The sequence below is a fragment of the Engystomops pustulosus genome, chromosome 1 (genome assembly GCF_040894005.1).
Source record: "Engystomops pustulosus chromosome 1, aEngPut4.maternal, whole genome shotgun sequence".
Taxonomy (NCBI): domain Eukaryota; kingdom Metazoa; phylum Chordata; class Amphibia; order Anura; family Leptodactylidae; genus Engystomops; species Engystomops pustulosus.
The window spans coordinates 13,250,598-13,394,776 of record NC_092411.1 but is presented as its reverse complement, the minus strand read 5'-3'; the positions used below and the strand labels follow the sequence as shown (position 1 = coordinate 13,394,776).

The following is a 144,179-nucleotide window of genomic DNA, read 5'->3' as shown; positions in this document are numbered from 1 at the left end:
ACACTACCCCCATACAGTGAGGAACACTACCCCCATACAGTGAGGAACACTACCCCCATACAGTGAGGAACACTACCGCCATACAGTGAGGAACACTACCCCCATACAGTGAGGAACACTACCCCAATACAGTGAGGAACACTACCCCCATACAGTGAGGAACACTACCCCCATACAGTGAGGAACACTACCGCCATACAGTGAGGAACACTACCCCCATACAGTGAGGAACACTACCCCCATACAGTGAGGAACATTACCCCCATACAGTGAGGAACACTACCCCAATACAGTGAGGAACACTACCCCCATACAGTGAGGAACACTACCGCCATACAGTGAGGAACACTACCGCCATACAGTGAGGAACACTACTTCCATCCAGTGAGGAACACTACCCCCATACAGTGAGGAACACTACCCCCATACAGTGAGGAACACTACCCCCATACAGTGAGGAACACTTCCCCCATACAGTGAGGAACACTACCGCCATACAGTGAGGAACACTACCCCCATACAGTGAGGAACACTACCCCCATACAGTGAGGAACACTAGTCCCATACAGTGAGGAACACTACCCCCATACAGTGAGGAACACTTCCCCCGTACAGTGAGGAACACTTCCCCCATATAGTGAGGAACACTACCCCCATACAGTGAGGAACACTACCCCCATACAGTGAGGAACACTACCGCCATACAGTGAGGAACACTACCCCCATACAGTGAGGAACACTACCCCCATACAGTGAGGAACACTACCGCCATACAGTGAGGAACACTACCCCCATACAGTGAGGAACACTACCCCCATACAGTGAGGAACACTACCCCAATACAGTGAGGAACACTACCCCCATACAGTGAGGAACACTACCCCCATACAGTGAGGAACACTACCGCCATACAGTGAGGAACACTACCCCCATACAGTGAGGAACACTACCCCCATACAGTGAGGAACATTACCCCCATACAGTGAGGAACACTACCGCCATACAGTGAGGAACACTACCCCCATACAGTGAGGAACACTACCCCCATACAGTGAGGAACATTACCCCCATACAGTGAGGAACACTACCGCCATACAGTGAGGAACACTACCCCCATACAGTGAGGAACACTACCCCCATACAGTGAGGAACACTACCCCAATACAGTGAGGAACACGACCACCATACAGTGAGGAACACTACCCCCATACAGTGAGGAACACTACCCCCATACAGTGAGGAACACTACCCCCATACAGTGAGGAACACTACCCCCATACAGTGAGGAGCACTACCCCCATACAGTGAGGAACACTACCCCCATACAGTGAGGAACACTACCCCCATACAGTGAGGAACACTACCGCCATACAGTGAGGAACACTACCGCCATACAGTGAGGAACACTACTCCCATCCAGTGAGGAGCACTACCCCCATACAGTGAGGAACACTACCCCAATACAGTGAGGAACACTTCCCCCATACAGTGAGGAGCACTACCCCCATACAGTGAGGAACACTACCCCCATACAGTGAGGAACACTACCCCAATACAGTGAGGAACACTACCCCCATACAGTGAGGAACACTACCCCCATACAGTGAGGAACACTACCGCCATACAGTGAGGAACACTACCCCCATACAGTGAGGAACACTACCCCCATACAGTGAGGAACATTACCCCCATACAGTGAGGAACACTACCCCAATACAGTGAGGAACACTACCCCCATACAGTGAGGAACACTACCGCCATACAGTGAGGAACACTACCGCCATACAGTGAGGAACACTACTTCCATCCAGTGAGGAACACTACCCCCATACAGTGAGGAACACTACCCCCATACAGTGAGGAACACTACCCCCATACAGTGAGGAACACTTCCCCCATACAGTGAGGAACACTACCCCCATACAGTGAGGAACACTAGTCCCATACAGTGAGGAACACTACCCCCATACAGTGAGGAACACTTCCCCCGTACAGTGAGGAACACTTCCCCCATATAGTGAGGAACACTACCCCCATACAGTGAGGAACACTACCCCCATACAGTGAGGAACACTACCGCCATACAGTGAGGAACACTACCCCCATACAGTGAGGAACACTACCCCCATACAGTGAGGAACACTACCGCCATACAGTGAGGAACACTACCCCCATACAGTGAGGAACACTACCCCCATACAGTGAGGAACACTACCCCAATACAGTGAGGAACACTACCCCCATACAGTGAGGAACACTACCCCCATACAGTGAGGAACACTACCGCCATACAGTGAGGAACACTACCCCCATACAGTGAGGAACACTACCCCCATACAGTGAGGAACATTACCCCCATACAGTGAGGAACACTACCGCCATACAGTGAGGAACACTACCCCCATACAGTGAGGAACACTACCCCCATACAGTGAGGAACATTACCCCCATACAGTGAGGAACACTACCGCCATACAGTGAGGAACACTACCCCCATACAGTGAGGAACACTACCCCCATACAGTGAGGAACACTACCCCAATACAGTGAGGAACACGACCACCATACAGTGAGGAACACTACCCCCATACAGTGAGGAACACTACCCCCATACAGTGAGGAACACTACCCCCATACAGTGAGGAACACTACCCCCATACAGTGAGGAGCACTACCCCCATACAGTGAGGAACACTACCCCCATACAGTGAGGAACACTACCCCCATACAGTGAGGAACACTACCGCCATACAGTGAGGAACACTACCGCCATACAGTGAGGAACACTACTCCCATCCAGTGAGGAGCACTACCCCCATACAGTGAGGAACACTACCCCAATACAGTGAGGAACACTTCCCCCATACAGTGAGGAGCACTACCCCCATACAGTGAGGAACACTACCCCCATACAGTGAGGAGCACTACCCCCATACAGTGAGGAACACTACCCCCATACAGTGAGGAACACTACCGCCATACAGTGAGGAACACTACCGCCATACAGTGAGGAACACTACTCCCATCCAGTGAGGAACACTACCCCCATACAGTGAGGAACACTACCCCCATACAGTGAGGAACACTACCCCCATACAGTGAGGAACACTTCCCCCATACAGTGAGGAACACTACCCCCATACAGTGAGGAACACTACCCCCATACAGTGAGGAACACTACCCCCATACAGTGAGGAACACTTCCCCCATACAGTAAGGAACACTACCGCCATACAGTGAGGAACACTACCCCCATACAGTGAGGAATACTACCGCCATACAGTGAGGAACACTACCGCCATACAGTGAGGAACACTACCCCCATACAGTGAGGAACACTACCCCAATACAGTGAGGAACACTACCCCCATACAGTGAGGAACACTACCCCCATACAGTGAGGAATACTACCGCCATACAGTGAGGAACACTAGTCCCATACAGTGAGGAACACTACCCCCATACAGTGAGGAACACTAGTCCCATACAGTGAGGAACACTACCCCCATACAGTGAGGAACACTTCCCCCATACAGTGAGGAACACTTCCCCCATATAGTGAGGAACACTACCCCCATACAGTGAGGAACACTACCGCCATACAGTGAGGAACACTACCCCCATACAGTGAGGAACACTACCCCCATACAGTGAGGAACACTACTGCCATACAGTGAGGAATACTACCGCCATATAGTGAGGAACACTACCCCCATACAGGGGCAATATGAAGGATTGTTGAATTCGGCAGGGCATGTGTAGGGTAAAGTGTATGTTGTAGGGTGGAGGGTGGGTGCAGTAGCAAATCTACATGGAATCAGGCAGGTGAATTTACCATCAAATCACCACATGACACATGTCTGTGGGCACACACACATACGTATATACATATATATACTGCCCTTGGTCTGGAGCTCTGGGCACCTGTGCCATGCTGTCAGTGAGGGCAGTGTAGTGCACCCCAGGGTCACTGGCAGCATGGCACAGTGACAAGAGATCTGGACCAGGGGCAGAATATATGTGGCCACAGACATGTGTCATACAAGGCAGTTTGGGACACTAAACAATAAGCACCTATAGTTGCTTAGTGTCCCATAGCTGCCTGTCTGCTGCCTGTGTAATACACACAGAGCAGCTCCTGCCTCCTGCTGCACTCCTCTGTACTCACTGGGGGAGATTTATCTTCAAGTTTCTGAGGTAAACCTGTTCTAGTTGCCTATGGAAACCAATCAGAGATCAGCTTTAATTTTATCAACAGCTGTGGCAAAATGAAAGCTGAGCTCTGATTGGTTGCCAAGGGCAACTAGAACAGTTCTGATCTAAGAGACTTATGATAAATCTCTCTCACTGTGCGCTGATGCTGTAAGCTCCGGCAGTTCCCTCTCACTCTCCTCGTGTTCCCGGGCTGAAGGGGGAGGGGGAGGGAGTGGAGGGGCGGGCACTGACCTGCTGCTGTGTCCCTAGGCAGCACTAGTGAGCACAGAGCAGGTCAGATGAAGCCTTCAGTGAAAGAGATCACTGGAGCTCTCGGCGATTGGCAGCTTTTCCTGCCCATAGAGACGGCAGTGGAGATGGTACGCGTGCCCACAGAGAGGGCTCTGCGTGCCCTCTCTGGCACACGTGCCATAGGTTCGCCACCACTGCACTAATGCATGTCCTGGAAGTTGACAGCACTGAAGCTGCAAGCCACAGCCATGGAGGAGTTAATCAAGCAGCTTGTCCAGTCCAATGTGCAGCAGCAAGAGACAAACAAATTGCTGCTCCAGCAGGTAACAGCCCTGACCGCTGCTCAGCAAAGGACTGTCCCAGCAATGACGGTGAAGGATGCCAGGAAAGAGGTCCGCAAAGCTATGACCAAGATGACCGCCGAGGATGGTGTGGAGGCCTATCTGACAGGCTTTGAGAGGGTGGCCACCCGAGAGAGGTTGCCACAGCAGCACTGGGCAGAGGTGTTGGCCCCCTTCCTCGTCGCTGATCCCCAGCAGGCATACTACGACCTGAGCGAGGAGGATGCCCGGGACTACTCCAAAGTAAAGGCAGAGATCTTGGCCCGACTAGGAGTGGATCAGCATCTACGCGTTCAAAGAGTGAATAGCTGGAGATACCAGGAGGCGCTACCACCGAGGGGGCAGATGCACCAACTTGTTCACTTTTCCACAAGTGGCTTCAGTCGGAGACATCAACCCCAGCCCAGATGGTCGAGAAGGTTGTTTTGGACCATTTCCTGAGGGCCTTGCCGGGTGAGATCCAACAATGGGTGGGACACGGGGACCCGTCTGATGCCGAGGCGCTGGTGGGGTTGGTGGAGAGGTTTTGTGCAACTCAGGCCAAAGAAAGCCCCTTATACCCAGGCGGGCCCTAAGGCACGGAAGGTTGTGTCACCCACAAATTCCCGGGGCAGGACAACGCCCAATGTCCGGGAAGTACCCCAGGGGAGGAGGAGGGGGGAGGCTCCCACCTGTTGGACCTGCCATGAGCCTGGTCATATTGCAGCCCATTGCCCCAATTCCTCTGAGCCCATGGACTGCAGTTCTGCCAGAAGGGTTTCTCTCTATGCTGCCCCTGTCTACACAGCTATTAGCCCGACTCTGCTGATGAGCGCCACCTGTGCCGGATGACTGTGGCAGGGCATCCAGCGTTGGCCCTGCTGGACTCAGGCAGTCGAGTAACCTTGATTAATGGGTCCCTCATAGACCCCGAGACAGTCACAGGGCGCACAATTGGTGTCCTGTGCATCCATGGGGACGTAAAGGACTACCCCACCACAGTTATTAACTTCCAGACCTCTTGTGGAGAGACACTGTATGAGGCCGCGGTTGTCAAGAACTTGCCCCATGACCTTATCTTGGGACGGGACTTCCCCATGTTCTGGACTCTATGGCGGGGAAACCAAGAGTTGGGGGATTGTTCTCCTGTGTTGTCTGGTCAGATCTCTGAACCCGAGCTTGATGACCCAGACTCTGGAGTTCCTGCCGTAGGGGTGACCGCCACAGAAGATGGAAGTGTAATGTTTCCCCCAGATGTTATGGCAGGCGAAACTGAGGAGGTAGTGACAGGACCACAGTTGTCGGATTTGGAAGTATCCCGTGACAACTTTGGTACTGCCCAAATCCAGGACCCCATTCTGCGCCAGAGAAAATGTGGTAGAGATTAATGGTGTACCTCAGCACCCAGGTGGGGATAAGTTGTTCCCTCGTGTGGTGGTAAATCAGGAGTTATTGTACCGCATTGATAAGGTCCACGGTGAAACCCGGGAGCAGTTAATAGTACCCCAGCCATATCGTCAGATGGTGTTAGACCTTGCACATAAGCATGTGATGGGAGGGCACCTAGGTACCACAAAAACTCTGGAGCGCATCTTGCAGCATTTTTATTGGCCAGGAGTGTATGATAGGGTAAAAAGGTATTGTGAAACTTGCCCTGATTGCCAATTGCATGCTCCCATGGTACACTTTCGAAGTCCGTTGGTACCTCTGCCCATTATTAACCCCTTAAGGACGCAGCCATTTTGTAGCTTAAGGCTCAGCCCGATTTTTTGGATTCTGACCTGCGTCGCTTTATATGGTTATAACTTTTGAACACTGTTACTTATCAAAACGATTCTGAGATTGTTTTTTCCCCACATGTTGTACTTCATTTTAGTGGTAAATTTTGGCAGATAAGTTTTGCGTTTATTTACAAAAAAAAGAAAATATGATAAATTTTTTGAAAAATTTGCCATTTTCGAAATTCAAAATCATTGCGTTTTCAGGCAGATAGATTTACCACCTAAATAAGTTGCTGAATAACATTTCCCATTTGTCTACTTTACATTTCCATAATTTCTGAAATGTTTGGATAATTTATTTTGATGTCACGCGGCTTACAAAAAGAATATCGCTTTTCCGGATTTTCAGAATTGACTATTTTGGGGATAAATACAGTTTTGAATGAAATTTTACATATTTAGCATCAAAACCCCCTATATAACCAACCCATTTTCAAATCTGCACCCCTCAAGCTATCAGAAACCGCTTTTACGAAGATTGTTAACCCCTTGAGATCTTCATAGTAATTGAATCAAAATGGAGGTGAAATTTAGAATGGTCAAATTGTTCCCTTATACGTTCATTTAGCCCTAAAATTTACACATTTCCAAAATATAAAAAGAGAAAACCCACCATACAATTTGTTCTGCAATTTCTCCTGAGTACAAAGACCCCCCCACATGTGGCCATTACTTGTTTTATGGGTGCACAGCGAGACGCAGAAGGGAAGGAGCACCCTGCAGCTGCCAGGATTTTAGTTTCCTCATTGGCCCCTTTTGAAGGCTATAAAATTTTCGCTTTTTCGTTATTTGGGCCATGTGATGCCATTTTTTTTGCGCGATGAGATGCTTTTTCCATTGTTACCATTTTGGGGTTGGTATCACCTATTGTTGAAAATTTAGGAACTTTTTTTGAGGGCAGGAGTAGAAAAGCATCAATTCTGTACTGGATTTTTTACTCTTTTTTTTGGTGTTCACCCTATAGCCTAATAATCATGTTATCTTTATTCTATGGGTTGATACGATTACGGGGATACCAGACTTGAATATATTTTCTTACGTTTTACTAAATTTGTCAAACAAAACCCTAATGTGGGGAAAAATCTATCATTTATGTATTGCCTTCTTCCAAGTGGAATAACATTGTTACTTTTTTGGCTACGGAGCTGGATGATGGCATATTTTTTGCGGGACATGTTGTACTTCGCATCAGTATCATGTCGGAGTACACATGGTTTTTTGATCACATTTTATAGCATTTTTTGTGGGATTGAATAGCTAAAAATCATCATTTTTGGAAGGTTTATAGCAGTTTTTTTTTACGGCGTTTATCGTGGGGGTTCAATAATGATTTACTTTTATTCTACGGGTTGTTACGGACGCGGTGATACTATATATGTGGGGTTTGTGTTATGATTTAGACTTTTTTTTTAGTTATATGTCTCTTTATATGTTTTGGGGGTTTTGGGCATTTTTAGTGATTTATTACTTTATTTTTTTATTGAATAACATTTTTTTTTTTACTTTTTCACTTTTATACCATGGGACATGAACAAGAAATCCTCTGATTGCTTGTTCATGATAATATTCTGCAATACTCATGTATTGCAGAGTATTATCAGTGTCAGCCTATACACTTGCATAGGCTGGCACTGTGCCAGTAAGATGACGCGGGTGTTACACTGGGGTGCCGGCTATCAGTCACAGCCGGCACCCCGTGTTTCCCGATGCCGGTTCGGCTCAGATCTTGAGCTGAACCGGCTTGGGCTCAGCGTCCGATATATCGGACGCTGAGCGCTAAGTCATTGAGCTCAGCGTCCAATATATCGGACGCTGAGCGTTAACAGGTTAAGGTACCCTTTGAAAGGGTCGCCATGGATTTGGTCGGTCCTTTGGTTAAATCTGCTCGGGGGCATCAGCATATCCTGGTAGTCATGGACTATGCTACCCGATATCCTGAGGCCATCCCACTAGGGCACACCTCGGCAAAACTAATTGCTAAAGAGTTGTTTGCGATGTTCTGCCGGGTGGGACTTCCCAAGGAGATCCTCACAGATCAGGGGACTCCTTTTATGTCAAAAGTCAACAAGGAGCTATGTAGGCTCTTTAACATTAAACAGTTACGCACCTCTGTGTACCATCCTCAGACGGATGGATTGGTAGAACGGTTCAACAAAACTTTAAAGAGTATGCTAAAAAAGGTGGTAAACAAGGATGGGAAGGACTGGGATGTACTGTTGCCATATTTAATGTTCGCCATCCGAGAGGTTCCACAAGCCTCTACTGGGTTCTCGCCGTTTGAGTTAGTGTATGGCAGGCATCCCAGGGGTCTCCTGGACATAGCCAAGGAGACATGGGAACAAGAGCCCACCCCACACAAAAGTGTAATAGACCATATCTCAGATATGCGGGACAGGGTGGCGGCCGTCATGCCCATTGTCAAGGAGCATATGGAGGAGGCACAAAGAACTCAAAGCCGGGTTTATAACAGGTCAGCAAAAGTAAGGACCTTTAATCCCGGTGATCGTGTGTTGGTACTAGTCCCCAGTGTAGAAAGTAAGTTTCTCGCTAAATGGCAAGGACATTATATGAGGTTATAGAGAAAATAGGAGAGGTAAATTACAGGATACGTCAGCCCGGACGGAGGAAACCCGAGCAGACTTATCATGTAAATCTGTTAAAGGCCTGGAAAGACAGAGAGAGTCTGCATACAGAGATGGTTCTGGCTAGTCCACCTCCTGCGATACCCTCACAGGCGGCAGATAAGCCAGTGCCAGATGCAGAAGTGCGAATAGCCGATACCCTTACCAAAGAGCAACAGCGAGAGGCTAGAGAGTTTGTAGCAAGAAATACAGATGTGTTCTCAGAGTTGCCAGGCTACACATCTGTAATTAAACATGACATTGTCACTGAGCCAGGGGTAAAGGTAAGATTAAGGCCGTACCGAGTCCCTGAAGCTCGTAGACAAGCCATATCAGAAGAAGTTCAGAAGATGCTGAAGCTAGGGGTTATTGAGGAGTCCAAAAGTGAGTGGGCCAGTCCAATTGTTCTAATTCCCAAACCGGATGGGACGTTGCGATTTTGCAACGATTTTAGAAAATTGAATGAGGTATCTAAGTTTGATGCCTATCCCATGCCCCGGGTGGACGAGCTTATTGAGAGGCTAGGGGGAGCTCGGTACTTCACCACATTGGATTTAACTAAAGGATATTGGTAGGTACCCCTGACCGGTAGGGCTAAAGAAAAGACAGCCTTTGTTACCCCTGAGGGCCTTTTTCACTATGTTGTGTTACCGTTTGGGCTTCATGGGGCCCCCGCTACCTTTCAACGGTTAATGGACATAGTGTTAAAGCCACATAGGAGATACGCCTCCGCCTATCTAGATGACATTATCATCTACAGCCAAGACTGGGAGAGTCACTTGGCCAAGGTACAGGCCATAGTGAACTCGCTAAGGGCAGCGGGCCTGACCGCAAACCCCAAGAAGTGTGCGCTAGGAATGGAGGAGACACACTATTTGGGGTATGTGATCGGTCGAGGTATAATTAAACCTCAGGTCAACAAGATTGACGCTATACAGCGTTGTCCTCAACCAGTGCGCACAAAACAAGCCAGGGCGTTCCTGGGCATTGTCGGGTACCACAGACGGTTTATACCAAACTTTGCCACCATGTCCGCTCCCCTGACAGACCTGCTGAAGGGTAAAAGGCCTGTCATGGTGCGGTGGAATGAACAAGCAGAAGGTGCTTTCCAGGAATTGAAGTCTGCGTTGTGTGGATCTCCCGTCCATATTACGCCAAACTTCAAGAAAGAGTTTATTGTGCAGACTGATGTGTCAGATGTAGGACTGGGAGCTGTCCTCTCTCAGGAGGTGAATGGAGAAGAACACCCCATTACCTACCTGAGCAGGAAGCTCAGCCAGCTGAAAAAAATTACAGTATCGTAGAGAAGGAATGTCTGGCGATAAAGTGGGCATTAGAGTCCCTACGGTACTACTTGCTGGGACGACAGTTCCGTCTCATAACTGACCACTCTCCTCTCACATGGATGAGTAGAACTAAGGAGGAGAATTCCAGGGTCACCAGGTGGTTCTTGTCCCTCCAAAATTTCAGTTTCATGGTGGAGCACAGAGCCGGGAAACTACAGGGCAATGCAGATGCCTTGTCCCGAACGCATTGCTTAATGTCAGGAGTTCGCCCCGGGGGGTCTGAACTGAGGGGGAGGGTATGTGAGAAAGTGAGAGGTGTTGTGTGGGAAAACCGCTATCTGTCTTACAGGCAGATGAAATGCATGTGGTAAAAGCCCTGGGTTTGTCTGCAGTAACCCAAGGGTTAATGCAGACATGTGATAAGCAGGAATAGCCTGTTTTGTCTGTGTTGGCCTAGCTAACACAGACACCTTTGTAATGTCTGGACCTGCTTATTATGGAGTAGGGGTAGGCTGGTAGTGGGACTCCTACTCCACCCGGGCTTCGGTCCTGGGCTTCTGTATAGCCCACAGGTGCGGGTCACAGGTCTCGTTAGGGCCTGATTTAGTCTGCAGGCCAGAAGCAGTAGGAGAGGCACTACCTGGAGAGCTGAAAGCGAGATTGTATTCTCACAGCAAAGGTAACTGAGGGCCTCCTATCTTGCTGCTGGCCAAGAGCGTGTGCCAGGCAGGCTGGTACCCGGATAGCTAGGGTCCGTCAAATGTATTAGACAGTGCCTAGCCGGGCAGGAATTACTTTTGTAACGTTTTTGCATGTGCCTAAGCCAAGGCTGAATTTGTGTTCTATTTTGCAAGTGTGAATAAACACTTAAGTTGGACTTTTAAACCTGCGTGTGTCCCTGCTTCCTGCACTGCTACCAGTCAACTACCAGAGCAATTCCCCACAATATACATCCGAACGAATGGTCTCTCAATCTTATGGGGAACCCGTCAGATAGACTTTTTTGCCACATGGGAGAACTCAAAATGCCAACACTTATACTTGCTGGAAGCAAATGAGCTCCCTTCAGGTCATTGACCAAGTCACCCCATGTAGTATTTGGCTGATTCCTGAGATTTCTCCTTGCACAATGAAATACCCAGCAGCAGCCCCGGCCAGTGCACACACTATGATGACAACAAGCAGTGATTATATAATTGAGAAAAAAACTGTGCCAAAAAGCTTGGCTTATACTCAAATATATACAATAAATGGTGCTGCCTCTTCTGTTGGTCTACCAAGAATTATTGGCCAACAGTGATACAAGGGTTGTACAGATGTAGCAAGCGGTGGCAGATTAAGATGGGTCCTGGACTGTATGGAGTGTTTATTTGCCAGTTTTGTTGTTCGGAGCCTCATGATGTGTCCAACCTGGCAAAGGGGCGGGGCTTATATCACGCGCTGCCACATGATAAATGCCCTCCAGTATGTTTGTCATCAGTAAATAACCCTCAAACCTATCGGTACACAAACTTTTTAGCTAGACACACGTACAGCAACATAAACACAATACATGAGACCCAATCACACCCATAGGTAAACTTTTATTACAAACTTTGATATATAATGCATTTATAACAAAATACGTATTTTTGGGTGTAGCTAGAAGGGGCTGTGCAGCCGTAGAAAAATATCATAGTAAAATGCACAATGTTCAAAATGCCATAGACAAATCGGATGTATGCAAAGATGGCAGCGACATCTTGGTACACCTCCGATATTCACTATCCTGACCCTGCAAGGGACGGTGATCAGAGTGCGTCAGGGGAGTGATTGAAGGTGAGTACAATTTTATTATTTTACCAAGGACTGTATATAGTTGGGTGTACTATATATAGTAGGGTGTATATAGTTATAATAGAAGTCTGTATATACTTATAGGGGGTTGTATATAGTTAGTTATTACATGGAGGCTGTATATAGTTAAAGGAAGGCTATATATAATTATAGGGAGGTTGTATATAGTTCTAGGGGGCTGTATAAAGTTATTATAGGGGGCTGTATATAGTTATTATAAGGGTAATGTGAATAGTTATTACAGGGGGCTGTATATGGTTATTACAGGGGAGCTGTATATAGTTATTACAGGGGGCTGTACATGGTTATTATAAGGGGGCTGTATACAGTTATTATAAGGGGTTGTACATAGTTATTTTAGGGGGTTGTGTATAGTTATTACAGGGGGCTGTATATAGTTATTATAGAGGTAATGTATATAGTTATTAAAGGAGGATGTGTATAGTTATTCTGGGGGGCTGTATATAGTTATTATCTTTTTCTGTAGAACAGACAAAGATGATAATTACAATATCTTCCGGTTTTTGACCAGTCCCCAATCAGTAGGGAGTGGACAAGCCTTTGCTGTAAATGACTTCAGTACAGGCAACAGGACATCACTAGTCTCTCACACGGCTCTGATGGGATTCTGCTCCACTCTTATGCCAATTTCTTCTACAGTTCTGTGACTTTTATGGGTCTTAGCCATAACTATGTCATCAAGAAATTTCCAGAGGTTTTGTATCGAGTTTAGATCAGGATTCTGAGTTGTGACCATTTCATTTTTTCAAGGTTTTCTGTATCAAGGAACTGCTTTACCTGTTTTTCTGTGTACATTGTCCAGATGGAAAATTGCTGCCTGATAGGGTGAAGACCCCCAAAGAAGGAACCAAGTGTTGTTTAAGAAGGTTCTAATACACGCTAATTCACTATTCCATGTAGCTGTATGAGAGGTCCAACTACTGCTGCAGAAAACATTCCCCAAACCATGACACTTCCTCCACCCCCTTTCACTGACTTCTTTACACAATTTGGGTCCAGCTGTTCCTCAGTTTGTTGACAAACATAATGTTTCCCATCAAGCCTTTTTAGGTGAATATAGCCTTTGATTCTTTTTCTGCAGATGAAAGACCTAGAGAGCCTCTTAGAAGCAATAAGAGAGACTTTAGACACTGATTAAGTTGTTCCCCCTATGTCAAGGGAAGATTAACTCTTTAGGGGCCTATAAGTTAAACGCCAATGTGTGTTTCAAATGAATAATACTCATACTGTACTTATTTTGGAGGAGTGGAAAAAGTATGAGAAGAAGATTGACATCTCCAAAAATTTCAAAAGACTGTTAAACTTTGATCCAGCAGTATCCAAATTCTGGGACACATGGCCCAAGGTGGACGCCCAGGTGACAAAGGTGGTCAAGAAGATGGACCTCCCCTTTGAAGACTTGGCCTAGCTCTGTGATCTCATGGAAAGGAAAACCGATTTTCTCCTCAAGAGTGCCTGGGAAGCTTCTATGATCAGTCTTAAATCAAACTTTGCTACCCCGTCAGTAGCCAGAATTCTTCTCTTTTAGCTGGGAGATTTAGAAGCCCACACCTGAAAAAGTTGACTAAGATCGGCAACAGCTTTCCTAGCCAATTCCTCATTAGAAGGACTACATTTTTCGACAAAAGAGGGGGCATTGACCAATCCCACTAGAAGAGCTCTATGGCTTAAACAGTGGGGAGGCATTATCAGTTCAAAGACCAAACTTTGCAGTGTCCCATTTCCTGGTGAATTTGTGTTCAATTTTTGAGCTCAATTCCCAAGAGATCCACCTTTCGTGGTTTTAGGAACCCCAAGGATTCCTTTCAGGACAAAGATAAATGAGGTTGCTGGAGGAAAAGGCAGAGGATTCCTTTTCTCTCACTCATCCAACAGAAACAAGAAATAGTAACACCCGGGGTGGGGGAAGAATCCTCAGATTCCAGGATCAGTGGTCGCAGACAACATCAAACCCCTGGGTCTTAGACATCATATGCCAAGGGTACAAGATAGAATTTGACCCTCTTCCCCCCACATCTTCTTCAATTTCTTCTTCTCCTTCAACTCATTGGGATGTCTGGCATGATGTTCTTCTCTTCTCCGTTCTGGTTTGGTAATTCCTGTTCTCAGGGCCAAGAAAGACATATTTTTTTTTTGGTGAAGAAACCAAATGGTTCCAACCGTCTCATCATAAATCTGAATCTACTCAACAACTTTATAGCTTACAGGAAGTTTTCCAATGGAGTATGTAAGGTCTGATACTCACCTTATCCAAAAACATTCCTTTATGTGCAATATAGATGCCTACTATCCTCAGCACGTCTGATAGAATGCGTTTTACATCTAAGTTCTGGCAATCTCATTATTGTCGCTGTATAGACAAATAGACAATTAGTTTTTGATTGTGAACAGTAATTTATTGTTAACATTTTTCATTTTATAGATTAACTAAATAAAAACAACTGCGGTATTAATTTCACAGTAGGTATAAGTGAATCTCATATGGTATTCTTAGATTTATTTATTTCCCACAATACAAAACAAAAAATCACTTTAAGAAAGTGGACAGTAATGGATACTTGACATACGATACTGCTGATTATCGAAAATGGTTGAACAATATCCCGAACAGCCAGTTCAAGGATATGAAGGAATTGCAGCAAAGACTAAGATTCCAAAATACAATCTGTAGTTATCACCAAGTAATTTCTAGAAAAAGGGTATCCAAAAAATCTGATTAAAACTGCTTATCTGAGAAACTATTAAAAAACAGATGCATTTCTTAACATAACAATAAAAAATATCAACTCAATTTTTGACCACATATGATAAAGGAAATATTTGCTGTCACGGGTGCTCCAGCCACCTATATCTCACCACCTGACAGTAAGATCGGGCCATGGATCCCGCCAAGGTCCCACGGCTCAAACTGGCCAATCTTGTCACCATCGTGGTCCAGCAGTCCCGGCAGATTGCCATGCAAGGTGAACAGCTTGGTCAAGTCACCGCCATGTTGCAGCAATTGATGGCAACTCAACAGCAGCGGCAAGCTCCTGTGGCTCCTCCTGCTAGCCTACCGCTGAACCTAGACAGAGAGTATTCATGCCATCTAAATATGATGGATCCCAAGTTGTGCAGGGGCTTCATTACCCAGTGCTCCCTGCACATTGAGCTTATGCCGACACAGTTCGTCACAGAACAGTCTAAGGTGGCATTCATCATCGGCCTCCTCTCCGGGAAGGGCCTAGCATAGGCTACTCCCCTCTGGGACAGAGTACTCCTGGTTACAGCTGACATCACCTCCTTTTTGCTGAGTTCCGGTCTGTCTTTGAGGAACCTGAAGGAGCATCTTTAGCTGAGACTGCACTGCTGAACCACCTGCATCAAGGGACTCATCTGTTAGTAACTATGCAGTTCAGTTCCGTACTCTGGCCTCTGAGCTAGCGTAGAATGATGACTGTGACTTTTAAAAAGGGACTTTCAGGACAAGTTAATGATGCCCTGTCTGTACGTGACCTGCTGTCTACTCTCAGCAATCTTATCCCTCTGGCCACTCGGATTGATATCTGGTTTATGGAGTGTTCTAAGGAGAAAAGTTTTGAGCAAGCGCATGTCCAGGTCCGACGTTTGCCTCGCCTGGCTCCTGCATTCCAAAGACCGCTTAAGCCTCTTGCCAAGACCACTGCAGAGGAACCGATGCTTGTGGACAGAGCTCGGCTGTCTTCCCAGGAGCGTTCCAGGCGATGTCAGGAGAACCTCTGCCTCTATTGTGCCAGCCCGGAACACTTCCTTCAGTCCTGTCCACTCCATCCTCAGCGTCTAGGAAACACATGCACCTAGGGTTCTTGGGAGAAGCGTCCATAGATGAGAACAAAGCTTCTTCACATCTGAACATACCTGTCTTGCTCAGCTCAGGGACGGGTAATGAGTTTCAAGCCTCTTCCTTCCTTCCTGGATGCTGCCCTGGTCTCTCAGTACCATCTTCCTGTGGTCCATCTTGAGAAGCCATTATCTCATCAGGGCATTTTCTTCAAGACCTGATCCGGTACAGCACTGACCCCTATGCCTACTAGTAGGGGTCTTGCACAAAGAGAGACTTTCCTTTTACGTGCTAACTCGATGCATGTCTTCAGTTCTTCTGGGTCTTCCATGGTTGCAGCACCATGCACCGGTGCTCAACTGGCAGACGGGTGAAGTTCTCCGCTGGGGACCAGAATGCAAGTCAAGTTGTCTGGAACTACCTTGTCCCGTCTCCACCGTCTAGCTTCCAAAGTCCTCCAAGCCTCTGGTGGGTCTCCCCGCTCCATATGTAGACTTTGCAGATGTTTTTTCACAGAAGCAAGCGGAGACTTTGCCACCACATCAACCCTACAATTGCCCAATTGACCTGCTGCCAGGCAAATCTCTTCACGGGGTCAGGTGTGCCCACTGTCTGTGCCTGAAACCACTGCAATGTCGGCCTACGTGAAAGAAAATCTACAGAGGGGCTTCATACGTAAATCCTGTTCTCCTGCCAAAGCAAGGTTCTTCTTTGTAGTCAAAAAGGATGGGTCGCTCTGTCCGTACATAGATTATCGTGGCCTAAACAAGATCACCATGAAGAACCGCTATCCATTGCCGTTGATCGCAGAACTCTTTGACCGCTTACGTGGAGCCAAGGTCTTCACAAAACTAGACCACTGTGGGGCATATAACTTCATTGGATCCGCAAAGGTGAAAAGTGTAAGACCACCTTCAATATTCGTGATGGGCACTTTGAGTACCTTGTCATGCCGTTTGGACTCTGCAATGCACCAGCTGTTTTTCAGGAGTTTGTCAATGACATTTTCAGAGACTTGCTATGTAACTGTGTTGTGGTCAATCACGACGATATCTTGGTGCTCTCTACGGACCTTGAGTCCCATCATTCCCACGTGCAGCAAGTCCTCAGTTGCTGGAGCTGGAGCAGTACTCAGCCAGAAAGGGCCCAAGGGCCGAACTCTCACTTGTGAGCTACTCCTCCGCAGAGAAGAGATGTTCCATAGGGAGGAGGGGTCCTGGGAGCCTGAGCACAATATCCTGGACCAGGATCTCCTGCAGAGATTTCTACAGCCTAAGAAGAGGGCCGTAGGGGAGGTGGGTACTGTCACAGGTGCCAGAGATATTGGTCATGGGCTCATCCGTTCTCCTCTGTACTTGCCAGTGCGGCGTTTGTGCTGCTTCCCTCTCCCCGCTCCTGATTCCCGTTCTTGGGCGTGTGCGCGTGTCCCCATCTCCTAGGGCGTGCGCCGGCTTCAGAAAATTGAAAGGGCCAGCTGAAAGGGCCAGTTAATTGGCGCTGGCCATTTTCTGGAAATCTATATAAACTTGCCTCTCTCTACTGGATCTTCGTCCCTTGTGCCTTAGAGAAAGCTTTGTTCCCATGCCCTGTGCTGTTATTGTGATTCCCTGTTGTGACCCCGATTTTGTTCCTGACTACGCTCCGCTGCTGCCTGCCTTGACCTATTGCTAAGTTCCCATTCTCGCCTCCTGCCTGTCCCCGACTAAGATTCTACTTAATGGGGGTCATTTACTAAAGGCCCGATTCGCGTTTTCCCGACGTGTTACGCGAATATTTCCGATTTGCGCCGATTGTACCTGAATTGCCCCGGGATTGTGGCGCACGCGATCGGATTGTGGCGCATCGGCGCCGGCATGCGCGCGACGGAAATCGGGGGGCGTGGCCGAACGAAAACCCGACGTATTCGGAAAAACCGCCGCATTTAAAAACCGGAAAAGTGTCGCTGGGGGAGCGCTTACCTTCACTTGGTCCGAGGTGGTGAATTCCGGCGCGATGAGATGACTTTCAGCGCAGCAGCGCCACCTGGTGGACGGCGGAAGAACTACATTCATAAATCCCGGCCGGACCCGAATGCAGAGCAGAGAACGCGCCGCTGGATCGCGACTGGACCGGGTAAGTAAATGTGCCCCAATGTCTGTGTACCTTGCCTTGGCTGCCACCGCGGACAAAGTCGTACCTATGGAACGACCTGGTGGTACCACACCTCAGCAAGTCCAACCCGCTTTGCGGCAGGCTGTGGTGAAAACCGGGTACCCCTTAGATTCTGGTCCCAGGTGCCGGCTTACGTCATCGTCCGCGGTGGTCCAGTGGGTCCACTACCCCTGGAGCCTGACATTGGCATTTGTTGCAAAGAGATCCAGTTTTGAAAGGTGAAATCCCGAGATGCCCACAAATCACATATTACAAAATGCATATTATCCCTATTAAAGATTATAAAAGAAAGGTCTATCCTAACAACCGTCAGATGCAACTACCACCGGATCTACCTTAATAGGTAGATCCGTGGTGGTAGGTTTTCTTTAAGTAGAAGAAAATCCTTCTGCTTTTACCAACTGAGAAGACTATATCAAGATGGTTTAAATGATGTTGAAGAGTCAATCTAGAATCTTTTCATTGTTTGCTAGTATATGTGTTTTCTATATACCTTTCCCGAAATACTAAGGACAGGATTAGTCTTTATAATGTTTTTAAAATTAGTTTTTTATTCAATATTAGTAACTAAAAATGGATTTATAGTAAAAATCTATTGTAGAATACTTCTCTTTTTTGCAAGTATGGGATATATATATATATATAGTTATTTATGTTTGTTGTATACAAACAAACCGGTCACCCTTTAGATAACGAAGGATAAGACAATCCATTTGTGAATTACAATGTCAATCAAATTCCGTACATCCGGTTTTAGATGGCAATCAAACTGGTGTCAATTCCCTTTTAAAATATATATATGTATGTTTGGCTCGTTCTCTGCGGTGGCTTCGGGTCCGGCCGGGATTCACTAAGGTAGTTCCTCCGCCGTCCACCAGAAGTTGCTGCTGCGCTGAAGTCCGCCGAGACCCCGCTGGAATGCCCTGAAATTCGCCTATTCCTAGTGAAGGTAAATGCAATTTTCGCGACACTTTTTTTTTTTTTTAAATGCGGCGGTTTTTCCGAATCCGAGGGTTTTTCGTTCGGCCACGCCCCCCGATTTCCGTCGCGTGCATGCCAGCGCCGATGCGCCACAATCCGATTGTGTGCGGTAAAATCTCGGGGCAATACAGGGAAAATCGGCGCAAATCGGAAATATTCGGGTAACACGTGGGGAAACCGCAAATCAGGCCCTTAGTAAATGACCCCCATTATGTTATGCATTCCAACATAATGGCCCTAAAAGGCCCAGAAACAATTAGACCCCGACCCCAAAAGAAAATGCTAAAATCCAGTTATCTTCTATTAACTTCTTTGGGTGTAGAATTATTATTCTTTTGGCCTTTCCCCAAAGCAAAGCAAAGCAGGAATGGAGCACAAATGGCCATCACACCATTCTCCTATCCAGCTCTTGAATAACATTTCCCCATTTATACCATTTGTTCACCAATCATTTATACATCTCCATATATGCTAGTAAATGTCTGTCAGATTTACAATATACTAATAGAAATTACACATCATATACAGTGCAGACCAAAAGTTTGGACACATCTTCTCATTCATAATTCTATAAAAATTGTAGATTCACACTGAAGGCATCAAAACTATGAATTATCATATATGGAATTACATACTTTACAAAAAAGTGTGAAAGAACTTAAAATATGTCTTTTATTCTAGTTTCCTTTTGTTTTGATTACTGCTTTGCACACTCAAGAGGTAGTCACCTGAAATGGTCTTTCAACAGTTTTGAAGAAGTTCCCAGAGATGCTAAGCACTTTTCGGCCCTTTTGCCTTCACTCTGCGGTCCAGCTCAGCCCAAACCATCTCGAATGGGTTCAAGTCTGGTGACTACGAAGCCAGGTCATCAGGCGTATCCCCCATCACTCTTCCTCTTGGTGAAGTAGCCCTTACACAGCCTGGAGATGTGTTTGGGGTGATTGTCCTTTTAAAAAATAAATGATGGTGAAACTAAATGCAAACCGGGTGGAATAGCAGCCGCTGCAAGATGCTGTGGTAACCCTGCTGGTCAAGTATACTTATCCCAACCAGCAAAGCCCCCCCCCCCCCCCACACCATCTCACCTCCTCCTCCAGGCTTCACGGTGGGGACCAGGCCTGTAGAATCCATTTGTTCACCTTTTCTGCGTCGCACAAACTCACAGTGGTTGGAACTAAAGATCTCAAATTTGGACTCATCAGACCACAGCACAGATTTCTATTGGTCTAACGTCCACTCCTCGTGTCTCTTGTGCTTGTTGCCGGCCCTTAGCAGTGGTTTCCTAGCGGTGATGTTACCATGAAGGCTGCTGCACACAGTCTTCTCTTACCAGTTGTTCTAGAGATGTGTCCGCTACTAGACCTCTGTGTGTTAGTGACCTGGGTCTCTAATCTGAGCTGCTGTTACCTGCGATTTCTGAGGCTGGTTACTCGGATGAACTTATCCTCCACAACAGAGGTGAATCTTAACCCCCGCAGCAGAGGAGACTCTTGGTCTTCCTTTCCTGGGGCGCTCCTCATGTCATCCAGTTTCTTTGTAGCACTTCATGGTTTGTACCCTTCTTTGTAGAGCTTTCAAAGTTTTCCCAATTTTTTGGACTTCACATAGCTGCTTTTTTTTACCTGTCTATTCAGTAGGACTATAGAGGAGCTGTATGTCCACCTGACTTCTGCACAACACAACTGATGCTCCCAACCCCATTTACAAGACAGGGTTCCTGTGATGTGAAGACCATTTCAGGTGACTACCTCTTGAAACTCATCAAGAGAAGCCAAGAATGGGGGGGCGTGGCCTGATGCCGAGCTAGGAGGACGTGCGCCACGGAGCTCCCGGGACCCGGCACCCTATCTCCCTCCCTAGGCAGCCCCCTCCAGTCTGCTCACCTGTGCCCCGGGTGTCTTCCCTCGTCCAGTGGTGGGGATCTTGCGGTGGCCACCGGCTCCGCGCCGCTCGCCCGCACTTCACCCACAGAGGCCGGCCCCGTGATCTCCGCGGCGGCCGGTTGATAGCTGCCCGGCATCAGAGATACACTGCAGCGGACCCGATGACTGGGGGGAGGAAAATACCCCCACATCGCTAACGGAGCTGCCACTCCACACTGCAGGTGGACCGAGGCAGTGCGCCAGCCGGCCCTGCATCCTGTCGGAGGTGCCATCTTGTTGGACTCCCCTGCGCTGCCTGAGGCCTAGGCGCGCAGGGTTAAACTCTCCCTTGCCGAACTGCAGCCAGGATTAAGGTAGGGAAGTAATTCCCCTGCTGCTGCCCACCTTTCACCTGGGGACCCCAAGCTGTGCAGCCCACCATACTCCCAGTGATCCCTTGCTCCTGGGTTCTGTTTTATATTAACCCTTCCAGTGCCGCTGCAATACCCCAAGTGGGTCTGGACTCTCTGCTAATTACTGGACGCTAGGCTCCTCTATTTTTTATCACCTGCCCTCTCTGCCCTGACGCCATGGGTAACCGGAGGAAGACGGCTAAACTACACAAAGCAGCGTCCGGGGCGTCTGCGCCTCCATCGGATGATGAACCCGTCCATAAAGATCCTCCATTCCAGTCCCTGGAACCCCTGGCCGCGCAGGAATGCTCCACATCCCAAGCCGTTCTTGCGCAGATACAGTCGAACGCTGCCAAAAGGTTGGGGAAATTCTCCCGCATACAGCCTTGCTCTCCTCGGGGGTCACCAAACTCCTCTCCCTCCCTCTTTGAAGGCTCCCAGAGCCCGCCACAGCTTGTGAGTTATGAGGATGGCACCGACCCGCCTGTCCTGGCCACGGAGCTGGACCGCAAATTTGCAGAGGTGCTGGCGGCCATAAACGGGTGCCAGTCAAAACTTGTCACCGAGGTGGATGAGCTGCGACAGGACTTTGTTTTGCTAAGGCATGATGTCCATAAAGCCAAAGAACGAATCACAGAAACTGAACGCAGAATATCTGAGGTGGAGGATGCCCAAAGGCCTATGCCGACACAGATCAAGAGAGCTTCAGCGCCAAATGTCTGAATCCATCGACAGAGCTGATGACCTCGAAAACCGCCTGCGACGGAACAACGTCCGAGTGGTCGGCCTCCCCGAAAAAGTGGAGGGGTCTGACCCTGTATCCTTTTTTGAAAACTGGCTCAAAAATATGCTACCTGCAGATACCTTCTCCCCGTTCTTCACAGTGGAAAGGGCCCATCGAGTGCCATCCCGCAATCCAAGACAGGGACTCTATCCTCAGGGTGGTCCGTACCAAGGGAGAAATTCTCTATGCTAACAGTCCTTCTACCCTGATTTCTCTGCATTGGTCAGGAAACAACGCGCACAATCCACCGAGGTCCGTGCCCATCTCCGTGACAAGGGGTATAAATACTCCATGATGTACCCTTCCAAGCTCCGAATTGTGGACGGCCAGAAGACTCGATTCTTCACCTGCCCAACTGAAGCACTTCACTGGGCTGATGCAGCCCCTCGGGCTCCCGCTGGAAGGCCCGCACCTCCTGAGTGACTGGACTCATAGTTTATACGGTTGAAAAAAGACACTTGTCCATCAAGTTCAACCGAGGAAGGGTAGGGATTGGATGAGGAAGGGATTTAGGGGAAACAATCCTATATAGCATAACAATCCATGTTATATAGGTGTAAAAAGGCATCTAGACCCTTCTTGAAGCTCTCCGCTGTCCCTGCTGTGACCAGCGCCTGAGGCAGGCTATTCCACAGATTGACAGTTCTCATAGTAAAAAAGCCCTGTCGCCTCCGGTGATTAAACCTTGTTTTCTCCAGACGGAGACAGTGCCCCCTCGTCTTTTGATTTGATTTAATCTGGAACAACTTACCACCATATTTTTTGTATGGACCATTCATATATTTATATAAATTAATCATGTCCCCTCGTAGTCGTCTCTTTTCCAGACTAAATAAATCTAGTTGTTTTAATCTTTCCTCATAACTAAGACCCTCCATACCCCTTATCAGTTTTGTGGCTCTACGTTGAACCCTCTTCAGCTCCAGGGCATCCTTTTTATGGACCGGTGCCCAGAACTGGACAGCATATTCCAGGTGTGGCCGAACCAGTGCCTTGTATAGTGGTAATATTACATCCCTATCAGGAGAGTCCATTCCACTTTTGATACATGACATGATCCTACTAGCTTTAGAGGCAGCTGATTGACATTGTATGCTGTTATTCAATTTATGATCTACTAGTACCCCCAGGTCCTTCTCAACAAGGGACTCTCCCAGATTTACTCCCCCAAGGACATATTTTGCCTTTGGATTATTAGCCCCTGGGTGCATAACCTTACATTTATCCACATTAAACCTCATTTGCCAAGTGGATGACCGAACATTCAGTTTGTCCAAGTCACCCTGCAGCCTATGAACATCCTCCATAGACTGTATTACACTACACAGTTTGGTGTCATCTGCAAAAATAGACACAGTGCTATTAATTCCTACCTCTATATCATTAATAAATATATTAAATAGTAGTGGGCCAAGCACAGAACCCTGGGGTACACCACTCATAACTGGTGACCATTCCGAGTAGGAATCATTGACCACAACTCTCTGGATACGATCCTTCAGCCAGTTTTTAATCCAATTGCAAATGATTTCTGCCAAACCAATAGCCCTAATTTTACCCATCAGGCGTCTATGAGGGACAGTGTCAAATGCCTTTGAAAAGCCCAAGAACACAATATCCACAGCTGCTCCTCCATCCAGGCACCTGCTCACCTCTTCATAGAAGCAGATAAGGTTAGTTTGACAACTTCTATTCTTAGTAAACCCATGCTGGTTATCACTTATTATTCTATTTGATGTCACATACTCCAGTATATAGTCTTTTACTAACCCTTCTAATACTTTCCCCACAATGGAAGTTAAGCTTACAGGCCTGTAATTGCCTGGCGAAGTTCTAGAGCCCTTTTTATATATTGGCACCACATTTGCCTTGCGCCAGTCACTTGGCACCACACCAGACATTACGGAATGCCTGAAGATGTTAGACAGCGGTACAGCAATAACAGAACTGAGTTCTTTAACCCCTTCCCGACATTTGACGTAATAGTACTGCATGGCGGGAGGTGCGTTCCCGCAAAATGCAGTATTATTACGTCAAGCTTCTGGCGCCGGCTCCTGAACGGAGCCGGCGCCAGAAGCTGCGGGTGTCGGCTATATATTATAGCCGACACCTGCCTCTAACACCCGCGATCGGAGATTTCTCCGATCGCGGGTGTTAACCCCTAACACGCCGCGGTCGCGCTGACCGCGGCGTGTCAGAGGCATTTAAATGTAATGTGAGGGGAATCGGACCCCCCCGCGGCGCTTACCGGGGGGGTCCGCTGCTCCGATTGCAGCCCCGGGACTGCCGGTGCCCGGGGCTGCGAGATCTTCATCCCGGTGCCGGGTCCCTGCCTTCTGGCAGGACCCGGCTGTAAGACACTGGGCATGCGCAGCATGCTCAGTGTCTTACATTACACAGTGCAATACATCTGTATTGCACTGTGTAACCTGTAAAATAGCTTGAACAAGTGATCAGAAGATCACTTGTTAAAGCTTAGATGTCATTAACTGTAAAAAAAAGTTAAAACAATAAATAAAGGTTTTTTAAAATAAAAATAAATAATTAAAGAAAGTGAATGTCCCCCCAAACACCACATTTCCCTTTACACAAGTAATAAAGTATAAAATACACTAAATCACAAAAAAAAACCACTTATTTGGTATCGCCACGTCCGTAACAATCTGTACAATAAATCCTAATCATAATTGGACCCTCTAGGTGAACGTGGTAAAAAAAAAAAACCCAAAAACTTGCCAAAAATTAAAACTTTTTATCAAATTGCTTTACAAAAAATGTTCTAAAAAGTGATCCGAAAAAGTTACAAGCGCCAAAATGATACCACTGAAAAGAACAACTTGTCACGCAAAAAATAAGCTCACAACCAGCTCCGTCAACCAAAAAATACTATAGTTATGCCACTATAAAGATGGCAATACTAAAACAAATGCAATTTTTTCTATTCTAGTTTTCCTTCAATAAAATTGGACAAATAAAAATAAAACTATATAAATGAGGTATCACCGTAATCGTAGTGATCCGTAGAATAAAGATAATATATTATTGTTATGCTACAGCGAACACCCCCCCAAAAAATGCTAAAAATCCAAAATAAGAATTGATGATTTTATTTTCCTCCACGCGAAAAAAGTTAATAAAATTGCTTTGATAAGCTAAACACCCTCTAAAATAAAGTTTTTTTTTTACAGTGCATCGCGTCTCGCAAAAAATAAGCCCTTATTTGTCTAAATTGCTTAAAAAATAAAGATTGTATAGCCTATTCCCAACGCGCGTTGTAATAGAACGGTGCGGCGGGTAGTGACTTGCCAACACCGGTCAGACACAGTGATCGGGGTAAGACTGCGGCTGTTCCTGACAGCCATCCATCCTGCCCCATGGACCAGAAGGGTTACGTCCCCCCCACACACCCCCAGTTTATTATCACTGCTATTGGCTCATCAATTCAGACGAGCCAATAGCAGCGAATTTACTTATGACGTCAGTAATACCGGTCACCATGTCTGTAGACACGGTGATCGGGGCAGGGTGGTGGCTGTTCCTGACAGCCACCGATTTTACCTTGTGGTTCAGAGGGGTTTTGTTGCCCCCCTCTGTCCATGTTTGCCGCTATTGGCTGGTCGATTTGGTCCAGCTAAAAGCAGCAGTATTCGTCACAATGGGCATTGCTAGGGTGAATAAGAGCAACACTTGGCGATAATTTCCCTACGAAAAACGAAGATATGGTACAAAAGCGCTGGCCGTCCACATTGTACAGATTACGCTGTACAACTCTTATGTGCTGTTCCAATGTGCACGCCCTGCCGTATCATTTCTCCGTTTTCAAGAGGAAGATATTAGGAAACTAATATTGGGACAAGAAGGACGGGGCCCCTGTACCTCTGGTTTAGATGTTCCTGTATTTTGTCAGGGCAGCATTTTCACGGTAAATTCTGCTGCTTCTAAAGGAAGGACTCAGAAAAGAGTTTGTTCCAAAAGAGGAGTTAGGATGGACACTATATACTAAGGATGGACACTATATACTAAGGATGGACACTATATACTAAGGATGGACACTATATACTACTAAGAGACCTGCGACAACTCCAAGTGTGACAAAAGTTTAGATGGTCCCCTGGTCTATTCTACCTCCTTATACGCAACACATTCACAATTCACGCCCAACCTGTTGTGAATTCAGTAAAATGAATAATTTAACAACTGGTAGGTCACGTTGCTCCCTATACCCCTCCATTATTTCATAAGGGGCGCCACATAACGGGCACTGAACGTTCCAGAAATAATTGCAATTTCCATCTTGGACTCCATTGCACATCGTATTTGGAAACCACCTGTATGTTCAAATGCTCATTTCACGACGTGTATTACACTACACCACATATTACACCTTGCTATATTCCCCAAGGGGTGTACATTCAACAATTAGGGTCACTTTTCGGGTTTTCCTCTGTTTTGGTACCACTACGGCTCTCCAAATGTATCCTGACACATGTGAAGGATTTCTTGCAAATTTGGCCTCTAAAAGACAAACATCCCTCTTTTCCTCTACTGTGAGCCCATAAAGCATTTTATATGCCCATGTGGGGTACTTCTACACTCAGGAGAAATAGTTTTACACCTTTTTCGGGGTTATTTAATATATTATCCCTTGTGGCTTACAAAAATTAGGAGTAAAGTGACATTTATAGGAAAATTTTCACCTTTTTAATGTTTAGGGCCTAATTGGATCATTCACCTGTAGGGTCAAATACATATATTACACATTGCAAAATTCTCTAAGGGGTGTGTGTTCAAAAATTAGGGTCACTTTTCGGATTCTTATCTGTTTTATACCACTAGGGTTCTCCAAATGCATGTCAAACATTTCTGTCAAATTTGGCTTCTAAAAGGCAAACATTCCCCTTCCCTTTTACTGTGCGCCCATACAACATTTTATATACACATGTGGGGTACTTCTACACTCGAGAGAAATAGGTTTACACATTTTAAGGGGTTATTACATTTTTTTTATCCCTTGTGGCTATAAAAAATTAGGGGTACAATGACCTTTATAAGAAAATGTTCACCTTTGTCCTATTTAAGCCCTAATTAAATCAAACACCTATATGGACAAATACTCATATTACACCTTACTAAATTCTCTAAGGGGTGTGCTTTCCAAAATGGTGACACTTGTTGGGGTTCCCCTCTGTTTTGGTACCACTACGGCTCTCTAAATGCATCTTGACACATGTAAAGGATGTTTGTCAAATTTGGCTTCTAAAAGGCCAATGCCCCTCTTTCCCTTCTGAGCTTCACTGCGTACCCATACAACATTTTATTTGCATGTGTGGGGCAATTTTATACTCGGGAGAAATGCTAGTACACATTTTTTGGGGTTATTTTATCTTTAATGCCTTATGGGATACAAAAATTAGCCGTAAAAGTGACTTTTTTGGGAAAATGTTCATCTTTTTCCTTTTAGGGACCTAATTGAAGCAAACACCTGTGGGGGAAAATACACATATTACACCTTGCTAAATTCTCCAAAGGGTGCACTTTCCAAAATGGTGACATTTGTTGGGGTTCCCCTCATTTTTGGTACCACTAGGGCTCTCCAAATGCATCCTGACACATGTATGGATGATTGTCAAATCTGGCTTCTAAAAGGCCAAAGCCCCTCCTTCCCTTCTGAGCCCTACTGTGTACCCATACAACACTTTATATGCAAAAGTGGTGCAGTTCTGTGCTTAGGAGAAATAGTTTTACACATTTATGGGAGTTGTTTCATCTTTTATCCCTTGTGGCTTACAAAAATTTGGGGTAAAAGTGACTTTTTTGAGAATATTTTCACCTTTTTTCCCTTTTGGGGCCTAATTGAATCAAACACCTGTTTGGGCAAATACACAAATTACACGTTGCTAAACTCTCCAAGGGGTTTACTTTCCAGAATGGTGTCTCTTGTTGGGGCTTTCCTCTGTTTTGGTACCATTAGGGCTCTCCAAATTCATCCTGACACATGAAAACTTTTTCAGCCATATTTGCCCTGCAAAAACGAAACAATGCTCTTTCCATTCCAAGTGCCCCCCTGTGCCCGTACAGAAGGGTACAGTGACAAAATGGGCATTGGCATGCTTAGGAGGAATTGCCCTAAACATGGTAAAATGCATTTTCCTTTTTAACCCATTGTAAAGGTGCAAATTTTAGTGTTCAATGAATCTATTGTAAGATAAAATTACATTTCTGTAATTTCACTTTCATTTATCTTTCACCCTCATGAAACGCTCAAAGGGTTAACAAAATTCCCAAAGGTTGTTATGAATATTTTGAGGGGTGTAGTTTCTAAAATGGTGTCATTTGTGGGGGTTTTCTATCCTGTAGGCCTTATAAAGTCACTTCTAACTAAACTGACCCTCCAAAAGTAGGTTTTGATGATTTTCGTGAAAATCTGAAAAATTTCACCTAAAGTTATAAGCCTCCTAGCATCCTAAAAAAAGGAAAAGATGTTTGAAAAATGATGCCAAGTTAAAGCAGACATATGGAAAATGTTAGTTATCAAGTTATTTTAGTGATATGACTAACTTTCCAAAAAGTAGAAAATTTTGAATTTTGAAAACATTGTTTTTTTCAAAATTTTTGGCAAATTTCCATTTATTTCATAAATAAATACTAAACATATTGATTAAATTTCTCAACCAACATGAAGTACAATGTGTCACGAAAAAACAATCTCAAAATCAACTGGATATGTTAAAGCGTTCCAAAGTTATAACCACTTAAATAGACACATGTCAGATTTTAAAAAATGGGCCGTGTCAGGAAGGTGAAAAGTGGCTTCAGCGTTAAGGGGTTAAGAACTCTGGGGTGTAACCCATCTGGTCCAGGAGCTTTGTACACATTGATTTTATTGAGCTTAGATTGGATAATGCCTACATTCAGCCAGTCTACTATATTACAGGGTGCATGACCCGCACTAGCACCACCCAAGTCAGAAGTTCTCTCTTCTATTGTATAAATGGAGCTAAAAAAACTATTAAGTATCTCCGCCTTCTCTTGGTCTCCAATCACCGATGCCCCATTTTCAGAATAAAGGGGTTCAACCTGTTGTGACCCATTTTTTTTTGCATTGATATACCTAAAAAATTTCTTGGGATTTGTTTTGCTATCTTTAGCCACCTGTCTTTCATTTTGTATTTTGGCTGATTTGATTTCCTTTTTACAGATTTTGGTAAGTTTTTTGTAAGTATTGAAAGGACTCATATCCTTTTATCTGATGAGATATGACAATGCTGGACTTAGTCCTGAATAGATGTCTAGGGGTTCCAAATCACTGTTATGGTTTTCTAATATTAGTTTACAATGGGGCTCGCGCCTTGTGAATTGTACCCCATGATTGATGTACTATCTCTTTTGGTCACTTGGCCTGTGACCCACATATGGCACTTATTTCTCTTCCCCCCTCCCCCTTCCCTGCTCCTACCACCCCCCCCTTCCCGTATACTCTTACCACTCCCCTTCCAAGTCTCCCCTCCCCTACCTCCTCTTTTGCTCTCTCTAAATATGGTTGCCTAAATACCTCCTGTTTATATATATTCTGAGGGTTGGGGGTCATGGGACAAAAGCTGTAGGTTTGTCTTGAGTTAGGGACCACTGTTCTACTCTTTGATTGTTATTGGGTATAGGTCTACACTACTGCTGTTAGGGTGTTAGACAGGGGGTTTATATTCTTGGGATTGTTTGTTCGGTTCTGGTTATATTTGTTATGTTCTCTGTTGTCTGTCTGTCTATGTCTTTGTGGTATGAAAGGATGAATGCTTGGTTGCTCACGTCTCCTCCCCCACACCCTTTTCCCTTCCGCTAATATGTCTTCACTTAAGGTAATGAGTTGGAATGTGAGGGGACTCAACTCCAAATTCAGAAGGGCCCTGATGTTAGATGTCATTAAGCGACAGGCTCCTCACATTGTATGTATCCAAGAGACACACCTTACGGGTCAGAAAGTCCTCTCTCTGAAGCGGGCATGGGTGGCTAGAGGTTATCATTCCTCCTACTCTGTCTACGCTAGGGGAGTATCCATACTCATATCCAAAGCGCTTCCCATAGAAGTCATACAGGTAGCTCTAGATCACTTCGGCCAGTATGTGGTCATACACTGTGCTCTATGGGGCTTTACCTTCACTATAGCGTCTATTTATGTCCCCCCTCCCTTTGATCCAGCTGTGCTGCTCCTAATCTCCAGTAAACTGGCTGCTATGCCTCCCAGTCCTCCCAGTCCGGTCCTTTGCATTGGAGACTTTAATGCAGTCCCTAATCCCTCCCTGGATGGCACAAGCGGCCTAGACACAGGCTCGGTCCGTCTGAATGAGTGGCTCACTTCCCTAGATCTCACCGATGTTTGGCGTAGTAAGCACCCTCAAGAGAGAGAATACTCGTTTTATTACTATGTGCACAAGAGCTTCTCTCGGATTGATCTGGCCTTTGTCTCCCCAGATATGCTACCGCACGTCGATCAAGTATCCTATTGCCCGCACAGTGCATCAGATCACTCTGCCTTGCTCATCAGTCTACTTATAGGCCCCCCCCCCAGCGACTTCCGCTTATGGCGCCTGCACCCGGCCTGGCTCGTATCCCCAGCGGTCCAGAGTACTGTTAGGGCAGCGCACAGCGAGTTCTGGGACGTACACTCAACCCATCCTGATCCCCTTCTAGTCTGGGACTCGTACAAGTCCTCGGTGCGGGGAGCATTTATGTCGGGGTAGCTGGCCATAGGAAGTCATTGAATGCGCAAGAGGAAAGGCTGACCGCTGCGCTAGTGACAGCAGAAAAGGAATATCTAGAGAAGCCTACTGCGGGGAGCAAAAAGAATTGGGCTCAGGCGCAGAGGAACCATCTAGCTGTAGTGAAGGAGCGCACCAGCAAGCGCCTGCTAGCCAGGGAAGCGTCTATCTTTGAATTTGGAGATAAAAATGGGAAGCTACTTGCTTACCTCTCTCGGGCTGAGCGTCCTTGTGCTTCCGTTCCCTCTATTATTGACGGTAAAGGAGCCTTAATCACAGAACCCCGGGCCATTAACATGGTTTTTCAGGAATTCTACTCTTCTCTATACAGCTCCAGATTGTCCGCCTCTTCCGTCTAGATTTCCAGATTCCTCGATAGTCTCCCATTATGGAGGCTCACACCGGCACAGTCTTCGGAACTTGATGCCCCGCTCTCAGCGGAGGAAGTGGAACTGGCCCCCCGGTAAGACACCTGGGCTTGACGGGCTGGGAGGTGAGTGGTATAGGGATAATTGTGAGAGACTCTGGTCCCCCATCTCCTTGGTCTGTACTCCTCTGCGCTTGACAGCGGTTCCCTCCCTGACTCCATGCGTGATGCCCTTATTGTAGTTCTTCCTAAGCCTGGTAAGGACCCGCTACTTCCCGACTCATACCGTCCAATTTCCCTCCTAAACTCGGATGTTAAAATACTAGCAAAAATTCTGGCAACAAGGGTTAACAAAGTAATATTATCCTTGGTTCACCCGGACCAGACAGGCTTTATGCCTGGGAGGGGAACTGACATAAACATACAAAGACTACACCTGAACACAGCAGAGGCAGAGAGGTCTTCAGACCCTGGGTTTATATTATCCTTAGACAATTGCAAGGCATTTGATTCTGTGGAGTGGCCCTATTTATGGACCCTCTTGCCCAGGCTGGGTATTGGCCCTCGCTTCACAGCACTAGTTAGATTACTGTATAACGATCTTAAGGCCAGGGTAAGGACCAACCTTAACATCTCACCCACTCTCCCTATGGCCAGGGGCACTAGACAGGGTTGCCCACTATCTCCCCTCCTCTTCGCACTTGCCATTGAGCCCATTCGTCACTCTGATGGCATTAAGGGCATTACTAGAGGTACTATTATTGAAAACGTATCTCTCTATGCTGATGATACACTGGTATACCTTGGGGATGTGGGCCCCTCTCTGGAATCCCTTCTCTCCCTGATAGAACGTTATGGGGGGTTTTCGGGTCTCCGGGTTAACTGGGATAAATCAGCCCTTTTTCCCTTATCAGATGTAGGGGTACACTCCCTCCCCGTCCCGGTCCAGGTGGTGTCCACTTTTAAATATCTAGGAATCCAGGTTCAGGCATATAGGGAGCTAAACATTACACCCCTGATAACTGCAATGGAATCGCGCCTAAAAGCCTGGTCCACTCTCCCCTTGTCCCTGTACGGGCGTATTAACATATTCAAAATGATCTTCCTCCCTAAATTTTTATTCCCAGGTCCTTCTACTGGCAAGGGGGCGTCCCGCGCTTCAGTTTAGCACTGCTTCAGGCTCCCAAGGCTAGGGGTGGACTGGCTGCCCCAGATCTGTATCTTTATTACCTGGCTTCCCAGCTAGTATATGCCCAGTGGTGGATAGATATAGACATGGGTAATGCGGCTACTGCACTGGCTGGGGCTGTGGTAGGTTCCTACAAAGCCCTTACAAACCTGCTGTACAGATTCAAGTCCCCATCTGATACCCCACTCCCCCTACGTACGGTAGCGGTGTGCTGACGTAGGGCACAATCCGTGGTAGAAACAGGCAGCTCTCCCCCTCTCTCGCCTAGGACTCCATTGTGGCTCAATCCGTGGCTCTCTCACTTCCTCTCCCTCCCAGGCTGGACAATGTGGGGGGCGGCGGGGGTGAAATTTGTAGGCCAGCTCTTATCCCCGGATGCAGAACTACTCAGCTTTAAAGAGATAAGGGAGAGGCATACTGTACCCGATATGGCCAGCTTCTACTACACGCAACTGCGACACGCTTTCAAAGCCCAATTCGGCTCTTTTAGCCTGGCAGTGAAATTCTCCAAACTAGAGACTCTGATGAGTGCCCCGACCTCCCTAAGCCACTCACTCAGTGCTATGCTCTCTTACAAGAGCAAAAGTCCAGACCGTTTGATAGAGCCCATGAATGCTGGAGACCGGATATCCCTGACAGATGATGACTGGAGGGAGGTCGAACTGTCCTACTTCACATCTGTAGTGAGTGCGAGGGACTTCCTGATCCAATCTAAATTCCTCCATCGAGTATATTTCACCCCTGCTAGACTATGCCGCATGGGAGCAATGCCCAATGATCTTTGCTTTCGCTGTCAGGCTGAAGCCGGATCCTTCCTGCACTGTGTCTGGTCCTGCCCTAGGGTTCATGTCTTCTGGTCCGAAGTGCTGGAGTTCCTAAATCTACACTTTGATTTCCCATGCTTACTGTCTCCCTCTGTGTGTCTCCTCGGCAGGGCCGGCTCCAGGTTTCAGTGGGCCCCTGGGCGACAGAGCTCTAGTGGGCCCCTTTATGGGCCGCCCTCCAGTAGTCACACTGCCCCCCCCCGACGCGTGGACACACGGCCCCTCATCCCCATGTACACATCCCCCCCTCCTGTATACACACTGCCCCCTCCTCCCCCTGTATACACACTGCCCCCCTCCCCTTGTATAATACACACTGCCCCCCCTCCTCCTGTATACACACTGCCCCCTTCCCCTGTATAAACGCTGCCCCCCTCCCCCTGTATAATACACACTGCCCCCCCTCCCCCTGTATAATACACACTGCCCCCCCTCCTGTATACACACTGCCCCCCTCCCCCTGTATACACACTGCCCCCTGTATACACACTGCCCCCCCTCCTCCTGTATACACACTGCCCCTCCTCCTCCTGTATACACACTGCCCCCCCTCTACCTGTATACACACTGCCCCCCCTCCCCTGTATATACACTGCCCCCCTCCTCCTGTATACACACTGCCCTTTCCTCCTGTATACATACTGCCCCTCCTCCGCCTGTATACATACTGCCCCCCCCTCTACCTGTATACACACTGCTCCCCCCTCTACCTGTATACACACTGACCCCCCTCCCCCTGTATACACACTGCCCCCCTCTACCTGTATACACACTGCCCCCCCTCCCCCTGTATACACACTGACCCCCCTCCTCCTGTATACACAATGACCCCCCCACCCCTGTATGCACACTGCCCCCCTCCTCATGTATACACACTGCCCCCCCCCTGTATACACACTGCCCCTCCCCTGTATACACACTGCTATCCACCCCCCACCTCCTGTATACACACTGCCCCCCCTCCTCCTGTATACACTGCCCCGCCCTGTATACACATTGCCCCCCAGTAAGTAATGTCCCCACACAGCCCCTCATGTTCTCCCCCTTCCCTGGCCCCTGTTATGTCTCTCCCCCCTCACCTCACAGATGCAGGTCTGTGTTGTCACTGCTTTCCCCGACAGGACATGTGACCATGATGTCATCACAGGTCCTTCAGCCTCTGCAGCTCCTGCCGGGGAAAGCAGTAACTGCACAGGTACTCATCGCGATCTGTGTCCGGAGGAGAGAGAGAAGGAACCTCCCGGGCAGCGGGGCAGATGTCCTGCTGACCCGGGGGCCTGAGTGGGCCCCTCCAGTACCCCGGGGCCCCAGCACTTGCCCGGGTTAGCCGAGTGCTGGCGCCGGGCCTGCTCCTCGGCATCATAAATAAAGTTATCAATGGCCACTATGCCAACATTTTCTTTAGGTTTGTCTTGTACTATGCCCGGAAAGTGGTGATAATGACTTAAAAAGATGGATATTACTCATTAACAGTGTCATTCCCCACTACCGGTCCCGTATGTCAACAGGAAGTGTCCCCAAAAGTTTGATCGCATCTGGTCCAGATGGTGCGTGACTCCCCATACAGCTTTATAATCACATGTGGTATCTACCTCTCTCCATAATGAAGGAGACAGAGTGTTCTGGTATGTGTATGTGTGTGTGTGTGACTGATTGTCTATGTGTCAATAGTTATTTGTGTCGTAACAAGACGTCTGGCTACATTATTTACTGTCATTTATAGTGCGATATTGGAACGCAGTAAGACCCTGATTGTTACCATGGAGGTTCTTCAATACTTCTGTATTGTGGGGAAGAAAATATGTAACAGACAATCTTGTTCTTTGGTTTTGTTTATTGTAATTGTAAAAATTTCAAAAAACTGCAAAAATAAATACTTTTAAAAAAGAGAAGCCAAGAGTGTGCAAAGCAGTAATCAAAGCAAAAGGAACCTATAATATAAAAAAGATTTTCAGTTGTTTCAGACTTTTCTGTTAAGTATATCATTCCACATGTGTTAATTCAAAGTTTTAATGCCTTCAGTGTGAATCTAAAGTCATAGATTTTTATAGTCACAAAAATACAAAAACACTGAAATACAGAAATACATGAAATGACATCCTGACTGGTGCCGCAAACTATTTGTTTAAAGTCTGTTTTTTGGCACTTTATGTGGTGGCCCTTGTCCCCTGTTTAGTAGAGAACGCCAGCCTGAGGGAAGGGGGCACGACACATCCTCCAGGTTGGTCCGTCATGGTGCACTAGTGGAAACAGAGGGGCACATTACATTGTCCGTCTATAACGCAGCGTGCGGTAATTCACTAAGATCGTGCGGCAGAAATCATGAAATCATGAGCGGGGAAGCGACACATGCAGGATATCGGGCGCACGGTCTTAGTGAATCGCGGCACAGCGCATTATACACGGACAATGCACTTTCTATGAAATCCGGTGACCCTGTACGTAAATGTGCTCCAATTTGTTGAGCAAAAAAATAAGTCCTCACTCAGCTCTGTACACAGAAAAAATTTAAAAGTCATAGTTTTATGATGGTGGGGAGCGAAAAATGAAAATGTAAAAAATTAAAAGTTCCCCTATTCAGCATGGTAATGAGGAGCTGTCACATCACTTTGGAAAGCACAGGGGCATGAACATCAGATGATGACCTAGGGATATAGTAAATGATTAGTGCCATGTGATGTGAAGCTGAATACATATATACATCCGTGGGAAGACCAAATAAAGAGTTTGTGCTGTAGTTACTGAGGTTGCAAACGATATTCATAACACATCAATCAATCATTTCATTATCAGTCCAGGTCTACGTAAGAAAACCCAAACACCATTTCTGTTCTACGTCGATGCATTTGTATCACAAAAACCTTCCGGCCGGTTCAGACTTCATATGGGACAGGAAACACGAGACGCCTCCTATTCACAGGTAAAGCCGGGATGGTAATTGATTTACTTTATGCAGAGTGATTCCGGCTTACGCTCCACAGCTGCTTCTTGTGAGAAGACGTTCTAGTGATTTGTCGCTAGCCGGACCCTGTGATATATAAAAGCCGGACTCTGGGAAGCCACCGCAATCTGCGCCATGTGGACAGTGCGGATCCTTACGTTGGTTTTTGCCTTTGGTGTCATCGTTGTGGCTCCTGCAAATCTATCAGAAAAGTGTTTACAGGACACCATGGATTACTTGTCAGATCTGAACTCCAAGGAGCCCAAGACTTATGCCATGCTCAGTAAGTACCACTGCTTGCTTTCAGTCGGGTCTGCACATGTGATGGTGGTGTGACTAGGGGGATCTTGTGTGTCCTGCATCCAGGGGTGTAACTACAGGGGTAGCAGCCATAGCTTCTTAGGTATTGGGTGTGTATATGCAGTATGTCTATATATGGTATTGTATGTATATGCATATGTCTGTGTACATGATGCATTGGTGTATTTTGTACTGTATGTATGTGGGTATATGCTGTATGTATTTTTACATGGTGTGTGATTGAAGTGTGTGTGAAGTATACAGATATGTATATTTTTTAAGGGGGATTCCATTTAGAAGTCTGCTATGGGGCCCTGCCTCTCCTCGTTACGCCACTGCCTGCATCCATGATGGTGTAGACTGTTACTGAAGGTAATCTCTTGTCTGTGGTCCCAGCTCTATTCAGGTTATAAATTTCAACAAAGGGAACGGCACATACCCAGGGACGCTGCTGCACTCTAACATTGTTGTCTACAATTGGCCAGAGACAAGTGAAGAGGCTTGTGTGTGACCTGAGTGACGTTGACCCCCCCACCTTGTTGAAATCAATCAAAATTGGTGTCAAACGTTTGTGCTACGTTTGTGCTGGTTTGTGCAGTAAAAATTTTTATTTGTGCCGCTATCGTTTTTAAGATTTTAATGAAAGTTTCCAGAGGTCATCAGAGGTCAACCAGCCCCCCCACATTGCTCAAACCAAACCAAACTGGTGCCGAACAATTCTGCTACATTTGTGCTGGTTTGTGCTGCTCAAATTTTTGCTTGTGCTGCTTTTGTTTTGAATAAATGAACAAAAAATTAAAGGTCAAAAGTTCAACTAGCCCCCCCCGCCCCCACATTAACCAAATTGAACAAAACTGGTGTCAAATGTTAGTGCTACATTTGTGCTGGTTTGTGCAGCAAAACTTTTCATTTGTGCCGCTATCATTTTTAAGGTATGTTCAGGTGTTTACATAGGTTGAAGGTGTTTAGTATGAACTGGTAAAAAACAAACCTAGTGACACTTCCCTGGTTTGATCACCAGGGGGAGCTAGCAAACACATTGGGGCAGATTTACTTACCCGGTCCATTCGCGATCCAGCGGCGCGTTCTCTGCGGTGGATTCGGGTCCGGCCGGGATTCACTAAGGTAGTTCCTCCCACGTCCACCAGGTGGCGCTGCTGCGCTGAAGTTCCCCGAGGCCCGCTGAAATGCACTCAAGTTCACCAGCCTATTCCTAGTGAAGGTAAGTGCAAGTTCCGCAACACTTTTTTTTAAATGCGGCGGTTTTTACGAATCCGTCGGGACAATTCAGGGGAAATCGGCGCAAATCGGAAATATTCGGGTAACACGTCGGGAAAACGCGAATCAGACCCTTAGTAAATGACCCCCATTGTACTTTGGAAGAAATGAACTCTGATGACCTCTGGAAAAAAGTATGAATATATTAAAAATGATAGCGGCACAAACGAAAATTTTTGCTGCACAAACCAGCACAAATGTAGCACTAACGTTTGACACCTGTTTTGTTCGATTCGGTTAAGGTGGGGGGGCTGGTTGAACTTTTGACCTTTTACTATTTTGTTCATATATTCAAAACAAAAGCAGCACAAACAAAAATATGAGCAGCACAAACGTGGCAGAATTGATTGGCACCAGCTTTGTTTGGTTTGGGTAATGTGGGGGGGCTGGTTGACCTCTGATGACCTCTGGAAACTTTCATTAAAATCTTATAAACGATAGCGGCACAAACGAAAATCTTTGCTGCACAAACCAGCACAAACGTAGCACAAACGTTTGACACCAATTTTGTTTGATTTGAACAAGGTGGGTGAGGGGGGGGCAACTTCACTCAGGTTTGTGTGTGAAGTCTAGCAGCACAATCTATTCTGTGCTATAATGTTGCAAATCCAAATGTTACTATAAACACAAGGATTAGCTGGCTAGACCAGAAACTAATTCACAGGCTTATGTGTGTGGAGTCTATCAGCATGATCTGACCATCTGTGTAACAATGTTGCAAACCTAGTGTCAATACATACACAATGATGAGCCGTTACAAATAAATCACCACGTACAACCCTTTCCTTTCCCTATCCCACTATTAGAACTCTCTCCCTTCACAAAATATAGGGGAGAACCTCTATTTTTCTGGGCAAGCTAACAATATTAAATATCCTAAAAATATTTTCTGGGGACATATTACCTTAGCCCTTTGTCCCAACACGAGAATATACGTATATTACAGTGGTGACCTAATTTTAGTGTGGAATACACTGCTTAATAGTACATCAAACGATTAGGGGGTATATTCCCCATTTTTAATTGATATCTAATAAAAGTGAAGTATTAACTACACCCACACCTTTCCTTCTTTCCCTGTGTTCCCCATTAATTTTGGTTGATATTTTGGTGGTGTACACCTGTGGGTGTTTTTTTCATATCAGTTGTACCTTTTTGAAAACTACCCAGGGATGACCCACAACACTGCCTCACAATCCCTCTAGTAACCCCTAATTACTATCACAAAATGATGATGAATGCTGAAAATCAATGTATACGATACCTCAACAGAAGGCAAATGTATGATCAGATAATCCTGTAAAGGAACAAGATGAATGAGGTAGATCAGGCGGGGGAGGGAAGGAGGGTAGGAAGTGGGAGAGGGACCCCACGCGGTACGTCACACCACCGTGACTTCCTCAGGGGTAATGAAAAGTCCCATGTTCTGTCCCGCCTATATGACAAAAAGAATCCCCAAATTACCTTGTTAACAGGTGTGAAGGACGCTGGGTCCGAGCAAGCACAAGTGAGGTTCAACCTCTATCGCAAGTACCCGACACATAATAAAAAAAAGACATATGGATGCATGTGCCAAGCGGACGCGATGCACATGACGCCAAAATCACATTATTTCGCATGCGTCAAGCGGAGACGATCCGCTACCAGTATGGAGGGCACATATGCGCATGCGTACATCAATATGCGCTTGTGTCAATATTCTTGTGTGTAGCTCGTAGTGTTACACTCCACATCCGTGAAGCCAACCTAATTACAAGGTGAGGCGTGCGCCAAACTAAGTAGTGAAACACTTATAATCCATTAACCCTGCTTGTGATTTTCTTTTCGTTTTGGAAAAAAATGTAGTGTTCATACTTGAGTGTAAGCCAAGCTTTCCGGGACAATTTGTTACTCGATTATATAATCGCCGCTTGATGACATCATAGTGTGTGCCTGGGCAGAGTGTATAAACCCATCTCTACCTGCGATGTTACATAGGAAGCCGAGAGCTTAAAAAAATGAAGTGGAAGAATTTCATTAGTGAGAGGAGACACTGGGCATTTCATTAGTGAGGGGAGGCTGCTGGGCATTTCATTAGTAAGGGGAGGCTGCTGGGCATTTCACTAGTGAGGGGAGGCTGCTGGGCATTTCACTAGTGAGGGGAGGCTGCTGGCCAATTCATTAGTGAGGGGAGGCTGCTGGGCATTTCACTAGTGAGGGGAGGCTCCTGGCCAATTCATTAGTGAGGGGAGGCTGCTGGGCATTTCATTAGTGAGGGAAGGCTGTGTCCAATCCATCTCCTGCCCAAGGCGTATACTAGCATTTTCCTTTTCACCACAAAGGCACCACCAGACAGAAGGATCCACCCCAGGGACAGGAAACCCGAGCATATAAAAAGAAGTTCCTCCTTATCGGCCTCTGTGGTTTCTTTTCCCTGGAAGGGAACCTAAGTGGCCTCTTGAGGTCCAAGTACAAAAGGGGGCTCATCCGCACACCACTAACCCTCTTAAGTAGGGGAGTGTGGGTGTGGATGCAAGGTCTGCTGTGGTGGACCGTATGGATAGCATGGATGCTATGTCTCTTGTCCTATACATGCCGCCTCAGGGTAAAGCGCCTTACTTCTGGCCACCGTGGCCTAATGCTCTAGGTTGGCCGGAATGCCGGACCGGAGGTGGGTGGAGCTTACACTCGTGCCAAAGGGGTTTAAATCTGGAGGAATTCCTGCAGTAGTGTCCAGCTGGCTTATGTAACCTGCTCTCTGTCCTGCCCTGTTCATGGTGTAGGGGTTCAGCTCACTGGTGAGAGCCAAGACAGTTCAGAGAGACACAGAGTCAGACTTGTGTTTCCAAACTGGTTTGACTTCCAGTTTTTATTATAAGGTATATTTACAGGCCCAACATGTACCGGCTCAAAACAAACAGAAAAATACAAAACAAAAGACCTGCCCGTCCGCGCGCTAGCTAACACATTGGGGGTCATTTACTAACTGCCCGAATCACATTTTTCTGTCGGGTCTCCCAAATATTACCGGTTTGCGCCGTTTTTCCCTGAATTGCCCCTGGTTTTTGGCGCACACGATCGGATTGTGGCGCATTGTTGCCGCCATTCATGTGACGGGAAATCAGGGGAGCGTGGCCGTCGGAAAACCCGGTGGATTCGGAAAAACCGCCGTATTTTTTTAAAAAAAGTGTCGCTTGACACCCACGATAGGACAGTGAACTTCTGTGAACTCCAGCGGACTTCAGCGCAGCAGCGACACCTGATGGACATCGGCCGCAGTACCTTAGTGAATCCCGGCCGGACCCGAATCCTCGTCAGAGAACGGGCCGCTGGATCGCGTCTGGACCGGGTAAGTAAATGACCCCCATTATCTTTTCCGTCTCTAGCTAATATTACAAACAAACGTAATGGCAATCTTTACCTAAGGTTTGCTTCACTCACAGCCTCACCTCTGGCTCAGAGAGACCCTTCCTTTTGTGAAGCCATGGTTTATATAGCCCTGGTCTAGAATTTGACAGAGGGGACAAACACCAGTATGTCAGTGCTTGGTTTACAATCCTTCATCCTGGTGGCAGATGTTCTCCACTTTAGAAGGTCAGGGCTGGCAGAGGAGTAGGAGTGTACACAGGAACAGGTCTGGGGTCACAACGGAGAATCCAATCACTGGTACAAGGCACAGGGCAAAGCTTTCTCGATGGCATAGAGTCTGAAGATCCGGCAGGGAATGCTGGAAGAAGCTGGACTTTAACTGATTCCAGGAAGTGGCCAGTGCCAATCAGCGGTGCACTCGGAGATGGGAACGTCCACGCTGGGAGGTCGGGGCAGGAGCGTGGAGAGGTGAGTGAGGCTGGGGGGGAGCAGGCACCTCCGAGAGGGGTACAGGTGCGTCTACATCCCGGGATGTTGGTCGCAAGAGCACCCGTGACAGTACCCCCCTCTTCAGCCTCCCCCTCTTCTTGGTCTGGAGAAACCTTTCCAGAGGGCTACAGTCCAGAATGTTATCCTCAGGCTCCAAGGATCTCTCCTCATGCCCAAACCCCTTCCAGTCAACAAGGAAGAATCGCTTACCTCTCACTGTCTTAATGTCCAGAACCTCCTTACCATGAAGACGTCAGAGGAGTCAACCTCAGGAGCAGGAGGAGGAGGTTGCTGAGAGAAGCGGTTCAAGATGACAGTTTTCTAGGAGGAAGACATAGAAGGAGTTCGGGATGCGCATTGTGGGAGGAAGACATTATATGCCACAGGATTTATGTGCTTCACCAAACCTAGGTTCCTTATCGGTCTGGTGGCTGAAGTAGAGACTGACAAGTCTGTTCCCAGATTGAGTTGAGATCCTGCACCAACTCTTCTACCGCAGGAACTTCCGAGGTAATGGACAGAGGAAGAGGGGGACGTGGGTTTCGTCCGTAGATGACAAAGAAAGGAGCTGCACCAGAAGACTCAGAGTCCAGGGACTTATAGGAGAACTCAGCCCATGGCAACAGATTGGACCAGTCATCCTGAAGCAAAAAAAAAAACAATGTGCTATACCAGAAAAAAACAATCTTTATTTAACAGAAAATCACATATATACAGCAAATAAAAACCAATAAAATCATTAAAAAGGAAAATTCCTTTACACAAAACCCAGGGGAGGGTTAGGGCATATGATAAGGCCCACCAAACCAACACCTCCCAACCCAGCCCCAACCCCTATAGCTGTCCAACTACATAGATGAAAACTCACAGAAATATCGGAAACACCAAAAAAACGTAACTTTTATTAATTTCCTTTTAAAAAAGAAAAAACTAGAGTTTTTTTCTTGGACATTTGTCCCATTTATAATAACAACATACAATAATAGTGTCCTGGTAGGTTCAATATTTGTTGGGCCAAATTCAGACCCAGGACTCTATTTATTCCATAAATATGGATACACTTGTGGTATATGTCTATATGACATGAATCACCTAGACCCACTAACCCAACTACATAGATGTGAATAAAAAATGGAAGAGTGACAGGAAAATATATAAAAAAACCAATCAGAGCAAAACCAAGATGTCACAAAAATATCCATAAAAAGGAAATAATGCCAGTCACTATAATTACCAATAAAGCCGGACAGAAGGGGAAGGGGCTGGGAGAGCCCCATGCGTATCGCCACTAAAAGTGGCTTCCTCAGGGGTTACTTTTAAATGATTTTATTGGTTCTGTTTGGTGTATATATTTGATTTTCTGTTAAATAAAGATTGTATTTTTCTGGTATAGCACATGTTTTTTTTGTATTTTTTGCTAAGCTTGTTTTTTCATGTGCTCAGCTTTGATTCAGTTTTCATATGTGTAGTTCCTCCTTCATGTTTTTGTTTCAGTCATCCTGAAGCGACAGAAATGAAATGGCAGAGATAACAGCCCAAAGTTTGGTACACCCTTTCCAGTTGACCATTCAACTGTGGGTGATCAGCGTAAGAAAAGTCCAGATTCATTTGCAGCTGGTTACACAAGGATCACCAGAACTTAGAAACATCCCACGTAAGATGGGATGAAAGAACAAAATGAGACATTTTGGAAAACCGGCCAGTCACCACCCAGATGACAGTATTGCCAAAGGAAGGCAGGAGGTCCGTGATGAAGTCCATTTCCACATACGACCACGGACGACTGGGTATGGGTAACGGCAGCAGCTGGCTGTAAAAGGTGTCTTGAACTGGAGATGAGTGAATCAGACCTATGGCATCTAGATACCCTGATGGATCTGATACACGAATCAGAAAGGGAACCTGGAGGACCCTTTTACCAAGCCCCTTTTACCAAGCTTAAAAATAAAAGTGTGGAGTACCCCGCAATTGAAGCCACACATATTGACATCTTTGTGGAGTTGGTCTCAGAGGAACTTAAAAAACTAGACCCTCAACCACGTGGCTTCATTAACAATCTGTGTCCAGAGGAAAGGAGAGCTCTGGTGGCTTTCGAGCAGAACAATAGTATTATAATCAAGCCATCTGACAAAGGGGGCAATATTGGTCTGCTCGAACGATCAGAATACGAAACCATGTATAAGACAATCTTAATGGACATAGAGCTCTCTCGCATAAACCTTTAGATAAATTTAGATAAAGGAACTACGAAATATACTCAGTCGAGCATATTACGGGAAATGTATCAGTGAGCAAGAACAGAAATTCCTTCTCCCCAAGTTTCCAACTATGTCTACGTTTTATGGACTTCCGAAAGTCTGTAAGGGGTATTCCCCTATGAGGGGTTGCCCAATAGTTTCAGGGATCATCAGTCTCACTCAGAACATCAGTCTGTACGTTGATCAAATTCTCAGACCATTTGTCATCAGTTTATCATATGTCCGAGACACGACTAATGTGCTGAAACATCTGGATGGCATCTCCCTTGAAGAGAACACCTTCTTAGCGAGCCTGGATGTTGAGGCACTTTACTCCTCCATCCCTCATATCAAGGGATGTGAGGCTATCGGGTCTTTTTTGAAGACTCAAGTAACTCAGTTTGCAAAACACAACAGTCTGGTCTTGGACCTATTGAGGTTCATTTTGGAGAGAAACATCTTTCTTTTTGGGAACAAACTCTTCCACCAGCTGAGGGGAACAGCAATGGTGGGAGGATCAGAACCAAATGCCAGATGGACATCTATCTCTATATAGCTCAGATACATCGATGATGTTCTGATACTGTGGACCGCTACCCCCGCTGAATTCCAATTGTTTGTAGAGTCGTTAAATTCTAATGACTTGGGTCTGAGATTTACAGGCAAGATTCACGCTGATTCCACCACTTTCTTAGACCTACAAATCTTCAAATAAGACGGGGGCAACTGTAGTGGTACGGAAGACTTCATCCACCAGTCCCAGGACTTAAGTAATCGTTTCTCTCAAAGGGGATTCCCCATGAAAATTGTCAGAAATGTTTTTCAGGATGCATTCTCAGCCAAAAGAGAAGAACTAAGCCTAGACAAAGTGACAACTATCTACACCTGATCGGGACCTTTGATGCTGACATGGGTTCGATTAGCCAATCCTGAATTAATACTGGAGCATCCTCCGACAAGATAGGGACCTCATAGACCAGTGGTGGCGAAACTATGGCACGGGTGCCAGGGGTGGCACTCAGAGACCTCCCTGTGGGCACTCAGGCTGGTTCCCAGGCACAAAGTTTGCCAGACAGTCTTTATTGTCACGGGTGGACCCGCGACCCACATCGCGGGTCGCGGGCTCACCCGTGCCTCTCGCTCCCCGCAGCTTGACTGCTGTTTCTGTACCTCAACCTTGGCCGCCACTGCAGACAAGTCACGCCTGAGGAACGACCTGGTGGTACCACGCCGCAGCTTGTCTAACCCGCTTTGCGGCGGGCTCTGGTGAAAATCGGGTACCACTTAGACTCCGGTCCCAGGTAGTGGCTTGAGTCATTGTCTGCAGTGGTCCAGCGGATCCACATCCCGCAAGCCTGACAGTAAGATCCGGCCATGGATCCCGCCGAGGTTCCGTCTCCTAGCAAGCCTGACCTCGCTACTATTGTGATCCACCAATCCCTGGAAATTGCTGTGCAGCGTGATCAGCTGGAGCAGGTCACCGCCATGTTGCTGCAACTATTAGCCAACCAACAACCGCAACAGGTTACGGAAGCTGCTCTAGCGACTTCTACAGCTCCGATTCTTTTCCCTGCTGTTGCACCCAGGATGCGCTTGTCCATGCCCAGCAAATATGATGGTGATCCTAAGATGTGCAGAAGTTTTTTAACTCAGTGCTCCCTGCATATTGAGCTTATACCGACCCAGTTTATTTCGGAACGATCGAAGGTGGCGTTTTTAATCAGCCTACTCTCTGGGAAAGCCCTGGCCTTGGCTACACACCTGTGGGACAGAAGCGACCCGGTTACAGCTTCTCTCTCAGCCTTTTTGTCCGAATTTAGGGCCGTATTTGAGGAACCAGCTCGGGCCTCCTCCGCCAAGTCTGCCTTATTGAACTTGCGCCAGGGAGATTCCTCTGTGGGAGAGTATGCGGTCCAGTTCCGTACTTTGGCGTCAGAACTTGCCTGGAATGACGCCGCCTTGTCTGCCGCTTTCAAGAAGGGTCTCGCCTCTCATGTGAAGGACGCTCTGGCCGCCGGTGATCTGTCGTCTACTCTGAGTGGTCTCATCACCTTGGCCACCCGGATAGACGTGCGATTTAGAGAGTGTGCTGAGGAATCACGCTTCGAGCAAACTCAAGTCCGTCCTCGACGCCTTCCCTGCCTGGCCCCGGTCTTCCAAAGACCACTCCAGCCTCAGGTCATACCACCCGCAGAGGAGCCTATGGAGGTGGACAGAGCTAGACTCTCCTCCCAGGAACGCATCAGAAGGCGCCAGGGTAACCTTTGCCTTTATTGTGCTAGTCTGCAGCACTTCATCGGGTCCTGTCCTATCCGTCCTCAGCGTCCGGGAAACGCCAGCACCTAGGGTTCTTGGGAGAAGCGTCCCTAGGTGTCTGCCAAGCTTCTCCACGTCTGTTGATTCCGGTGCTTCTCAGCGTTGGCGCCAGTCCCCAGATCCAAGTCTCTGCGTTCCTGGACTCCGGCTCTGCAGGGAATTTCGTGGATGCCGCTCTGGTCTCCCGGCATCACATCCCAGTGGTTCGCCTTGAGAAGCCGTTGGTCATCTCATCCGTAAGTGGCCAGATCCTCTCTGACCCGGTCCCGCACCAAGCCTCTGTCCTTGCAAGTCGGAGTGTTACACAAGGAAAAACTGTCCTTTTACGTGCTACTTTGCTCCACGTCCTCTATCCTGTTGGGTCTTCCGTGGCTGCAGCTCCACGCTCCTGTTCTCAATTGGATGACAGGGGAGATCCTTCATTGGGGTCCTGAGTGCCGGTCCTGCTGTATGGGGGCTTCCCTGCCTGTACCTGAATTGGCCTCCTCTCTGTCTACGAAGCCTTTGGAGGGTTTACCCACGTGCTACCAGGACTTCTCTGACGTCTTCTCTAAAAAGCAGGCTGAGACTTTGCCACCGCACCGACCCTACGATTGCCCTATTGAGTTATTGCCGGGCACTTCTCCTCCCAGAGGCCGAGTGTATCCACTCTCCGTTCCTGAGACCACAGCTATGTCAGAGTATATCCAGGAGAACTTGCAAAGAGGTTTCATACGGAAGTCCTCCTCTCCTGCGGGTGCAGGATTCTACTTTGTTACTAAGAAGGACGGCTCCTTGCGTCCTTGTATTGATTATCGTGGACTTAATAAGATCACGGTTAAAAACCGCTACCCTATGCCACTGATCACAGAACTGTTTGATCGCCTGCGCGGTTCCAAGATTTTCTCTAAGTTGGATCTTCGCGGGGCCTACAACCTTATTCGTATCCGCAAGGGAGACGAATGGAAGACAGCATTTAACACCCGAGATGGTCACTTCGAATACCTTGTGATGCCTTTTGGATTATGCAATGCTCCAGCTGTCTTCCAGGAGATTGTCAATGACATCTTCAGGGACCTTCTGTATACGTGTGTAGTGGTCTACCTAGATGACATCTTGGTGTTCTCTCCAGATCTCATGACTCATCAATCTCACGTACAGCAAGTCCTAGGCCGCCTTCGAGCTAATCGTCTCTACGCTAAGCTCGAGAAATGTCTTTTCCATCAACGGAGTCTACCTTTTCTTGGTTACATCATCTCCGACAGGAGTCTCCAGATGGATCCTACCAAGCTGTTTGCCGTTCTTCAGTGGCCACGTCCAGAGGGTCTTCGCGCCATTCAGAGATTCCTGGGCTTCGCAAACTACTACCGTCAGTTCATTCCTCATTTCTCTACTCTTGTTGCTCCCATCGTGGCACTCACCAGGAAGGGCGCTAATCCACGCCTTTGGCCTCCAGCAGCTGAAGAGGCCTTTGCAAAGTTAAAATCCGCCTTTGCTAAAGCTTCGTTCCTTTCTGGACCTGATACTGAGAAGCCTTTTATCTTGGAGGTGGACGCATCTTCTGACGGTGCAGGGGCTGTGCTTACCCAGAAGGGACCCAGGGGCCGAACTCTTACGTGCGGTTTCTTTTCTAAAACTTTTTCTCCTGCAGAGAAGAACTACTCTATTGGTGACAAGGAACTTTTGGCAATCAAACTTGCCCTGGAAGAATGGCGTTATCTTTTGGAGGGTGCTCGCTATCCAGTTTGTGTTTACACGGATCATAAGAACCTTTCGTACCTCCAGACAGCCCAACGTCTTAATCCCAGACAAGCCCGTTGGTCACTATTCTTCTCCCGCTTCAATTTGATTATCCACTTCCGACCAGCAGAGAAGAATATCAAGGCTGATGCCCTTTCCCGTGCCTCAGATGTTGTTGGAGAAGAGCCGGTTCCTCAGTATATCATCTCTCTGGAACAGTTGGTTGCAGCCGCTCCTGTGGATCTTCGGCAGCTTCCCCCTGGCAAGACGTATGTCCGACCTGCTCTGCGGAAGAGGATTTTGTTTTGGGGACATTCTTCCCACCTGGCTGGGCACCCTGGGGTGCAACGCTCCGTGGCCCTCATCTCCCGCTACTACTGGTGGCCTGACTTGGTCAAAGATGTTCGGGACTTTGTGGGATCCTGCACCTACTGTGCTCGAAATAAGCCTTCTCGTCTAAAACCAGTTGGTCTCTTGCTTCCGTTGCCGATACCCAGTCGCCCGTTGTCACACGTGGCTATGGACTTTGTCACGGATCTTCCATCTTCTTCAGGCAATACTGTCATCTTGGTGGTGACAGACCGGTTTTCGAAGATGTCTCATTTCGTTCCTCTTCCAGGTCTACTGTCTGCTCCACGTCTTGCCAGTCTCTTCTTCCAACATATATTCCGGCTACATGGGCTTCCTCTGCACATTGTCTCTGATCGTGGAATTTGTCACCCGCTTCTGGCGCTCACTCTGCAGCCAACTGCAGGTGAAGTTGGACTTTTCTTCGGCCTACCACCCTCAGTCCAATGGTCAAGTGGAGAGAGTCAACCAGAGTCTGGGCTGCTATCTGCGTCATTTTGTCTCTGCCCGTCAGGACGACTGGTCCACTTTGTTGCCCTGGGCAGAGTTCTCCTACAACTCTCTGGATTCTGAGTCTGCTGGTGCAGCTCCATTCTTTGTTGTCTATGGAAGAATTCCACGCCCACCACTCCCTCTCTCAGTTCCCTCAGATGTTCTTGCAGTGGAAGAATTGGTGCAGGACCTCATCTCTGTATGGAGACAGACTCGTCTATCTCTACTTCGGGCGTCTGCTCGCACTAAAATCCAGGCCGACAAGAAACGCAGACCTCCTCCCGTCTTCTCTCCTGGGGACAAGGTCTGGTTATCTTCCAGGTACATCCGGCTGAAGATACCTGGGTACAAGCTCGGTCCTCGTTTCTTGGGTCCTTTCGAGGTCCTGACCCGTATCAATCCTGTATCCTACAAGTTGCGCCTTCCTCCCACCATGCGCATCCCAAACTCCTTCCATGTCTCCCTGCTCAAACCTGTCATCCTGAACCGCTTCTCCCGGCAAGTACCTCCTCCTACCCCTGTGGCTGACTCCACCGACACCTATGAGGTAAAAGACATCCTTGATATGAAGACAGTAAGTCGACTGGAAGGGGTTCGGTCCAGAAGAGAGGTCTTGGGAGCCGGAGGACAATATTCTGGATCGTGATCTTCTGCAGAGATTTCTTCAACCCAAGAAGAGGGGGAGGCCGAAGGGGGGGGGGGGGTACTGTCACGGGTGGACCCGCGACCCACATCGCGGGTCTCGGGCTCACCCGTGCCTCTCGCTCCCGCAGGCGCCGCGCCAGCGCGTCTCACCTCTCCCCGCTCCCGAGTCCCGGCCTGGCTCCGTGTGCGCGCGGACCTGCGCCTTAGGGCGCGCGCGGCACTTCCAGGAAATTTAAAGGGCCAGCGCGCCATTAATTGGCGCTGGCCATATTGCCCAAATCTATATAGCCTGCCTCTTCCTGCAAAGCCCTGCCGGATCTTTGTGCCTCACTGCCTTAGAGAAAGCTCTGTTGCGATTTGCCTGCGTTCCAGTGTCTCCTGTGTTCCTGTGTCTCCTGCGTGCCTGACTCCCTCTGTGTTCCTGTGTTGCCTGACTACCTCCGTGTTCCCGTGTACCAGTGTCCCTCCGTATTGCTGTCGTGAGTTCTGTGTTCCCGTACCCTTCTGCTTGGACCTCCTGTTGCTGACCCCGAATTGGATTCTGACGCTGCATCTCTGCCGCCTGCCCTGACCCTGTGCCTGGACTGTGACCTCGAGCTTGACTGCTGTTTCTGTACCTCAACCTTGGCCGCCACTGCAGACAAGTCACGCCTGAGGAACGACCTGGTGGTACCACGCCGCAGCTTGTCTAACCCGCTTTGCGGCGGGCTCTGGTGAAAACCGGGTACCACTTAGACTCCGGTCCCAGGTAGTGGCTTGAGTCATCGTCTGCAGTGGTCCAGCGGATCCACATCCCGCAAGCCTGACATGTATTATTTTAAAGAGACCCATCTTAGGCTGCCCGGGACTATAGGAATTGTGAGAAAGTGTGAGAGCTATTAGAGAACTTGCTCCAGGCCCCCACGATTCTTCCTGTTCAGGGGGCCCTACCGTCTTTGAACGGTATTAGGGCACTCAGGCAGTTATGTTACTGCCATGTTGACACTTTGGGAAAAGCTAGTGGGTTTTGGGTCACATTTTGGGGACTTGATCTTGAAAAGGTTCGCCATCACTGTCTCAGTCCCACACCAGCAGTCACATTTAGAAGGGCGAGAAACCTACGCGATCAACTTGTCCAAAGTCGCCTGGAACCTAAATGTAGATTGATGTCATGGCTCACGTCACGAGCAGGGACATTTAAGTGTGGCAACTGCAACATCTGCCCACTTATCATGCTTGGAAACACCTTCTGCAGTGCTAGTACCGGAGACAATTTTTTCCATTAGGGAGTATGCGAAATGCAGAACGGAGGGAGTAGTGTATTTTACTCACCTGTCCTCTAAACTAGGTGGGCAAAATCAGCCACTGAAAACAAGAATCCAGGATTATGTGGGGGACATAAGAAATCAGAGAGCCAAGACATTTCTCCCTGAAACAAAAGAGCGATCAGAGTCTGCTGCATGTTCAAGTTATTGAGAAAGTGAGACCACCCAGGAGAGGTGGCGATTGGGATAGACTCATCCAGCAAAAAGAGACCCGATGGATCTACCGGCTTGATAGGGTGGATCCTTCCAGCCTGAATGAGACCCTATCCTTTGCCAGTTTCCTGTGAGGGAGTGGTACCTCTGAGAAACATGTGGTGACCAGTCTAGGCATATAGAATTCTATTCCTTTACTATGCACATGGAGTTAGTCCTTCACCAAGCCTCTGCTTTCAACTATCTGGTTCCCCTGTCTGAGACCATGTCGTGTCTTGCAACATGATTCTTATTAAGCATCAGCAAAAAGTATCCAGTCATGGATGATGTCTACCCCTTTTCTTCTCCCTTTAGTTGCCAGCATGGGTCGTATTCCTGTGTTTATGATGCGGACCCAGCAGAGGTGTCGTTGTAGTGGACACTAGGTGGCAAAGGTTCAGGGTCAGAGATGAAGCAGAAGGTCAGGGCTGGCCGAGGAGGAGTGTAAACGGAAACAGGTCTGGGGTCACAACGGGGGAATCCAATCACAGGTACAAGGCACAGGGCAAATCTTTCTCAATGGCATAGAGCACAAAGATCTGGCGGGGAATGCTGGGAGAAGCCGTTATTTAACCAATACTGGGAAGTGGCCAGCCCCAATCAACAGTGCGCTGGCCCTTTAAATTTACAAGCGCGGGCATACGCACGCCCTAGGAAATGGGGACGCGCGTGCTGGGAAGCCGGGACGGAAGCAGGAGCATGGAGAGGTGAGTGAGGCTGGGGGGAGCCGGCGCTACGGAGAGGGGCATGGGTGCCCCTGCGATGTGGGTTGCAGGAGCACTCATAACATAAACCAAGAACACCGACCTACTGGCGTGAGGCCCTTTGGCAGTATGCAAATGAGACTGAGGGGCTCCAGGCTCCATGGGCGTTTGCATGATTCTTAAAGCCCATTTTTCTTAAAAACAAGGGTATAAAAAGCTAAAAGAACAGCAGATCCTGCCAGAGGGGCACATACCAGTATGTCAGTATGTTTGGTTTACAAATCGTGATCTGATCAAGGCCCTCCGATATGAAAGAAAGGAAAAACATCAAGACGAACAGAAATATTTAGCTAGCCAATGAAGAAGACATCACTTGCCCTTGGAGGACCTGTCATCCTTCTATTAACAGCTCATTTGGCGTTAATCCCGCAAGATTACAAGCCATCAGTAATTTCCATCATCCGTCATAGATGGATCCCTGGTAATATTCCCCTCTCCCGCTCTCCTCTCAGTAAGATAACAGATAACTGGTGGACGTCTTTTTATCATCTCTCTTATAACCTCATGAAAAGAGAGAAGAATCAGCCGGCGGAGCACTACGGGTCTCCCCGGGATTCCCAGGATTGTAGCCGCAGGCAGAGGATATATACCAACAAATTCTGCTGTAAAACATCATGTTTTAGTCAATTTGTTTTAGTACAAGACATTGTGGGGAAATGGTGTTAAGGTTTCTGAGAGAAAACTGTAAACAATTGTAGGAGACGTACAGTATATTTTATTGTCTTTACTAGAGATGAGCGAACACTAAAATGCTCGGGTACTCGTTATTCGAGACGAACTTTTCCCGATGCTCGAGTGCTCGTCTCGAATAACGAACCCCATTGAAGTCAATGGGAGACTCGAGCATTTTTCAAGGGGACCAAGGCTCTGCACAGGGAAGCTTGGCCAAACACCTGGGAACCTCAGAAAAGGATGGAAACACCACGGAAATGGACAGGAAACAGCAGGGGCAGCATGCATGGATGCCTCTGAGGCTGCTTAATCGCACCATTATGCCGAAATTATGGGCAACAGCATGGCCATGACAGAGTGACAGAATGAAGCTAGATAGCATGTAAAACATCCAATAATTGACCCTGACACTATAGGGGACGGCATGCAGAGGCAGAGGCAGCAGCAGCAGGCTAGAGAGTGGCATGGTGACATACCCTAATTGGACTCAGGCTTCAAACCAATGGGTGTCAGAGAGGAACCAAAGGAGGTGAGCAAGAAGCGCTCAAATAATATCGGTACATGATAAAAGTTTGCCAGTATATTTTGTGGATTACACAGCAGGGTGGCGACAAAGTTAACATGGAAGCCATGAAAACAACCCAAAATTCTGCCTGACACAGCTCGTTTGATAAGGGGACCATGTATGCTTACAGTTCATGCCAGTCGCTGCACTGGCTGCCAGTCTCCTTTCGAATACAGTTTAAAATAATAATAACCCTCATCCATAAAGCTCTGTATAATGCTGCACCCCCCTACCTCTCCTCTCTTATCTCAGTCTATCGCCCAACCCGTGCTCTTAGATCCGCCAGTGATCTTAGATTAACCTCTACCCTAGTGCGGACCTCCCACTCGCGTCTCCAAGACTTCTCTAGAGCTGCACCAATTCTATGGAATGCTCTGCCCTGGACTATCAGACTAATACCTAACCTCCAAAGTTTCAAACGTGCTCTTAAAACCCATTTCTTTAGGCAAGCCTATAACACTCATTAACTGCATGAAGTTTTAACTCTTCTACTAACCCGTCCTGTGTCGTCCTCCCATCTGTTATCCAGCAACCAACAGGCACCAGACTTCTCTGCAGTCCCATTCACCCTGGACCTGGTATATAAGATGACGGCTGAGTGGTTCAAGCGACAGCAATTCCATTTATTATATTTTTTTCTATTCCCTAAGAAGAATGGCTTGACCATTAAATATTCTTTTACCTCGTGTTACCCCATCATCTTCATAAACCGTAAGCTCTGGCGAGCAGGGACCTCACTCCTGTTGTTCCATACAAATGTTGTGCTCTGTTACATTACATTTGTATTTGTTTCCTATGATTTGTAAAGCGCTACGGAATATGATGACGCTATATAAATAAAGATTATTATTATTATTATTATGGAGGCAGTGAACTAGTAGTAGATTAAAGATGCTGCAACTATGTTAGTTGGATCTTGGGATGGAGCTGGCGCTCTGCAGCCAGGCGAGCTTTTGCCAATCCAAGCCCCTGTCTCTAGGCTACTCCCCAAACAGCACTTCTAAGAACCTTTTGTATAAGATCAAGTGTAGTAGCGTTCTTATAAGTTTAGGATATGGCGGGTGAGGGGAATGTAAACAGATGCGCAAGAAGCCATGAAATAATATCCCTAAATGGTAAAAGTTTGCAAGTATATTTTGTGGATTACACAGCAGGGTGGCGACAAAGTTAACAACTTTGATGTGGAATGCCCTGTAATAGCTCTTGGGCGGTGTGCCTTTTATCGCCTAGGCTCAGCAGTTTCAGCACCGCCTGCTGTCGCTTAGCGACGGCACTGCTGCTGTGCCTAGAGCTACCGACTGATGGCGCCATGCCCACGGATGGTAATTCGGAGGAGGAGGAGGTGGAGGAGGGGTGGGAGGAGGTATAGTAGGCCTTTGAGACCTGGACCGAGGTAGGCCCCGCAATTCTCTGCGTCGGCAGTATATGACCAGCCCCAGGGTCAGACTCGGTCCCAGCCTGCACCAAGTTAAGTGTAGTAGCGTTCTTATAAGTTTGGGATATGGCGGGTGAGGGGAATGTAAACAGATGCGCAAGAAGCGCATGATGCGCATGGAGCTGGCGCTCCGCTGCCAGGCGAGCTTTCGCCAATTCAAGCCCCTGTCTCTAGGCTACTCCCCAAACAGCACTTCTAAGAACCTTTTGTATAAGATCAAGTGTAGTAGCGTTCTTATAAGTTTAGGATATGCCGGGTGAGGGGAATGTAAACAGATGCGCAAGAAGCGCATGATGCGCATGGAGCTGGCGCTCCGCTGCCAGGCGAGCTTTCGCCAATTCAAGCCCCTGTCTCTAGGCTACTCCCCAAACAGCACTTCTAAGCACCTTTTGTATAAGATCAAGTGTAGTAGCGTTCTTATAAGTTTGGGTTATGGTGGGTGAGGGGAATGTAAACAGATGCGCAAGAAGCGCTGAAATAATATCCCTAAATGGTAAAAGTTTGCCAGTATATTTTGTGGATAACACAGCAGGGTGGCGACAAAGTTAACAACTTTGATGTGGAATCCATGAAAACAACCCAAATTTCTGCCTGACACACCTCGTTTGATAAAGGGACGATGTATGGAGGCAGCTATATGGACGACTTTTGGAGGTAGCAATGGAGACAACGTGTGGAGGCTGCTATGGAGACAATTTAATTTGGATAGTGCCTGTATGTGGCAGTCCCAAACATTTTTCAAACCAGAGGAGCAGGTAGGTGGCCCTCCAGTAAAATGGAATAGATTGAGTGCCTGTATGTGGCAGTCCCAAAAATGTTTCAAACCAGAGGAGCAGGTAGGTGGCCCTGCAGTAAAATGGAATAGATTGAGTGCCTGTATGTGGCAGTCCCAAAAATTTTTCAAACCAGAGGAGCAGGTAGGTGGCCCTCCAGTAAAATGGAATAGATTGAGTGCCTGTATGTGGCAGTCCCAAAAATGTTTCAAACCAGAGGAGCAGGTAGGTGGCCCTGCAGTAAAATGGAATAGATTGAGTGCCTGTATGTGGCAGTCCCAAAAATTTTTCAAACCAGAGGAGCAGGTAGGTGGCCCTCCAGTAAAATGGAATAGATTGAGTGCCTGTATGTGGCAGTCCCAAAAATGTTTCAAACCAGAGGAGCAGGTAGGTGGCCCTGCAGTAAAATGGAATAGATTGAGTGCCTGTATGTGGCACTCACAAAAATTTTTCAAACCAGAGGAGCAGGTAGGTGGCCCTCCAGTAAAATGGAATAGATTGAGTGCCTGTATGTGGCAGTCCCAAAAATGTTTCAAACCAGAGGAGCAGGTAGGTGGCCCTGCAGTAAAATGGAATAGATTGAGTGCCTGTATGTGGCAGTCCCAAAAATTTTTCAAACCAGAGGAGCAGGTAGGTGGCCCTCCAGTAAAATGGAATAGATTGAGTGCCTGTATGTGGCAGTCCCAAAAATGTTTCAAACCAGAGGAGCAGGTAGGTGGCCCTGCAGTAAAATGGAATAGATTGAGTGCCTGTATGTGGCACTCACAAAAATTGTTTCAAACAGAGGACCGGGTAGGTGGCCCTCCAGAAAAATTAAATGCATGAAGTACTATAGCAAGAGCCAGTGGGCCCTGTCAAAAAATAGCCATTTTCCTCTGCTTTACTGTACAAAGAGGAGGAGAAGGAGGAAAATGAGGAGGAGGAGGAGTGGATCAATTATTCAGGTTGAGCTTCCTTCACCTGGTGGAGATTGGAAATTCTGAGAAATCCAGCCTTTATTCATTTTAATAAGCGTCAGCCTGTCAGCGCTGTCAGTCGACAGGCGTGTACGCTTATCGGTGATGATGCCACCAGCTGCACTGAAAACCCGCTCGGACAAGACGCTAGCGGCAGGGCAGGCAAGAACCTCCAAGGCGTACAGCGCCAGTTCGTGCCACATGTCCAGCTTTGAAACCCAGTAGTTGTAGGGAGCTGTGTGATCATTTAGGACGATGGTATGGTCAGCTACGTACTCCCTCACCATCTTTCTGTAAAGATCAGCCCTACTCTGCCGAGACTGGGGACAGGTGACAGTGTCTTGCTGGGGTGACATAAAGCTGGCAAAAGCCTTGTAAAGCGTACCCTTGCCAGTGCTGGACAAGCTGCCTGCTCGCCTACTCTCCCTCGCTACTTGTCCCGCAGAACTACGCACTCTGCCGCTAGCGCTGTCAGAAGGGAAATACTGTTTCAGCTTGTGCACCAGGGCCTGCTGGTATTCATGCATTCTCACACTCCTTTCCTCTGCAGGGATGAGAGTGGAAAGATTTTGCTTGTACCGTGGGTCCAGGAGAGTGAACACCCAGTAATCGGTGCTGGAATAAATTCTTTGAACGCGAGGGTCACGGGATAGGCAGCCTAGCATGAAATCTGCCATATGCGCCAGAGTACCAACGCGTAAGAATTCACTCCCCTCACTGGCCTGACTGTCCATTTCCTCCTCCTCCAACTCCTCCAACTCCTCTTCTTCTGCCCATACACGCTGAACAGTAAAGGACTCAACAATGGTCCCCTCTTGTGTCTCACCAACATTCTCCTCCTCTTCCTCCTCATCCTCCTCCACCTCCACCTCCTCCGATATGCGCTGAGAAACAGACCTGAGGGTGCTTTGGCTATCAACAAGGGAATATTCTTCCCCTGTCTCTTGTGACGAGCGCAAAGCTTCCGACTTCATGCTGACCAGAGAGTTTTTCAACAGGCCAAGCAGCGGGATGGTGAGGCTGATGATGGCGGCATCGCCACTGACCATCTGTGTTGACTCCTCAAAGTTACTCAGCACCTGACAGATATCAGACATCCACGTCCACTCCTCATTGTAGACTTGAGGAAGCTGACTGACCTGACTACCAGTTCTGGTGGAAGTTGACATCTGGCAGTCTACAATCGCTCTGCGCTGCTGGTAAACTCTGGATAACATGGTCAGTGTTGAATTTCACCTCGTGGGCACGTCGCACAACAGTCGGTGAGCGGGCAGTTGGAGGCGGCGCTGCGCTGCCCTGAGAGTGGCAGCATCTGGGCTGGACTTCCTGAAATGCGCACAGATGCGGCGCACCTTCGTGAGCAAATCAGACAGATTGGGGTATGTCTTGAGGAAACGCTGAACTATCAGATTTAACACATGGGCCAGGCATGGCACATGTGTCAGTCTGCCGAGTTGCAGAGCCGCCACCAGGTTACGGCCGTTGTCACACACAACCATTCCCGGCTTGAGGTTCAGCGGTGCCAGCCACAGATCAGTCTGCGCCGTGATGCCCTGTAATAGCTCTTGGGCGGTGTGCCTTTTGTCGCCTAGGCTCAGCAGTTTGAGCACCGCCTGCTGTCGCTTAGCGACGGCACTGCTGCTGTGCCTAGAGCTACCGACTGATGGCGCCGTGCCCACGGATGGTAGTTCGGAGGAGGAGGTGGAGGAGGGGTGGGAGGAGGAGGAGGCATAGTAGGCCTGAAACACCTGGACCGAGGTAGGCCCCGCAATCCTCGGCGTCGGCAGTATATGAGCAGCCCCAGTGTCAGACTCGGTCCCAGCCTCCACCAAGTTAACCCAATGTGCCGTCAGCGATATATAGTGGCCCTGCCCGGCAGCACTCGTCCACGTGTCCGTGGTCAGGTGGACCTTGTCAGAAACGGCGTTGGTCAGGGCACGGATGATGTTGTCTGACACGTGCTGGTGCAGGGCTGGGACGGCACATCGGGAAAAGTAGTGGCGGCTGGGGACCGAATACCGAGGGGCGGCCGCCGCCATGAGGTTGCGAAAGGCCTCGGTCTCTACTAGCCTATAGGGCAGCATCTCCAGGCTAAGCAATCTGGAGATGTGCACATTAAGGGCTTGGGCGTGCGGGTGGGTTGCACTATATTTGCGTTTCCGCTCCAGCGTCTGGGGTATGGAGAGCTGAACGCTGGTGGATGCTGTGGAGGATCGTGGAGGCGACGATGGGGTTTTTGTGGCAGGGTCCTGGGCAGGGGGCTGACTAGCAGCTGACACAGGGGAAGGAGCAGTGGTGTGCACGGCCGGAGGTGAACGGGCTTGTTGCCACTGAGTGGGGTGTTTAGCATTCATATGCCTGCGCATACTGGTGGTAGTTAAGCTAGTAGTGGTGGAACCCCTGCTGAGCCTGGTTTGGCAAATGTTGCACACCACAGTCCGTCGGTCATCCGGTGTTTCCTTAAAGAACCTCCAGACTTCTGAAGATCTAGCCCTCGCCGCAGGAGCCCTCGCCACGGGAGCTTCACTAGTTGACACATTTGGCGCTGATGCACCAGCTCTGGCCCTGCCTCTCCGTCTGGCCCCACCACTGCCTCTTCCAACCTGTTCTGGTCGAGGACTCTCATCCGTCTCAGAAGCACTGTGTTCACCCGGCCTCTCAACCCAGCTTGGGTCTGTCACCTCATCATCCTCCGATCCCTCAGTCTGCTCCCCCCTCGGACTTCCTGCCCTGACAACAACTTCCCCACTGTCTGACAACCGTGTCTCCTCATCGTCGGACACCTCTTTACACACTTCCACTACGTCAAGAAGGTCATCATCACCCACAGACTGTGACTGTTGGAAAACCTGGGCATCGGAAAATTGCTCAGCAGCAACCGGACAAGTGGTTTGTGACTGTGGGAAGGCTCCAGAAAACAGTTCCTCAGAGTATGCCGGTTCAAATGCCAAATTTTCCTGGGAGGGGGCAGACTGGGGGGGAGGAGGCTGAGGTGCAGGAGCTGGAGGAGTGGAGATTTCGGTGACATGGGTGGACTGCGTGGAAGACTGACTGGTGGTGGACAAATTGCTCGAAGCATTGTCAGCAATCCACGACATCACCTGTTCGCACTGTTCTGGCCTCAACAGTGCTCTACCACGAGTCCCAGTAACTTCAGACATGAACCTAGGGAGTGTAGCTCTGCGGCGTTCCCCTGCTCCCTCATCAGCAGGTGGTGTCTCACCCCGCCCAGGACCACGGCCTCTGACCCCTGCAGTAGTTGGACGCCCACGTCCCCGCCCTCGTCCTCTACCCCTAGCCCTCGGGTTAAACATTTTTAAAATGAGAGTTATAACTTTATTTTTTTTTTTACTTTTTTTTGTTTTTTTTTGTGTTTTTTTTTTTTTGTGTGTTTTTTGTTTTTTTTGTTTTTTTTTGAGTTTTTAAAACCAAACAATGCTATCCTATTGCTATGGCTATTTTCTAGCCAAGTATCAAAGCACACTACTATGCCAGATGAGATGACACTGAGTTAGTGCCTAATTGAAATCCAACCCCTACTAAATTTTCCCACTTCGGTCTTTGCTATGGATATGTGCGTCACTAAGCGCAGAACACAGCGGTCGCAAGTCTCACTACAAATTGCTCAGAATTGGCTAGTACATGCACTGCAGAAAGTACAGCCACCAGCAGATCAACCAGAAATCAAATATATAGAACGCTACTGTATGCGTAAGTAAGCTCTTTGTATTCTCCTATGGCTATTTTCTAGCCAAGTATCAAAGCACACTACTATGCCAGATGAGATGACACTGAGTTAGTGCCTAATTGAAATCCAACCCCTACTAAATTTTCCCACTTCGGTCTTTGCTATGGATATGTGCGTCACTAAGCGCAGAACACAGCGGTCGCAAGTCTCACTACAAATTGCTCAGAATTGGCTAGTACATGCACTGCAGAAAGTACAGCCACCAGCAGATCAACCAGAAATCAAATATATAGAACGCTACTGTATGCGTAAGTAAGCTCTTTGTATTCTCCTATGGCTATTTTCTAGCCAAGTATCAAAGCACACTACTATGCCAGATGAGATGACACTGAGTTAGTGCCTAATTGAAATCCAACCCCTACTAAATTTTCCCACTTCGGTCTTTGCTATGGATATGTGCGTCACTAAGCGCAGAACACAGCGGTCGCAAGTCTCACTACAAATTGCTCAGAATTGGCTAGTACATGCACTGCAGAAAGTACAGCCACCAGCAGATCAACCAGAAATCAAATATATAGAACGCTACTGTATGCGTAAGTAAGCTCTTTGTATTCTCCTATGGCTATTTTCTAGCCAAGTATCAAAGCACACTACTATGCCAGATGAGATGACACTGAGTTAGTGCCTAATTGAAATCCAACCCCTACTAAATTTTCCCACTTCGGTCTTTGCTATGGATATGTGCGTCACTAAGCGCAGAACACAGCGGTCGCAAGTCTCACTACAAATTGCTCAGAATTGGCTAGTACATGCACTGCAGAAAGTACAGCCACCAGCAGATCAACCAGAAATCAAATATATAGAACGCTACTGTATGCGTAAGTAAGCTCTTTGTATTCTCCTATGGCTATTTTCTAGCCAAGTATCAAAGCACACTACTATGCCAGATGAGATGACACTGAGTTAGTGCCTAATTGAAATCCAACCCCTACTAAATTTTCCCACTTCGGTCTTTGCTATGGATATGTGCGTCACTAAGCGCAGAACACAGCGGTCGCAAGTCTCACTACAAATTGCTCAGAATTGGCTAGTACATGCACTGCAGAAAGTACAGCCACCAGCAGATCAACCAGAAATCAAATATATAGAACGCTACTGTATGCGTAAGTAAGCTCTTTGTATTCTCCTATGGCTATTTTCTAGCCAAGTATCAAAGCACACTACTATGCCAGATGAGATGACACTGAGTTAGTGCCTAATTGAAATCCAACCCCTACTAAATTTTCCCACTTCGGTCTTTGCTATGGATATGTGCGTCACTTAGCGCAGAACACAGCGGTCGCAAGTCTCACTACAAATTGCTCAGAATTGGCAAGTACATGCACTGCAGAAAGTACAGCCACCAGCAGATCAACCAGAAATCAAATATATAGAACGCTACTGTATGCGTAAGTAAGCTCTTTGTATTCTCCTATGGCTATTTTCTAGCCAAGTATCAAAGCACACTACTATGCCAGATGAGATGACACTGAGTTAGTGCCTAATTGAAATCCAACCCCTACTAAATTTTCCCACTTCGGTCTTTGCTATGGATATGTGTGCCACTAAGAGCTAAACACAACGGTAGCAAGTCCCCCTGCTAATTCCTCACAAAATGGTACTAGATGCAAATTAAAATAAAAAAAGTAGAACGTTATTGTAGCCCTAAGAAGGGCTGTTGGGTTCTTTGAGAATCACTCCTGCCTAACAGTAAGCTAATAGAACACCCTAACGCTTTCCCTGAGCAGCAGCAGCTCTCTCCCTAGCGGCATCCAGACACAGAATGATCCGAGCAGCGCGGGCAGCGGCTAGTCTATCCCAGGGTCACCTGATCTGGCCAGCCAACCACTGCTATCGACGTGTAAGGGTACCACGTCATGCTGGGTGGAGTGCAGAGTCTCCTGGCTTGTGATTGGCTCTGTTTCTGGCCGCCAAAAAGCAAAACGGCGGGAGCTGCCTTTTTATCGAGCGGGCGAAGTATTCGTCCGAGCAACGAGCAGTTTCGAGTACCCTAATGCTCGACCGAGCATCAAGCTCGGACGAGCATGTTCGCTCATCTCTAGTCTTTACTCTTTTTACTGAAAATCAATTTTATCACTACTGTCCATCAGCCGAGCAACATAGAAACATCGATTTATACAGAATACTTCCCACCCTATAGTTCAAGCCCCGCCCAATATTAACAGGCTTTGTTCATGGACCACATGGTCCTATTTTTTGATCTTGTTTCAAACCTTGTTTACTTGCCACACCCACATACAACCTGTCCCCGTCCACTGTGGGTGGAGTTTCTAATTCCTCAACCACAGACCACTATGTCCTGTCCACTTTGAGTGAGGTTTCACCAACCGCACTATTGGACCACCAGTTTTTCGCTGAGGTGTCACAAACTTTGCCCATTTGCCACCTGGTCCTTCCCACTTTGGGTGGAGTTTTATCAGCCATGCCTGCGGACAACTTGGACCTGCCCATTCTGGGAAGGGTTTCGCTAGCCTCACCCCAATGAACACCTGGTCCTTTCCACTTTTAGAGAAGGTTTTACAAGCCTCACCCAAGTAACAACTGATCCGTCTCACTTTCAGTGGATTTTTATACGCCATGCCCAATGACCACTAGGACCTGCCCAACCACTTCTGCTGTGATTTCCCAAGTGCCACATGGTTCTTCTCACACAGTGAGGAGTTAAATTATCCATGCCCACTATCCACTTGGATCTGCCCACCACTGGTGTAGTTTCACACACTTCACCTACAGAACCTTCCCACTTTTGTAGCATCTGGTCTGGTCCACTTCAAGTGCAGTTCGCAAATCTTGACCATGGACCATCTGGTGTTGCCCACTTTGTTGGGGGTTTCCCACGTCCTGTTTTTACCACAGTAACAATAATGAAATTGTAACGTATTATCCATGTCATGCGTCAGAAAGGAACTTAACCCCTTATTGCTGACGCTTGCTTTCAGTATAATGACTGGACTCTATTTCTAGAATCTGACATGTGTCAAGATAACTGGTTATGACTTCGGAACCCTTTAATGTATCCAGGTGATTTGAGACTGTTTCCTCGTGACGCTTTGTACTTCGTGTTAGTTGAAAAGGTTTTGCGAAAATGGAAATTTAACAAAAAATTCTTTGTTTTAAAAGTCTGAAACCCCCAGACCACCCAAACCGCTTGATAACTAACATTTCCAGAGCATCTGCTTTACGAGGACATGGTTCCTTTATGAGGAACTTTAGGTGCAATTGTTTAAACTTTCGTGGCAATCGCAAAGACTCAGGATTTGAGCGACGACTCAGCTTTCAAGTGATTTTGAGAGGCCAAAATAATAGTAAAACCCTTTTACAAAGTCTGTTAACCCTTTAAGTATAATAATCAATAATAATGTTTTCCAGGGTGGGAAAAGGAAAACTGTGGGGCAGATTTATCAAGCGGTCTGAAAGTCAGAATATTCCTAGTTGCCCATGGCAACCAATCACAGCTCCCCTTTAAAATATTCATGAGCACTGATAAAATGAAAGCCGAGCTGTAATCGGTTGCCATGGGCAACTAGGAGTATTCTGAGTTTCAGACAGCTTGATAAATCTGCCCGAATGCCTCTTAGCTACCTTGAAAGGCAGAGCCCTTAACACCAAGCATGACTTACAAGAAGCCTAAAGACATGATGTAGGATTAAGCCAAACCAATATTTATATTCCTGAAGGAACAGACTCCCAACTGTACGGTTTCAACCTGGTTGGGTCTCTTCAGTACAGTGTTTCACAGGGGTTAAGACTAAATGGAAGTGCGATTTAGAAACAATTTTTTTTTTATAAAATACATTAATTTCTGTATTTTTCTGTTGACAGAGCTGGTTCAGGGCTTATTTTTTGTGAAAATAATTTATGTGGAGCAAGTCATTTTTTCCATTGCTTTTTAAAATATTCTTTGTGAGGGTATTTGAAAATAAGTTATATACCGTATTTTTCGGACTATAAGGCGCACAAAAAATCCTTTGATTTTCTCAGAAATCAAAGGTGCGCCTTATAGTCCAGTGCGCCTTATATAGGAACCATAATTACAGACAACAGCTGCCTTGAACTGTGCACAGGTCTGCCACCTGCTGGTCATTCATCCTTATAATCAGGTGCGCCTTATAATCCAAAAAATATGGTATTTTGGGACGTTTTTAGTGTTTTTTTTTTACCTCCAAAAGACATGTTAGCTTTGTAGTACAATCTCAAGACAGAGACAGAAAGAAATATCAGAAAAGAGACAGTTTATAGACTCTTTGGCCTCAGCTTCTGGAAGGTGCCAGGGAGCTAGCCAATAAACTACCTGCATTACCTTAGGTAAAGATATAAAATATATATTTAAAATACATCAAAGACGTTTAACCATTTAGGAACAAGACAGAATGAATGCATTCAATAACACTCCCTCTGGATAGTATACGGCTGCCTGGGATTACCAGAAGATAGCTGACCACATAGATAAGGGGATGACGATTCTTAAAAGAGTGACCGAGCCTTATAGGTGTTATGGGCTTAAAGGTGACATAGGAGAGTTGGCCAGGCCCTCTTAGGCAAACAGGCAGCTATCAAGGCACAGCATTGAGTAAAGGCCCGTCATGCAGGAATTATAATTTAGGCTACATTCACACGAACGTATGGAGGGCGTATATATGGCCGATATACGTCCCCCATACACTCCTATGGGCGCACGGCACCCTACGGGAGCGGTACGGTGCAGCACACGTGCGGTACGGTACGGGCGGGCAACGGCAGTGTGAATATAGCCTTAGAGTCATCTCCCAGGTGGTGTAGAAGGACCTCAGCTGATGTCCGGGGTAATAATAATAATAATAATAATAATCTTCCATTATTTCCAGGATATTTGTTCATCACTAATTCTAATCCCCGATTCTTTCAGTGTACGATTCTCTGGGGAAGCAAGGAAGTGGGATAATCAGTGGGAACGTGGACCGCCTCGGATCTTATAGTGAATGCCTCTCGGTTCAAGCTCCTGAGAAGAAGTTTGAGGGAGAATACTGCAAGATGCATGTGGAACAGGTCTGACATGTACAAGAATTGTATCACTTCAATATATTTAAAGGGATGGTCCAGATTGTACATTATTAGCACATCTTTAGTAAATTTCCATCAAGTCACAGACAATGGAAACCATGTTATGCTTCATGTACAGAACCTCTACCACCACTGCTACTAGGACTCTCAGTCCCTTCTAGTTCCCCATCCTAACCTGTGTCCATTTACTATCAATCGCTTCTTAAAGGGGTTGTGTCACAATGGTTATTATCTGTGTCATGTGTTTTTTCACTCTCCTTGGGGAATTTGAAGAAAGCTGAATTTGTATTGCAGCTGTTATATTTATTACAATGGCGCTCAGCTGCAGTACTAGACACAACCTATGGACAGGGGTGGCGCTGTTTGAAGAAGGAAGCAGCTATGTTTGTCTAATCTTGGACAACCAATTTAAAATCCACCAATCATGAAGAATGATATTAGGAACCCCAATTACTAGTGGGGTGCAGTAACAAGATGAGCGGGGGTCCCATAGGTCAGACCTCACCTTTTCTTATAATAGATGGATTGTCTATGTGAAGGATTCAGATAAACCTAGAAATAACACACGTCTCTGCCCACAGCTTGTAGAGGATCTAACTCCACCTTTCCTCTCTGTAATTATTTTATAGGAAGGAGTCAAATTTGTGATTGGGATTTGTGTCCCAGATTCCTGCAGCAGCGGAGACATTACAGTAATGGCTTCTATGGGTAAGATAAAGCATAAGGAGCTCTCACCTCTCCCGACAATTCCCATAGCTCTGCCTTGTGCTGTGCCTCAGTTATTCCTCCTGGAAACTCATCATAATTGTTACCATTACACTTCCTGTAAGGTCAGTGATGACCTTCTCTCTCCTAAACTGAACATTTTGCACAGATGTCTATGGAAAGGGGAGGTGGCATTAGCTGAATGACAAAGGAGAGACGAAGACACAGGAAGAATGATTGCTGGGGCTAATAGTAAGCTTCTATCTCACCCCAAGTGCTTAATTCCTAAGTACAGGACAATATTTTTTGATTATGTTCTTTATGAACCAGCTGATATTTCTCAGTGTGAGAATTTATGGAGCAGATTCTCCTTTAATCTCTGGGGCTCAGTTACTTACCGGTCCGACGGAGTTCATCGAAAGTCCATTGTCCGACTATAATGTCCTGTGCCGCGATTCACTAAGATCGTGTGCCCGATATCCTGCATGTGTCGCTTCCCCGGTCAGGTCTGAGCACTCAGTCCGAATTAGTCGGATTTACCAATGCCCCCCACCCCCATAGAAGCCAGCGCAGCTGCACCAAAATCTGATCGCGTGCAACACAAAACCAGTGCAGACCCCTGTTAAATAGCTGTCAAAGTCGTGCAATCCCCGTAAAAGATGAACAGTCCTACGAAAGTGCGATCCGCGACCCCTAGTAAATGAGCCCCTCTGTGTACAGTGTATGGGAGACATCATAGCAGCCGGGCTCCAGCCACCAGAAGTGAGACATCTGAGAATTACAGATAGAGGCTGCAGAGGGGAAAACTGCTGAACACTGCAGAATAAAAGTCATACGATACCCAGAAAAAGTGTCCCCTCTGCAATTACACACAGGGGTCCGGGGTTTATGTAAAAGTCTGAAGAAAGGTATAGAACACATGTGGATGTCCTTAAAGGTGAAGTTCTGATTGTGATTTTTGACTCTCCCGCTACTTATATCATCAGATCTTCTCCGATACAAGGGGGAATCATTTCTGGAACCTCTGCCAAGTTTCATTAGTCTGAATGAGACCACTCCGGTTGTGGAGGAGACCGTCTGCTCCCGCGGCCTGTTTCCTATGGATACATTCTCCATCATCTGCCTGTAAGTAGGAGCCTCATGTCCATCATTGTTCCGTATATACAGTATTCAGTCTGCTCATAACTCTGCCCTAATACCCTTGGCGTCTTGGCAGGTGCCTCAGCGGCTTGTTCATCATGTTCCCCGTAATTGGGTCCATCTACACGGCCGTGCTCAACTTTCTAGCCTCATCATCATTTGAGGATTGCAAGACCATCATTCTACATCGGAAAGCCAGGACTCCGGAAAGCCAGAAGCCTGCGGAAAAATCCAATGCCCCATTGGAGGAGGAATACGTTAGCGAGAAGAAATACAGTAATATCCGTAGATTACTATACATGCTATACAGAAGATAGACGCGGCAGTAATTGTACTTCGTGCTGCTGTACTACAGAGATGCTCCTTTTTAAAGGGATTTTCCAGGGTTGCATAATTGCAAATGACCTATCCATACACCTGCAGTTCTGCTGTTCAGCTGATACAGTACAGACAGGGTAATATGCTTCATGATCGGACCAGCACACCAATTGGAAGGGATGCGACAGATCAACTACCCCGACCTATGAACTCCAATGACCTAACCTATGGCTAGGAAATTAGTAGTAATGCAGCCCGAAAAATGCCTTTAAATTATTACTAATACCGGTATTTACTGCATTGCCTGTTGCATTTATATCCCCCTACGCTTAAAGGGGTTTTCCAGGTTATTGATATTGATGACCTATTCTATGGGAAAACCCCTTTAAGAGTACAGGTTATACTTGCGACAGGTAGCAGATCTATAAGGGTTCAACATTTGCAGTCAACGAAAAACAACACGAAAGAACAGCTCCAATGTCTCTGTATTAGCCAGGCTATGCACTGCAGACTGCTATCCATCCAATGGAAAGGTGAAAGATCATCTATCTATGTATATTACATCTATGTATGTATCTTATATCTATGTATGAAAAATAGAAAAACAGCAGCACAATCTTCGGAAAAATAAAAGAACTTAGGGCGCCATCCGGTTACTCTCACCAACAGTCCAATAGTAAAATGAAGAAAACGGCAGCATTCCCTTTAAGTGAAAAAAAGGTGTTTTATTCCATCTTATGCGACGTTTCAGCTGTATCCCAGCCTTTCCCAAGCATTGTGTGAAGTGTTACAAACAGGTATAAATGGGCTCATCATAGTGACATCATCAAGGCAAAAATTAGCATATCAATAGAAAATATAGACAATCGCTGTGTAAAACAGTGTAATACAAGTAGCCAATGCCAACAATAATGCATTGCAGTGTTTTCTGGATAATACCAAGTAGAAATAGTGAAATACACGTGTAACGACTTGTCCAAGATAATTCATATATTCATTCACCTGTGTAAAGGTAAATGAAGACTCCCTCCTGACCATACAATGTGACCCTACCTCCTACACCCGTACCATTCTCCACTCTGTTTGAGTGGGTTGATACACGGTGACCCATAATTTTTGTAGCACCTTGTTCACACTCGAACTTCTCATGGCCCATGATTTTGTGATTACACAGTTATCTCCTTCTTGTGCCATTTATTTCGGACATAGTGGGGAAGATTTACTTACCCGGTCCATTTGCGTTCCAGCGGCGCGTTCTCTGCGGTGGATTCGGGTCCGGATGGGATTCATTAAGGCAGTTCCTCCGACGTCCACCAGGTGTCGCTGCTGGGCTGAAGAGCATCGGAACGCACTGAAGTTCACCGAGCCATCGTGGGTGTAGGTAAGCACGTGCCGAGCGACATTTTTTTTTTTTTAAATGCGGCGTTTTTTCAGAATCCATCGGGTTTTGTATGGCCACGCCCCCGATTTCCGTCGCGTGCATGCCGGCGTCGATGGGCCACAATCCGATCGCGTGCGCCAAAATCCCGGGGCAATACAGGGAAAATCGGAGCAAAACGGAAAAATTTGGTTAACCCGTCACAAAAACGCGAATCGGGCCCTTAGTAAATGACCCCCAGTGACTTAGGTCACACACTTATCTGTTTCTTTCCCAAGTAGCTTACCACCTTCAGCATCGATTGTCCTCTGTTGTACCTCATACGGACTAAAATTATTATTTCGGGGATAGTCATTAGATCTAGTAGGTTTTACCTTATCTAAGATGGCGGTTACATAATTTCCTAGGCGCATGCGTCATAATAGTGTCGCGACTCGGACCCAAGATGGCGCACTCAGACACATGTACTGGCGTATTCGCATGCGCCATATATTGGTTAGATCTTTAGCTGAATACGATAGCACTGACATGCGCAGTCTGACGCGATCTGCATCTCCTGACATTGTATGGTCAGGAGGGAGTCTTCATTTACCTTTACACAGGTGAATGAATATATGAATTATCTTGGACAAGTCGTTACACGTGTATTTCACTATTTCTACTTGGTATTATCCAGAAAACACTGCAATGCATTACTGTTTTCATTGGCTACTTGTATTACACTGTTTTACACAGCCATTGTATATATTTTCTTTTTTTTTTTTTTTTATTTATAAATTTTATTATTCATTTTCATTTACAAAAAAAAGAAAAAAGCACATAGAAAAAAAAACATGTTTCATGCAAGTTGATCAATACATTTGGACTGCAATACCAAAAAACAAAAAAACTGAAGATAAGGAATATCTAAAGTGTTTCTCTGGTGTTTACGTCTAAAAATTGGCTCGTCACAGCTGTCTAGACCAAAATTCCTAGCATTTTAGTGGCTTCTTTTTTCCTATTACGTCTCCATTACACATATAGGGGGTCATTTACAAAGGGCCCGATTCGTGTTTTCCCGACGTGTTACCCGAATATTTCCGATTTGCGCCGATTTTCCCTGTATTGCCCCGGGATTTTGGCGCACACGATCGGATTGAGGCGCATCGGCGCTGGCATGCACACGACGGAAATCGGGGGGCGTGATCGAACGGTAAACCGACGGATTCGGAAAAACCGCTGCATTTAAAAAAAAAAAATGGTCGCACGGGCCATACTCACATGCACCACGATGAAGACGATGAACTCCGGGGCACCTCGGCGGACTTCGGCGCAGCAGCGCCACCTGGTGGACATCGGGTGCAGGACCTTCATGAATCGCCGGAAGACCCGAACGCTCATCAGAGAAGCCGCCGCTGGAACGCGAATGGACCGGGTAAGTAAATGTGCCCCATACAGTTCACAATCTTTCAATTTATTCATCCCTAGGATGACATCTTCTATCGAAGGTATGGAGTTACTTTTCCATTTTTTTAAGATTTCTGTACGGACTGTAGCACACAGCCTAAAGAAAATTTCTCTATGTTCCTTAGTCATTAAAATGTCTCCCTCCAAGATGTTGAGGAGAAACAGCTCAGGCTTAGTGGGCAGTTTCTTTATACACAGTCCTCCGAACAGACTAGCTGTCTGCCTCCATAAGTTTTTAATAAGTGGGCAGCTCCATAATAAATGTAGAAGATCTGCTGGTTCTCCGCACCCTCTCCAGCATAAGTTGGAATAAGTATCATAAACATTTGCTAGCCTGTTGGGGGACAGATGCCATCTAGAGATGGTCTTATAAAAGCCTTCGCTGTGATTGAGACAGTATAGATAGATACAGTGAAGATAGCCAGACTTTTAATGGGAAGATTTTCCCTATGTCTGATTCCCATTTTAGCATATAGGTTAGTTTGTTATTGGAATAACTAACGATAATTATGTCCCTATACGCTATTGAGATTCCTCCTTTCTTTTTATTTTCTGCCCTTAGATATTTTATAAAGTTCGTCAAGTTTGAGTTGTCTATATGTAATTTTTTTATAGCTAAGAAATTCGCTCTTGGGGATATTATATTTTTGGAGAATTTCATTAAAAGACATTAAAGACAAGACATTGTAATTATCTTGGCTATTAACATGACCTCAGGTATATATATTTTGTGTTTTATTTCATTGAACATCTCAACTAAGTGTGGGGATAAAATGTCAATGAATTGAGAATAATATTCATTTATTAGTCTGTCCGGACCTGGTGCCTTCCCCTTTTTTAATTTATTTATTATTGACTTAACTTCTTGTAGAGTAAAATCCGCTACTAGTTCCTGTGCTTGCTGTTGGTTGAAGCTAGGTAAGGATAATGGCTCAAGAGAGGCATTTATGAGGTGTATATCTGGTCTGGATACCTCGCCTTTGGCTTCCAAATTATATAATTATGTGTATATATTTTCTATTGATATGCAAATTTTTGCCTTGATGATGTCACTATGATGTGCCCATGTTTGTAACACTTCACACAATGCTTGGGAAAGGCTGGGATACAGCTGAAACGTTGCATAGGATGGAATAAAACACAGTTTTGTTCACTTAAAGGGAGTGCTGCCGTTTTCTTCATTTATGTATGTATCTTATATCAAGCTATGTATTTATCTATACAGGCGATCCCCTACTTAAGGACACCTGACTTACAGGTGACCCCCTAGTTACAGACAGACCCCTCTGCCCCCTGTGACCTCTGGTGACCTCTCTGGATGTTACTATAGTCCCAGACTGCAATGATCAGCTGTAAGGTGTCTGTAATAAAGCTTTATTGATAATCCTTGGTCCCATTACAGCAAAAAAATTTTAAACTCCAATTGTCATAAGGGCAAAAAAATTTTTGTCTAGATGTACAATACAATACAGTTTCGACTTACATGCAAATTCAACTTAAGTACAAATCTAAAAAATCCATCTTGTACGTAACCCGGGGACTACCTGTATATGTATCTATGTATCTTATATCTAAATATGTATGTACCTATATATGTATCTAGCTATATATGTACCTATATATGTATCTAGCTATGTATGTACCTATATATGTATCTTGCTATGTATGTACCTATATATGTATCTAGCTATGTATGTATCTATATATGTATCTAGCTATGTATGTATCTATATATGTATCTAGCTATGTATGTACCTATATATGTATCTAGCTATGTATGTATCTATATATGTATCTAGCTATGTATGTATCTATATATGTATCTAGCTATGTATGTACCTATATATGTATCTAGCTATGTATGTACCTATATATGTATCTAGCTATGTATGTATCTATATATGTATCTAGCTATGTATGTATCTATATATGTATCTAGCTATGTATGTACCCAGGGCCGGATTAAGGTTGGTGGGGGCCCCTGGGCGCAAAGTCTGGTGGAGGCCCCCATTGAGTGTAGCGTGCATACACGTCCTCCTGCTCACTTTCCACTATCCCAGCTGTAACACAGCTACATACAGCCGCCTCATCCCCAGTAAAACAGCTACATACAGCCGCCTCATCCCCAGTAACACAGCTACATACAGCCGCCTCGCCCCCAGTAACACAGCTACATACAGCCGCCTCGCCCCCAGTAACACAGCTACATACAGCCGCCTCGCCCCCAGTAACACAGCTACATACAGCCGCCTCGCCCCCAGTAACACAGCTACATACAGCCGCCTCGCCCCCAGTAACACAGCTACATACAGCCGCCTCATCCCCAGTAACACAGCTACATACAGCCGCCTCATCCCCAGTAACACAGCTACATACAGCCGCCTCATCCCCAGTAACACAGCTACATACAGCCGCCTCGCCCCAGTAACCCAGCTACATACAGCCGCCTCATCCCCAGTAACACAGCTACATACAGCCGCCTCATCCCCAGGAACACAGCTACATACAGCCGCCTCATCCCCAGGAACACAGCTACACACAGCCGCCTCGCCCGGAGTAACACAACTACATACAGCCGCCTCGCCCCCAGTAACACAGCTACATGCAGCCGCCTCATCCCCAGTAACACAGCTACATACAGCCGCCTCATCCCCAGTAACACAGCTACATACAGCCGCCCCATCCCCAGTAACACAGCTACACACAGCCGCCTCTCCCCCAGTAACACAGCTACATACAGCCGCCTCGCCCCCAGTAACACAGCTACATACAGCCGCCTCGCCCCCAGTAACACAGCTACATACAGCCGCCTCGCCCCCAGTAACACAGCTACATACAGCCGCCTCGCCCCCAGTAACACATCTTTATATCTACCTTCACCCCTACCAGATATGCAGTCCCATGTAACATACACCTCAGCCCGCACAGCCACACACACACATTCACTGTATAGAGCATATACATACATACCATATACACAGCATATACAAAAACACACATCATATATATACATATATTTTAAGGTGTACATGCTGATATAAATGTATGCGTGTATAAATACAGTATATGCATCTATGCATATATCCACAGCATATACATATATACACAGTAGATTCATATATACACATATATACACATATACACAGCATATACATATATACATAACAGATGCATATATACACATTTATACACAGCCTATACACGGTAGATGCATATATACACATTTATACACAGTATATACATATTTAGGGCTCATTTACACGGCCGTCTGGGGGGACGTACAAACGGCCGCAAATTTGCGGCCGCATATATGTCCCCATAGAGGGCAATGGCGGGCCGGCAGCGGTAGGGTGCTGATCCGCGCTGTTCACCGCAAAAAGATAGAGCATGCTCTATCTTTTTACGAGTGTGCGGCCGTGCGCCACTGTTTTCAATGGAGGGAGAAGGGATCACCTCCTCCTCCTATCCAGCACATGGCGGTATGTCCGCATGGCGGGCATACCGCGTGTGAATGTACCCATACACAGTAGATGCACATATACAGAGTATATACACAGTAGATGCACATATACAGAGTATATACACAGTAGATGCACATATACACAGTTTATACACAGTAGATGCACATATACGCAGTATATACACTGTACATACACATATACACTGTATATACACTGTACATACACATATACTCTGTATATACACATATACACTTTATATACATATATATACACCTACATATACACACACAAATACATATTTACACAGAAATACATTTTTACACACAAATACATATTTATATACTTACATTTCCAGGTGACTGTTCGTGGTGTCAGACGGGTGTTCGAGCGGGGGTGGTGGGCGCGGGACGGACTGTTGCTTGTCCGGGGGGGGGGTTGGGGCGGGCCGGACTGCTGCTTGTACCGGCGCGGGGGGGGGGGGGGGGATGGGGCGGTCGGACCGGACTGCTGCTTGTACCGGCGCGGGGGGGGGGGGGTTTAGGGGCGTCCTCGGACTGCTGCTTGTACGGGGGGGGGGGGGCGGGGGATAGGGGCGCGGACCGGACTGTTGCCTGTAAGGGCGCGCGGGGGGGAGGGGGGGACAAATGTTTGGCGGGGGAGGAGGGGGCGGGGGACCGTGTTCGGGTGGGTGGAGTGGCTGAGGGTGGGTGATTTTTAGGGCGGGGGGCGGCGGGAGTTGCGTATTCGGCCGGGGGAGGGGAGCGGTGTTCTTCATCCAGGTGCTTTTTCCGGCGGGGGGGAGTTGCGGAGGGCGGGGGTGGCGCGAGTACTAGCGGGGCTGCTTGGATGGCCATGCGTCTGGGCGGGCGTGGAGGCGGTCAACTTTTCCGGGGGGCGTGTGGCTCAGCCTTGCAGGGGAATAGGCGGAGGGCTGGCGTGGGGCGGTAGGCTTGAATATGCAAGCAGATGGGAGGGTGGGGAGGCTGTGACCTGTGCCGGGGGGTGGAAAGGTGGCACTAGCAGTCTCCTGTGCCGGGGATGCGGCCCGGCTTCAGGGAGATGTCGGCTCAGGAGGGGAGGCGCAGGGGGTGGCATCTGGTGGGGGCCCCCTGGAGGGGCAATATGGTGGGGGCCCCGGGGCTCGAGCCCCGGGAGCCCCGCCTATAATCCGGCCCTGTATGTACCTATATATGTATCTAGCTATGTATGTACCTATATATGTATCTAGCTATGTATGTACCTATATATGTATCTAGCTATATATGTACCTATATATGTATCTAGCTATGTATGTACCTATATATGTATCTAGCTATATATGTACCTATATATGTATCTAGCTATGTATGTACCTATATATGTATCTAGCTATGTATGTATCTATATATGTATCTAGCTATGTATGTATCTATATATGTATCTAGGGTGCCCCCTTCCCTACTGTCACCCAGCAGATTTTTCGGGAGGTTCTGGCTTCCGGATAAACTTCGGAGAGCAGCTGTTAAGTGCCATATCTGACCTGAACGAGCGAAGGCTATAGGCAGTAAGGTCCCACAGAGGCCCAATGTGCAGCCCTGCGCCGATCCCTAGCCCAACTGGCGCTTCGCCGGGAATTGCATTTAAATTGTGTCTAAATTGTATCTATCCCTCTATATCAGTTGTTCAATCTATATATCTATCTCTATATATCTGCATTTTTGGACGGCCTGGTTTTGGTTCGAGCAGACACCTGTAATAAGGAAAGATGAGTCTGTTCCCAGATAGACTTAAGATCTTGAACTAACTCTTCCATGGCAGGAACGTCCGAAGACACAGGAAGAGAAGGGTGTGGGCAGGGCCGGCTCCAGGTTTTAGTGATCCCCTGGGCGACAGAGCACTAGTGGGCCCCTTTATGGGCCGCCCTCCAGTAGTCACACTGCCCTCCCTGCCCTGCGTGGACACACTGCCCCCCCATCCCCGTGTACACATTCACCCCTCCTGTATACACTCTGCCCCCCCACCCCTGTATACACACTGCTTCCTCCCCCTGTATACACACTGCCCCCTCTTCACCCTGTATACACACTGCCCCCTCTTCACCCTGTATACACACTGTCCCCCTCCCCCTGTATACACACTGCCCCCCTCTATCCCTGTATACACACTGCCCCCCATGTTCTCCCCCTTTATACACACTGCCCCCTCCCCCTGTATACACACTGCCCCTCCTACCCCTGTATACACACTGCCCCCCCTCCTCCTGTATACACACTGCCCCCCTCCCCCTTTATACACACTGCCCCCTCCCCCTGTATACACACTGCCCCTCCTACCCCTGTATACACACTGCCCCCTCCTCCTGTATACACACTGCCCCCCCCTCAAACTGTATACACACTGCCCCCTCCTCCTGTATACACACTGTCCCCCCTCATGTCCCTGTCATGTCTTCCCCCCCCCCACCTCACAGATGCAGGTCTTTGTGTTCACTGCTTTCCCCGGCAGGTCATGTGACCATGACGTCATCAAAGGTCCTTCAGCCTCCGATGCTGCAGCTCCTGCTGGGGAAAGCAGTGAGCTGGGAAGCACACAGATCGCGATGGTTAGGGAAGGAATCTCCCAGGCCCGAGTGGGCCCCTCCAGTACTTCAGGGCCCCGGCACTTGCCCGGGTTAGCCGGGGGCTGGCGCCAGGCCTGGGTGTGGGTGCTGTCCATAGACAATGAAGAAGGGAGCAGAGCCCGCAGATTCAGAGTCCAAAGAGTTGTAGGAAAATTCTGCCCACGGCAACAGAGTGAACCAGTGGTCCTTTCGGGCAGAGACAGAGACACTGGTCCATTAGACTGTGGATGGTACACAGAGGAAAAGTCCAGCCTTTTTTGAAGCTGCACAGGGAACGCCAGAACCGAGAAACAAACTGGACCCCTCGGTCCGAGACAATATGCAGAGGGAGTCCATGAGGCCGGAAGACGTGGAAGAAGAACAGGCTGGCGAGACAAGGAGATGAGGGCAGACCAGGCAGAGAAATGAAGTGGAACATCTTAGAAAACTGATCTGCGACCACCCAGATGACAGTATTACTGGAAGATGGCAGAAGATCTGTAACAAAGTCCACGGGCAATTGGGTATCAGCAATGGCAGGAGCAGACCTGCTGGCTTGAGAAGTGAAGACTTGTTACAGGCACAGGAAGCGCAGCAACTCACAAAATCCAGTACATCCTTGACCAGATCTGGCCACCAGTAGAAAGGGGATATGAGAGCAACAAATGTCTGCAACCCAGGGTACCCAGCCACCCGAGAGCAATGTCCCCAAGTTAGTATCCTCTTTCGAAGAGCAGGTCAGATATAGGTCTTGCCAGGAAGAAGTTGCTGTAGTTCCACAGGAGCGACAACAACCAGTCATTCAGGAGGAACGATATGTCGAGGAGCAGGTTCTTCCCCAAAAACATCGGAGGCACGAGAAAGGGCATCAGCCAGGGCATCAGGAACCAGCCAGCCTGTTGTGGGCTGAGACGCGGAGCAGTCTGGAGATTTAGGAGGTTCTTGTAATCTGTATAGACACAGACTGGATGAAAGCTCCTTCCAGAAGACAACGCCACTCTTTCAGGGCAAGCTTTATGGCCAGAAGTTTGCGATGTCCTATGGAGTAGTATCTCTCTGCAGCTGAGAAGGTCTTTGAGAAGAAACCCCAGGTGAGCGTTCAGCCTTTGGGTCCTTTCAGGCTGCGTGAGAACAGGAGCAGAGGCAAACGCTTCTGTTATGAGAAAGCTACTTCAGACGCCGAAGGCCAGAATTTAGGATCAGTGTTTTTCTTAATTAACCGTACAAAACTGCCGGTAGTAGTGAGTAAAGCTCAGGAATCTTGTGATTGCACAAAGTCCTACTGAAGTCCCTTGTTAGAGATGATGGGGGTCATTTACTAAAGGCCCGGTCCGTTCGCGATCCAGCGGCGCGTTCTCTGCACAGGATTCGGGTCCGAACGGGATTTCTGAAGGTAGTTCCTCCGCCGTCCACCAGGTGGCGCTGCTGCGCTGAATGCACCGAGCTGGACCAGGTGAAGGTAAGCGCTTCCCAAGCGACACTTTTTCGGTTTTTAAATGCGCCGGTTTTTCCGAATACATCGGGTTTTCGTTCGGCCACGCCCCCCGATTTCCGTCGCGCGCATGCCGGCGGCGATGCGCCACAATCCGATCGCGTGAGCCAAAATCCCGGGGCAATTCAGGTACAATCAGCGCAAATCAGAAATATTCGGGTAACACGTCGGGAAAACGCGAATCGGGCCCTTAGTAAATGACCCCCGATGTATCCAAGAAAAGGAAGACGCTTTTGGTGGAAAAGGCACTTTTCGAGCTTAGCAAAGAGGTGGTTGGCGCCTGAAAACTTGTTGTACGTAGAGAAGACCAGGATATCGTCTAGATATACCAACATGCGATATAAAGCAAATCTCTGAAAATGTCATTGACAAACTCCTGGAATACGGCTGGGGCATTACAGCCCAAATGGCATAACAAAATACTCATGATGCCCATCACAAGTATTGGAGGTGGTCTTTAATATGTCCAGAGAGGCCTTTTTTAAAGGTAGCGACCAAGGCCGCCTCATTTCAAGCCAGCTAAAAAGCTAAAGTGCAAAACTGGACTGTGTAATCACCAACAAACAAGTCCTCTTGGCACAAGTTCAGCAGACCGTTTCAGCTGACGGCGCCAGAGCTGGTTCCTCGAAGACGGACCAGAATTCATTGAGTAAAGCAGTAATATTAGCCGTGGCCATGTCGTTCCTGTCCTAAGGCAGGGCTTTCCCAGAGAGAAGGCTGATCATAAAAGACACCTGGGACAATTCTGTGACCAACTGCGTAGGCTTCAGTTAAATGTGCAAGGAACACTGGGTGATGAATCCCCTGCATCTCTGTCATACTTGGAGGGCATGGATAGTCACAATCGGGGTTCAGCAGTAGATAACGTAGCCTCCATAGTGGGAGGGGCCGCAGGAGCTGGTGAGTGTAGGTGCGGCCGGGCTGCTGGAGCACAAGGAGGTACCCAGGTACACCTGGGACCTGAGACATGAGTCGCCGGAGAACCAATTACACAGGCCATAGGGCCCCAAACTAGTTAATGGAGTCTTGAGAGTGCGGTGCTCCCCTCTGGTATTCTTTTTCTTCCAGCCTATTGAAGGGAACTCAGCAGGATTTTAGTCATGACCAATGTCCGTTGGGACCCCCTCCAGTTACATTCCTGCTGGTTCCTTCTTTTATGGAATCAGTCTCTGCCAAATGCTCTATGTAGTCTCTAAATACTTGTACAGTAGCAGATTGCAAATCCCTCCTCTAACAGGAATATTTCTTGTCTCCAGCTTGTACTGAGAAAGTCCTGAAAAGTTTTGCCATACAAGAGAACTTCCCGGCTGTGATGGCGGGGACCTCCAAGAATCAGGAGTACCCCACTCTGAATGGGATCCGAATCCTCAGTCTGTTGTGGATCATATCAGGACATACCAGTATTCTGAGCAGTGCCCTCAACATAGGTGAGTATAATAACCTGTGGACAGCAGTGGATTATAATATGGCCGCCCAAACCACCCACCAAATTAAATACTGAGAAGGGCCTTCACCCATAAAATCCTCAAATATCTGTTCCTGCTCTCAGTACACATGTACACAAGGACCTTTGAAGGTCCGCCAAAGGTCCTGAAACAGAAGATTCAAAGCAGCAGAAGGGACTCATCCTCCATCTCCTAGAAGCTGATTCTAGTACCAGGTGTAGGAAGTGATTCCAGACTTTTTAGGGGCCATAATACTCCTACAGTCCATGGTGGTCTTATCTGCCCCTTGCCTGTGGAGTATATTGGAATATTTGATTAGAAAATGTGGTGGTGGGTGCACAGACTTCTCACAGCTGAGGGTTTGCTATAACTGTAATACGTCTATGGCACAAGTCTCACCCCTTCATATTTTGCTACAATGTATCCGAGCAGATAGACAATTTTTCTTACTGTCCAGATTCTTAACCGATATGTTCTAGGCTGGATGCAACTGGAGAAAACTCTCAGCTGTAAAAAGTATGGATAATACAATATTCAATGTATTTCTGGTGTCTCACTACAGATAACTCCTTGGAATGGAAATCCAATGTATTAGAGAAGCCACAGTACATCTATGTGGTCAGTGGACCTGTCTTCTTGGGAGTGGACGCCTTCTTCTTTCTAAGGTAAGAAAGTTGATGTTGAAGCAATTATTTTCCCTGCTGTGTATGTAATTATGCAAAGGGGATTCCTTGCCTTATGCCCCTCCCCATGCATGTAGGCCACACCTCCAAGCTACAGGCCCCAGACCTCCCTATATAAAGACTCCGCACCTGGCTACATGACCATGGCTACAAATCTACAGACCCAACCTGTACACAGACTCCCCAATTCTCTGTTTACTGAACACAGGCCAAACCTCTATAGGACAATCCCCAGACCAAACGCCCTCTGTATATAGCCCGCAGATAAGACATTCATAATAATATATTAGAAAATTCGAATATATAGACCCCAGACCCCTCTGCGTAAAGGCACTTGGCCAATTTCTTCTGTATACAGACGAATAAGCGCAGTTTTACGGAATCTATGATCTGCAAACTATATTTGTTCTAAGCAAGGGGTCATCCACCCAGCAACAGCTGATGAGTGCCGGCGACTGCCTCCTGCAACTTCGGAGAACTGAAAGTGACCGCTGCGGCGCTTTGTAGCCACTGTGGTCATGAGTTATGGACACACACACGTGTCTTACCTCAGAATTCTTTCCTGAAGGCTCAATGGCCTCATATTTACTGCTCAGGGAACACCTACACAACACATTATTACTCCAATTACATAAAACTTCTGTGAAATCAAACTGTCCATTTAGGAAAATCAATTTGACAACCAATTTCACATGCAGTTGTGCAAATGGAATAGACAAAAGTTGGTTCTGCAGGTGGGGACCACAGACCACATTTCAGTACCAATGCTTTCTGGTTGATGTTTTGGTAAGTTCTGAATGTTGGTGGTTCTTTCACACTCGTAGTAGCATTAGACGGACTCTACAACCCACACAAGTGGCTTAGGTAGTGCAGCTCATCCAGGACGACAGAACAATGTGAGCTGTGCCCCGAAGGTTTGCTGTGTCTGTTAGCGTTGTGTCCAGAGGCTGGAGGCACTACCAGGAGACAGGCCAGTACACCAGCAGGCGTGGTGGGGGCCATAAAAGGGCAACAACCCAGCAACAGGACCGCTACCTCTGCCTTTGTGCAAGGAGGAACAGGAGGAGCACTGCCCGAGCTCTGCAAAATCACAAAGGAGAGCAATCTGCTGCTGCCTACAACATCCTTCAGCATGACCGGTTGGCAGTCGTCGTGGGGGTCGCACAGCCATCCATGTGTTCGCTAGAGGGGTCTGAGGATCTCCTTTCTGACGTCCTCCACAGGTACCCTTCTTGATTACTTGCCTGTAGCACTAGGTCCATGCGCGCTAGCGATGCACAGACTTTAACGGCGGCAACTAGGCACTGACCTGTCACTGCCGGCGGGACTGGACCAGGTAGTAGACCTGGGGGGGTGGGGCAGGCATTGTAAAGGTGAGTACAGAGTATATTATTTTTATGTGCTGGTAAGAAGTCTGGCTATATACAGGGGCTGGCAGGCTACATACAGGGGACTGACTGGCTATGTAGAGGGGACTGGCTGGCTATATACCGGGGACTAGCTGGCTATATACAGTGGACTGGCTGGCTATGTAGAGGGGACTGGCTGGCTTTATACAGGGACTGGCTGGCTATGTACAGGGGACTGGCTGGCTATGTACAGGGGACTGGCTGGCTATGTACAGGGGACTGGCTGGCTACATACAGGGAACTGGCTGGCTATATAATGGGGACAGGCTGGCTATGTACAGGGGACTGGCTGGCTATGTACACGGAACTGGCTGGCTATGTACAGGGGACTGGCTGGCTATGTACAGGGAACTGGCTGGCTATGTGCAGGGGACTGGCTGGATTTGTACAGGGGCTGGCTGGCTATGTACAGGGGACTGGCTGGCTATGTACAGGGGAATGGCTGGCTATGTACAGGGGCTGGCAGGATATATACAGGGGGCTAGCTGGCTATGTACAGGGAGCTGGCTGGCTATGTACAGGGAGCTGGCTGGCTATGTACATGGAGCTGGCAGGCTATGCATAGGGGCTGGTAGGATATATACAGGAGGCTAGCTAGCTATGTACAGTGGACTGGCCGGCTATGTACACGGAACTGGCTGGCTATGTACAGGGGACTGGCTGGCTATGTACAGGGGACTGGCTGGCTATATACAGGGGCTGGCAGGATATATACAGGGGGCTAGCTGGCTATGTACAGTGGACTGGCTGGCTATGTACAGGAAACTGGCTGGCTATGTACAGGGGGCTAGCTGGCTATGTACAGTGGACTGGCTGGCTATGTACAGGAAACTGGCTGGCTATGTACAGGGGCTGGCAGGATTTATACAGGGGACTGGCTGGCTACATACAGGTCACTGACTGGCTACATATGGGGGCTTGTAGGCGATATACACAGGGGCTGGCAGCCTATATACAGGAGACTGGCTGGCTATGTACAGGGGACTGGCTGGCTATGTACACGGAACTGGCTGGCTATGTACAGGGGACTGGCTGGCTATGTACAGGGGCTGGAAGGATATATACAGGGAGCTAGCTGGCTACGTACAGTGGGCTGGCTGTCTATGTACAGGGAATTGGCTGGCTATGTACAGGGGAGTGGCTGGCTATATACAGGTCACTGGCTGGCTACATACAGGGGCTTGTAGGCTATATACAGAGGGGCTGGCAGCCTATATACAGGGGACTGGCTGGCTATGTACAGGGGACTGGCTGGCTATGTACACGGAACTGGCTGGCTATGTACAGGGGACTGGCTGGCTATGTACACGGAACTGGCTGGCTATGTACAGGGGAGTGGCTGGCTATATACAGGGGACTGGCTGGCTATGTACAGGGGCTGGCAGGATATATACTGGGTACTGGCTGGCTATGTACAGGGGCTGGCAGGATATATACAGGGGACTGGCTGGCTACATACAGGTCACTGACTGGCTACATACAGGGGCTTGTAGGCTATATACAGAGGGGCTGGCAGCCTATATACAGGGGACTGGCTGGCTGTGTACAGGGGACTGGCTGGCTATGTACACAGAACTGGCTGGCTATGTACAGGGAGCTGGCTGGCTATGTACAGGCGACTGGCAGGCAGGATATATACAGAGGAATGGCAGGCTATATACAGGGGACTGGCAGGCCAAATACAGGTGACTAGCTGGCTATGTACAGGGGACTGGCTGTCTATGTACACGGAACTGGCTGGCTATGTACAAGGGACTGGCTGGCTATGTACAGGGGACTGGCTGGCTATGTACAGGGGACTGGCTGGCTATGTACAAAGAACTGGCTGGCTATGTACAGGGGACTGGCTGGCTATGTACAGGGGACTGGAAGGCAGGATATTTACAGAGGAATGGCAGGCTATATACAGGGGACTGGCAGGCCATACACAGGGTACTAGCTGTCTGTACAGGGGACTAGCTGTCTATGTACACGGAACTGGCTGGCTATGTACAAGGGACCTGGCTGGCTATGTACAGGGGACTGGCTGGCTATGTACAGGGGACTGGCTGGATATGTACAGGGGACTGTCTGTCTGTATACAGGGAACTGGCTGGCTATATACAGAGGACTGGCTGGCTATATACAGGGGACTGGCTGGCTATGTACAGGAGACTGGCTGGCTATCTACAGGGGAGTGGCTGGCTATATACAGGGAGCTTGCTGGCTATGTAAAGGGGACGGACTGGCTATGTACAGGGGCTGGCAGGATATATACAGGGGACTGGCTGGCTTTGTTCAGGGGATGGCAGGATATATACAGGGGACTGGCTGGCTACATACTGGGGCTTGTAGGCTATATACAGAGAAACTGGCTGGCAGCCTATATACAGGGCACTGGCTGGCTATGTACAGGGGACTGGCTGGCTATGTACACGGAACTCGCTGGCTATGTACATGGGACTGGCTGGCTATGTACACGGAACTGGCTGGCTATGTACAGGGGAGTGGCTGGCTATATACAGCGAGCTGGCTGGCTATGTACAGGGGACTGGCAAGCTATGTACAGGGGCTGGCAGGATATATACAGGGGACTGGCTGGCTATTTACAGGGGCTGGCAGGATATATACAGGGGACTGGCTGGCTACATACATGTCAGTGACTGGCTACATACAGGGGCTTGTAGGCTATATACAGAGGGGCTGGCAGCCTATATACAGGGGAGTGGCTGGCTATGTACAGAGGACTGGCTGGCTATGTACAGGGGACTGGCTGGCTATGTGCAGGGGACTGGCTGGCTATGTACACAGAACTGGCTGGCTATGTACAGGGGACTGGCTGGCTATGTACAGGGGACTGGCTGGCTATGTACAAGGAACTGTCTGGCTATGTACAAGGAACTGGCTGGCTATGTACAGGAGACTGGCTGGAAATGTACAGGGGACTGGCTGGCTAAATACATGGGACTGGCTGGCAATGTACACGGGCTGGCAGGATATACACAGGGGGCTAGCTGGCTATGTACAGGAGACTGGCTGGCTATGTACACGGAACTGGCTGGCTATGTACAGGGGACTGGCTGGCTATGTACAGGGGACTGGCTGGCTATGTACAAGGAACTGGCTGGCTATGTAAAAGGAACTGGCTGGCTATGTATAGGGGACTGGCTGGATATGTACAGGGGACTGGCTGGCTATATACAGGGGACTGGCTGGCTATGTACAGGGGAGTGGCTGGCTATATACAGCGAGCTGGCTGGCTATGTACAGGGGACTGGCAAGCTATGTACAGGGGCTGGCAGAATATATACAGGGGACTGGCTGGCTATTTACAGGGGCTGGCGGGATATATACAGGGGACTGGCTGGCTACATACACGTCACTGACTGGCTACATACAGGGGCTTGTAGGCTATATACAGAGCGGCTGGCAGCCTATATACAGGGGAGTGGCTGGCTATGTACAGAGGACTGGCTGGCTATGTACAGGGGACTGGCTGGCTATGTACAGGGGACTGGCTGGCTATGTACACAGAACTGGCTGGCTATGTAGAGGGGACTGACTGGCTATGTACAAGGAACTGGCTGGCTATGTACAAGGAACTGGCTGGCTATGTACAGGGGACTGGCTGGATATGTACAGGGGACTGGCTGGCTATATACAGGGGACTGGCTGGCAATGTACAGGGGCTGGCAGGATATATACAGGGGGCTAGCTGGCTATGTACAGGAGACTGGCTGGCTATGTACACGGAACTGGCTGGCTATGTACAGGGGACTGGCTGGCTATGTACAGGGGATTGGCTGGCTATGTACAAGGAACTGACTGGCTATGTACAAGGAACTGGCTGGCTATGTACAGGGGACTGGCTGGATATGTACAGGGGACTGGCTGGCTATATACAGGACACTGGCTGGCTATGTACAGGGGAGTGGCTGGCTATATACAGCGAGCTGGCTGGCTATGTACAGGGGACTGGCAAGCTATGTACAGATGCTGGCAGGGTATATACAGGGGACTGGATGGCTATTTACAGGGGCTGGCAGGATATATACAGGGGACTGGCTGGCTACATACACGTCACTGCCTGGCTACATACAGGGGCTTGTAGGCTATATACAGAGGGGCTGGCAGCCTATATACAGGGGAGTGGCTGGCTATGTACAGGGGACTGGCTGGCTATGTACAGGGGACTGGCTGGCTATGTACACAGAACTGGCTGGCTATGTACAGGGACTGGCTGGCTATGTACAGGGGACTGGCTGGCTATGTACAAGGAACTGGCTGGCTATGTACAAGGAACTGGCTGGCTATGTACAGGGGACTGGCTGGCTATATACAGGGGACTGGCTGGCAATGAACAGGGGCTGGCAGGATATATACAGGGGGCTAGCTGGCTATGTACAGGAGACTGGCTGGCTATGTACACGGAACTGGCTGGCTATGTACAGGGGACTGGCTGGCTATGTACAGGGGATTGGCTGGCTATGTACAAGGAACTGGCTGGATATGTACAGGGGACTGGCTGGCTATATACAGGGGACTGGCTGGCTATGTACAGGGGACTGGCTGGCTATGTACACGGAACTGGCTGGCTATGTACAAGGGACCTGGCTGGCTATGTACAGGGGACTGGCTGGCTATTTACAGGGGACTGGCTGGATATGTACAGGGGACTGGCTGACTATATACAGGGAACTGGCTGGCTATATACAGAGGACTGGCTGGCTATGTACAGGGGAATGGCTGGCTATGTACAGGGGACTGGCTGGCTATGTACAGGGGAGTGGCTGGCTATATACAGGGAGCTTGCTGGCTATGTACAGGGGACGGACTGGCTATGTACAGGGGCTGGCAGGATATATACAGGGGACTGGCTGGCTTTGTACAGGGGCTGGCAGGATATATACAGAGCACTGGCTGGCTACATACAGGGGACTGGCTGGCTACATACAGGGGCTTGTAAGCTATATACAGAGGGACTGGCTGGCAGCCTATATACAGGGCACTGGCTGGCTATGTACAGGGGACTGGCTGGCTATGTACACGGAACTCGCTGGCTATGTACATGGAACTGGCTGGCTATGTACACGGAACTGGCTGGCTATGTACAGGGGAGTGGCTGGCTATATACAGCGAGCTGGCTGGCTATGTACAGGAGACTGGCTGGCTACTTACAGGGGCTGGCAGGATATATACAGGGGACTGGCTAGCTACATACACGTCACTGGCTACATACAGGGGCTTGTAGGCTATATACAGAGGGGCTGGCAGCCTATATACAGGGGAGTGGCTGGCTATATACAGGGGAGTGGCTGGCTATGTACAGGGGACTGGCTGGCTATGTACAGGGGACTGGCTGGCTATGTACAGTGGACTGGCTGGCTATGTACACAGAACTGGCTGGCTATGTACAGGGGACTGGCTGGCTATGTACAGGGGACTGGCTGGCTATGTACAGGGGAGTGGCTGGCTATGTACAAGGAACTGGCTGGCTATGTACAGGGGACTGGCTGGATATGTACAGGGGACTGGCTGGCTATAAACAGGGGACTGGCTGGCTATGTACAGGGGACTGGCTGGCTTTGTACACGGAACTGGCTGGCTATGTACAGGGGACTGGCTGGCAATGTGCAGGGGCTGGCAGGATATATACAGGGGGCTAGCTGGCTATGTACAGTGGACTGGCTGGCTATGTACAGGGAACTGGCTGGCTATGTACAGGGAGCTTGCTGGCTATGTATAGGGGACTGGCTGGCCATGTACAGTGGCTGGCAGGATATATACAGGGGACTGGCTGGCTATGTACAAGGAACTGGCTGGCTATGTACAAGGAACTGGCTGGCTATGTACAGGGGACTGGCTGGATATGTACAGGGGACTGGCTGGCTATATACAGGGGACTGGCTGGCTATGTACAGGGGACTGGCTGGCTATGTACATGGAACTGGCTGGCTATGTACAGGGGACTGGCTGGCAATGTACAGGGGCTGGCAGGATATATACAGGGGGCTAGCTGGCTATGTACAGTTGACTGGCTGGCTATGTACAGGGAACTGGCTGGCTATGTACAGGGAGCTTGCTGGCTATGTATAGGGGACTGGCTGGCCATGTACAGTGGCTGGCAGGATATATACAGGGGACTGGCAAGCTATGTACAGGGGCTGGCAGGATATATACAGGGGACTGGATGGCTATTTACAGGGGCTGGCAGGATATATACAGGGGACTGGCTGGCTACATACACGTCACTGCCTGGCTACATACAGGGGCTTGTAGGCTATATACAGAGGGGCTGGCAGCCTATATACAGGGGAGTGGCTGGCTATGTACAGGGGACTGGCTGGCTATGTACAGGGGACTGGCTGGCTATGTACACAGAACTGGCTGGCTATGTACAGGGACTGGCTGGCTATGTACAGGGGACTGGCTGGCTATATACAAGGAACTGGCTGGCTATGTACAAGGAACTGGCTGGCTATGTACAGGGGACTGGCTGGCTATATACAGGGGACTGGCTGGCAATGAACAGGGGCAGGCAGGATATATACAGGAGGCTAGCTGGCTATGTACAGGAGACTGGCTGGCTATGTACACGGAACTGGCTGGCTATGTACAGGGGACTGGCTGGCTATGTACAGGGGATTGGCTGGCTATGTACAAGGAACTGGCTGGCTATGTACAGGGGACTGGCTGGATATGTACAGGGGACTGGCTGGCTATATACAGGGGACTGGCTGGCTATGTACAGGGGACTGGCTGGCTATGTACACGGAACTGGCTGGCTATGTACAAGGGACCTGGCTGGCTATGTACAGGGGACTGGCTGGCTATGTACAGGGGACTGGCTGGATATGTACAGGGGACTGGCTGACTATATACAGGGAACTGGCTGGCTATATACAGAGGACTTGCTGGCTATATACAGGGGACTGGCTGGCTATGTACAGGGGACTGGCTGGCTATGTACAATGGAGTGGCTGGCTATATACAGGGAGCTTGCTGGCTATGTACAGGGGACTGACTGGCTATATACAGGGGCTGGCAGGATATATACAGGGGACTGGCTGGCTTTGTACAGGGGCTGGCAGGATATATACAGGGGACTGGCTGGCTACATACAGGGGACTGGCTGGCTACATACAGGGGCTTGTAAGCTATATACAGAGGGACTGGCTGACAGCCTATATACAGGGCACTGGCTGGCTATGTATAGGGGACTGGCTGGCTATGTACACGGAACTCGCTGGCTATGTACATGGGACTGGCTGGCTATGTACACGGAACTGGCTGGCTATGTACAGGGGAGTGGCTGGCTATATACAGCGAGCTGGCTGGCTATGTACAGGGGACTGGCAAGCTATGTACAGGGGCTGGCAGGATATATACAGGAGACTGGCTGGCTATTTACAGGGGCTGGCAGGATATATACAGGGGACTGGCTGGCTACATACACGTCACTGGCTACATATAGGGGCTTGTAGGCTAGATACAGAGGGGCTGGCAGCCTATATACAGGGGAGTGGCTGGCTATATACAGGGGAGTGGCTGGCTATGTACAGGGGACTGGCTGGCTATGTACAGGGGACTGGCTGGCTATGTACACAGAACTGGCTGGCTATGTACAGGGGACTGGCTGGCTATGTACAGGGGACTGGCTGGCTATGTACAAGGAACTGGCTGGCTATGTACAGGGGACTGGCTGGATATGTACAGGGGACTGGCTGGCTATAAACAAGGAACTGGCTGGCTATGTACAAGGAACTGGCTGGCTATGTACAGGGGACTGGCTGGATATGTACAGGGGACTGGCTGGCTATATACAGGGGACTGGCTGGCTATGTACAGGGGACTGGCTGGCTATGTACATGGAACTGGCTGGCTATGTACAGGGGACTGGCTGGCAATGTACAGGGGCTGGCAGGATATATACAGGGGGCTAGCTGGCTATGTACAGTGGACTGGCTGGCTATGTACAGGGAACTGGCTGGCTATGTACAGGGAGCTTGCTGGCTATGTATAGGGGACTGGCTGGCCATGTACAGGGGACTGGCAGGATATATACAGGGGACTGGCTGGCTATGCACAGGGGCTGGCAGGATATATACAGGGGACTTGCTGGCTACATACAGTTCACTGACTGGCTACATACAGGGGCTTGTAGGCTATATACAGAGGGGCTGGCAGCCTATATACAGGGGAGTGGCTAGCTATGTACAGGGGACTGGCTTGCTATGTACACAAACTCGCTGGCTATGTACAGGGGACTGGCTGGCTATGTACACGGAACTGGCTGGCTATGTACAGGGGAGTGGCTGGCTATATACAGGGAGCTGGCTTGCTATGTACAGGGGACTGGCTGGCTATGTGCAGGGGCTGGCAGGATATATACAGGGGACTGGCTGTCTATTTACAGGGGATGGCAGGATATATACAAGGGACTGGCTGGCTACATACAGGTCACTGACTGCCTACATACAGGGGCTTGTAGGCTATATACAGAGGGGCTGGCAGCCTATTTACAGGGGAACGGCTGGCTATGTAGAGGGGACTGGCTGGCTATGTACACGGAACTGTCTGGCTATGTACAGGGAGCTGGCTGGCTATTTACAGGGGACTGGCAGGCAGGATATATACAGAGTAATGGCAGGATATATACAGGGGACTGGCAGGCCATATACAGGGGGCCAGCTGGCTATGTACAGGGGACTGGCTGGCTATGTACACGGAACTGGCTGGCTATGTACAAGGGACTGGCTGGCTATGTACAGGGCACTGGCTGGCTATGTACAAGGGACTGGCTGGCTATGTACAAATAACGGGCTGGCTATGTACAGGGGACTGGCTGGCTATGTACAGGGGACTGGCTGGCTATGTACACGGAACTGGCTGGCTATGTACAAGGGACTGGCTGGGTATGTACAGGGCACTGGCTGGCTATGTACAGGGGACTGGCTGGCTATGTACAGGGGACTGGCTGGCTATGTACAGGGGACTGGCTGGCTATGTACAGGGACTGGCTGGCTATGTACAGGGGACTGGATGGCTATGTACAGGGAGCTGGCTGGCTATGTACATGGGACTGGCTGGATATGTACTGGGGACTGGCTGGCTATATACAGGGAACTGGCTGGCTATATACAGAGGACTGGCTGGCTATATACAGGTGACTGGCTGGCTATGTACAGGGGACTGGCTGGCTATGTACAGGGGACTGGCTGGCTATGTACAGGGGCTGGCAGGATATATACAGAGGACTGGCAGGCTATATACATGTGACTGGCAGGTTATATACAGGGGACTGGCTGGCTATATAGAGGGGACTGGCTGCCTTTAAACAAGGAACTGGCTGGCAATGTAGAGGGGACTGGTAGGCTATATACAGAGGGGCTGGCAGGCTATATACATGGGACTGGATGGCTATATACAGGGAACTGGCTGGCTATGTACAGGGAACTGGCTGGCTATGTTCATGGAACTGACTGGCTATATAAAGGGGACTGGCTGGCTATGTACAGGGGACTGGCTGGCTATATACAAAGGACCGGCTGGCTATGTACAGGGAAATGGCTATTTAAAGGGGTCTAACCCCAAATGTCAGCAAATCTGCAGTGTAATAGGGTCAAGACAAGCAAATGTAAGAGGATGATTACCGTACAGGCGGAGGACCGAATTATGGCTTCTTCCAGGACACTTGCAGATTCAAGATGGCATTTTGATAAATATAGGACAACCCACAGGAAAGTTAATGTAATTTTAAAGGCCACTAATTGCGATAAACTTCACCTGCTGGAATAAATCTCGCTCCGCCGTCATTGTCTTACGTACTCAACCATCCTGAATCATAACTTTATCCAGTTAAAGGGGATGGTACAAAGTTGAGCAACTTTATAAATAAATAACTTTTCATTTCTAATCCTTTTATAGCTGTCGTATTCACAACCCCCTTTCCAAATCACAGCCTGAAATGAATGCAGACTCAGATGAGCCCTCTAAGGACCGGAGGTCATACAATAATCAACCTAAGCGAATACATGAACCCCAGCACAGGTGTTTTATAAGACCCCAAACTAGACCAAAACTTCCTCTGTATACAGACCCCAGACCAAACTTCTGTTGCATTGATCCCCGGATAAAGCGCCTGTTAAAAAGAAAAACCTCCTTCTCCATAGACCTCAATATAATCGTGTTGTATATAAACCCCAAACCAGACTCGTTCAGTATATAGTCCCCATACCCGAATCCCTCTCTATATAGACCCTAGATCAGTCTTCATCTGCCTGGTATATACACCTCAGAACAGACTCCCTCTGGATCCCAAACCAGACTCATATTGTATATAGACCACAGAACAGGCTCTCTCTGTATATAGACCCAAGGCCAGACTACCTCTGTATATAGACCCAAGACCAGACTCCCTCTGTATATAGACCCAAGACCAGACTCCCTCTGTATATAGACCCCAGACCATACTCCCTCTGTATATAGAGCCAAGACCAGACTCCCTCTGTATATAGACCCCAGACCAGACTCCCTCTGAATATAGACCCAAGACCAGACTCCCTCTGCATATAGACCCCAGACCAGACTCCCTCTGCATATAGACCCAAGACCAGACTCCCTCTGTATATAGACCCCAGACCAGACTCCCTCTGAATATAGACCCAAGACCAGACTCCCTCTGCATATAGACCCCAGACTAGACTCCCTCTGCATATAGACCCCAGATTAGACTCCCTCTGTATATAGACCCCAGACCAGAATACCTCTGTATATAGACACCAGACCAGACTCCCTCTGTATATAGACCCCCTAATCCCTAGACCAGACTCCCTTTCTATATAGACCCAAGACCAGACTCCCTTTGTATATAGTCCCCAGACCAGACTCCCTTTGTATATAGTCCCCAGACCAGACTCCCTCTGTATATAGATCCCAGACCAGACTGCCTCTGTATATAGAACCCAGACCAGACTACCTCTATATATACAACTCAGACCAGACTACCTCTGTATATAGACCCAAGACCAGACTACCTCTGTATATAGAGCCAAGACCAGACTCCCTCTGTATATAGACCCCAGACCAGACTCCCTCTGAATATAGACCCAAGACCAGACTCCCTCTGCATATAGACCCCAGACCAGACTCCCTCTGCATATAGACCCAAGACCAGACTCCCTCTGTATATAGACCCCAGACCAGACTCCCTCTGAATATAGACCCAAGACCAGACTCCCTCTGCATATAGACCCCAGACTAGACTCCCTCTGCATATAGACCCCAGATTAGACTCCCTCTGTATATAGACCCCAGACCAGAATACCTCTGTATATAGACACCAGACCAGACTCCCTCTGTATATAGACCCCCTAATCCCTAGACCAGACTCCCTTTCTATATAGACCCAAGACCAGACTCCCTTTGTATATAGTCCCCAGACCAGACTCCCTTTGTATATAGTCCCCAGACCAGACTCCCTCTGTATATAGATCCCAGACCAGACTGCCTCTGTATATAGAACCCAGACCAGACTACCTCTATATATACAACTCAGACCAGACTACCTCTGTATATAGACCCAAGACCAGACTACCTCTGTATATAGACCCAAGACCAGACTACCTCTGTATATAGAACCAAGACCAGACTCCCCCTGTATATAGACCCAAGACCAGACTCCCTCTGTATATAGACCCAAGACCAGACTCCCTCTGTATATAGACCCAACACCAGACTCCCTCTGGATATAGACCCAAGACCAGACTACCTCTGTATATAGACCCAAGACCAGACTCCCTTTGTATATAGACCACAGACTAGACTCCCTCTATATATAGACCAAAGGCCAGACTCCCTCTGTATATAGATAGACCCGAGACCAGACTCCCTTTCTATATAGACCCAAGACCAGACTCCCTCTGTATATAGACCCAAGACCAGACTCCCTCTGTATATAGACCAAAGACCAGACTACCTCTGGATATAGACCCCAGACTAGACTCCCTCTGCATATAGACTCAAGACCAGACTCCCTCTGTATATACATAGACCGAAGACCAGACTCCCTTTCTATATAGACCCAAGACCAGACTCCCTCTGTATATAGACCCAAGACCAGACTACCTCTGCATATAGACCCCAGACTAGACTCCCTCTGCATATAGACCCAAGACCAGACTCCCTCTGTATATAGATAGACCCAAGACCAGACTCCCTCTGTATATAGATAGACCCAAGACCAGACTCCCCTGTATATAGACCCCAGATTAGACTCCCTCTGTATATAGACCCCAGACCAGACTCCCTCTGTATATAGACCCCCTAATCCCTAGACCAGACTCCCTTTCTATATAGACCCAAGACCAGACTCCCTTTGTATATAGTCCCCAGACCAGACTCCCTCTGTATATAGATCCCAGACCAGACTGCCTCTGTATATAGAACCCAGACCAGACTACCTCTATATATACAACTCAGACCAGACTACCTCATTATATAGACCCAAGACCAGACTACCTCTATATATAGACCCAAGACCAGACTCCATCTGTATATAGACCCAAGACCAGACTCCCTCTGGATATAGACCCCAGACTAGACTACCTCTGTATATAGACCCAAGACCAGACTCCCTCTGTATATAGACCCAAGACCAGACTCCCTCTGTATATAAACCCAAGACCAGACTCCCTCTGGATATAGACCCCAGACTAGACTCCCTTTGTATATAGACCCAAGACCAGACTACCTCTGTATATAGACCCAAGACCAGACTCCCTCTGGATATAGACCCAAGACCAGACTCCCTCTGGATATAGACCCAAGACCAGACTCCCTCTGGATATAGACCCAAGACCAGACTCCCTCTGGATATAGACCCAAGACCAGACTCCCTCTGTATATAGACCCCAGACCAGACTCCCTTTGTATATAGACCACAGACCAGACTCCCTCTATATATAGACCAAAGGCCAGACTCCCTCTGTATATAGATAGACCCGAGACCAGACTCCCTTTCTATATAGACCCAAGACCAGACTCCCTCTGTATATAGACCCAAGACCAGACTCCCTCTGTATATAGACCAAAGACCAGACTACCTCTGGATATAGACCCAAGACCAGACTGCCTCTGTATATAGAACCCAGACCAGACTACCTCTATATATACAACTCAGACCAGACTACCTCATTATATAGACCCAAGACCAGACTACCTCTATATATAGACCCAAGACCAGACTCCATCTGTATATAGACCCAAGACCAGACTCCCTCTGGATATAGACCCCAGACTAGACTCCCTTTGTATATAGACCCCAGACCAGACTCCCTTTGTATATAGACCCAAGACCAGACTACCTCTGTATATATACCCAAGACCAGACTCCCTCTGGATATAGACCCAAGACCAGACTCCCTCTGGATATAGACCCAAGACCAGACTTCCTCTGGATATAGACCCAAGACCAGACTCCCTCTGGATATAGACCCAAGACCAGACTCCCTCTGTATATAAACCCCAAACCAGACTCGTTCAGTATATAGTCCCCATACCCGAATCCCTCTATATATAGACCCAAGACCAGACTCCATCTGTATATAGACCCAAGACCAGACTCCCTCTGGATATAGACCCCAGACTAGACTCCCTTTGTATATAGACCACAGAACAGGCTCTCTCTGTATATAGACCCAAGACCAGACTACCTCTGTATATAGACCCAAGACCAGACTCCCTCTGTATATATACCCAAGACCAGACTCCCTCTATATATAGACCCCAGACCAGACTCCCTCTGTATATAGACCCAAGACCAGACTCCCTCTGTATATAGACCCCAGACCAGACTCCCTCTGAATATAGACCCAAGACCAGACTCCCTCTGCATATAGACCCAAGACCAGACTCCCTCTGTATATAGACCCCAGACCAGACTCCCTCTGAATATAGACCCAAGACCAGACTCCCTCTGCATATAGACCCCAGACTAGACTCCCTCTGCATATAGACCCCAGATTAGACTCCCTCTGTATATAGACCCCAGACCAGAATACCTCTGTATATAGACACCAGACCAGACTCCACCTGTATATAGACCCCCTAATCCCTAGACCAGACTCCCTTTCTATATAGACCCAAGACCAGACTCCCTTTGAATATAGTCCCCAGACCAGACTCCCTTTGTATATAGTCCCCAGACCAGACTCCCTCTGTATATAGATCCCAGACCAGACTGCCTCTGTATATAGAACCCAGACCAGACTACCTCTATATATACAACTCAGACCAGACTACCTCTGTATATAGACCCAAGACCAGACTACCTCTGTATATAGACCCAAGACCAGACTACCTCTGTATATAGAACCAAGACCAGACTCCCCCTGTATATAGACCCAAGACCAGACTCCCTCTGTATATAGACCCAAGACCAGACTCCCTCTGTATATAGACCCAACACCAGACTCCCTCTGGATATAGACCCAAGACCAGACTCCCTCTGTATATAGACCCAAGACCAGACTCCCTTTGTATATAGACCACAGACTAGACTCCCTTTGTATATAGACCCCAGACCAGACTCCCTTTGTATATAGACCCAAGACCAGACTCCCTCTGTATATAGACCCCAGACCAGACTCCCTCTGTATATAGACCCAAGACCAGACTCCCTTTGTATATAGACCCAAGACCAGACTCCCTCTGGATATAGACCCAAGACCAGACTCCCTCTGGATATAGACCCAAGACCAGACTCCCTCTGGATATAGAACCAAGACAAGACTCCCTCTGTATATATAGACCCCAGACCAGACTCCCTTTGTATATAGACCCCAGACCAGACTCCCTCTATATATAGACCAAAGGCCAGACTCCCTCTGTATATAGATAGACCCGAGACCAGACTTCCTTTTCTATATAGACCCAAGACCAGACCCCCTCTGTATATAGACCCAAGACCAGACTCCCTCTGTATATAGACCAAAGACCAGACTACCTCTGGATATAGACCCCAGACTAGACTCCCTCTCCATATAGACTCAAGACCAGACTCCCTCTGTATATAGATAGACCGAAGACCAGACTCCCTTTCTATATAGACCCAAGACCAGACTCCCTCTGTATATAGACCCAAGACCAGACTACCTCTGCATATAGACCCCAGACTAGACTGCCTCTGCATATAGACCCAAGACCAGACTCCCTCTGTATATAGATAGACCCAAGACCAGACTCCCTCTGTATATAGACCCAAGACCAGACTACCTCTGCATATAGACCCCAGATTAGACTCCCTCTGTATATAGACCCCAGACCAGACTCCCTCTGTATATAGACCCCCTAATCCCTAGACCAGACTCCCTTTCTATATAGACCCAAGACCAGCCTCCCTTTGTATATAGTCCCCAGACCAGACTCCCTCTGTATATAGATCCCAGACCAGACTGCCTCTGTATATAGAACCCAGACCAGACTACCTCTGTATATACAACTCGGACCAGACTACCTCTGGATATAGACCCAAGACCAGACTACCTCTGTATATAGACCCAAGACCAGACTCCCTTTGTATATAGACCCAAGACCAGACTCCCTCTGTATATAGACCCAAGACCAGACTCCCTCTGTATATAGACCCAAGACCAGACTCCCTCTGTATATAGATCCAAGACCAGACTACCTCTGTATATAGACCCAAGACCAGACTCCCTCTGTATATAGACCCAAGACCAGACTCCCTCTGTATATAGACCCAAGACCAAACTTAAAGACGGAGTATGGCAGGATTTTTGTCAAAAGGGTTAGACATGCAGACATGGGCCAACGAAGCAAAGGAAGTATTCTCTGAGAGGGAATTCACGCAAAAAAGATATACACCCACATTCAATACCGCTTTTAAGGAACTGACTAAATTATATAAAGAAAAGATCACCTCATGGTGGGAGATACAATCTCTTGACAATTATATCAGAAATAAAGTTGTCCCCCGGGGTCTGCGGCTCACTTTGCTACCTGCAAAGAGATGCCGCAGTACAACTTTGATAAATAAATGGGAAAAAGAGGCAACAGATTGCTCGTTGAGATTGATGCAAATTCTTCTTGATGAAGAAAGGGTTACCCTTGGTGTCCTGGAGGGTAAGCTGACTGAACAAATTGAGCTAACCAAAAAATTTGAAAACGAACCTGAGTTCAAAACAAAAGAAGCTTTACTGCAGACGACTATTGAACGTTTCCAGTATCATCTAAAAGATAGGAAACACAGACAATTTATGAGAGACGTGCAGGACTTCAGGGACAACAGGGTCTACACCTCCATTAACACGAAAGGAAGAACGGATACTTACTTATCCTCGACAGAGACTGATTTTTCTGACACCAAGACTTCATCTAAACAGACCCCACGCAAAACGAGGGGCAGAGGGAGAGGGAGGGGTCACTCCAGAGGGAGACAAACCGGCACCTCTGATTTTTTAGAGCACCCCTACCAGCTGAGGACCAAGGGGCAACCACCACCAGCCCCAACAACTCCCAGATAATCAATCTGTCCAAACATATACTCACCCCTCCTGAGACCAGATTATTAGAAAAGGGTCTCTCTTTTGTACCCAGCTCCAATTTCGATAAGTTCACTTTTATTAAAGACTTACATTTGTTCATTAGGAAAATCAAGTGGAAGAAATATTTCAGCAAACAAGCACAGAAGGAGAGTAGGGACCTGGGTATACCAGTTGAATTCCTCCCGGACGTAAGATTATTGTATGGTCTCGCAGAAGAACAACAGGGGGCCAGAGGACTGGGTCCCTTTACTGACCTCAAACTTAAAAGTAAAAAATCTCCTCCCCTTATGGATATGTCACCAATTGATGTCTTTCTTCGACTTGTGACTGATGACATTAAAACTATGAGTACCCCCCATATACCTTATAACTGTACTAAGGAAGAAATGACTGCTCTAGGCAATCTAGAGAAGGACAGAAATCTGACAATCAAACCGTCGGATAAGGGGGGGAACATAGTAATAATGGATAGCTCGGACTATAGTGAGTTATGTTTGGATTTGCTGAAGGATAAGTCAGCTTATGAGATTCTATCCACTGACCCCACCATTGCGTATCATAAAGAGCTAGATCAAATCCTATCAAAAGCCAAAAATGATGGGTTAATAGATGATAATGAATACAAGTTCCTGTTGCCATCCAACCCGGTAATGGCAACGTTTTATGCACTCCCAAAGGTCCATAAGGGGTATAGTCCCCTTAAGGGACGCCCAATTGTGTCGGGAGTGGATTGCCTAACACAAAATCTAGGGATTTACCTGGATAGGGTTCTTCGTCCCTTTGTTACAGCTCTCCCCTCCTATACCAGGGATACTCCCGACCTTCTTCGAAGGTTGGAGGGTATCTACTTACCTGACGATGCCACCCTTGCGAGTATAGACGTGGAGGCGCTGTACTCTTCCATACCACATACGGCAGGTCTCACCGCAATTGCCCATTTCTTACGGTCAAGAGGAACAGAGTGTCAACGGCACAATGAATTCATTTTAAAAACATTAGAATTCTGGCTTAAGAGAAATGTTTTCCTCTTTAACGGTCGCTATTACCACCAGCTCAGGGGCACGGCAATGGGTTGGCCGTGTGCGCCAACCTATGCCAACTTGCTCCTGGGCTGGTGGGAGGAGACCATCGTCTTCTCCGACTCCTCAAACCCCTCTAGCGCAGCCATAGACATCTGGCTGCGTTATATCGACGATATATTCATCATCTGGAGTGGGGTCGAGGAGGATTTTATTCATTTCGTACGGGGCCTGAATCATAACCATGTAGGACTCACATTTACTTTTGAAACCCAGTCCGAAAGTCTTGCTTTCCTAGATGTCAGGATCTCCAGACACCCAGCGGGATCACTAGAAACTGAGGTTTACCGTAAGAAAACCGCAACCAATTCGCTATTGAGGTGGGAGAGTAGCCACCCATTCCCCCTGAAACGCGGGATCCCACGTGGCCAATATTTGCGTCTAAGACGTAATTGCTCAAATGACCGAGTATTTAAGCAACAGGCCGATGATCTGCGACTCAGATTTAAGCATCAGGGATATCCGGACTGGGTTCTCAAAAAAGCATATAAGTTTGCACTGACTCAAAATCGCAGTGAGCTACTTGATACGAAACAAAGACCGGAGAATGATGCACATATTAGACTTATCACCACTTTCGATAATGGTGCACAAGCGGCGCGAGAAATTATTACTAAACACTGGGGCATCCTCTATATGGACCCTGACATTAGGGATGCTATCGGACCGACCCCCTCTATCACCTACAGAAAAGGTAAAGCTCTTAGGGACCGTCTCGTCCACAGCCACTTTGTCCCAAATCGACAAAGTACTTGGCTTGAACAACAGACTGTTAAGGGGACATATCGATGCAGTGGATGCGTTGCTTGTCCCTTTATTAAAACTTGTAAAACATTCACGTCCAACGTTACGAGTGAAAGTATAGATATCTTGACATTCATTAACTGTAAAACAGAGGGGGTGATTTATAGAGCCATCTGCGAGTGTGGTATGGAATATGTGGGCAAGACAATCATGGAATTCCGACGGAGGATAGGAGCCCACCTCTCAGATATTCGGAATCATCATGATACACCCATCGCTAGACACATTAATGGTCAACATGGAGGGGAGATGAGGGTGCTTAAATTTCATGGTATCACCAGGGTCCACAGACCTATACGTGGGGGGAACTGGGATAAGATACTCCTACAATGTGAAACCAGGTGGATATTCCGCCTGGACACTGTGGCTCCCAAAGGTCTGAATGAGACCATCAGTTATGCATGCTTTTTATAAGCTGGCATCCATCCTCCTAATAACTATACTTACCCATTTTTACTCCGTTGGTACCCTCTCTGTATATACTTCTGTCTTGTATTTCCCTTTTACACTGTCCTTCCCTAATAAACTCCGTTCAGTACTCTTTCAGTCTACGGTATCGATACCTACGATAACGGGCAGCAGCGGGTTAACAAGGTCTTTGCCTACTGCATAGGGAAATCCTCACATGCCCGCTCCGTAGCTGAACACACCTACCCACTCCTCAGCTGAGAGACACGGCCGCAGCGTCACAGCGCGTCAGAGAGGGGCGGGGTCCTATCTAGGAAGTCCGCTATTTGAATGGCGCATGCGCGGTAGTTAATTGCACACGCCAGCATCGAGACCCGCACGCCTAACTCGGCCGGGTCACTAGAAGGAACGGCCACTGCCACTCCTCCATTGCTCCCCCTAGGACCAAGAGGGAGTACCCTTGTCGAATACTGGCATTCGAAACCTTCTTTCTTTGCCAGCCTACTTTCCCTGCATCCCCTGATGAATCCCTAAAGAAGTGGGGGGGAAACGCGTTGGGATGGGACCCATTTGTCTGGACCCTTCAGACATCTAGGGACAGTGTTACCAATAGGGCAAGTGTGGGACCGCCCTTGTCAGGGCGGGAGTCAATTTTTGGGGCGATAGGTGAGATAGTGCAGGGATAGGTCGCTACATCTGGACTACAAGTTCCCTGTCATCCCATCGCACCATCTGAACCTATACCAAGTGCACTCCTGGACTGGGTGAGATTGTTTCATATTGTTTCTCCTTTAATGTGCTATAGCCAGTTTTTGTTACTGACTATTAGATGTTACATGATTGTGCCATTGGCTAATTATCTGTATAGGTATACACTTGCACCAATCATGCAAAGTTAAAAAACCGGTTGTCCTACTAGTGACATATACACTTGCCCTGATTAATTGGTTTATGCTGTGCGGCGTCATTCAGATTTTAGGATTTATTGTTTTATCTGTATGATTAAAAGTTATGTATTAATTTGTACCACATTTGCTTTTTCTTACAAGACCAAACTCCGTCTGGATATAGACCCAAGACCAGACTCCCTCTGGATGTAGACCCCAGACCAGAATCCCTTTGTATATAGACCCCAGACCAGACTCACTTTGTATATAGACCCAAGACCAGACTACCTCTGTGTATAGATCCAAGACCAGAATCCCTCTGTATATAGACCCAAGACCAGACTCCCTCTGTATATAGACCCAAGACCAGACTCCCTCTGGATATAGACCCAAGACCAGACTCCCTCTGGATATAGACCCAAGACCAAACTACCTCTGGATATAGATGTCAGTCCAGACTACCTCTGGATATACACCCAAGACCAGACTCCCTCTTTATATAGACCCAAGACCAGACTTCCTCTGTATATAGACCCCAGACCAGACTCCCTCTGTATATAGACCCCAGACCAGACTCCTTCTTGTATATAGACCCCAGACCAGACTCCCTCTGTATACAGACCCCAGACCAGACTCCCTCTGTACATAGACCCAAGACCAGACTCCCTCTGTATATAGACCCAAGACCAGACTCCCTCTGTATATAGACCCAAGACCAGACTCCCTCTGTATATAGACCCAAGACCAGACTCCCTCTGTATATAGATCCAAGACCAGACTCCCTCTGTATATAGACCCAAGACCAAACTACCTCTGGATATAGATGTCAGACCAGACTCCCTCTGGATATAGACCCAAGACCAGACTCCCTCTTTATATAGACCCAAGACCAGACTCCCTTTGTATATAAACCCCAGACCAGACTCCCTCTGCATATAGACCCCAGACCATACTCCTTCTTGTATATAGACCCCAGACCAGACTCCCTCTGTATTCAGACCCCAGACCAGACTCCCTCTGTATATAGACCCCAGACCAGACTCCCTTTGTATATAGACCCCAGACCAGACTCCCTCTGTGTATAGACCCAAGACCAGACTACCTCTGTATATAGACCCAAGACCAGACTACCTCTGTATATAGACCCAAGACCAGACTCCCTCTGTATATAGACCCAAGACCAGACTACCTCTGTATATAGACCCAAGACCAGACTCCCTCTGGATATAGACCCCAGAGCAGACTCCCTCTGTATATAGACCCAAGCCAGACTACCTCTGTATATAGACCCAAGACCCGACTCCCTCTGTATATAGACCCAAGAACAGACTCCCTCTGTATATAGACCCAAGCCAGACTACCTCTGTATATAGACCCAAGACAAGACTACCTCTGTATATAGACCCAAGAACAGACTCCCTCTGGATATAGACCCAAGACCAGACTCCCTCTGGATATAGACCCAAGACCAGACTCCCTCTGTATATAGACCCCAGATTAGACTCCCTCTGTATAAAGACCAAAGGCCAGACTCCCTCTGTATATAGGTAGACCCAAGACCAGACTCCCTCTGTATATAGACCCAAGACCAGACTCCCTCTGTATATAGACCCCAGATTAGACTCCCTCTGTATAAAGACCAAAGGCCAGACTCCCTCTGTATATAGATAGACCCGAGACCAGACTCCCTCTGCATATAGAGCCAAGACCAGACTCCCTCTGTATATAGACCCCAGACCAGACTCCCTTTGTATATAGACCCAAGACCAGACTCCCTCTGTATATAGACCCCAGACCAGACTCCCTCAGTATAAAGACCAAAGGCCAGACTCCCTCTGTATATAGATAGACCCGAGACCAGACTCCCTCTGCATATAGAGCCAAGACCCGACTCCCTCTGTATATAGACCCCAGACCAGACTCCCTTTGTATATAGACCCAAGACCAGACTCCCTCTGTATATAGACCCCAGACAAGACTCCCTTTGTATATAAACCCAAGACCAGACTCACTCTGTATATAGACCCAAGACAAGACTACCTCTGTATATAGACCCAAGACCAGACTCCCTCTGTATATAGACCCAAGACCAGACTCCCTCTCTATATAGACCCAAGACCAGACTCCCTCTGTATATAGACCCAAGACCAGACTCCCTCTGTATATAGACCCAAGACCAAACTACCTCTGGATATAGATGTCAGACCAGACTACCTCTGGATATACACCCAAGACCAGACTCCCTCTTTATATAGACCCAAGACCAGACTTCCTCTGTATATAGACCCCAGACCAGACTCCTTCTTGTATATAGACCCCAGACCAGACTCCCTCTGTATACAGACCCCAGACCAGACTCCCTCTGTGTATAGACCCAAGACCAGACTCCCTCTGTATATAAACCCAAGACCAGACTCCCTCTGTATATAGACCCAAGACCAGACTACCTCTGTATATAGACCCAAGACCAAACTACCTCTGGATTTAGATGTCAGACCAGACTTCCTCTGGATATTCACCAAAGACCAGACTACCTCTGTATATAGACCCAAGACCAGACTCCCTCTGTATATAGACCCCAGACCAGACTCCCTCTGTATATAGACCCAAGACCAGACTACCTCTGTATATAGACCCCAGACCAGACTCCTTCTTGTTTATAGACCCCAGACCAGACTCCCTCTGTATACAGACCCCAGACCAGACTCCCTCTGTATATAGACCCCTGACCAAACACCCTCTTTATTTAGACCCAAGACCAGACTCCCTCTGTAAATAGTCCCCAGACCAGACTCCCTCTGTAAATAGTCCCCAGACCAGACTTCTGCAGAGATCTCAGATAAAGTTCCCATTATAATCCTCCTGTATATAGACCCTAGACCACACTACTTCTTTATACTGATCCTAGACCATCCAATTACTATAAAATATTATCATCTCTTACTTTGCTCCAAACTTTCCCATCTTGCGTTTGCACAACTTGAATGTGCTGAGATTTTGGATAATCCCGTAAAATCTGGAATAAAATTCTATTTTGATATTGACAATTTTCTTTTTAGTGGATTTCTAGGAGCAAAGTCATTCCTAACATTAACAGAAAAATCTGGACAGAAAGTTACACTGGTCATGGCCCTGAGATACATCTACAGAAGGTTTATGAGGTAAGTTCTTTTGGATAAAGCACTTAGGGACTGGGCACTTCAATATCAGATGGCTGGGAAATTGAGACCCAAAAGCTACCGATCAGCTGTTTTAATAGGACTACTATTCAAATGAACGGAACTGCAGTACCCCAGAATTACCACCACACTATGGCTAGAGCCACATTCTTCCACTTCCCTCCACTTTTGTGTATTTTCAGTATCAAAAGATATTCTCTTAGCCTACTATGGGGTAATTTGGAGAAATGTATTGTTTAAAGTGAATATTCGTGTATAAGCCATGTTTTTCAGTACAATGTTTGTATTGAAAAAGCCTCCCTTGGCTTATACTTAGGTGTATAAAAAAATAAACTCAGTACCCACCTTTCTGACAGGGGCAGGGGGCTGGAAGGCTATATACTGGGGGCAGGGGTTTGCCTGGCTATATACTAAGGGATATGAGCTGGCTATATGCTACGGGACATGATGCTGCCTGGCTATATACTAAGAGGCAGGGGGCTGGTTGCCTATATACTACGGGGCAGTGGGTTGGCTTGTATTATACTGGGGACAGGGGACTTCCTGGCTAATTACTAAGGGGCAGGGGGCTGGTTGGCTATATACAGTCATGGCCATACATTTTGAGAATGACACAAATATTATATTGTCACATGATCTGTTGCCCTCTGGTTTGTCAGATGTTTTATCACATAAAGAAATACAAGTGCAATCATATTATGGGTAATAAAAGCTTTTATTGTCAGTGAGGAGTTACTGCAGCGAGTCAGTATTTGCAGTGTTGCCCCTTCTTCTTCAGGACCTCTGCAATTCTCCCTGGCAGCTCTCATTGATAGCCCCTAGGCGCATAACCGTTGGGCTAATGACTGCTCAAAGGTGGCTAGCAGTCCGAATACAATAAAAAGTGTGTGGCCCCTTTAATTGGAGGTTGCTCTACCCTCTCTCATCTTTATTCATCAGAGGGATGTGCTGGGGGTGTGGCTAGTAACGTGGGCGGTACAGGAGGTGAGCACATGCTCAAATACTCTGAGTAGCAGTGACTCAGCCTCTTTTTCATCGGTTTTCCCTCCCACCCTCCCTTTTTATATCGTTTTCGTGTATTTTTTGTCACAGCGGGCGGTTTTTTAGGGGTAACACTGCCCTACATGCCCTTACATATGGCAGCATACAGGGGGTTATCTGGTGTTATGTAAAGTGGAATGGTTAAAAGTGTCTATATATTCAAACAAAGAAATGGTTAAATTATCAATGGTTTCAATAAAGCTGTGGCCGACCCCGAGTCAACCCACTATTGAGAATGGTTAAGCAATGGTTTCTGTGTGGTTATTTATATTTGGGGTATGCGGTATTAAAGAGGCCAGTCCGGCTCCGGGTTAGTATGTGTTTATTATTTGAGCAGTCATCACCTTCTGGACCAAATCCTGACTGATAGCCGTCCATTCCTGCACAATCACTGCTGCATTGTGTCACAATTTGTTGGTTTTTGTTTGTCCACCCGTCTCTTGATGATTGACCCAAGTTCTTAATGGGATTAAGATCTGGGGAGTTTCCAGGCCATGGACCCAAAATCTCTATGTTTTGTTCCCTGAGCCATTTAGTTCTCCCCTTTGCTTTATGGCAGGTGCTCCATCATGCTGGAAAAGGCATTGCTCATCACCAAACTGCTCTTGGTGGTTGGGAGAAGTGGCTCTTGGAGGACATTCTGGTCCCATTCTTTATTCATGGAGGTGTTTTTAGGCCAGACTGTGAGAGAGCCGATTCCCTTGGCTGAGAAGCTGTCCCACACATGAATGGTTGCAGGAGGCTTTACAGGTGGCATGAGACAAGACTGGAGGTATCGCTCACCTTGTCTTCTCCCAACAAGATGTTTTCCAGATGTTCCAAACAATCGGAAAGGGGATTCATCAGAGAAAATGACTTTCCCCCAGTCCTCAGCAGTCTCCCTGTACCTTCTGCAGAATATCCGTCTGTCCCTGATGTTTTTCTGGAGAGAAGTGGCTTCTTTGCTGCCCTCCTGGACACCAGGCCTTGCTCCAGGAGTCTCGGCAATGTCATAGTGCGTGTAGATGCCTCACACCTGCCTGCTGCCATTCCTGAGCAAGCTCTGCACTGCTGGGAGCCGGATCCCAAAGCTGAAAGAGACGGTCCAGGCGCTTGCTGGTCCTTCTTGGGGCCCTGGAGCCTTTTTGGTTACATTGGAACCTCTCTCCTTCAATTCTTTGATGATGCGATAGATTGCACCTCAGTCACCAATCTTTCTAGCTGCGATACTCTTCCCTGTTAGGCCAGTTTTGTGCAGTGCAATGATGACTGCACGTGTTTCTTTAGAGATAACCATGGTTATCAGAAGAGAAACAATGATGCCAAGCACCAGCCTCCTTGTAAAGTGTCCAGTGGTGATTCTTACTTAATCATGACAGATTGATCTCCAGCCCTGTCCTCATCAGCCCCCGCACCTGTGTTACTGGAGCAATCACTGACACCATGTTAGCTGCTCCTTTTAAGGCGCCTGCAATGAAGTTGAAATGTGTTTTTAGGCAAATATTGACTTTGTAATTAATTGCTGTTAAGCTGATCACTCTTTATAACATTCTGGAGTATATGCAAATTGCCATTATAAAACCTCATGCAGTAGACTTTGTAAAAATTAATATTTAAATCATTCTCAAAACTTTTGGCCATGACTGTACTACGGGGGGAAAGGGACTGCCTGGCAATATACTAAGGGGCAGGGGGCTGGCTGGCTAAATACTAAGGGGCAGGGCGCTGGCTATATACTAAGGGACAATGCATTGGCTTGCTACATACTGGGGGCATGGGACTGCCTGGCTATATACTAAGGGGCAGGAGGCTGCCTGGTTATATACTAAGGGGCAGGAGGCTGCCTGGTTATATACTAAGGGGCAGGAGGCTGCCTGGTTATATACTAAGGGGCAGGAGGCTGCCTGGTTATATACTAAGGGACAGGGTGCTTGCTTGCTATATGCTAAGGGGCAGGGGGCTGCCTGGCTGCATACTAAGGGGCAGGGGGCTGCCTGGCTATATACTAAGGGGCAGGGGGCTGCCTGGCTATATACTAAGGGGCAGGGGGCTGCCTGGCTATATACTAAGGGGCAGGGGGCTGCCTGGCTATATACTAAGGGGCATGAGTTGGCTATATGCTAAGGGGCAGGGGGCTGCCTGGCTATATACTCAGCAGCAGGGGGCTGCCTTGCTATAAACAAAGGGGCAAGGGACTGGATGAGTATATATAAAGGGACAGGGGGTTGGCTTGCTATATACTGGGAGCAGGGGGCTGCCTAGCTACTGTATATACTAAGGGGCATGGGGCTGGCTGTCTATATATTAAGGGGCAGGGGACTGGCTGGCTATATGCTAAGGGGCAGGGGGCTGGCTGGTTATATACTAAGGGACAGGGTACTTGCTTGCTATTTGCTAAGGGGCAGGGGGCTGGCTGGCTGTATACTAAGGGGCAGGGTCTGGCTGTCTATATACTGGGGGCAGGCTATATACTAAGGGGCAGGGGGCTGGCTGGCTGTATACTAAGGGGCAGGGGGCTGGCTATATACTGGGGGTAGGGGGCTGAGTAGCTTTATACTTGGTGCTGTGGGTTTAATGTCTGAATTACAGCACCACAGATCTCTGATGCTGTAGGTGGGTTACGGCCATATTATAAAAACTCGGCTCACCTGACCCTCACACATCCAGAGTGTTCACGGATCTCCGCCCCGAAGCTGGTGCCATAATAGCAAAGTGAAGGAAAAAGTGACTTCAGAGCTCCAACGAACAATGTATCAAAAATCTTCTTTATTCATGCATGTAAAAGTCCATAGGGCATACAGACAGATATCGGGCTACGTGACTGTATGCACTATGGATTTTTATATGCTTGAATAAAGAAGATTTTTATTTCATTGTCCAGCAATTATTTCCTTCACTGTGCTACATATATCGTGGCTCCATTATCTTGTTCTGGAAATGCCAACATAGAATTTTTAGAGAAATAAGATGGATTATTTCCTTCTCGCTCTAGGATACAACCTCTGCATCTGACTTGCATCCTCATATTTATTGGACTCGTCTCACTGGTGAAATGGGGAGCTTTTTGGGAGATGCTCAAATATCACTGGGACAGCTGCAGGCTGGGCTGGTGGGCGAACATCCTGCTCATCAACAACTTTATGTCACTTCAGAAGACTGTGAGTATGTGTATCAATCACTGGGATTGTAGGACAAGATACAATCTTACCACCATGTTTATACGATACATGTTTGGGGGGGTCTACTCTGTTAGTTTTTAGAGCAGCAGTTATGTTGACAAGCAGGCTTATTAAGGGATAAGATAGTTTGTGTAGTATAGTGAGTCAGTTAGTGCTAGATAAACAGATTACTAGAGTCAGTTTTGTGTGTAGCAGCTCCTCTTCCCCCTGCATCACATCCAGGGGGGTTGCTAGGAAGATTTCATCTGACCCCCAGACGTCTCATTCAGGGGGGGGGGGGTTCTAGGGAGATTTCACCTACCCCCCGACGTATCTGTTAAACCCAATACCAGTGTGAAACGAAGTATCGTGGTTTCGGATACAGTCAAACATAATGGGGGTCATTTACTAAGGGCCCGATCCGCGATCGGATTGTGGCACATCGGCGCTGGCATGCACGCAACGGAAATCGGGGGGCGTGGCCGAATGAAAACCCGACGGATTCGGAAAAAACGCCGCATTTAAAAAAATGCCCGGCTCGGTGAACTCCAGTGCGTTCCGATGCTTTTCAGCGCAGCAGCGCCACCTGGTGGACGGCGGAGGAACTACCTTAATCAATCCCGGCCAGACCCGAATCCAGCGCAGGGAACACGCCGCTGGATCGCGAATGGACCGGGTAAGTAAATCTGCCCCAATGGGGCACATTTACTTACCCGTCCGGAGGAGTTCACCGAAAGTGCATTCCTGTGCCGCTGTTCGCTACGATCATGCGCCCAATATCCTGCATGTATCGCTTCCCTGCTGCGCCAAAATCCGATCGCGTGTGACACAATCCCCTGCTAAATACCTGTCACAGCAACTACATACACTACACTAAGGCATTCCGTGGCTAACTCAGGTTCTACAAATAAAGAAATTGGGATTAGAGCAAAGAGATGCCAATCCCTCCCATGGAGTAGAAGCTTGTAATTCCGGACTACCATCATGGAGAATTTCTAAGTTGCAGTCAACCACTATCAACCACAACCAATTAAAAGTTACATTTTAGTGACTAATGGCTATAGATGTCCCACAACTCTCTCTTTTCACACAATTTTAAATGGCACCAGTCACCAATTAACCCCACTGCACTACTTGTCCCCACAGGTAGGGGATGAAATGCCCTTTCTAGAATTTCCTCTTTTATGTGAAATTTTACATATTTACTTATATTAAAAATCTCCCCTCACTTCAGAAGCCCCTATTGTTTTCTATAGCACCCAGATACATGCTGCTGGTGTCATATTAAAGATTCCCATCTTATGGTTCTAGCAACTACAGAATGGGAGAACAAGCAGTTAAATATTAGGCAGGAAATGCATCCATACCTGCAGCTTGCATTCAATGTTCAATGGGGCAGATTTACTTACCTGGTCCAGTCGCGATCCAGTGGCTCGTTCTCCGACGTCGATTCGGGTTCTGCCGGGATTCACTAAGGTCATGCGCCGATATCCACTAGGTGTCGCTGTTGCGCTGAAGTCCACCGGAGTTCACTTCCTCCGTCTTGGTGTATGCGAGTGCTATTTTTGCGACACAATTTTTTTAAAAAAATTCTGCGGTTTTTCTGAATCCGCCGATGCGCCACAATCCAATCGCGTGAGCCAAAATCCCGGGGAAATTTGGCGCAAACCAGAAAAATTTGCGAAACCCGGCGGAAAAACGTGATTTGGACCCTTAGTAAATGTGCCCCAATGTTTTTAGTTGCCTGTATCTCGAGTTCTGTGGATCTGAAAAAATGAGATCCTTAATTTTCATATTACAATATGATACATAGCATGTTTCTAGGTGCTATAGAACAGAAGATAGGGGCTTCTGAGACCTCACTGCAACCACTAATCTGGACTCATCTAATAGAAAATGAGGTAAAATGAGTTATATTTGCCTGACTTCAGGGTAGATTTCATATATAAGAGAGAATTCTAGAAAGAACATTTCATACCCTACCAGAGAGTGCTCACGGTAAAACCTGGTAAGAAACTTAGGTTTTTGTCCATCCATATAATCTGAGTTTTTTTGGGAGGATCTTGAGTGACACAGAGACCTAATCTTTGGGATGAATTGAATCACTATGGGGCTTATTTACCAAGGGTCGCGGATCGCACTTTTGTGGGACTGTTCGCAGTTTTCAGGATTTGCGCAACTTTGACAGGTATTAAACAGGTCTGCGCTTGTGTTGCACCACACAATCAGATTGTGACGCGGCTGCACTGGCTTCCATGAGACAGAAAGGGATTGGACGGATTCGGACTGAGCATGGGATTTATCATACAAATTGTGGCAGATGTACTTACCCGATCCTGTTGCGATCCCCGAGGTGCATTCTCCGACAAGGATGAAGTCAGGCGCGATTCTTCAAGATCGCGTGTCCATTTTCCTGCATGTGTCGCTTCCGCGCTGAGGTCTGCCGGAGTTCACCTTCTTCTTCCCGGTGTATGTGAGTACATTGTCTTGCGACACAATTTAAATTGTAAATCCTGCGCTTAGTCCGATTCAGGTGGGTAGTCTGTCAGCCGCGCCACCCGATTTGTGTCGCATGCAAGTCCAAAATCCAAACACGTGTGCCAAAAACCCCACTTAAATTCAGCGCGAATAGTCGGGAAACCCGACGAAAATGCGCCGTGCAAACCCTTAGTAAATGTGCCCCACTGTGTCGCAAGACAATGCACTTACATGCACCAGGAAGAAGATGGTGAACTCCAGTGGACCTGAGCGGGGAAGTGACACATGCAGGATATCGGACGCACGATCTTAGTGCATCGCGGCACAGTTTTTGATTGTTGGACAATGCACTTTCTGTGAACTCCAAGGAATGGGTAAGTAAATGTGCCCCTATGAGTTAAACCTTCTCCCCAGCATCAGTGCCTGACCCCATAGACACTATCCATAGTCTTCTGAGAAGAGGGGCGGCTTCATAATTGGATGGGGGGCACATACTTTTACCAATACTATAACAGAATCGGAAGGTAATAAGCCCTGCACTTCCCATGTGTTACAGTGCATCGGATGGACCTGGTATCTCGCTGCTGATTTCCAGTTCCATCTCACCATCCCTCTTGTAATCTTCCTGTATGTCAGGTAAGTGTGTCTCCGGGCCCGTGTCATTATGTGGCCATTACTGTGTGTTAGGGTTCAGCGCTCCCCAGTGATTGGGGATATTAATAACATAGATCATGGCGAGCGCAGAGCCTCAGCTTTACCGCTCTGTCTGGGAGTCCTGCGCTTAATGCAAACCCTCCGGCCACTGATGTGTATATATATATAAGGTACGGCCGGAGACTAATATAAGGGACGAGCAATTACTACCTCATTGTAGGAATAGCACCACTTACCTCTATTACTCAGCCCATCAATATCCTTCACCGATATTAGATCTGATCCTTACATAGATTTTACTTCTGCAAATGTATTTCAGTATTTAATTGTAATAATTAGAGAAGGGCGACAGTGTAAATAACCTGCCAAATGTTACCCCATTAAACTCCCAGCCCCCCCAGGGTATAAAATGTCCTTTCTAGTATTTAATCTTTTAAGGGAAATCTCACCCATATGCCTAAATATCTGAAAAAAAATCTCCTCCAAAGTCCAGCGACAATGAGCTGAGAATATTTTGGCCGAGATGAGTCAAGTTTAGAGGCTGCAGGGGAAGGATCACTTCACACCACCCTGTCTTAAAGGGATCTCCAGTAATAGAAAGTTAGGCCCTATGCTGTTATCAGTGGGGGGCTCAGAGATGGGACCCCCACAGATCTCGAGAACGGGGGTCCATTGTACCTGTCACATTCAAGATGAAGAGCGCAGCCTATCATGCATAGAGATTAACGGCGCAACGGGCTGCTCCAGTCATCTGCAGCACAACAGGGGTACCAGGGACCCCCATTCACAGCATCTGTGGTGGAGGTCTCATCTCTGAGACCCCCACTGATCAGCAGGTTAGCAAGTAACTTGCTATGACTGGAGAACCCTTTTAAGATTTAAAGCCCCTGTTATTCTCATAATAAAGCAAAGCTGCGCGCCAAAGATGTCAGGGTAGGAGGAGAGAAGAGGCTACTGGGGTGTGGAGTAGCCGCGACCTGTAGGCTCATGTCCGGCTACTCCACGCCCCGGTAGCCGCTTTACAAAATTTACATATTAGGGCAATATAGATTTTAAAAAGATAGGGGGACGTGAGGTTTAGCTCTAAAAAGGGCTCTCGTCACGTCCCTGTGTGGTTCTGGGATTTCTGCAGGTCACTAGGTCCCTGTGTGGTTCTGGGATTTCTGCAATGTCACTAGGTCCCTGTGTGGTTCTGGGATTTCTGCAGGTCACTAGGTCCCTGTTTGGTTCTGGGGTTTCTGTAGGTCACTAGGTTCCCGTGTGGTTCTGGGGTTTCTGCAGGTCACAAGGTTCCCGTGTGGTTCTGGGATCTCTGCAGGTCACTAGGTCACCCATGTGGTTCTGGGATTTCTCCAGGTCACTAGATCCCCGTGTGGTTTTGGGATTTCTCCAGGTCACTAGATCCCCGTGTGGTTTTGGGATTTCTGCAGGTCACTAGGTCCCTGTGTGGTTCTGGGATTTCTGCAGGTCACTAGGTCCCTGTGTGGTTCTGGGATTTCTCCAGGTCACTAGATCCCCGTGTGGTTCTGGGATTTCTGCAGGTCACTAGGTCCCTGTGTGGTTCTGGGATTTCTCCAGGTCACTAGATCCCCGTGTGGTTCTGGGATTTCTGCAGGTCACTAGGTCCCCGTGTGGTTCTGGGATTTCTGCAGGTCACTAGGTCCCTGTGTGGTTCTGGGATTTCTGTAGGTCACTAGGTTCCCGTGTGGTTCTGGGATTTCTGTAGGTCACTAGGTTCCCGTGTGGTTCTGGGGTTTCTGCAGGTCACTAGGTTCCCGTGTGGTTCTGGGATTTCTGCAGGTCACTAGGTTCAGAGGACAGAGAAGTCATTACTACAGGTAATGAGGGGTGGACAGAGGAGCCTCTTAAAGAAAAAGTTACAGGTCTGTGAGAAAATCAGAAAATGTGATTTTCTGGATTAATTTTCTCAATTTGTTGAGGTTCTACTGATGATGTAATTACAGGCCTCTCTCATCTTATAAGTGGGAGAACTTACACAATCCATGGCTGACTAAATACTATTTTCCCCACTGTATAAGAATAGGGCGCTCATTGATAAATCACAAGATGTTGATACATTGTAACCACCAGACATAAGAAATGAATTAACCCTTCCTTGTCCTCTTGTGCAGAGCTAAGCGCGTCATGATTGCTGTCGTGACATTGACCTGTGCCGCCTCTGTCATCACCACCACCTTAATTTCATACTTTTTAAAACTTCCAATTCACAACCCGAAATGTGAAAGGTCAGTAACACCCCCCCCCCACTCGTCTCTGATATGACCGATCTTGTGCTCGATCTGCTCATGATTTTTCAGCATTTTATAAGACAAGCTCTGTACAACGCTGCAGAATCTGTGGGCGCTATATAAATAAAGGAATTAGTTTTATTATTATAATCTCTGTCCGCAGCCAGTGTCGGGAGAATTATTGGGCGGAATATTACGACAGACCCTACTGCCGATACGGACCTTTCCTTGTCGGGATGATTCTTGCCATTCTTTTAGTCGGGAAGCAAAGTCTTTACTTTAAGAACAGGGTAAGAGATTTCAGATTTCAGTTTTGGGGGGTTGTATTCTGAGTTCTGATCTGAAGAGAACGGATTTCTTTATATGTTCAGGATTAGTCTGTGAATTAGTGATGTTAGAATATTTTCCAGATTAAAAGGAAATCTACCACCAGGATGAAGGCCAGTAAACCAAGCACACTGACATACTGGGTTGTGCCCCCTTCTGGCAGGATCTGCTCTTCTTTTAGTTTCTTATTCCCTGGTTTTCACAGATTTTTTTTTTTAATTATGTAAATGCACCTTAGGGGCACTGGGCTCCATAGGTGTTGCAGACTCAGTAATGCAGACTCATTTGCATTACTTTTTTTTAATTGGGGGGGATGCCCAGAGCCCCTCCGTGCTATAGCCTCACAAGCTGTTACAGTGTCTCTCCCTCCCTGTTCCCCCAGCACTTCCCATCTCCTTATGCCTGCTACATTCACATACAGTGGGGAGGGGGGTGCTCCTGCACAGTGTAACAACCTATGAAGCTACAGCTCGGAGGGGCTCTGGTAGCAGCCTCCAGAGTCCTTCTGGTTCATTAGCATAGTCATAAAAGTTGATTTTTAGAAGTTAGAAGGCCATGAATATCAAATATAAGATGATGACCACATTCACCGTGCCTGGATCTATGAATGTGGTTTATCATGATGGATATTGATGGAAGATTTCCTTTAATCACAGCGCTCACAGTAGCAGCCCACACTGTAATCATGTATTCAGTACCACAGATCAGATGTTTGAGGAGGCTGCAGTGTTCAGGCAATGGTTACAGTCTCTTCCCTACACACCAAACACAGCGCCATTAATTGTATAGTGGCGGTAATAGATATTGCATCTCAGGCTTAAACAATTTGTGTGTCCTATGCAATGCAATACTAACAAGAAAAATGACGTAAGGCCAGTTTAACTTTTATTTGAGAATTTAAAACATTTGACGGAGAACACAAATTACTCCGTAGGATTTTAAAATGATCAGGAAGTGGGAACCTGCTGCTGAAAATATGTCTTTATGAGATGCCCATTAATGGCTATTACCTTAGTCCCGGGTGCGGCATTTTTGATTGTGATAAGTTCTCAAACTTGTCATAATCTGCTGCGCTGCTTTCATGCGGCAGAAATTGGAGGGTGTGCCATTGGACGATCCGACTGATTCGGACTGAGCGCAGGATTTAACTTTCAAACTGTGTCTCAAGATCAAGCACTTCCATGCACCAGGAAGAAGAAGGTGAACTCCTGGGACCTGAGCGGGGAAGCGACACATGCAGGATATCGTGCGCACAATCTTAGTGAATCGCGGCACAGTGGATAATCATCGGGCAATGCACTTTCTGGGAACGTGCTGGACGGGTAAGTAAATGTGCCCCAGTGTGTAATCCAGTGAATGCACCATTGACTGCGTCATACTGACCCCCCACCCCTTCCCTCTCTCTAATCCCTGTCCCCCTTCTCCTTCCCTTTGTTTGAGAACTTATCACAATGAAGGGGCAAGAAATAGCCATTAATGGGCATCTCATAAAGACATATTTTCAGCAGCAGGTTCCCACTTCCTGATCATTTGTTATTTGTGTTCTCTGTCAAATGTTTTAAATTCTCAAATAAATGTTTTAATTGGCGCAAAAGGGTTAAACTGGCCTTACGTCATTTTTGTTGTTAGTATTTAGTGGAATTAACTCAGCTAAAAGAGGTCCAACTATATTTTGGAGGTCTATGCATGCAATGTCACAGGGAGGGAGTGTAACCATGTTCTCTGGTCTGATTATGAACCCGTTACTTGTCTCTTCATGCCTTATGTATTTCCTATAGACACAAGCCGCCTTGGGATGGATCTCTGCCCTGGCCCTCATGCTCACAGTCATATCGCTGGCTTTTGTTTTAGATGACACCCAGAGCTCTTACTCCGTCATGGCTGCACTTTACCAAGGGCTTTACCGCACTCTGTGGGCTGTGGTTCTTGGTTTGATCTTTATTCTGTGCCATGAAGGATACGGAGGTATAGTACTATTATGGCTTTATATTATAGTAATGTATCACTATGGCGCTTTACTATAAAGACAATTATGGATCTGACACCTTCCCTCCGGTACTTCACCCTGTTTGATCGCTTCCTAAGAGCCGGTCACAGAGGAAGAAGTGTCCGGGCTCCTTTCCTCTGCTCGCCCCACTACCTGCATCAGTGACCCCATCCCCTCACATCTGGTACAGTCTTGCAAGCCCGGAGGCGTATAGCCGTTGGGCTAATGACTGCACAAAGGGGTCTTAGTTAGCGGGGGTATAAGTACAGGAATAGGCCCTCTTTGACTGAGGTGGTTTATCCCTTTCTGTCTCCCTGCGTATGCCAGGGAGGTGGGGGCTACGTGACTAGGGGCGGGCTTGTGTCGTGGGTGGTACAGGAAGTGAGCATAGCTTAAATAGGGGCTGCAGACGTCACTCACCCTCTTTCTGGATCGCGTTTATCACCCGCCCTCCATTGGTTTAAGGTATTTTCGGCGTTGCTTTTGTCACAGCTGGCGGTTAGTTGGGTTATTTGGCCTACATGCCCATTGGCTGGCAGGCATACAGGTGGGAGGGGTTTTTGTTTACCTGTTCAAATTATGTTTTAAATAATACAAAACAATGTTTATTACAATAATATATAAAGCTGTGGCCGACCCTCAGGTCAACCCACATATGTTCAACTTTAATACAAGTCTCTGTGTGTTTTTATCGACGAATATTGGTTTTGGGTAAAAGGGGCCTGTGCTCCCGGTGGTTTATGGTTTAACTTTATTTGGGCAGTCCCTCCCCAGCAGTCACTTCTCACCTCACCAAATCTTCAGCCTCTCTCTCTCTTTTGGTGTCTATGCCTCTTCTTTCAAGCCTGCAGTTATTACCCCAATACTATAGAAACCTTCCCTGGACCCATCCAGTGCTCCTATAAATCAACCAGTCTCTAATCTCCCTTTTATCTCCAAACTCCTGGAACGCCTGGTCTATTCTCGACTAACCTGTTATCTCTCTGATAACTCCCTCCTTGACCCCCTATAATCTGGTTTCCGCTCTATGTTCTCCACTACAACTGCTCTTACTAAAGTCTCCAATGATCTCCTCACTGCTAAATCCAAAGGTGACTATTTGCTCCTTATTCATCTGGATCTATCGGTAGCGTTCGATACTGTGGACCACCGGCTCCTCCTCAGGAGGCTTCGCTCCATTGGCCTGAAGGACACTGCACTCTCCTGGTTTTCTTCCTATCTCTCTGACCGCACTTTCAGTGTCTCCTTTTCTGGATCTTTCTCTTCTCATCTTCCTCTAAGTGTCGGGGTTCCTTAGGGCTCGCTCCTGGGTCCTCTTCTATTCTCCCTCTAACCCCCCCATCCGACAAACCGTCAGCAGATTTGGTTTCCAGTATCATCTCTATGCTGATGACACCCAGCTATATACTTCTGCAGTTGATATCACTCCCGCCTTACTCCAGAACTCTAGTGACTGTCTCTCTGCTGTCTCTAACATCCTCTAGTCTCCTTTCATGAAACTTAATGGGGCTCATTTACTTACCTGGTCCCTGCGCGATCCCCGAAGTGCGTTGTTTGCCAAAATGCCCATCTGCTGCGGTTAATGAAGATCGTGCGCCCGAGTTCCTGACTGCCCAAATAAAGTTAAGCCCAAACCACCAGGAGCTCATCAGGAGCAGCCAATGTTAAGTCTAGTTCCTGGAGAGATGTGTAATTATACCTTTTATATGTTTTTACTAGAGGCAGGACTGTAAAATATGGATTTAAATGCAAGATTGTAGCTTCTTCAAGTGCACTGGGGGTGTGTCCTTACACTGCTGTGCTCGTTATGTATTAAACAGCTACATGGCCTGTGTCCTTTTCTCTGAGTAAAAGCTGAAGTAAGCTTCTAATTAAAAATTACAGCAGCTACTCAGAGCAGATGGTGAGTGGCTGAGGTGAAGTTAAAGGCAAAGATCATAGCAGTGAGCAGTAAGATTCCAAAATATAGATCCACATTTCACAGTTCTGCTGCTACTAAGAACATGCCCTCTACAGGGCAGATTGTAATAAATGGCTTCCACTTTCTCCCTCCAGGTATAGTGACCACTTTGCTGTCTTTCGATGTATGGGGTTTCCTATCTAAGATAAGCTACGCCGGTTATCTGGTCCATCCTATTATTATCTACTTTTACTCTGGCCTCCAAGAGGAGCTTTTTCACTATCAGGATCTCAACATGGTGAGTACTCATTAAAAAATATCTGCCTTCAGAATCAACCATGATAAACCAGGGACATTACTCAGATCAAGGCACCGGGACTGTGGTATCTTCCTATCCGTTGCCTTCTTCCTTCTAACATCCACTTTTATAATTATGCTAATAACGGGAGTTACCTGCTTCACAAGCTGTTACACTGTGCAGGAGCATTTCCACCTAGTGAAGTGTGTGAGATCGCAGTAGGTCGAGGGAGGGGAGATTGCTGAGAGAGCAGGTGGACGGGGAGACAGTGTAACAGCCCGTGAAGCTGTATCATGATGTTCTGACATAAAAAGGACCCCAAAGGTCCTGCAGATGCCAAACCTATTTTGGTCCCACTTGAAGATACAATCACTCAGGGTTTCATATGTATAGATGTGGTATTATAGAATTTCCAATCACTAACTATTTTTTAGCCTGAAATGAAGAACTTTAACCCAAGGATCTCCCATGTTTTCCTTCCACTAGTTGTATCTCTTCATTGGACACTGCGCTTTGACCTTCATCGTTGCTCTACTTTTCACAGTTCTGGTTGAAATACCCTTCCAAAGGTTGATGAGCATTTAGTTTATGGAAAACGCACAACGTATCGGAGGATTATAGTGAACCATACATTCATGGATTTATACCTTGAAGGAAACAATGAATCTTAAAAGACAACATCCACCACCCGTCTCTACTACTGTATAACTAATTATGAAGAACCTCAAGTATTAGGTTGAGAATGTAAAAAAAAAATTGCATGACAAAAGCAAATCTAACTTTAAAAAACTTAATGGAACAAATATCCAGTTCTCAAGTAAAGAACTTCAACTCAGCAAAACTGATTATAACAGATGATGGCTTTTGTTAACAACTGCTGTTATAGGGGGAGGTCCAGACTACACAGAAAGACTGCTGTTATAGGGGGCAGTCCAGACTACACAGACAGACTGCTGTTATAGGGGGCGGTCCAGACTACACAGACAGACTGCTGTTAAAGGGGGAGGTCCAGACTACACAGACAAACTGCTGTTATAGGGGGCGGTCCAGACTACACAGACAGACTGCTGTTATAGGGGGAGGTCCAGACTACACAGACAGATTGCTGTTATAGGGGGAGGTCCAGACTACACAGCCAGACTGCTGTTATAGGGGGCAGTTCAGAATACACAGACAGACTGCTGTTATAAGGTGCAGTCCAGACTACACAGCCAGACTGCTGTTATAGGGGAGCGGTCCAGACTACACAGCCAGACTGCTGTTATAGGGCGGTCCAGACTACACAGACAGACTGCTGTTATAGGGGGCGGTCCAGACTACACAGACAGACTGCTGTTATTGGGGGAGGTCCAGACTACACAGACAGACTGCTTCAATAGCGGGAGGTCCAGACTACACAGCCAGACTGCTGTTATAGGGGGCGGTCCAGACTACACAGCCAGACTGCTGTTATAGGGGGTGGTCCAGACTACACAACCAGACTGCTGATATAGGGGGTGGTCCAGACTACACAGACAGATTGCTGTTATAGGGGGTGGTCCAGACTACACAGCCAGACTGCTGTTATAGGGGAGCGGTCCAGACTACACAGCCAGACTGCTGTTATAGGGCGGTCCAGACTACACAGACAGACTGCTGTTATCGGGGGCGGTCCAGACTACACAGACAGACTGCTGTTATTGGGGGAGGTCCAGACTACACAGACAGACTGCCGTTATTAGGGGTTGGTCCAGACTACACAGCCAGACTGTTGTTATAAGGGGAGGACCAGACTACATAGCCAGACTGCTGTTATATGTGGTGTTCCAGACTACACAGCCAAACTGCTGTTATAAGGGGAGGTCCAGACTACACAGCCAGACTGCTGTTATAAGGGGAGGTCCAGACTACACAGTCAGACTCCTGTAATAGCGAAATGATGTGCCAGATTTGCATGTTGGCATGATGCAGACTGAGGCTGAAACCCAGTTACAGACTAAGGCCCCTTTCAGACAGCCGTTGTGGGGGTGTATATGCAGCCGGACAGGTATCCCCATGGACAACTATGGCTCCCTACGGTAGGGTATAATTCTGCTCCTAGTAACAGATCCTAAATCACACTATTACTTGTTCGGGGAGGCATTCTGGACCAGACAGATGCCTTTTAAAGGGAACCTATCACCATATTTTCACAAATACAGCTAGTGACAGGTGCCCATACAGCTTGATTAACTAAATGCCAGCCTTCTTTTTATCTAAAAATATTTTCCCCTACATCCGCATAAATCAACTTTATGTTATCATGCCTGGCAGGCTTCAGAAGGGGCGTATCCTGCTTGGCTGACTCCTCCCATCTACCCTTCCCCATGTCCCATGCCTCTTCTCAACATTCAGCACTTAAAGGACACCTGCCATCAGTTCCTAGTAACTAACTCTATTAGAGCAGCTCACGAGGATTCCATCCTAGCCTTTATGTAGTTAATTCACACAGTCATTTTAAAATCATATTTTCTTTATTATGTAAATGAGCGCAGGCACATGGAGAGAGAGAGTCACCCGTTACCCCTCCTATTGTGTCTGTGTGTAATGTACAGTAAAACATTGATAGTGTTTGGACTTTATCTGCTGCCTGTGAGAGACACAGATATCAGCTACATAAGTACCTGACATGCTCTCTCCTCCTACACACATGTGAGACACAAACATCAGCTACACAAGCACCTGACATGCTGTGTCCTCTGATACACATGTGAGAGACACAGACAACAGCTACACAAGCACCTGACATGCTGTGTCCTCTGATACACATGTGAGAGACACAGACAACAGCTACACATCTACCTGACTTCCTATGTTCTCCAATACACATGTGTGAGACACAGACATCAGCTATACAAGTGCCTGACATGTTCTCTTCTCCTATATACATGAGAGACACAGATATCAGCTTCATGAGTGCCTGACATGCTGTGTTCTCCAATACACATGTGTGAGACACAGACATCAGCTACACAACTACCTGACTTCCTATGTTCTCCAATACACATGTGAGACACAACTACCTGACATGCTCTCTCTTTCAATACACGTGAGAGACACAGACATCAGCTACACAACTACCTGACATGCTGTGGCCTCCAATACACATGTGAGATACACAGATATCAGCTACACAAGTACCTGACATGCTATGTTCTCCTATAGACATGTTTGAGACACAACTACCTGATATGCTATCTCCTCCTATACACGTGAGAGACACAAACATCAGCTACACAAGTTCCTGACATGCTATCTCCTCCTATACACGTGAGAGACACAGTCATCAGCTACACAAGTGCCTGACATGTTCTCTTCTCCTATACATGTGAGAGACACAGATATCAGCTACACAAGTTCCTGACATGCTATCTCCTCCTATACACGTGAGAGACACAGACATCAGCTACACAAGTGCCTGACATGTTCTCTTCTCCTATACATGTGAGAGACACAGACATTAGCTACACAACTACCTGACATGCTCTCTCTTCCTACACACATGTGGGAAGACACAAACATCAGCTGCGCAACTACTTGACATGCTCTCTCCTCCTACACACATGTGTGAGACACAAACATCAGCTACACAAGCACCTGACATGCTGTGTTCTCCTATACACATGTGAGACACATACATCAGCTACACAACTACCTGACATGCTGTGTTCTCCTATACACGTGAGAGACACAGACATCAGCTACACAACCACATTCCATACTCTCTTCTTCTATACACGTGTGAGACACAGACATCAGCTACATGAGTGCCTGACATGCTGTGTTCTCCTATAAACTTGTGATCCACAGACATCAGCTACACAAGTACCTGACATGTTCTCCTATACACATGTAAGAGACACAGACATCAGTTACACAAGTACAGGCAGTCCCCTACTTAAGAACACTCAACTTACATATGACCCCTAGTTACAAACGGACCACTGGATATTGGTAATTTATTGTACTTTAGTCCCAGGCTACAATAAACAACTGTAACAGTTATCAAATGTGTCTGTAATGAAGCTTTATTGTTAATCCTGATTCTGATGACAACCCAACATTTTTAAAATTCAATAGTCACAGAGACCAAAAAAGTTCTTACTGGGGTTACAATGATAAAATATACAGTTCCGACTTACATACAAATTCAACTTGAGAACAAACCTACAGACCCTATCTTGTATGTAACCCGGGACTGCCTGTACCTGACATGTTCTCCTATACGCATGAGAGACAAATACATCATCTACACAAGTATCGGACATGTTCTCCTATACACATGAGAGACACAGACACAAGTAGCTGACATGCTTTCTTCTCTTATTTGCAAAATCTACACCATATATATCTCTGAGCACATGAAATCACAGCTGCCTCCAAGGAGGATGGAGGTGTAGAAGTCCAAGGAGGCTGTTGTGATTTCATGTGATCAAATACATACATGGGGGCCAATGATGTAACAGAGCTCTCTCTCAATGTCCCATACAGCAGTTTGTCCTAGCAGTGAGACCTGTCAATAAGGAGAAAGGAGGCAAGACAATGCAAGTAATATTTAATATGCAGGATTCACATAGTGTAATTGGACTCACATCAGGTGAGTTGCATATAAGTTTACATGGGAAAAGGGCAATTCTTTTTAATCATAGTTTTTAATTATTTATTTTGGGTGGGTTATTCAAAAAGGCAGGTTTCCTTTAAAATCATGTTGCCTGTGAACTGAAGTTAAAATTCCATATTTAAAGGTTTTTCTGGACCAGAACATGTATATGGATTTGGGATTGACTTTTGCGGTCCCTCTAAAATAAGAGTTTCTTGTCCAGCATTGAACAGTAGTATCTGCTCTATTCCTGATGCAGCTTCCCACAATGTTCCAGCCCATGAAATCTGTATTTTCTCCACCATTTCAAGGTATAATGTTCGTTTTTAATGCCACATTTAGTATCAATTACTCAGAATGGCTAATAAAGTGCACATCCAGGGTCTGCTTCTCTGTATCCATAGCAAAACTACAGCCGCTCCAAAGTGTCTCCAGAAAGCACTTACACTAAATCTACAGCGATAAAGTAGTGCTCAGGCAGCAAGGAGAGCACTTCACTCCCCGAAAATTAGTGATAAGAGGGAGAATGTAAATTCTGGGGAAGGAGTAGCAACAAAATATAACAAAATGTAACATAATGTAATAAAGCTGTAACAGAACAGCCATAACAACCGCAAATAACTGTGCCAAAAATAATTGTAAAGAATGTTAAAGTGACACTAAACCCAGGATTAGAGATGAGTGAGCACTAAAATGCTCGGGTACTCGTTATTTGAGACGAACTTTTCCCGATGCTCAAGTGCTCGTCTCGAATAACGAGCCCCATTGAAGTCAATGAGAGACTCGAGCATTTTTCAAGGGGACCAAGGCTCTGCACAGGGAAGCTTGGCCAAACACCTCGGAACCTCAGAAAAGGATGGAAACACCACGGAAATGGACAGGAAACAGCAGGGGCAGCATGCATGGATGCCTCTGAGGCTGCTTAATCGCACCATTATGCCAAAATTATGGGCAACAGCATGGCCATGACAGAGTGACCGAATGAGGCTAGATAGCATCTAAAACATGCAATAATTGACCCTGACACTATAGGGGACGGCATGCAGAGGCAGCGGCAGCAGTGGCAGGCTAGAGAGTGTCATGGCGACATACCCTAAATGGACTCAGGTTTCACCAAAGGAGGTGAAATGATTTCCTATGTGAACAAAAGGTTGACGGTATATTTAGTCGATAACACAGCATGGTGGCGACATAGTGACCAAGTTCCATAACGTATCGGGTGAAACACCCGAAGAATGAGCCTGACACAGCTCTTTTGATAAGGGGACGACATGTGGAGGCAGCCATGGAGACGACTTCCATGATTAAGAGCCACAGTATGGGGCATTCATATTGCGCTGCTATGATTGCAACTTCAGGTCTCCAGCATGGCGGCGACAGATGGGCCGAGTTCCACTATGTATATGGTGAAACACCTGAAAATTCTGCCTGACACAGCTCGTTTGATAAGGGGGATGATGTGCTGCATATCCTCTCGTGCTCCAGTGTCTGGGGTATAGAGAGTTGAAATGAGACATTGGTGGACGCTGTGGAGGATCGTGGAGGCAAAATGGACAGGAAACAGCAGGGGCAGCATGCATGGATGCCTCTGAGGCTGCCTAATCTTGGGATGGAGCTGGCGGTCCACTACCAGGCGAGCTTTTGCCTGTCCAAGCCCCTGTCTCTCGGCTCCTCCCCACCCAAAATGGGCCTGGGGGCCAGAAGCGTTTACTTTGAAAAAATTATAATTTTCAAAGCAGGCGGGGTCGTTTGAATATTTCACCTAGGAATAATGAAATAGCATAGTGGTTCTATTTTTAATAGTTTTTACGGAAATGGTTCCATGATTAAGAGCGACAGTATGGGGCATCCATATTGCGCTGCTATGATTGCAACTTCAGGTCTCCAGCATGGTGGCGACAGATGGGCCGAGTTCCACTATGTATCTGGTGAAACACCTGAAAATTCTGCCTGACACAGCTCGTTTGATAAGGGGACGATGTATGGAGGCAGTGAACTAGTAGTAGATTAAAGGTGCTGCAGTTAAAACTATGTTAGTTGGATCTTGGGACGGAGCTGGCGCTCCGCTGCCAGGCGAGCTTTCGCCAATCCAAGCCCCTGTCTCTAGGCTACTCCCCAAACAGCACTTCTAAGAACCTTTTGTATAAGATCAAGTGTAGTAGCGTTCTTATAAGTTTGGGTTATGGTGGGTGAGGGGAATGTAAACAGATGCGCAAGAAGCGCTGAAATAATATCGGTAAATGATAAAAGTTTGCCAGTATATTTTGTGGATTACACAGCAGGGTGGCGACAAAGTTAACAAGTTTGATGTGGAAGCCATGAAAACAACCCAAAATTCTGCCTGACACAGCTCGTTTGATAAAGAGACCATGTATGGAGGCAGCTATATGGACGACTTTTGGAGGCAGCTATGGCGATGACGTGTGGAGGTAGCAATGGAGACAACGTGTGGAGGCAGCTAAAAAGACGACATGTGGAGGCTGCTATGGAGACAATTTAATTTGGATAGTGCCTGTATGTGGCAGTCCAAAAAAGTTTTCAAACCAGAGGAGCAGGTAGGTGGTCCTCCAGAAAAATTAAATAGATTGAGTGCCTGTATGTGGCACTCACAAAAATTGTTTAAAACAGAGGACCGGGTAGGTGGCCCTCCAGAAAAATTAAATACATAGAGTACTATAGCTAGAGCCAGTTGGCCCTGGCAAAAAATAGCCAGTTTCCTCTGCTTTAGTGTACAAAGAGGAGGAGAAGGAGGACAATGAGGAGGAGGAGTGCATACATTATTCAGGTTGAGCTTCTTTCACCTGGTGGAGAATGAAAATGCGGAGAAATCCAGGCTTTATTCATCTTGATAAGCGTCAGCCTGTCAGCGCTGTCAGTCGACAGGCGTGTACGCTTATCGGTGATGATGCCACCAGCTGCACTGAAAACCCGCTCGGACAACACGCTAGCGGCAGGGCAGGCAAAAACCTCCAAGGTGTACAGCGCCAGTTCGTGCCACATGTCCAGCTTTGAAACCCAGTAGTTGTAGGGAGCTGTGTGATCATTTAGGACGATGGTATGGTCAGCTACGTACTCCCTCACCATCTTTCTGTAAAGATCAGCCCTACTCTGCCGAGACTGGGGACAGGTGACAGTGTCTTGCTGGGGTGACATAAAACTGGCAAAGGCCTTGTAAAGCGTACCCCTGCCAGTGCTGGACAAGCTGCCTGCTCGCCTACTCTCCCTCGCTACTTGTCCCGCAGAAGTACGCCCTCTGCCGCTAGCGCTGTCAGAAGGGAAATACTGTTTCAGCTTGTGCACCAGGGCATGCTGGTATTCATGCATTCTCACACTCCTTTCCTCTCCAGGGATGAGAGTGGAAAGATTTTGCTTGTACCGTGGGTCCAGGAGAGTGAATACCCAGTAATCGGTGCTGGAATAAATTCTTTGAACGCGAGGGTCACGGGATAGGCAGCCTAGCATGAAATCTGCCATATGCGCCAGAGTCCCAACGCGCAAGAATTCACTCCCCTCACTGGCCTGACTCTCCATTTCCTCCTCCTCCAACTCCTCCAACTCCTCTTCTTCTGCCCATACACGCTGAACAGTGAAGGACAACATTCTCCTCCTCTTCCTCCTCCACCTCCTCCGATATGCGCTGAGAAACAGACCTAAGGGTGCTTTGGCTATCAACAAGGGAATCTTCTTCCCCCGTCTCTTGTGACGAGCGCAAAGCTTCCGACTTCATGCTGACCAGAGAGTTTTTCAACAGGCCAAGCAGCGGGATGGTGAGGCTGATGATGGCGGCATCGCCATTGACCATCTGTGTTGACTCCTCAAAGTTACTCAGCCCCTGACAGATATCAGACATCCACGTCCACTCCTCATTGTAGGAATTCCACCTCGTGAGCACGTCGCACAACAGTCGGTGAGCGGGCAGTTGGAGGCGGCGCTGCACTGCCCTGAGAGTGGCAACATCTGTGCTGGACGTCCGGAAATGCGTACAGATGCGGCGCACCTTCGTGAGCAAATCAGACAGATTGGGGTATGTTTTGAGGAAACGCTGAACTATGAGATTTAACACATGGGGCAGGCATGGCACATGTGTCAGTCTGCCGAGTTGCAGAGCCGCCACCAGGTTACGGCCGTTGTCACACACAACCATTCCTGGCTTCAGGTTCAGCGGTGCCAGCCACAGATCAGTCTGCGCCGTGATGCCCTGTAATAGCTCTTGGGCGGTGTGCCGTTTGAGCACCGCCTGCTGTCGCTTAGCGATGGCACTGCTGCTGTGCCTAGAGCTACCGACTGATGGCGCCATGCCCACGGATGGTAATGCGGAGGAGGAGGTAGAGGAGGGGTGGGAGGAGGAGGAGGCATAGTAGGCCTTTGAGACCTGGACCGAGGTAGGCCCCGCAATCCTCGGCGTTGGCACGACCCTTTCTCAAATAACGGACAAAACTATAATACCGTATTATTGTTTTGTCCGTTATTTGAGAAAGGGTCGTGGACCCGAAACGCGTCATATAGGACTTATTGCAACTTGGCATTATTCCTTTTAAAGATAAAGGTAAATAAAACTTTAATTTTTTCAAGAACATTTCTCCTGTTTTTTGGGAAAGATTTATTCTTCCTTTCTGGGTAGAGGTACTACTAGCGCTCCACGTGCACTTCATTTTTTCTCCTCCTTTCATATACGTGCTTGTGCAGGGCTGGGACGGCACATCGGGAAAAGTAGTGGCGGCTGGGGACCGAATACCGAGGGGCGGCCGCCGCCATGAGGTTTCGAAAGGCCTCGGTCTCTACCAGCATATAGGGCAGCATCTCCAGGCTAAGCAGTTTGGGTGTGGGTGGGTTGCACTATACTTCCTTTTGTGCTCCAGCATCTGGGGTATGGAGAGCTGAACGCTGGTGGATGCTGTGGAGGATCGTGGAGGCGAAGATGGGGTTTTCGCACGGGAGGTGTTTGGGCCGGGGTCCTGGGCATAGGGCTGACTAGCAGATGGCACAGGGGAAGGAGCAGTGGTGTGCCCGGCTGGAGGTGAACGGGCTTGGTGCCATTGAGTGGGGTGTTTAGCATTCATATGCCAGCGCATACCGGTGGTAGTTAAGCTAGTAGTGGTGGAACCCCTGCTGATCCTGGTTTGGCACAGGTTGCACACCACAGTCCGTCGGTCATCCGGTGTTTCTTTAAAGAACCTCCAGACTTCTAAAAATCTAGCCCTCGCCACGGGAGCTTGACTACGGGAAACTTTTGGCGCTGATGCACCAGCTCTGGCCCTGCCTCTCCGTCTGGCCCCACCACTGCCTCTTCCAACCTGTTCTGCTATAGGACTCGCCTCCGTCTCAGAAGCACTGTGTTCACCCGGCCTATCAACCCAGCTTGGGTCTGTCACCTCATCATCCTCCGATCCCTCAGTCTGCTCCCCCCTCGGACTTCCTGCTCTGACAACAACTTCACCACTGGCTGACAACCGTGTCTCCTCATCGTCCGACACCTCTTTACACACTTCTTCCACTACGTCAATAATGTCATCATCACCCACAGACTGCGACCGGTGGAAAACCTGGGCATCGGAAAATTGCTCAGCAGCAACCGGACAAGTGGTTTGTGACCGTGGGAAGGGTCCAGAAAACAGTTCCTCAGAGTTTGCCGGTTCAAATGCCAAATTTTGCTGGGAGTGGGCAGACTGGGGGGAAGGAGGCTGAGGTGGAGGAGCTGGAGGAGTGCTGATTTCGGTGACATGGGTGGACTGTGTGGAAGACTGACTGGTGGACAAATGGCTAGAAGCATTGTCCGCAATCCACGACATCACCTCTTCGCACTGTTCTGGCCTCAACAGTGCTCTACCACGAGTCCCAGTAACTTGAGACATGATGAACCTAGGGAATGTAGCTCTGCGGCGTTCCCCTGCTCCCTCATCAGCAGGTGGTGTCTCACCCCGCCCAGGACCCCGGCCTCTGACCCCTGCAGTAGTTGGACGCCTACGTCCACGCCCTCGTCCTCTACCCCTAGCCCTCGGGTTGAACATTTTCCAAATTAAAGTGTAAACTTTAAAAAAAAAAATTTTGTGTGTTTATTTTATTTATTTATTTATTTATTTTTAAACAAAACGATGCTATCCTATTGCTATGGCTAGTTTCTAACCTACACTGACAGCACACAACTGGATTTTGTGCTGTGCCTGATGACTTTGAGTTATAAAAAAAAATAAACGTAAAAATAAATAAATCAGCAGACTCTGCCTAACTCAAATCAAACCCCTAATAAATTGTCCCACTTTGGTGTTTGAGGTGGATATGTGTATCACTAAGAGCTAAACACAACGGTCGCAAGTCTCCCAGCAAATTCCCCACAATATGGTACTAGCTGCACTACTAGTGGCAGCAAGCCCAGCCACAAGCAAACAAAAAAAAAAGTAAAATATAACGCTATTGTAGGCCTAAGTAAGCCGTTGGGGTTCTCCTATGGCTATTTTCTAGCCTACACTGAAAGCACACTGCTTTGCCAGATTACTTTGAGTTATAAAAAGAAATAAAAAAAAAAAAAAATCAGCAGACTCTGCCTAATTCAAATCAAACCCCTAATAAATTTTCCCACTTTGGTGTTTGAGGTGGATATGTGTGTCACTAAGAGCTAAACACAACGGTCGCAAGTCTCCCAGCAAATTCCTCACAATATGGTACTAGCTGCAAATAAAAAAAAAAAAAATTATAACGTTATTGTAGCCCTAAGAAGGGCTGTTGGGTTCTTTTAGAATCACTCCTGCCTAACAGTAAGCTAATAGAACACCCTAACGCTTTCCCTGAGCAGCAGCAGCTCTCTCCCTAGCGGCATCCAGACAGAGAATGATGCGAGCAGCGCGGGCAGGGGCTAGTCTATTCCAGGGTCACCTGATCTGGCCAGCCAACCACTGCTATCGACGTGTAAGGGTACCACGTCATGCTGGGTGGAGTGCAGAGTCTCCTGGCTTGTGATTGGCTCTGTTTCTGGCCGCCAAAAATCACAACGGCGGGAGATGCAATTTTCTCGAGCGGGCGAAGTATTCGTCCGAGCAACGAGCAGTTTCGAGTACGCTAATGCTCGAACAAGTATCAAGCTAATAACGGTTGTAACCTGCTTTACAAGCTGTTCACAAGCTGTTACACTGTGCAAGAGCATTCCCCCTCTTACTGTGTGAGGGGGCAGGCAGAGCAATGGGGGAGTGCTGAAGGAGCAGGTGGGTGGGGAGACAGTGTAACAGCCTGTGAAGATGTATCATGATGTTCTGACATAAAAAAGGCCCCAAAGGTCCTGCAAATGCCAACCTTTTTTTGGACCCACTTGAAGATACCATCACTCAGGGTTACATATGTATAGATGTGGTATAGTCCACCCAGTTGAGAAGGGATTCTCCACATAGACAAAATCTTTCTATAATTTCCAATCACCGACTGTTTTTTAGCCTGAAATGAACAACTTTAACCCAAGGATCTCCCATGTTTTCCTTCCACTAGTTGTATCTCTTCATTGGACACTGCGCTTTGACGTTCATCATTGCTCTGCTTTCGACAGTTCTGGTAGAAATACCCTTACACAGGTTGATGCAGATTTAGCTTATGGAGAAAACACAACGTATAGAAGGATTATAGTGAGCTTTACGTTCATGGATTCATTCCTTGGAAGAAACAATGAAGGTGAATGCCAAGAGACAACATCCACCACCCGTCTCTACTACTGTATGAAGAAGCTCAAGTATTAGGTTGAGAATGTGAAAGAGCAAGGCAAAAGCAAATCTAACTACCGGCAAAATAATTCATAACTTCTTCGGAACAAATATCCAGTTTTCAAGTAAAGAACTTTAACTCTACCCTGATTATAACAGATGATGGCTTTTGTTAACAACTGTTGCTGTAGGGGGGTGGTCCAGACTACATAGCCAGACTGCTGCTGTAGGGGGGTGGTCCAGACTACACAGCCAGACTGCTGTTATAGGGGGAGGTCCAGACTACACAGCCAGACTGCTGTTATAGGGGGAGGTCCAGACTACACAGCCAGACTGCTGTTATAAGGGGAGGGTCCAGACTACAAAACCAGACTGCTGTTATAGGGGGTAGTTCAGACTAAACAACCAGACTGCTGTTATAGGGGAGGGTCCAGACTACACAGCCAGACTGCTGTTATTGGGGGAGGTCCAGACTACATAGCCAGACTGCTGTTATAAGGGGAGGGTCCTGACTACACAACCAGACTGCTGTTATAGGGGGTAGTTCAGACTAAACAACCAGACTGCTGTTATAGGGGACAGTCCAGACTACACAGCCAGACTGCTGTTATTAGGGGAGGTCCAGACTACACAGCCAGACTGCTGTTATAGGGGAGGGTCCAGACTACACAGCCAGACTGCTGTTATAGGGGAGGGTCCAGACTACACAGCCAGACTGCTGTTATAGATGAGGGTCCAGACTACACAGCCAGACTGCTGTTATAAGGGGAGGTCCAGACTACACAGCCAGACTGCTGTTATAAGGGGAGGTCCAGACTACACAGCCAGACTGCTGTTATAGGGGACAGTTCAGACTACACAGACAGACTGCAGTGATGGTAGGCATTGCAGACTATAGGCAAACCTGACTGATCAGACCTGCCCCCATTGCACTTATATGTTGATTTGCATATCTGTAAACATATGAAGATTTCTACACTGCTTCTTCAGTTTGTGGTCACTAGGGTATTATTCTGTTCCAAACAACGGACCCTACATGACACTATTACTGCTTGGGGAGGCATTTTGGACAGATGCCCTTTAAAGGCATCCTGTCACCATATTCTCACAAATACAGCTGGTTACAGGTTCCTATAGAACAATTAACTAAATGTGAGCATGGAGCTGGCCGCAGGTAGGTGGAATGCGGCCATGACAGGAAGGGCTGGGAGGGTGGAAAAACGGCGGGAGGAGTACTTTGGGGGTTGGAGTGTAGGCTTAGATGATAGGGGGATTTGATTTTGGGGGGAGGAGCATGTTGGGGTTTTTAAGGGGAAACAGGAAGGGCCAGCCATCTTTGGTGGCTGAGCAAAATTGTGAAAGGACGTGTAGGACAGGAAGTTAGGTAAGCTTTTAGTGTTTAGGGCGATTTAGTTACCTGGATTTCTGAACTGGAGGCCTTTCTGGCGCAGGTCCGGGTGCAAGCTGAGGCGCGGGGCCCAGCGCGGACACAGGTACAGTTGTCTGCTTTTGCAGCGGGGGCCGGGTCCACGGCCGGTGTGGGCTTCCAGATCCCGGGCGCTTGAGAGGTTGAGCCCGACAGCCTCCACGGTCGGCGGCAGAAGGAGTGCGGGCCGTGTGTCTACAGGAGCAGCGGTAGCGGGTGGCCATCCGGGCAGTGGCAAGAAGAGGAGTCGGGGCACCTGAAGACCGGACGGATCTTGGAGAGCAGAGACGGAGGCAGACTGGGAGTCCAGGAGGGAAAGCGGCGCGATCCAAGATGGCGGCAGCACGTGCTCGCCTCGGAATGTCGGCTGGAGGAGATCGGAGGTGGAGCAGCAGGAGGCCAGTAGCGGCGAAAAGGGGAAGGAACATAGAAAAGAGGAGGATGAGGAACAGCGCTGATACTGCGCAATTTTGGTTACATGCCTTGCATGCGGTGGCGGGTACTTGGCAACAGTTATGTGAATCTCAGCAGATGGTTTGGTAAAAAAAAAGGTTGGTTGGTAGTCACATCTGCTCTCGCCACTTGTCAGGAGGTTACTGGCTTGTGGATATGGAAGTGTGGCTTGCATGCTGATGGTGATTTATGAGCGGTGTATTCAACTATTTTGTTTGGTAATTAAGCCGGACTTAGATGTTGTTTATATTGAAAGTGATTTCAGCTCTGTTGTCAAGTACTCGCCCACTTCATTTACTTAAATTATGTCCTAATAAAGTTTATGTTTTACAGATTTGTTAGAAGAATTGAATAAAGCTGTTACCAGTGCAGGGAGCGGGACCACTGTTTTGCCCGTGGGCGACAGTCAGCAGGCCAGATGCAGGAACCCCTCTCATGTGAGGTGGCAGCTGAGGGGTTAACGCGGGCACCGTAGCGGCCCACGCAGAGGCTTCAAGATGGCGGGTCCCTCGAGTGGCGGTCTGCTTCTTAGGGTGATTGGCTAGCTCTAGGGTCACAGTGGCTAGCGGGTTAATCCCACCAATCTCTGCAGTCTGCTGGCTGATGTGGGGCTCACTGTAGCGTCGGAAGGGGGTGTGGATTGATGTAAACCCCGGGGCAAACAACCGGCTTATAATCTCCTGGCTTATAGGTGGTAAATCGGGGCGCCCTTGATGGTAAAATAAGAACCAGGAGGCAGGAGTGATGATCCAACAGGCCCAGCTCACGGCTCAGTTTACTTCAACGCTTACAAATGTCCATATAATGGAGGCACATTTACACTTGTTCCAATACAGTTCTGTATCTTTAAGATCCAAGCCCCAAAACTGTCACTTTGCTGCACCCCTCTATTCCTGTGGCAGTGCTCTCTATCTTCTCTGGACCCTTATATCTGGGCCTAAGCTCCTCTGGCTTCTCTCTGGTCTCCTTGTTGTAGGCCGTGGCCTGTATACTGGGACATTCATCCAGCTGCTCCTGGAGACTGGGTGACTTGGGGGACCTTAGTCTCTCACCTTGGTGATGGGGTGGTCTTTCTCCCTCTCTGTGAGCTGTATATGATGATATTTTGCCTGTGGTCAGGCTCCTGCTGCTGTGTCAGGCTGACACTCTCCTCAGCACACACTCACTGACTGAGGACACACTCACTGAGCACATGTCTGGGGGTGTCCCTTCCTTATATACTCTGCTCTGACACTCATAATATTAGGTAACTCCTACATATACAGGTTCTACCTCCCAACCTAGCAGGGGCTTGAAGCTTAAAGTGGTACAACCAATTTACATACCATACATGGATAATGACATAGGAACATGGATAATGCAATGGGAACAGTGTTATCACATTATAAACAGTGCACTTCAGTACATAACATCACATTAATAAACATTAACCCTTTCACTGATGTGGAGGGGCCCAAAGGTGTACTTTGGGACACTACACCAGCACTTTTCCAACTAAAATGTGTCTGTGTACTTAATGCCTTGCATCAGAGGAGGTGTATCTTGCTCAGTAGGCCCCTCCCATCTACTCCTCCCCATGTCTCTTCTCAACATTCAGCACTTAATGTCATGTGACCAGGGTGATGTCATCTAAGGTCCTTTACCCAGTCACATTTGTCTCTGAACACATGAAATCACAGCAGCCTTCATGGAGGATGGGGAGGTGTAGAAGTTCATGGAGGCTGCTGTGATTTCATGTGATCGAATACTTACATGGGGTCAGGTGACATTAAGCACCCAATGATGTTACAGAGCTCTCTCTCACTGTTCCATACAGCAGCTTGTCCTAGCAGTGAGACCTGTCAATCAGGAAAAAGGAGGCGGAGCAATGCAAGTAACATCTAATATCTACTTATATATTCAGGGTCAGAAAGTAGGTATTTTCTTTATGGAGAGATTGCCAATTAAAGCCACCTTAAAGGCATGCGGAGACTTAAAGCCATAGATGCTCCACTAGGGAATTTGGGGAAGTATGCAAATACGTTTTCCAAGGCGTTAAATGGAAAACAATGCCTCCTTTTGCTACCTTATCACCAAGTATGACCTACAAGACATCTAAAAATATGATGAACGATTAAGCCAAAACAGTATATTTATTCCAGAAGGAACAGGCTCCCAACTGCAGACAGCGCTGTTTCAACCTGGTTGAACGCAAAAACATTTCCAAGGTGAAAAACAATGGGGGCCGATTCGTGTTTTTCCATCGGGTTTTGGTATTTTTTCCATTTTGCGCCCAATTCCGCCGGGATTTTGGTGCACGCGCCTTTGAAAACCACCACATCTTGAAAAAAGAACACAATCCATTCGTTAAACACGTAGTGACTTATTTATGACCTATTCCTTCTGTGGTCAGGACCCATAGAAGAAGCAGAACAGTTCCAGAAGCACTTAAATAACAACTCCGGGGGAATATCCTTCACCCTAGAGAAAAGTCCCACTGAAATCACATTTTTAGACTTGGAAATTTACCATGAAGGACAGTGTTTCAACACCAGAACACACTTCAAAAAGGTCGACTCAAATAATTATCTCAACTATACCAGTTCACACCACAAGAAATGGATTAGAAACATCCCTTTCTCGCAGTACAAGAGGATAAGTAAAAACTGCACATACTATCACAAACTATCACAAACAAGCAAATACTCTAAGAGAAAAATCCAAGGAAAAGGGCTACCCTGAAGAAATACTGAAAGGAGCACACAAGAAGGCTAAAATGTTAAGACAAATTGAATGTGTCCAACCAAAAGAAAAATCTATAAAAGACATAAAGAACAACAGCCGACAAGAAACGAATTTCACCACTAGATACAATACACAACATCGTGCGATCAGGAACATAATGCAGAAACATTGGTCTATCCTCAGAAAAGACATACATCTTAAAGATCATCTGCCTAACCGTCCAAGAATTATCTATAGGAGCAGGGCCACATCTGCCATGAGGCGAGATGAAAATCTCGCCTCAGGCGGCAGAATGCAGAACCCTTTGATAAGCGGCATTATTTTCATCTATATGGTGGGCGATTTGGGCGCCCACCAGTTAAATCCATCGCACCTGTCTCTTTAAGACAGGTGTGATAGATATGCCGAGCGACGCAGCGCCTTTCCGGCTGTCTGCGTCGCTCCGTATGATGCAGTGACACAGGCGGCGGGTGATGACGTCACACCGCCTGTGTCTCTGCGCGGAGCCAGGAGAAGACTGGAGCCGGGAGTGCCTTGAGAAGACGGGAGCCGCAGAAGACAGGAGCCGCGAGTGCCGGGAGCAAATGGGCTGTATGTAAGTATAAGTTTTATTATTTTTATTGGCAAAGGATGTAATAAAAGCGGGGTCTGGTGTCTACATATTTTTATATACACCTTAAACTGGATATTAGACCTGATGGGGGGTTTCTATATGGTTCTAAATCATATAAATAAACTGGCAGGTGGCTATATTTTAAGCTATATGTATATATACTGTGAGGGGAGTTCTGAATATAATAAAACTAGAGTGGGAGAATATATATGGGGCAAGTTAATTAATCTAGGGGGGCTATATAGCAGGCTGCATATAGTAAAACTGAGGGACGATAAAAATATGGGGGCGACATATTAATTAAACTGGGGGTGCTATATGGTAGGCTCTATATAATTAAACTAGAGGGGGGCTATATATTAGGGTCAGATACTAATTCAGCTGGGGTGGTGGACTATATGGGAGACTGTTTATAATTAAAGGGGTTTTCTAGTCTAGGCAATCGCATTCAGTTTGATAAATCTGCCATATAAAAACATTTCTTCAATTAGATGTTATAAAAAAAAATGTTCCTGTGTGAAGATAATTTCTCATAAATGTTGCCATGTTGTCCCTTGGAAACAAGACAGCTTCCTCGGATACGACCACCTCTGCTGGAGTGATTGCACAAAGAAACAAAATGTTATTGTATATAAAATGTCCTGGAGTTACTACATGTTGCACAGCCGTCCTGTGGTAATGATTGCTGAATCCTGGTGGTCCGGCAGGACTCTATAGCGCATATCTGGCCACCGCTGCCAGAGTGTGACGTGGTCGTATCCAAGGAAGCTATCTGATTTCTAAGGGACAACATGACTACATTTATGAGAAATTATCTTCACACGGAAGCATCCAATTGAAGAAATGTTTATGTATGGAAGATTAATGAAACTGAATGTGAATGCCCAGATGAGAACATCCCTTTAAACTAGTGATTTCTGCATATGGGGCAGGAAACTAGGGGTGTCTGTTAATAGGGCACAGAATATAACTGAGCTGGGAGGGCTGTATATATGGGGTCAGATTTTATTTAACCAGGTCTGTATATAATTTAATTGGTGGGGGTATATTTTGAATATATTAGAGGGGGGCTGTACATGCTATAATTCCAGTAGAATATATATATATATATATATATATATATATATATAATGAAGATATGTTTTATATGTGTGGAGTTGTGAGGGGTATATATTACTTAGGAGCGCAGTGTTGTTATCCAGGAGACTTTATACTGTAAGTGACTGTGGTATTTTTAGGGACACCGGGTGAAGATATCCGGCTGTGAATTCACCTTTGATGCTTCATGGATTGGAGAACCCGGAATAAAGTTCTCCTGATGGAAGAGATTGTCATCTATAAGGTACTAGATGCCACTAACATTTGTTAACACAATGTTAACACATGCGTTCACTCAAGCGTTAACATCTACGTTTTGTAAATGCAAGTGTTAACAGCTGTTTAATTAGGTAGATCTTTCTTCAGCTGTTGCAATGCCTTTTTAAATGTATCCGTTAAACGCAACGTTTGACCGCACCCTCAGTGATCTGTGGGGATGTTAGTTGTTAGTAAAGTTTTCAGCATTCACTGAACCTGGTGTGGATAATGGAACGGGAGTGGCCATTTGAAGGGGGGGGGGGGCAGCATTTTAGTTTTCGCCTCAGGCAGCAAATATGCTAGAATCGGCCCTGTATAGGAGAGCCACTATCCTGGCCCCAAGTGTGCTTAGACAACATAAACCAAATGGTACAGATAACAAAGATAGCAACATTTCAAAATGCCACAAAACCAGGTGTTTGTGTTGCAAAAACATCAAGGTTGGAATATCATTTAAATCTAACAACACAAATGAAATGTTCCATATAAAAAACATCATGGGGCAGATTTACTTACCCGGTCCATTCGCGATCCAGCGGCGCGTTCTCTGCGGTGGATTCGGGTCCGGACGGGATTCATTAAGGCAGTTCCTCCGACGTCCACCAGGTGGCGCTGCTGTGCTGAAGAGCATCGGAACGCACTCAAGTTCACCGGCCTATTCCGAATGAAGGTAAGTGTAAGCTCTTTTTTTTTTAAAAAATATGGCGGTTTTTCCGAATCCGTCGGGTTTTCGTTCGGCCACGCCCCTCGATTTCCGTCGCGTGCATAGTATCATAGTATCATAGTATATAAGGCTGGAAGGAGACTCAAGTCCATCAAGTCCAACCTTCAAGAATTAAATAAATGTTTTATCCCCATAACCCGTGATATTTTCTCTCTCCAGAAAGTCATCCAGGCCTCTCTTGAACATGTACATAGAGTCGGCCATAACAACCTCCTGCGGCAGAGAGTTCCATAGTCTCACTGCTCTTACAGTAAAGAACCTTTGTCTATGTTGATGGTAGAATCGCCTCTCCTCTAGGCGTAGAGGATGCCCCCTTGTCCTGGTCACAGGCCTAGGTATAAAAAGATCTTTGGAGAGATCCTTGTACTGTCCGTTCAGGTATTTGTACATTGTAATGAGGTCTCCCCTCAGTCGTCTTTTTTCTAAACTGAATAATCCCAAATTTTGTAATCTGTCATTGTATTCTAGTCCCCCCATTCCCCTAATAATCCTGGTTGCTCTCCTCTGCACCCGTTCCAGCTCTACTATATCCTTTTTATACACTGGTGCCCAAAACTGTACACAATATTCCATGTGTGGTCTGACCAGGGATTTGTATAAGGGCAGAACTATGTCCTTATCATGAGAATCTATTCCTCTCTTGATACATCCCATTATTTTATTTGCTTTAGCAGCAGCCACCTGGCTCTGGTCACTAAAATTACGTTTACCATCCACCAATACCCCCAAGTCCTTTTCAGCTCCAGTTTTACCAAGTAATTGACCGTTTAGAACATAATTATACTTTTTGTTTCCATGGCCCAAGTGCATAACTTTACATTTATCTACATTAAACCTCATCAACCATTTCTCTGCCCATCCCTCAAGCTTCCACAAATCCCTCTGTAATGCTAAACTATCGACCTCAGTATTTATTACTTTACACAGCTTAGTATCATCTGCAAATATTGAAACTTGACTGTGTAAACCCACTACAAGGTCATTAATAAAAATATTAAAAAGAAGTGGCCCCAATACTGACCCCTGTGGCACTCCACTGGTAACATCAACCTAATCTGAGAATGTGCCATTAATGACCACCCTCTGTTTTCTATCACTAAGCCAATTACTTACCCAAATACACAGATTTTCTCCTATTCCCAGCAGTCTCATTTTATATACCAACCTTTTATGTGGCACGGTGTCAAATGCCTTTGAAAAGTCCAGATATACAACATCCACAGCGTCCCCCAGATCCAGTCTTGAACTTACCTCCTCGTAGAAACCAATCAGATTAGTCTGACAGGACCGATCTCTCATAAACACATGCTGACGCTGGGTTATAAGGTTGTGCACAGTGAGATACTCCAGGATAGCATCTCTAATAAACCCCTCAAATATTTTCCCCACCACAGCAGTTAGACTTACGGGTCTGTAGTTTCCAGGATCGCTATTTGATCCTTTTTTGTATATTGGTACCACATTTGCTATGCGCCATTCCTGTGGAACATAACCAGTCCTCAGTGAATCTTCAAATATTAAAAATAACGGTCTGTCTATCACCGTACATAATTCATGCAGAACCCGGGGGTGTATGCCATCTGGCCCCGGTGATTTATCTATCTTAGTGGTAGTAGATTGGCCCTTTCCTCATCTCCTTCCACCATGACCCCCATGTTATTTCTAAGGGGACCCACACTCTCTGTTTTTAGTTTCTTATCATTTATATACTTGAAAATAATTTGGGATTATTTTTGCTCTCCCTGGCAATATTTCTCTCAGTCTCTATTTTTGCGGCCTTTATCTGCTTTTTACAGGATTTATTTTTCTCTCTATAATCCTGTAATGCCTCATCGCTACCTTCACGTTTTAGCACCTTAAACGCTTTATCTTTCTTGCTTAGACTAGTTAGCCACATAGGCTTTTTCTTGTTCCTTTTATGCTTTTTCCCATAAGGTATATATGAGAAAAAGTCCCATTTTGGGGGGGGGGAGCTTTTGTCTTTGAGAGCATTATCCCAGTCTATGCCTTTAAGGTCTTCCCTTAGTTGATGAAAATTTGCCCTCCTGAAGTTTAGAGTGTTGGTTGCCCCTTCACTAACGTGCTTAGTAAAACGTAATACAAAATCAATGATATTATGGTCACTATTCCCCGATGCGCCACAATCCGATCGTGTGCGCCAAAATCCCGGGGCAATTCAGGGGAAATCGGCGCAAATCGAAAATATTCGGGTAACACGTCGGGAAAACGCGATTCGGGCCTTTAGTAAATGACCCCCAATGACTTGTAACACCAAATATGTCATTTATTTAATTGAGTGTAAAATATACCATTTGCAATACGTAGGAAAGACAGTGCAAATGCTACGTAATCGTTTAAATAAACATAGGGAGAACATAAAGAAAAATGATTTATTGCACAGCGTCTCGAAGCACCGCTTCATCCACCATCCTAAAATAAAATGCCCCATTTCCATCAAACCAATAGATCACGTACCTGCCACCATATCCAACAGGTTCCCGACACTCTGCCGGAGGGAAGTGCAACCTCCCCCACCAGGGCCTAGCCTTTTCTCGGGGCCTGGAGTCAGCCGGGGCCCGCAGTACCTGAGTGGCTGGCGGTTGCGGCCTAGGCACGCTAGTGTCCCGATGCTTGGCCTGGGGAACTGGAGGGCTGTCCTACAGCCTGGCAGGTCTCCAGCAGGTGGTGTTGGCAAGAAATGATGAGGGAGAGGCTGCTATAGCGGTTCTCCCTGGGGCAACCCTTTGGTGTCTAGAGTATAAGTCTCTGTGTGGTGGACAGGGTGCCCGTGATGGTGGCAGCCGTAGAAGCAGGGACCAGACGGAGGCAGACGTTGAACAAAAACAACTTACAGTTCTTTATTGGAACCGACAGGAACCGTAGCAACGTGCCTTAACAGGATGGTGGAATGCTGGAGATGTAGTTGGAGGGAGCCACAGGATGTAGATCATCAGCCTGGATGCAAAGGGCAGGCTGGGAGGTAGCTGTGTCCAGGAAAGATGCTTAAGCTTTATCCTGGATTGCTTCAGGTATCACCCTTAAAGGTAGGATGATACCCCTTTCCTCACTAACTAGCTATTAGCTCCACTCTTCAGGCAGGGAGCTGGGCTCACCTGCTCTTGGTCTGGTGTGCTAGCTGCACAGACTCCTCTGAGTCTCTTATCTGAGAGAGTGAACTCTCTCCTCACACTGCACTCTCTGAGAGAGAACTGACTTCTAGAAGTTTCCTGACCAGGGGTTTTGTTACTCCCACTGGTCAGGTGGTGGCTACTCCTCCAATTACATCTCAGCTCACAGAAACAGAGTGTAACACGTGATTGGCTGACACATAGGACATCACACAAAACACTTAACTCCTGCCTTACCAGGCAGGTTCTACCACTGCAGTGTTCCCCTGTATTATCTAGTGTTATGTAGTGACATGCTGTGGGGCTGATCAGACCCTACACAGGCTGCAAGCTACATGGTGGGACGTATTCGCAAACACTGCTCTGCCTTGCATCGGCGAGGGTGTTGCAGAAGTATATTGGATACATACACTCACCGGCCACTTTATTAGGTAGACCTGTCCAACTGCTCGTTAACACTTAATTTCTAATCAGCCAATCACATGGCGGCAACTCAGTGCATTTAGGCATGTAGACATGGTCAAGACAATCTCCTGCAGTTCAAACCGAGCATCAGTATGGGGAAGAAAGGTGATTTGAGGCCTTTGAACGTGGCATGGTTGTTGGTGCCAGAAGGGCTGGTCTGAGTATTTCAGAAACTGCTGATCTACTGGGATTTTCACGCACAACCATCTCTAGGGTTTACAGAGAATGGTCCGAAAAAGAAAAAACATCCAGTGAGCGGCAGATCTGTGGGCGAAAATGCCTTGTTGATGCCAGAGGTCAGAGGAGAATGGGCAGACTGGTTCGAGCTGATAGAAAGGCAACAGTGACTCAAATCGCCACCCGTTACAACCAAGGTAGGCAGAAGAGCATCTCTGAACGCACAGAGGCAGATGGGCTACAGCAGCAGAAGACCACACCGGGTGCCACTAATTTCAGCTAAGAACAGGAAACTGAGAATACAATTTGCACAAGCTCATCGAAATTGGACAGTAGAAGATTGGAAAAACATTGCCTGGTCTGATGAGTCTCGATTTCTGCTGCGACATTCGGATCGTAGGGTCAGAATTTTGCGTCAACAACATGAAAGCATGGATCCATCCTGCCTTGTATCAACGGTTCAGGCTGGTGGTGGTGGTGTCATGGTGTGGGGAATATTTTCTTGGCACTCTTTGGGCCCCTTGGTACAATGCCACAGCCTACCTGAGTATTGTTGCTGACCATGTCCATCCCTTTATGAGCACAATGTACCCTGTAACATCTGATGGCTACTTTCAGCAGGATAATACGCCATGTCATAAAGCTGGAATCATCTCAGACTGGTTTTTTGAACATGACAATGAGGTCACTGGACTCAAATGGCCTCCACAGTCACCAGATCTCAATCCAATAGAGCATCTTTGGGATGTGGTGGAACGGGAGATTCGCATCATGGATGTGCAGCCGACAAATCTGCGGCAACTGTGTGATGCCATCATGTCAATATGGACCAAAATCTCTGAGGAGCTTCCAGCACCTTGTTGTATCTATGCCACGAAGAATTGAGGCAGTTCTGAAGGCAAAAGGGGGTCCAACCCGTTACTAGCATGGTGTACCTAATAAAGTGGCCGGTAAGTGTATATTGAATACACTAACACCAAATGGCCTAAATGAGATCAATGAAACCATCCTGTGAGAAAGATCTAGTTCACCCGCCGCAGACGATAAGGAGTCTTCAATGAAATAAATCATTTTTTACTGGGACCAGTCAGCGCCATTCTTTCAGCGTTCAAGAAAAAACCCTACTCCAATCTTGGAGAAAAAGATATCCGTTTGGAACTGCCTATCCACGTCAAGGGGGAGTAAGCAGGACCACAAACGCGGCAGCGGAGATAAAGGTCCATCTAAGGAAGCATTATTTGGGAGTTGTGCCTTGGATGCACAACCCTATAAGGTTAGTGGCCTGAAGTATCAAATTTTGACCATTTATCACAAAGGTAATACACCACAGGAGCGCCCCTCTGTCTCTTCGATCCCCCATTTCTTCTAGTCCACTGTGTGAGATAACAGCAGGCAGAGGGAAGTGCTGAGGGGGTAAGGGAGACAGACATTGTAAACTGTAAAGTTACAGCACTGAGGGGCTCTGGTAACAACCACAGAGCCTTTGTGACTCATTAACATAAGTATACAAGTTGATATTAGAAGGAAGGAGGCCATGGATAAGAAATATAAGCAGATACCACAGTCCCGGTGCCTGGATCTATGAGTAATGTCCCTGGTTTATCAGGATGGATTTGATAGATGGTAGATTTCTTTTAAGAACAAACCTATAGAACCTTTCTTGTATGTAACATGGGGACTTCCTGTAATATATTTAGTTTGGTCCATACATACACATTGGTTACTAAGAGATCCATGTATCCAGCGCTATAAGTGTAAGATCAATTTCTGCTACTGAGCCTCACAGATACATTCATATTATTGAAGATTCTTATTTGACAAATGAAACATAATATCCAGACAGTGGAATAAATAAGGAGCAAAAAGCCGTAACAATAATAACATTGGCGTCTGTGATATTACAGCGGAGAACAATGACTAATGTTCTCTCCATAGAAAGGTTACAATGTTTCCGTTTACATTTCATACAATTTCTTCGGTGTTTGAGAAGATTTTAGCGCTAAACTGTAATTATTACCTTTCTCATGAAAAAAAATACATATCAAAAGGTCAGTGTAATATCCGTGATATCGCAGGTAAGTAGGTCTGACATCCACCATTCCCTGCAGAGGAGCCTCGCGCTGATATTTGACCAGTCTGAAGATCACATACTGATAGTGACGGCAGGAGAAGAGGAGCGAATGACCTTTCAGCATTTTATTATTATTATTTAGTAATATTGAATGTTTTCATAAAGTTTTATGTCTTCTAGTCCAGGGGAGAATCTTTGAGAAAATGTTTTTTATTTAATTTTTTAATTTATGCAAGGAATGTCTAGGACTAGAAAAACATGGCTGCGCACTCCACCTATCTACTGCAGCTCCATTCATGTGAATAGGGTAGAGCTGCAATACCGGTCTTAACCTGTAGACAGGAAGGGGGCGCTGTTGTAGCAGCTGCCTGTTCTACTTATTGGGGGATATTTATCATACGCTGGCGCTCGTGCGCCAGCGTATGATCGCCCCGCCGCTGCAAATTCGCAGCCCGATACATGAAGAGGCTTCTGCCTCTTCATGTATCGGGCTGCCGGCTGCGCAGCGTTTTGCCTGGCGTAGAAAAAAACGCAACCGGCGACTTTTCACGAATGAAAAGTCGCCGGCAGCAGCGAGTGCGCAGGCGCGGGGACAGTAACGCCCCGCGCCGGCCCACTCCCGTCCGGCCGCGCCCCCCGCTCGGCCGGCCGCGCCCCCCCTTCACGCCCCTTCACGCCCCACTGGCGTGAAGGTGGCGGATTGGGGAAAATAATTGCAA

General features: G+C 47.3%; 1 protein-coding gene across 1 annotated transcript; it reads left to right on the top strand.

Annotated features, from left to right (window-relative positions):
* The first annotated feature begins 35,990 nt into the window (after positions 1–35,990).
* LOC140064508 (O-acyltransferase like protein-like) lies at positions 35,991–119,379 on the top strand. Its single transcript, XM_072111509.1, has 15 exons — positions 35,991–36,658; positions 64,842–64,981; positions 65,626–65,704; positions 66,688–66,826; positions 66,918–67,117; positions 78,771–78,941; positions 79,522–79,624; positions 103,833–103,934; positions 107,965–108,130; positions 111,165–111,244; positions 113,395–113,508; positions 113,675–113,801; positions 115,617–115,803; positions 117,881–118,023; positions 118,510–119,379. The coding sequence occupies exons 1-15, from the start codon at positions 36,511–36,513 to the stop codon at positions 118,606–118,608; spliced, it is 1,998 nt and encodes a 665-aa protein (XP_071967610.1). The 5' UTR covers positions 35,991–36,510; the 3' UTR covers positions 118,609–119,379.
* Positions 119,380–144,179: the final 24,800 nt, after the last annotated feature.

What these genes read in the sequence shown, in the direction of transcription:
- LOC140064508 (XM_072111509.1), top strand. Translation starts at nt 36,511, where the DNA reads ATGTGGACAGTGCGGATCCTTACGTTGGTTTTTGCCTTTGGTGTCATC. An exon ending in CGTTAGCGAGAAGAAATACA is followed by an intron (nt 67,118 to 78,770) that starts GTAATATCCGTA and finishes TCTTGTCTCCAG; the next exon opens with CTTGTACTGAGAAAGTCCTG. An exon ending in TTATGTCACTTCAGAAGACT is followed by an intron (nt 108,131 to 111,164) that starts GTGAGTATGTGT and finishes CATGTGTTACAG; the next exon opens with TGCATCGGATGGACCTGGTA.